Source organism: Gorilla gorilla, chromosome 2, assembly GCF_029281585.2.
Source record: "Gorilla gorilla gorilla isolate KB3781 chromosome 2, NHGRI_mGorGor1-v2.1_pri, whole genome shotgun sequence".
Lineage (NCBI taxonomy): Eukaryota > Metazoa > Chordata > Mammalia > Primates > Hominidae > Gorilla > Gorilla gorilla.
The window spans coordinates 166,391,445-166,503,873 of NC_086017.1; the positions used below are offsets into that span (position 1 = coordinate 166,391,445).

A 112,429-nucleotide genomic window follows, 5' to 3' on the forward strand; every position below is an offset into this window, starting at 1 on the left:
CATGTTTCTAGTGACAAAGTAGTACTCCCATTCTTGAATGTCCATGAGCTACTTAACCTGTCTTCTTTTGCTGGACACTTGGACCATTTCCAACAAACACTGCTGTAACAACCTCATACATACATCTTCTTGCACGAGGGAGGGAATATTCATAGGATAAATACCCAGAAGTGACCTTGCTAAGTCAAAGGGTAAATGCAATTGTGTTACCAGAAAGGGGTCCCCATCCAGACCCCAAGGGGTTCTTGGATCTTGTACAAGAAAGAATTCAAGGCAAATTCAGAGCGAAGTGAAAGCAAGTTTATTAAGAAAATAAAGGAATAAAAGAATGACTACTCCATAGGCAGAGCAGCCCCGAGGGCAGCTGATTGCCCATTTTTATGGTTATTTCTTGACTGTATGCTAAAGAAGGGGTGGATTATTCATGCCTCCCCCTTTTAGACCATATAGGGCAACTTCCTTTCGTTGCCATGGCATTTGTAAATTGTCATGTCACTGGTGGGAGTGTAGCAGTGAGGATGACCAGAGGTCACTTTGGTTGCCATCTTGGTTTTGGTGGGTTTTAGCCGGCTCCTTTACTGCCGACCTGTTTTATCAGCAAGGTCTTTATGACCTGTATCTTGTATTGACTTCCTATGTCATCCTGTGACTTAGAATGCCTAATGATCTGGGAATGCAGCTCAGCAGGTCTTAGCCTAATTTTATGTAGCCCCTATTCAAGATGGCATTGCCCTGGTTCAAATGCTTCTGACAGTTGTAATTCTGATCATTGGTGTCAAATTGCTCTCTAAAGGAGTTGTACCAATTTATATTCCCACTAGCAACATATGAATGTACCTGAAGGGAAACTTTTAGATTTTACCAATTCACTATGTGAGAGACAGTATCTTGATATAGTTTTAATTTGGATTTATTTTATTATGAGGAATAAACCTTTTTTTAATGTAATTTCATTTCATTTTACATTCTGGGATACATTTGCAGGACATGCAGGTTTGTTACATCGGTAAACGTGTGCAATGGTGGTTTGCTGCACCTATCAATCCATCACCTAGGTGTTAAGCCCCACATTCATTAGCTATTTATCCTGATGCTCTCCCTCCCCCATCCCCCACAACAGGCCCCAGTGTGTGTTGTTCCTCTCCCTGTGTCCATGTGTTCCCATTGTTCAGCTCCCACTTACTAGTGAGAACATGTGGTGTTTGGTTTTCTGTTCCTGTGTTAGTTTGCTGAGGATAATGGCTTTCTGCTCCATCCATGTCCCTGCAGAGGAGGTGATCCCATTCCTTTTTATGGCTGCATAGTATTCCATGGTGTTTATATACCACATTTTCTTTATCCAGCCTATCATTAATGGGCATTTGGGTTGATTCTATGTCTCTGCTATTGTGAATAGTGTTGCAACGAGCATATGCGTGTTTGTATCTTTATAATATAGAATTATTTATATTCCTCTGGGTATATACCCATATTGGGATTGGTGGATCAAATGCTATTTCTGGTTCTAGGTCTTTCAGGAATCACCACACTGTCTTCCACAATGATTAAACTAATTTACATTCCCACCAACAGTGTAAATGCATTCCTATTTCTTCACAGCCTCACCAGCATCTGTTGTTTCTTGACTTTTTAATAATCACCCTTCTGACTGGCATGAGATGGTATGTCATTGTGGTTTTGATTTACATTTCTCTAATAATCAATGATGTTAAGCTTTTTATCATATGTTTTTTGACCATATAAATGTGTTCTTTGGATACATGTCTGTTCATGTCCTTTGCCAAGTTTTTAATGGGGTTGTTTGGTTTTTTTTTTTTTTTCTTGTAAATTTGTTTAACTTCCTTATAGATTCTGGATATTAGACCTTTGTCAGATGGATAGATTGCAAAAATTTTTTCCCATTCTCTAGGTTGTCTGTTCACTCCAATGACAGTTTCTTTCACTTGCAGAAACTCGAGTTTAATTAGATCCTGTTTGTCAATTTTTGCTTTTGTTGCAATTGCTTTTGACACTTTCATCTTGAAATCTTTGCCCATGCCTATGGGAACTATAATTCAAGATGAGATCTGGGGGGGACACAGCCAAACCATATCAAATGGAGAAAGGATTCCCTATTTCATAACTAGTGCTGGGAGAACAGGCTAGCCATATGCAGAAAACTGAAACTAGACACCACTTCCTTATCCCTTATACAAAAATTAACTCAAGATCGATTAAAGGCTTAAATGTAAAACCCCCCAAAATCCTAGAAGAATATCTAGGCAATACCATTCAGGACATAGGCAGGGGAAAGATTTATCAAAGATCAGATGGCCGTAGATGTGTAGTCTTATTTCTGAGATCTCTATTCTGTTCCATTGGTCTGTGTCTGTTTTGTACCAGTACCATGTTGTTTTGGTAACTGTAGCCTTGTAGTATAATTTGAAGTCAGGTAGTATGATGCCTCCAGTTTTGGTCTTTTTGCTTAGGATTATCTTGGCTATACTGGCTCTTTTTTGGTTCCATATGAATTTCAAAATAGTTTTTCCTAATTCTGTGAAGAATGTTAATGGTAGTTTAATGGGAATAGCATTGAATCTTATAAATTACTTTGGTCAGTATGGCTATTTTCATATTGATTTTTCCTATCCATGAGCATGGAATGTTTTCTGTTTGTTAGTGTCATCTCTTATTTCCTTGAGCAGTGGTTTGTATTTCTTCTTGAAGAGCTCCTTCACTTCCCTTGTTAGCTGTATTCCTAGGTATTTTATTCTCTTTGTAGGAATTGTGAATGGGAGTTCCTTCATGATTTCGTTCTCTGCTTGCCTATTATTGGTGTATAGAAATGCTTGTGATTTTTGTACATTGATTTTGTATCCTGAGACTTTGCTGAAGTTGCTTATCAGCTTAAGAAGCTTTTGGGCTGAGATGATGAGGTTTTCTAGATATAGGATTATGTCATCTGAAAAGAGAGACAGTTTGACTTCCTCTCTTCCTATTTGAATACCTTTATTTCTTTCTCTTGCCTGATTGACCTGGCCAGAATTTCCAATAATATGTTGAATAGGAGTGGTGAGAGAGGGCATCCTTGTCTTGTGCTGGTTTTCAAGGGGAATGCTTCCAGTTTTTACCCATTCAGTATGATATTGGCTATGGGTTTGTCATAAATGGCTCTTATTGTTTCGAGTTATGATCCTTCAATACCTAGTTTATTCAGAGTTTTTAACATGAAGGGGTGTTGAATTTTATCGAAAGCCTTTTCTGTGCCTATTGAGATAATATGTGATTTTTGTCTTTAGTTCCATTTATGTAATGAATTACATTTATTGATTTGTGTATATTGAACCAGCCTTGCATCCTGGGGATGAAGCTGACTTGATAGTGGTGGATAAGCAGTTTTTTTGTTTATTTGTTTGTCGTGTGTGTGTGTGTGCTGCTGCTGAATTTGGTTTGCCAGTATTTTATTATTTTATTGAGGATTTTTGCATCGATGTTCATCAGGGATATTGACCTGAAGTTTTCCTTTTTTGTTGTATCTCTGCCAGGTTTTGGTATCAGGATGATGCTGGCCTCATAAAATGAGTTACAGAGAAGTCCCTTATTTTCAACTGTTTGGAACAGTTTCAGAAGGAATGGTACCAGCTCCTGTTTGTACCTCTGAAAGAATTCGGCTGTAAATCTGTCTGGTCCTGGTCTTTTTTTTTTTTTTTTTTTTTGGTTGGTAGGCTATATATTACTGTCTCCACTTCAGAACTTGTTATTGGTCTATTCAGGGATTCAGCTTCTTCCTGGTTCAGTCTTGGGCAGGTATATGTGTCCAGGAATTTATCCTTTTCTTCTAGCTTTCCTAGTTTAATTGCATAGGGGTGTTTATAGTATTCTCTGATGGTCGTTTGTATTTCTGAGGGGTCACTGGTGATATCCCCTTTATCACTTTTTATTGTGTCTATTTGACTCTTCTCTCTTTTCTTCTTTGTTAGTCTAGCTAGTGGTGTATTTTGTTAATTTTTTCAAAAAAACCACCTCCTGGATTCATTGACTTTTTTTTTTAAGGTTTTTTTATGTCTCTATCTCCTTCAGTTATGCTCTGATCTTGCTTATTTCTTGTCATCTGCTAGCTTTGGGGTTTGTTTGCCCTTGGTTCTTTAGTTCCTTTATTAACAGTTGTGATGTTAGGGTGTCAATTTGCTATCTTTCTAGGTTTTTGATGTGGACATTTAGTGCTATAAATTAACTCTGCTTTAGCTGTGTCCCAAGAGATTCTGATACATTGTCTCTTTGTTCTCATTGGTTTCAAAGAACTTCTTGATTTCTGTCTTAATTTCATTATTTACCCAGGAGTCATTCAGGAGCAGGTTGTTCAATTTCCGTCTAGCTGTGCAGTTTTGAGTGAGTTTCTTAATCTTGAATTCTAGTTTGATTGTGCTGTGGTCTGAAAGACTGTTTGTTATGATATCAGTTCTTTTGCATTTGCTGAAGAGTGTTTTACTTCTAATTATGTGATTGATTTTAGAGTAAGCGCGATGTGCTGCTGAGAAGAATGTATATCTATTGTTTTGTGGTGGAGAGTTCTGTAGATATATATGAGGTCCACTTAACCCAGAGCTGAGTTCAAGTCCTGAATATCCTTGTTAATTTTCTGCCTTGATGTTCGGTCTAATATTGACAGTGGGGTCTTACAGTCTCCCACTATTATTGTGTGGGAGTCTAAGCCTCTAAGTCTCTAAGAACTTGTTTTATGAATCCAGGTGCTCCTGTATTGGGTACATATATATTTAGGAAAGTTAGCTCTTCTTGTTAAATTGATCCCTTTACCTTTATGTAATACCCTTGTCTTTTTTGATCTTTGTTGGTTTAAAGTCTGTTTTATCAGAAAGTAGAATTGCAACCCCTGCTTTTTTCTGCTTTCCATTTGCTTGGTGGATTTTCCTCAATCCCTTTATTTTGAGCCTATGTGTGTTTTTGCATGTGAGATGGGTCTCTTGAATACAGCACACTGATGGGTCTTAACTCTATCCAGCTTGCCATTCTGTGTCTTTTAATTGGGGCATTTAGCCCATTTACATTTAAGGTTAATATTACATGTGAATTTCATTCTGTCATCATGTGCTGGCTGTTTATTTTGCAGATGTGTCGATGTAGTTGCTTCATAGTGTCATTGGTGTTTGTACCTCTGTGTGTTTTTGCAGTGGCTGGTAATGATTTTTCCTTTCTACATTTAGTGCTTCCTTCAGGAGCTCTTGCAAGGCAGGCCTGGTGGTGATGAATTCCCTCAGCATTTGCTTGTCTGAAAGGGATTTTATTTCTCCTTCACTTATAAAGCTTAGTTTGGCTGGATATAAAACTCTAGGTTGAACATTCTTTTCTTTAAGAATGTTGAATATTGGCCCCCAAACTCTTCTTGCTTGTAGGGTTTCCACTGAGAGGTCTTCTGCTAATCTGATGGGCTTCCCTTTGTAGGTGACCTGTCCTTTTTCTCTGGCTGCCCCTAACATTTTTCCCTTCATTTCGACCTTGGAGAATCTGAGGATTATTTGTCTTGGGGTTGATCTTCTCATGATGTATCTTACTGGGGTTCTCTGGACTTCCTGAATTTGAATGTTGGCCTGTCTTGTTAGCTTGGGAAGTTCTCCTGGATGATATCCTGAAGTTAATTTTCCAACTTGGTTCCATTCTTCCTGTCTTCTCATCTCTTTCAGGTACCCCAATCAGTCATAGATTCAGTTTTATTTATATAATCCCATAGCCCTTGGAGGTTTTGTTCATTCCTTTTTCTTATTTTTTCTCTAATCTTTTCTGCCTTTCTTATTTCAGCAAGATAGTCTTCGAGCTCTGAAATTCTTTCCTCTGCTTGATCTATGCAGTTATTGATACTTGTGGTTGCATTGTGAAGTTCTTGTGTTTTTCAGCTCCATCAGGTAATTTATGTTTCTCTCTAAACTGGTTATTCTGGTTAACAGCTCCTGTAATGTTTTATCATGGTTCTTAGCTTCTTTGCATTGGGTTAGAACATGCTCCTTTAGCTCAGCAAAGTTCGTTATTACCCACTTTCTGAAGCCTACTTCTGTCAATTCATCCATTTCAGCCTCCACCCAGTTCTATGCCCCTGCTGGAGAGATGTTGTGATCATTTGGAGGAAAAGAGGCACTCTGGCTTTTTGAGTTTTCAGCATTTTTTTGTTGATTCTTTTACATCATCGAAAGTTTACCCAGCTTCGATCTTTGAGGCTGCTGATCTTTGGATGGAGTTTTTGTGGGGATTATTTTGTTGATGCTGTTGTTGTTGCCTTCTGTTTTTTTTTACTTTTAAGTCAGGGACCTCTTCCCTAGGACTGCTGTGGTTTGCTGGGGGTCCACTCCAGACCCTATTCACCTGGGTCCCTCCTGCACCTGGAGGTGTCACCAGTGGAGACTGCAGAACAGCAAAGATGGCTGCCTGCTTTTCCCTCTGGGATCTCTGTCCCAGAACAGCACCAACCTGATGACAGCAGAAATGCTCCTGTATAAGGTGTCTGGCCTTCCCTGTTGGGGGGCTCTCACCCAGTGAGGAGGCACAGGATCTAGGACTTGCTTAACGAAGCACTCTGGCTGCCCCTTGGCAGACAGAGTGCACTGCACTGGGGGCAATTCCACTTGTCTGAACTGCCTGGATTCCTCAGAGCCAGCAGGGGGAAAAGCTAAGTTTGCTGATCCATGGACACTGCAGCTGCTCCTTTCCCCAGGGGCTCAGTCCCAGGGAGATCAGAGTTCTGTCCCTAAAGTTCGGGCTGGAGTTGCTGAAACTCCTGCAGAGAGGCCCTGCCCAGTGAGGAGGGATGGGTCAGGGTCTGGCCTAAAGAGGTAGTCTGGCCATGATCTGCCACAGCTACTGAGCTGCACTGTGAGGAATTCCTCCTGGTTCTAAACCACCCAGTATCCCTGGGACCGGCAGGGGAAAAATGGCAGATTGGAGCTGCAATGATGGCTGCCACCCCTTCCCTGGGGAGCTCAGTTGTCTTAGGCAGCAGGCAGCCACAGTGATGATGGCGACCCCAACCCCCCGGACCTCAGTAGTCTTAGGCAGTCTCCAACCAAGTGGCCACTGAGAATCTGCACAGCTCTGTGCTTGGGACCCAAGGCCCTGGTGGCATGGGCTCACGAGGGTGATCTCCTGATCTGCAAGTTGCACAGATCTGTGGAAAAACATGGTTTCCCAGGCAGGGTAGCATGATCACTCACCACCTCCCTTGGCTGAGGGTGGGAGCTCCCTTGTCCCATGTGATTCCTAGGTGGACCGTGGCACCACCCTGCTTTTCCTCACTCTTCTTGGCTTGTGCCAACTGCCTAGTCAGTCGCAATGAGAGAATCTTTATACCTCAGTTATCAGTGCAGAATTCACTCGCCATTTTCATTCTTCTCAGAGGGCGCTTCCAACCACAGCTGTTTCTAGTCGGCCATCTTGGCTTCTCCCTGAATAAACATCTTTTCATACATTTTAAGGGCCATTTATATTTATTTTTTCTATATCTGTTCATTTATTTGGTTAATTTTTAAAAATTATATATACTTTTTAATTTAAAGAAGCTCTATACACATTAGGGATATTAATTCTCATTTGTAAATAAATAGGATTTTCCCCCAGTTTGTTCTTTGTTTTTTAAACATATTTCTGGTGAGTTTTTTTGGGGGGGGATCATACAGAGATTTTTGGGTTTTACTTAGTTTATCTTTCATGGCATCTGAAATTTGAGTCATGGGAAGACCTTTCTTGCTCAAATCTTATAACCTATTTAATGTTCTTTCAGTAATTATATGGTTTCATTTTTTTATATTTAAATATTTGATCGATTTAAAATTTATACCAGTAGACAATGTGAGAGATTAAACTTATTTTTTTTCCAGTTCGTTACACAATTATATCAATACCTATTACTGAGAAGTCCATATTTTTAGGGTCTTTAAATCTGAACTTTAAATGTCGGGCTAAATGTAGTGGAGTTTCATTATTTTCTAAGTTAAAATTCATAAAAGAAAAGGGTTACGTACCTATTGGTTTGTACACAATCCACTTAAAGACAAGAATGAAAAATTTAATTTTGCTCTTGAGATCCTGTCTTTAAATAAATAGACTGGAATTGGTATAGAAAGTTATGCAAGAAAAATGTTAGATCATGTTGAAGGAATATTGCTGTGGCTTTTTATTATTTTCCTTTTACAGATTTAAGGCAAGTGATTAGCAAAGATTATACGCAGGACTCAAAGGAAAACAATGTACTTATTATAAGTGAATGAACAACCTAAAATACAATTTGATACAATTCTGGCTCAATGACATTTCCAGACCCCACCTTTAATTTAATTTATCAAAATATTAGGAGCTGGGACTAGGATATCTATTTTTATGACAAGTTCCCAGATGATCATAATAAAGGGGGCCCACATATCTAGGAACCTCTGACTTCTGGCCTGAAAAAAGAAAGGTCAGAAGCCAAGTTTAGAACTACAGAGCTAGAAGAAATGTGAAAACATGATCCAGCCCAACCCATTGTCTTTATTCTAATTAAAGGATACAAGTATGTCTAGTATCCAAAAGTCTCAGTAATCCACAAATGCCATCACAAGCTCGATTTCAAACTCATGAGCCCAACAAGCTTAAAATACCAGCAATTATTTGCTCAGATTTCTTCAATTTGGGCAGAACTTGGTGGGAAGGACTCATTTTTGTTCCACATGGTATTGATTGGGAACATTCATGCAACTCCTATTGGGATTAGAAAGCCCAAGCTGGCTTCTCTCCATGTGGCTTCATCATTCAACCGTCCAGCCCAATCTTCTTCCACGGTGGCTGGATACCAAGAGCAAGTACTCCAAGAAGGAGTAAAGAAAAGCTGATGGTCCTCTCAAGAGCTTGGACTGGAACTGGCAAAGCGTCACTTCCACCACATTCTATTAGTTAAAACAAATCATAAGCCCAGCCCAGATTCAAGAGAAGGAGAAAGAACCTCCTCCTCTCAAAAACTCTGTGGCCATCATAATTTATTAATGGCCTTCCTTTAAAGTTGGGCCACTCTCCCCTTCTTTAAACACCAGCCTCCATACACTATATTCTCTCAGGACAAGCCTACTATGATTTCTTGATGGACCTAAACTTGCAAAACAAAGATTTCCAGACCTTGAAAGACAAAAACCTGCTAACACAATCTACCTGCCTTCCTCTAAGCAAGGAAGTCTGCAATTCTGGACAGAGGCTTCTTGTGAGAGAGAAGTTTCCTTTTGGAAATGAAAAAACAGCAGCAAAAAGTCAAGAAATTTATTATTTCAGTAACTTCCCCAGTTACGGTCATATTCGTTTTTAAATTTAGTCTCCTTTGAATTCTCTTTTGTAATTTGGTATAGATACAGGAAAACAAAACCTAATGATGTTTATAAAGTCATATTTTGATAGTTTCAACCTCATTGATATTCAAACAGACTCTATCATACCTTTTAAAAGCAGCATAAAAATAATTGAGTTGGCCCTTAACTCCTCCCCTCCTCAGTGTTTAAGAAAAATGTATGGGTAGTCATTAGTACAGAAATTTAGCTCAAAATAGCTCAAGCAAAAAGGAAACTTCTTGGTTCCTAAATCTGGGAAATTAGGGTTAGGTCTGATTTCAAGTGTAGCTGGATATAGGTGTTTAAACATTGCCATCACAGCCCTTCATTTCCATTCTCTTGGCTATAGTTGTCAATCAGCTGGCTTCATTCCCTCCTGCATGACAGGAGCTTCCTCTATGTAACTGGAAAGATAGTTGCCAGCAGCCTAACATCATTTTCTTCAAGCTCAGCCACTCCCAGGAAAAAATAACTTCTCTTCCCACCCTAATAACACTCCCAGGGAAGTCTTTAATTTTACTATTTAGGTGACATGTTCACCTTTGGAGGGTAGTGTAGTAGAGAGAATAGTGACTCCCTGAAGATGTCCACATTCTAATCTCTACAACCTGTGAATTTGTTAGTTTACACAGCAAAAGGGACTTTGCAGATGTGATTAAATTAAAGACCTTGAGATGGGAAGATTATCCTGGATTATCTAGGTGGATTCAATATAATTACAAGGGTCCTTATGAGAAAAATGCAGGAGACATCAAAAAGAGTAGGTGACATGATAATGGAAATAGAGACAGAGATCGTAGTGATGCACTTTGAAGATGAAAGAAGGAGGCCCAAGCCAAGGATACAGATGGTCTGCAGAGGCAGGAAAAGCCAAGGAAACAGATTCTCTGCTACAGCCTCCAGAAGAGACCAGCTGACACCTAGAGTTTAGCCCAGTAAAGCTGATTTTAGACTCCAGCCTCTAGAACTATAAAAGAATACATTTGTATTTTCTTAAGCCACTAAGTTTGTGGTGATTTGTTACCGCAACATAAAAAGTAATCAAGGGGTTTCCTGCTTTGGGCTCAGTTTAGTTTTCAAGCTTTGATCTCTAGTCAAGGAAGCGGGTAGAGTTGGCCAGGGATGGTGGAAGTGGGAATACATGATTGATGGTATAGCCAAGACCCAGAAATTCAGGCCACATAAAATCTCCCTACAGTGAAATTCCTTTGTCATAAGAGGAAATAGATAGGAAAGAAGTCTTAATAAATAAAATTAACAAGGAAACAACTCCACAAACAATAATTACTGTAGTCTAATGCTACTCAAAAGTAAAAATGCTGAATCAGGTGGAAGAGGAGAAGTAAGCAAGGAAAGGACATTAGAGCTTACAACTGGGCTGAATAGTCAATAATTCATAGCTGCAACGGCAAATGTTTTCCAGTTCTAATGTCCTGAAAGACAGAGAATTGTGAAGATAAGCACATGTCTTAGAAACAGTAATATCTAGACTCAAATCTACTGCTAAGAGCTGGTACTTTTATCATGGTTTTCGACAACAAAGTGAAAGGGCTGGTTCTTCATAAACTCTTCCACAAAGAATCCCTAGGGTCATAGAAGAGAAGTGAATGAATGGACACAGAGAATCTGAGAGCTTCACAAGGAACCCTATGCCCGTGAAAATTTTCTTCATTTAAAATTCAGACAATTTGTTCTAATATAAAAATAATATATTAAAGTCCTGTAAGTTAAATTACTTTTTTCTGTTCTCAAATATTTGAGTTAATTGATGCTCCAGAAAGGTTTACCAGCTTTACTCTAGCTTCAGATATTCTGATTTCTATGACTTATGTGGCATGCATACCCCAATTATGGTACTAGGATCAGGTCCCTGCTAGACTTCCAATTCTGAGACAATCATCATAGGTCTGCTGTCTCCATTGTCACTCACCTGGCACATGAGATGGGAGAAGCATTATCAGCAACAGTAAGAGCTTAATTGGTTTGATGAAGAAGCTGCTGCCAGGCTTCCATCAGAAGATACTTCAGAGCAACACAAAGGAAGGGTTGAAGGTTTTGTGGTTTTAAAATATGCCTGCAGCTTCTTCAACACTCCTCCCATTAAGTTCTGGTGTTCTATAGCACTGGAGGATAACTATAGTTAACATATATTTTATATAGTTTCAAATAGAGAGATGGAGGATATTGAATGTTACCAACACAAAGAAATGATAAATGTTTGAGATGATGGAAGTGCTAATTACCCTGATATGATCACTGCACATTGTATGTATCAAAACATCTCTATGTACCCCACAAATATGTATAATTATTATGTACCAATTAAAAAAACAAAATGGAAAAAAGTAGATTCTATGTCTCCTTCCACCAAAACAGGGCAAGTCTTTATAAGAAATTATGGAACTTCTGAAGCTAAGTTAGAAAAGGCAATACAGCTTCCACCTGGCTCTCTCCTTCTTGGAATGCTTGCCTTTGGTACCCAGCTGCCATAGTGTGAGGAAATCCAAGCCACATGGAGAGGTAGCATATAATGTTCTAGCTAATGCCCCCCACTAAGATTTCTGCTAATAGCCAGCATTCACTGCCAGATATGTAAGTGAGGAAGCCTTTGAGAGGATTCCAGTAGCAGTAATTGTTGAGAAAGCCTTTGAGATGACTCCAGACCCAGTCACTGCCTGATTGCACCCACAGAGAGACCTTGAGCAAGAACAGCCTAACTTAGTCCAGTCAGCTTACAGAACCAAGAGAGGTAATAATAAATTGTTGTTGTTTTACACCACTAAGTTTATGCAGCAATAGATGTCCAAAACAAGGGTAATATCTGTAGGACTGAATCCCTGGATAGGGAAAAGGATGCAATATGCAGCTCAGGTAACATAACCTTCACATGTCCGGGGCCCAGATTTTACCACAGCACCTCTGATGCCACGTTCCATGTTGGATTGCAATGTGGCTGTTTACTTCTCCACCCCCTGTCTGGAAGATGGTAGATATGTTATAAATGTACAGGGGAAAGGGAGTGGGAAGATGGCAGAGGCTGGGATCTGACCCCAAATCATGAGAACAACAATCCCAGTAATCTGCTAAAATCTTTTATAGTTGAATTTGATGAACAGCTCCAAGTAGTGCAATGTGGCCTGAAGGTGCTGGTGGTGATGCCACCAACACCATCACTTACCAATGGAATGGCCACGTTACTTCATATCCCAAGGGACATTTCTCACATTGGGATACAGGAAACAATCTATGGGATTATATATATATATGTATACATATATATATATGTATGTATATATGTGTATATATACACACACATATATATATACACACACACATATATACACACACATACATACATATATATCTTCTAGGAGTACCAATTGCACTTTAATTGTTCACTTTACACATTTTTATTGAAGATCTATCATATTCTAGACACAAGGGTATACAATCTAAAATAAAATTTTATATTAAACACAAATGTATCATGGAGAAGGCAAAATTACCGTGAATTTTTTAGAAACAGACAAAAAGTATTCATCCTCGCAGTGGTATCATACTAATTCCCTGGCACCGCAGAGGTAGGTGTGCACTCTTCTCAGTGGTTAAGAGTGCAGAGTATAAGAAATCTTCATTTGGGAGGCATAGCATTAGGAGAAATACCTAATGTAAATGACGAGTTGATGGGTGCAGCAAACCAACATGGCACATGTATACCTATGTAACAAACCTGCACATTGTGCACACGTGCCCCAGAACTTAAAGTATAATAAAGAAAAAGAAATTTTCATTTAAAATATTAACAAAAATGTTTTTGTTATAATGTCTTCCTGTACCATAGGTCAAAAATTGGTAGCCTAAGGCCTAATCTGCAGATGTGTCTTATATGAACCACAGAGTAATTTGTTTCATTACAACTTGAATTGGTGGCCAATATTTAAGACTCAGGGGTTTCATTTGCTATGTTGACTTTCTGGCTTCTTGTGGAAACAAACAAACAAAAAAACTGAAAGAGCTATCATCCTTGAGACCACATCCTCATGTGACCACAACAGCTGGTGCTGGGCTTCTGCGTCCCCATTTGGATTAAAGTCCTGTTCCCAGTAGCCCTGTCTACACCACCAACCAGACCTGTGGCCTACTTCTCTTGTCCATGCTACCTGCCTGGCCCTAGGAAATATTGGAATGTGTGCCCCTGTTCCAGACTGACACTGAACCACTTGGGTCCTTTTCTAGTACTTAACACTGTCTTCTCTAACTTCAATGTTTCAAATTTTCAAGACACTAGTCTTCACAGTCAAATCCAGAAATTGAGCCTTATCTGCCCAAGTCACAAATCAGAGAACCACAGAGCTGGAATGGACCCGCCTTTCTGATCATGGTGTAGGATTCTGAAGGCTGCCACATAATCACAGGGATCAGAAAGAACCCCAAGTTCCCCTGACTGACACTTGAGGAAAGAGTCAGGATTAAAATATACATCTTCCCCAAATACAGAGTCCCAGGAAAACCAGGCAAAGAGAGAATAAAAGAAGGTTAGACCAGGTTATTTTAGAGCATTCACTCTTATCACAGGGCACAGACTCCATCCCACAGTTGGGAAAGGGGAAAAGAGGATCCCAAATGTCTTTAGATTCTGGCAAGAATAAGTGGGCGTAGCCTCTTCACTAGGACAAGCAGGAAAATGGATCCCAAATTTCCATAGCACTCTGTGTGTGTGGTTGTCACTGTATCCACCTCAGGGACAGTGAACATTCACCATGAGTCATGGTTTTGTTTTCTGGGCTCAGTAGCCTGTGATCTGGCAGGAATCGAGGTCTGTGATTTTGCAACAGCTGTTCATGTCACCTGGAAAGGCAACTGAGCAAGCAATGGGATAATTTTTATCAGCTTATGAGCACTGGCTTTGCCTGCCAAAAGGCCATGTTTCTCAGCTAGAAAATTATATTCATATCTGGAACCAGTATAGAGCCTTAAATGCCTTAAATGCCAGGATCTAAATTCTTACTTTATGCTACATAGTCCTAAATTATTCTCATAGTCTCAAATTCAAATTTAAGGCATACTAACTCCTAAAGGTCACGGCTATAACATATTTTCAGATGTTACCATAACTTGGAGAGAATCTTCAGCAAATAGGGTGGAGATGAAGGCTCATTCTATCTCTTTAACTTAAAATTACTTCTTAAAATGACTTTCTGATGGCATCAGGGAGCAGCCGTCCTGTTCTCTATTTAGGACTTTAATACATAAACTTCTCTCAAGCAACTGTTCCAAGCTCGTTCATGTCACCTTTTAGCTCTGGTCTTTCCAGATCTCATTTTTGGCCCATCTTCTGGGCAAGTCTCCCTAGCCCATGATCTTGCATTTGCCTTTCTCTGGGCCCCTTCCAGCTTCTCTATGGAGAGAGGCACAATGTCCTTTGGACTGCAGCCAAGGGAGAAACACTGACTCCATGATGACCATAGGCACTGACTGTTCCCTGAAAACAGCACATAGCAGTGACAGAAGGATGCCAGGGGGACTGCTCACTCCCTTCCTGCTGTGGGAACCTCTATTAACATGTGTGGGATAATAAAACCAGCTACTTTTATCAACAGATGTCACATAAAAACTGACCAACATACTTAACTAGCAGGTCAAAGATCTGAGCCATAGTCAAGTTCTGAAAAATGATTTAAGTGAAAATCTAACAAATCTGTCAGTAACACTAATTGGGAACTCATCAAGATTTTCTAATCTAAATGCCTTCAAAATAACATTATTATTTTGAGAGCAGTCTGATGGTGACAGAGGGAGGTTTCAAGGCAAAAAGTATTTACATGTGTGGAATATGAGAGGAGAGTGGAGTGAAATGTTTTATTTAGGTCATTATCTAATAAGATTATCTGTCTGCTGTTTCCAGATTCAAAAATAGTGTCAACAGAAAATTATAGATACAATATATTGCAGTCAATGTGTGTGGTTGTCATTTTTTGATATGCAATGATCTACTTTTAATACTGCTTCTTGGTCTCATCCACTCTGGGCCTGTTATTGCAAAGTACTGACTCCAACACTAATAATTCTTTTTCTTTTTCTAATTACTATCACTATTTTTTTTCACTTTTATTTTAGGTGCAGGGGCACATGTGCAGGTTTGTTGTATAGGTAAGTTGTGTGTTGCAGGGATTTGGTGTACAGACTATTTCATCACCCGTGTATTCAGCATAGTACCCGAGGGGTTTTTCAATCCTCGCCCTCATCCCACCTTCCACCGTCAAGTAGGCCCAGATGTCTGATGTTCCCTTTTTTGTGTCCATATGTACTCAATGTTTAGCTCCCACTTATAAATAAGAACATGCAATATTTGGTTTTCTGTTCCCATGTTAGTTTACTTAGCATGATGGCCTCTAGCTCCATCCATGTTGCTGTGTAAGACATGCTCTCATTCTTTTCACAGTTGCATGGTATTCCATGACATGTAAGTACCACATTTTCTTTATCCAGTTTACCACTGATGGGCATTTGAGTTGATTCCATGTCTTTGCTATTGTAAATAGTGCTGCAATGAACATACACATGCATATGTCTTTATGGCAGAAAAATTTATATTCCTTTGGGTATAAGCCCAATAATGGGATTGATGAGTCAAATGATAGTTCTGTTTTTAGTGCTTTGAGAAATCACCTGACTGCTTTCCACAATAGCTGTACTAATTTACATTCCCACCAGCAGTGCATATGCACTCCCTTTTCTCCACAACCTCATCAACATCTGTTCTTTCTTGACTTTTTATAGTAGTCATTCTGACTGGCATGACATGGTATACTATTGTGGTTTTGATGTGCATTTCTCTAATGATTAGTGATGCTGAGCATTTATTCATATGCTGTTGGCCACATATAAGTCTTCTTCTGAAAAGTGTTCATGCCCTTTGCCCACTTTTAATGGAGTTGTTTGTTTTCTGCTTGTAAATTTGTTTAAGTTCTTTATAGATTCTGGATATTAAACCTTTGTTGGATGCATACTTTGCAAATATTTTCTCCCATTCTATAGCTTGCTTTCTGTTTTTGTTGATACAGAAATATTCTGTTGATGCTTTCTTTCACTGTGAAGAAGCTCTTTGTCAATTTTTGTTTTTATTGCAATTGCTCTTGGCATCCTCATCATGCAATCTTTGCCAGGTCCTGTGTCCAAAATGGTATTTCCTAGGTTACCCTCCAGGATTTTTATAGTTTTACATTTTACATTTAAGTCTTCAATCCATTTGAATTACTTTTGTATATGGTGACGGGGGGAGGTTTCAGAAAGGGTCCAGTTTCAAACTTCTGCATATGGCTAGCTAGTTATCCCAGCACCATTTATTGACTCGGGAGTCCCCATTGCTTTTGTTTTCAATTTTGTTGAAGATCAGATGGTTGTAGGTATGACATTATTCCTGGGCTCTCTATTCTCTTCCGCTGGTCTATGTGTCTGTTTTTGTACCAGTACAATGCTGTTTTGATTGCTATAGACTTGTAATATACTATGAAGTCGGGTAACGTGATACCTCCCACTTTCTTCTTTTTGCTTAGGATTACCCTGGCTATTCAGGCTGTTTTTGTGTTCAATATGAATTTTTAATTTTTTTCTAATTCTGTGAAGAATGTCACTGGTAGTTTGATAGGAATAGCATTGAATCTGTAAATTGCTTGCGCAATATGGCCATTTTGATGATATTGATTCTTCCTATCCACGGAATATTTTTCTGTTTGTTTGTGCCATCTCTGATTTCTTTGACCTGTGTTTTATAATTCTCATTGTAGAGATTTTTCACCTCCCTGCTTAGCTGTATTCCTATGTATTTTATTCTTTTTGTGGCTATTGTGAATAGGATTGCATTTTTGATTTGGCTCTCAGCTTGGATGTTGTTGGTGTAGGAATGCTACTGACTTTTGTACATTGATTTTGTATACTGAAACTTTGCTGAAGCTGTTTATCAGATGAATGATCTTTTGGGAAAAGACTGGGGTTTTCCAAGTATGGAATCACATTATTTGCAAACAAATTGTTTGTCTTCCTCTCCTTCTATCTGGATGTCTTTTATTTCTTTCTCTTGCCTGATTGCTCTGGCTAAGACTTCCAGTACTATGTTGAATAGTAGTAGTGAGAGAAGGCATCCTTGTCTTATTCCAGTTTTCGAGGAGAATGCTCCCACCTTTTGCCCATTCAGTATAATGTTGGCTGTAGGTTTGCCATAGATGGCTCCTATTATTTTCAAGCATGTTTCATCAATGTCTAGTTTGTTCAGGGTTTTTAACATGAAGGGATGCTGAATTTTATCAAAAGCCTTTTTTTCATCTATTGAGATGGTCATGTGATTTTATTTTTAGTTCTGTTTATGTAATGAATCACATTTATTGATTTGCATATGTTGAACCAACCTTGCATCCCAGGGATAAAGCCTACATGACTGTGGTGGGATATCTTTTTGATATTCTGCTGAATTCTGTTTACTATTATTTTGTTGAGTATTTTTGCATCTATGTTCATCAGGGATATTGGCCTGAAGTTTTTGTTGTTATTGTTGTGTCTCTGTCAGGTTTAGGTATCAGGATGATGCTGGCCTCATAGAATGAGTTGAGGAGGATTCCTATCTGCACAATTTTTTGGAATAGTTTCAGTAGGAATGGTACCAGCTCTTCTTTACACATCTGGTAGCATTTAGCTGTGAATCCACCTGGTTCTAGGCATTTTCTCATTAGTACACTTTTTATTCAATTTCAGAACTCATTATTAATCTGTTCAGGGATTTAATTTCTTTCTGGTTCAGTCTGGAGAGGTTGTATGTTGCCTGGAATTTATCAATTTCTTCTAGGTTTTCTAATTTGTGTGCACAGAGGTGTTCAAAGTAGTCTCTGAGAGTTTTCCATATATCTGTGGGGTGAGTGGTAACATCACCTTTGTCATTTATGACTATGTTCATTTAGTTTTTCTCCTTTTTTTTCTTTATTAGTCTAGCTAGAGGTCTACCTGAGTTATTATTTAAAAGCCAACTTCTGGATTCATTGATCTTTTGTATTTTTTTGGTGTCTCAATTTCCTTCAATTCAGCTCTGATTTTGGTTATTTCTTATCTTCTGCTAGCTTTGGGTCTGGCTTCCTCTCATTTCTCTAGTTCCTCTAGTTGTGATATTAGGTTGTTAATTTGAGATCTTTCTAACTTTTCGACGTGTGCTATAAACTTCCCTCTTAACACTGTTTTGTGTGTGTCCCTAAGATTCTGTTATCTTGTAATTTTGTTCTCATTAGTTTCAAATAATTTGATTTCTGCTTTAATTTCATTATTTATTTAATTTCATTATTTACCAAGACGTCATTCAGGAATACATTGTTCAACTTTCATGTAATTGTATGGTTTTGAGCAAATTAGCATTTGTTTTTATCGTGCTGTGGTCTGAGAGTCTGGTTAATATGATTTGGGTTTTTTTTTAATTTGCTGAGGATTGTTTTATGCCGGATTGTGTGGTTGATTTTAGAGTATGTGCCATGTGCGGATGAGAAGAATTCTGTTGTTTTGGGGTGGGGAATTCTGTAGATGTCTATTAGTTCCATTTGGTCAAGTGTCAAGTCAAGCCTAATTATCTTTGTTGTTATCTGTCTGATTCTGTCAGTGGGGTTTTAAAGTTCCTCACTGTTATTGTGTAGTTAATCGAAGTCTCTTCATAAGTCACTAAGAACTTACTCTATAAATCTGAGTGCTCCTATGTTGGGTGTGTATATATTTAGGATAGGTCTTCTTATTGAATTGAGCCCTTTACCAGTATGTAATTCCCTCTTTTTTTTTTTTTTTTTGTCTTTTTTGTTCTTTGTTGGTTTAAAGTCTGCTTTGTCTGCAATTAGAATAGTAACCCCTGCTTTTTACTGTTTTCCATTTGCTTGGTAGATTTTTCTCCATCCTTTACTTTGAGTCTATTGATTTGATTGCATGTGAGATGGGTATCTTGAAGAGAGCATATCATTGGGTTTTGCTTCTTTATCCAACTTGTCCCTCTGTGTCTTAATAGGGGCATTTAGCCTGTTGACATTCAAGGTTAGTATTGATATGTGCAGATTTGATCCTGTCATTGTTTTGTTAGCTGGTTATTAGGCAGATTTGTTGGTGTGCTTGCTTTATAGTGTCACTGGTCTATCTATTTAAGTGTGTTTTTGTAATGGCCAGTGATGGTCTTTCCCTTCCATATTTAGCACGTCCTCTGTACCACTTGTAAGGCAGGTCTGATGTCAAAGAGTTCCCTTAGCATTTGCGTGTCTGAAAAATATCTTATTTCGCCTTAGCTTATGAAGCTTAGTTTGGCTAAATATGAAATTCTTGGTTGGAAATTCTTTTTTTAAGAATGCTGAATATAGGCCTCCAATATTTTCTAGTTTGTAAGGTTTCTGCAGAAAGATCTGATGTTAGCCTGATTGGGTTCCCTTTGTAGGTGACCCGCCCCTTCTCTGTAGCTACCTTCAACATTTTTTCTTGCATTTTGACCTTGCAGAATCTGACAATTGTATCTTGGGGATGGTCTTCTTGTGTAGTATTTCACAAGTGTTCACTGAATTTCCTGAATTTGAATGTTGGCTTCTCTTGCAAAGTTGAGGAAATGTTCATGAGTGATATCCTGAAATACGTTTTCCAGTTTGCTTGCTTTTTCTTCCTCCCTTTCAGGGACGCCAATTAGTCGTATCTCAGGTCTTTTTACATAATCCCATATTTCTCAGAGGTTTTGTTCACTCTTCTTTATTGTTTGTTCTTTGTTTTTGTCTGACTGAGTTATTTCAGAGAGCTAGTCTTCAAGCTCTGAGATTCTTTCTTTAGCTTGTTTGAGTCTGCTGTTAAGATTTGCAGTTGCATTCTAAAATCCTTAAAGTGAGTTTTTCAGCTCTATCGGATTAGTTTTGTCCTTTCTTTAAATGACCATTTCATCTTTCATCTCCTGTATCATTTCACTGTATTCCTTAGAATGCTTGGATTGGGTTTTGACTTTCTTCTGAATTTTGATGATCTTCATTTCTATCCATATTCTGAATTATATTTCTGTCACGTCAGCCATTTCAGCCTGGTTAAGAACCATTGCTAGGGAACTAGTGCAGTTGTTTAAAGGTAAGAAGACTCTCTAGCTTTTTGAGTTGCCAAAGTTCTTGTGCTATTTTTTTCTCATCTTTGTGGGCTGATGTTCCTTCAATCTTTGAAGTTGCTGTCCTTTGGATTTTTTTTTTTAATCCTCTTCGACATCCTTGGGAGTTTAATTATGGTATAAGGTAAGTTCAGTTAACTGGCTTCATTTCTGGAAGATTTTAGGGAGCAAAGCCTCAGCTCGGAACTCCTGAGATGCATACTCTAACTTTTAGGGGCTGGTATCAGGTCCCTGGTTTTGTTCTGTGGCCCCCTCAAGGTTAGGATCCTGCTGCCCTGGAGAGGCCAAGGTGTTCCCAGACTGCTGGTCACAACACTCCAATAGGTGGTGCCATCCAAAGCACTTTTTTGGGCACTGGCAGCAAGATCCATCCTCATTCTAATGTGCCATCAGCAGTGGCAGCACACTGGTGTACACGCTCATAGACTGAGGCACGGCACTGATTGCCACAGAGGTGCTGGCCTCTGTGTGGGCATTCACAGTGGCGGTAGTGGTGGTGGCATGGCAAGGGGTACAGAAGCCACCAGCATCTATGTGGCCAGCAGCAGTGTCAGTGTGGAGGTGGGGCTTTGGCAGGCACAGGGCTGATGTTCTCTGTGCATGCAATTGCACCAGCAGCAATGGCAGCTCAGGACAGGAAGTAGGGCTGCTGGTCTCCTTTTGTGCATTCCCCATTGATAATGGTGTCACGGTAGGAGGGTAGGGTCCATTCATGGCAGCAGCAGTGGCATGCTGGGGTGCACATGCACACATGTGCCAGCGGGGAAGAGGAGGCAAAGTGTGCATTCCCCCCAATCAAGTAATGTGGGGGTTAGCTGTGGGCGAGTGCATGCCAGCAAAATGCATGGGGGAGGCTGTGGTATGGGGGAGATGGGTGGGCTAGCACAGGTCAGCAGGGCCTGTTCTGCTGGAGATCTCCAATGGTCAGGCATGGTCTGCCAGTGCAGGAGCTATGATGCAGTTCCCTCAGAGGCACCCTGGCTGGGCACCCAAGGCTGCAGTGCAAGCAGGTGCACCCAGGCTAGAGCTCCGGAAGAGGCCAGCAGACAGGGGTGCACTTAGGTCAGATTGGCCCCATTCCATGGGCATGATCATCCTGCTATATTCTGATCCAACAGTTCATATAAGGCTAAAGTATCCTAGGGAAGCAAGGCAACCCTTGAGGGATAGGTGCTTCTGGCCATGATCTGCTGTAGACATTGCTTCACAAAACCCTCTGAGCTCCATACCGGCTGGAATTCTGCTCCTACTACCTCTCTAAGCTGCTCTCCCTGCCAACTCAAGTGTCCATGAGGGATGTGGGGTCTCCTGCTGCCAGATTTCCAGAGGTCCATGGTGAGAGCAGGTTGCTCCTTGCCTGCTCAACTCACCCTTTCCCCAGGAGTTATTGGGGGCCAGGAATGAGTCCCCATGTGTGGGAGCCCAGTCTAGTGTTCCCAGCCTCCTTGCCCTTCAGCCCAGCGTCTGTGTCCTCCCTCCATTTATTTTCAATGCCTTCTCTGAAGATCTGTTTGGAATGCACCAGTCCTCTGGATTTCCTGGTCCCTTGGTGGCAGATGTTCTTTCCCACTGCGTCTAGTCAGCCATCTTGCCTCCCTCACATTTCCATGGTCAGAAGCTTAACCAGATCTTCTGATCAATGTCCCAAAGGCTGTAATCAACATCTGAGGTACGAAGGTCTTCTTCCAAGCTCACCTGGGCTGGGCTGTCTGCTCCCCATTTCAATGCTAGGTGCCACAGGCTCAGGGCCTCTTGGGCTCTGGGAGGAGATGCAGTGGCAGACAAGGTCATTATGAGGTCACACCAGAGTCGCCTAGCACTGTTGCCACCTCATGGTCTCCAGCATCCAAGGAGAGTGTGGGCAGCTGGAGCCAGGTCCTCCTCCTCCTTCTCCTCTTCTTCCTCCTTCTTTTCTTCCTTTCCTCCTCCACCTGCCTATTGCAGAGCAGCAGAAAGCAAAGGAGCTAGAAAAGGGTGAAATCAATTCTTTTTCTGTAACCTTTTTGCTTTGCTTTTATTAAGTTCTTAAGGCTTTTGGTCTTGAGTCCTAGATAAGATGCAAATAATTCTGAAGGGATCATAACTTTTAATATTATCAGTGGATATTTAAGAAAAAAATAAAACCATAGGATAGACTGATAGACAGTAGAGAATAAAAAGAAGATTCAGGAGAGGCCATGGGGAGGCAAAGAAAGAGAAAGGAGTGGAGAGTGTGCATGAGTGTGTGTGAGTGTGTGTGTGTATGAGTTCATGTGAGAGAGAGAGAGGGTGGGGGAGGGAGGGAGAGAGAGAGTGAGAGAGGGAGAAAGAGTGGAAATTCTAGAAAGAAATTGCCTCTTCTTCTGTTCAACTACTTCACTGTTTTGTCAAAAGTTAGCACTGCCTCTAAGGTCTCCTGCAACTCACCCACCCACCCCTCTTACTCCATGGTATTCAACTTCTAAACTAAGAGGAAAGCCCGAGCTAGAGGTCCTATGCATCAATCAGGGAAGAGATATTGAGAAGAATAAACAGAGAAACTGTAAGTGGCTGAACACTACATAAGGGCAATGAATAATTGCTTGGTTCTAAGACGGGCCTGGCCTGAACAGATCAGGCCACAGTTAGCCTGTTCCCAGGACACTTGGTGGTCATTAGTCCCAGAAAAGGAATCATTGCATTTGATCCTATGAGAAGCCAAGCATGCTTTCCTGATGAAACAGCATGCCAGCAGATTAGGATATTGCTCTGAGGCAAAAGGGAACATATGGAAACTATCCTGAGAAGGATATAAAGTAATAATTACCCAACAGATTGACCCAGACAACGTAATCATTGTGGGGCCAATGTAGAAAAAGAGCATTTTATTAATATAATTTTTCTTTTTCTTTAACACAGCTAGTGATTCTTTTCAAATTATGCTGCATAGGTCCAACAAAAAGCAGCAGAAGAAATATTTGCTTTTGATTAAATGCATTGTTGGTTTCCTTAGAAAACGAAATTATCTGCAAAACATAATACATTTTAGTTGATTTATGGAAATTACCTCAAAAATGAAGCTCGAGAGAATTTCACACCAGGAATCTCAACTTTTTAAAGAAGAAAGAATAGACAAGAGTTGAAAAATCTTCTCCATAGTATCGTATGTCTGGAAAAACTTAGCACTTTTAAGAAAAAATGGCATGAATAAAACAATGGTATTAGTACTCCTTTTTTGGAAAAACATGTTCACATGTATGATTTGGAGAGAACATTTGCTTTTGTCAAATGTGTCAGAGCCCTTCATTGGGTGCACTGATACTACTCATCTCAGCCTTCATGGCAGAATGATTTCTAGTAGAATCATGCCTATGCCAACCAACATTAAGGAGTTATGTGAGTTCCCTTAACATTAGCATATTTCTCTCCCTTAGGAAAGGGTATAGATGAGAGTGAATGCCAAAAAGAAGGAACCATGACACATAAACCAGACCATATTCTTGGCTCTCACTTAGAATGAATCAGAATAGTTGGAGCAATAGCACAGGCATTTGCTAAGTACCCATGCCCACTGGTCTACCAAAAACTGGTTCTCTCCAAATCACAAATGTGTATATGTTTTTCAAAAAAAAAAGAAGACTAATACCATTGTTTTATTCATGCCATTTTTCTTAAAAATATTAAGTTTCACCAGACATACAATATTGTGAAGAATATTTTTCAACTCTTGTCTATCCTTTCTTCTTTAAAAAGTTGAGATTCCTGGTATAAAATTCTTCTGACCTTTATTTTTGAGGTAATTTCTGTAAATAAACTAAAATGTATTATGTTTTGCAGGTATTTTTTCTCTCAACTAAAACATCCATTTTAATCAATATTTGTCAAGAAAATATCTACCTGTTTCATCTTCACTGGTTATTTCCATAAACTGGAAAGAAGGACTGTCTAAATGGTAGTTATGTCCCATGAGATGTTTAAGCAAAAGGGAAAATTATACAAAAAAGAATGCCATATTTTGCCTGGGCCACCAGAATGACAGTAAAAATTTATCATGCTAGAAAGTAATGCCGTGGTATCCAAACAGGAGCTGCTGAGATGTTGGTCCATACTGAGGGGACCACAGCCTTTGCCTCCATGAATTCAGATGCCATCTTGTCCTTGGACTCCAAACCGAATGACATTGTTAAGACTGTACCCTAGAACCAGATATCCCTAAGAAGGCAAATTATTTTGAGAGACCTACCAAGGTTTCTTATCTACTTTGGTTGGTGTTACTCGGTTTGACATTGAGTGTTGCAGGGCGCTAAACAGAACTTACTTCAAGATGACTAAGGGAGCTCAGGTATTTGAATTCAGAGGGAAGAGCCACTTTATGGTGGCATCCAAAAACAAAGTAGATTCCTTGATGTAGGCTAACTCAAAATCCAACAAAATAAAAACTGGGAAACACCAGTTAAAGTATATGAATAACTAGCAGAAGAAGTAAACTCAGTAAGCATTTGTTATTTTAAAATGCTGAGTCACAGGTTAAAGAATGGTTTAGATAAACTCATGGTTTGTGGATCCATAACATAACCTTAAGAAAAGATGGTGATACTTAGTATACATTTTGTGGTTGATGTCAACAAGGTTAATAATATCCTTCTGTAAAACAGGACTTGTTTCTTAGAACTGCAAAAGGACTGAAAGGTCATATAGTTCAATCTCCTAATTTTAGAGAGAGAAAAAACAAAAAGGCCTTTAGAGGCTAAGACTTGAATAAGATCCCACAGCGAGCTAATGACTCAAACTAGGTGCCAGATCAAGACACCAATTCTCAGTACTAGTACTTTTCTCCAGACCAGTATTTCCCAAATTGTGTACCTCAAATTTCTTGGTTTGATTACACACACACAAACACACATACACACACACCGTTATCTATCTATATATTTATATATATGTATATCTCCTTTCTTAGTGATTCACAAAGCACATTATCATATTAAAAATTCTGAGTAATCTTTCAGTAAAGAAATCTGTTTAATTTTACTAAGCTCAACTTTTCCCAAACTTATTTGACCATGAAGCCCTTTTTGCCACTCAGTAATTAATTAACATCTCATGAAACTAAATCAGGAAATGTCTGCATCAAAACCTCATTTGTATTTGTAATTATTCTATTTGGTCCACTGGTTCATTTTTTTCAACCTGGTTAATGCAAGCTAGAAATATGAGCAGCAAATAAAAATAGATTCTTAAATAAAACCCCAACAGTTTCATTCATTCAACCAACTCATCACAGTAACAGTGAAATCCCAAGGTTACATGTACATAGACCAGCTGCATGGCACAGAGCCAACCGTGATCTCTATATTTTTGCACATTTGCAAATCAGTAAAGCATTGGCCCACTTTTTTCAAAGGCACATGGCCATAAAATTAGATGTATACCAACTGATTTAAGAAAATTTTCTTTGACACTTACAGACTTTTTTTGTATAAAACAGAAAGTGAGTATCCCATACAACAGAATTATGTCTGTAGATTTTTGTTGAATCAAGAGTACACTTAGCTTTAGCGGTGAATCTTTATCTCTAAATAAAATGAAAGGAGATTCAAGCCAGTATCTTATAGAGAGTTATAAAAGCTTCATTCTATTTTAAAACCTATTCATCAGTTTCCGTGGCATTGTCATTTCACCTTTGTGAAATGAGAATATTAGGCTGTCAAACTGGTATGGAAATTCTAAAATTCTTAAGTGTTTATATAATCTTCTGGCTTAAGAAAACAGATCTGGAAAGGCATCATTTGCGCTTGTCAAATGCGGCAGAGCCTTCTCATGCTGCTCATCTCATTCCTCATGGCAGAATGATTTCTAGTAGAATCATGCATATGCCAACCAACATTGAGGAGTCATCTGATTTCCCTTGAGATTAGCATATTTCTCTCTCTCCCTTTCTCTCTCTCTTTCTCTCTCTCTCTCTCTCTCTCACACACACACACACACACACACGCGCGCGCGCCTGGAAGGTACTTGACAGACTCTAATGATTAATTTTATGTGCCAACTTAACTAGATCAAGGGGTGCCCACATCGCTGGCAAAACATTATTTCTGGGTATGTCTGTGAGGGTGTTTCTGGAAGACTTTAGCATTTTAATAAGTAGACTGAATAAAGAAGATCCATCCTCTTTGGATGGATGTGGCAGGCATCATCTAATCCATTAAGAGTCTGAATATAACAGAAAGGTAGAGAAAGAGCTAATTTTCTCTCTACACGCCCCTCCCTTCCTTGAGCTGGGACATCCAACTTCTCTTGCCCTCAGACATCAGTGCCCCTGGTTCTTGGGCCTTTGGACTCCAAGATTTACACTGGTACCTCCTTTCTTGATTTTCAGGCCTTTCCCTAACCCTGCTGGTTCTCGGTCCTTCAGCCTTGAACTGGGAGGTAAACTATCAACTCCCCTGGCTCTCAGGCCTTCAGACTTGGAGTACATTACACCATTGGCTTTCCTCGTTCACCAGCTTGTAGATGGCATATCATGGGATTTCTCAGCCTCCATAATCTTGTGAGCAAATTTCCATAATATGTGTGTGTCTGTGTGTGTGGTGTGTGTATGTACACATATCCTATTGATTCTGTTCTCTAGAGAACCCTGACTGATACAGACTTTGGTACTGATGGTGGTTCTTAAAAAAACAGAATTTTTTTTCTGTTTTTCTGAATTGATTTTGGGGTTCCCGGGATTGGCTGTCTACACTAATTAGATTTTAAAATGCTAATGACTCTCTTTCCAGTAGTGAAAAAAAAAAAGGCACTGACAGTCTATGGCATGGTCTGGTTATAGAGATATGCAAAATATCTGCCTTGGATACTCCTATTCAACCACTCATAAGTAGTAAGGAACTGGGTACTCTGTTAACCTTCTCAGATGGAGGCACAAGACTTATTTTGTGATTGGCTGAATTACAACACAAGCGGAAGTCCCAGCTTCACAGAGTGTCTACTACTGTAGTGAGGATATTCATTGGGAATAAATAGGATCCTGTAAGTTGAGTTGGGGACATATGGAAAAACACTAATGAAGTTGGGGATATTGAGTCCTAAATTCAGGTAAATCTGCTTTGCCAGTGGAAGAGGTCTCTTCGCCCCCAGAAAAAGCAGCCTCCCCACTGTCCCCCAGTTGTATCAACCTATCTGCCTCCATCTGAGGGGACTGAACCTGCATTGCCTGAGGAAATGATAATGGCCTCCTGTAAGGCAGTTCCCATTCAAGACAATATCAGTTCTCCTCAGGGCCCACTCCTACCACCCCTTTTTGATTCTAGAGCTATAACTAGACTCAAGTCCCAGCAGACTCATGAGGAGGTATGCTGCACTCCAAAAGAACTACTTGTGTTTTCTATTTTATACAAGCAGAAATCCAGGGAACCCTTATGGGAATGGATATTAAGGGTGTGAGATAATGGTAGAAGGAGCATAAAATTGGATGAGGCTGAGTTCATTGATATAGACCCACCAAGCAGAGATTCTGCATTTACTGATACTGCTCAGAGACTAAGAAAGGGCTCTATCTGTCTGGTGGTTGGTTGCCTGAAACATGGTTCAAAAGACAGCCCACCTGCCTAATCTCCTCAGCTTTAATGTAGAGGAAGGGATTCAAAGGCTTAGAGAAATTGGAATGTCAGAGTGGATTTGTCATTTGAGACCTAGCTTTTACTAAATTTATTTTGAGAAATAAATGTTTGAGGGGATCCCTAGCATCCTTGGAGACATCCATGATGGTTCTTCTCTGTAGGCCAGACCCTAGAGTGTGAACTGCAGTCACTCAATTGGAAAACCTAAATGCAAAGGAAGTAATTGAATCCCATGTCAGTACTCAACTGCCAGAGGCAAGGTGGCCATAGTTACCACAAAGGACAATAGCAACCAGAATAGTCTGATTCTCAGAGAACTATGAGGACAGCTAGTTAATAATGTGTTCCTAGAAGTGAAATAGATAGGAAGCCTACTAAATTCTTACTTGATCTGTATAAGCAGATAGTGAACAAAAGTCTAACTCATAAAGAGAGTCTCAGCCCTTCAATTAACTCCCAGACTTGAGCCAGTTCACAGACCTAGAACTCCTTGAATGAGGAGAGACCGGGTCCCTGCTAAGGAAGAACCCTGGTACACTACCAAAATTTCATACCGTTAATTTTTCTCTCAGCTTTCCCTAAAGGGACCCATGGCCTCTTAAAAAAGTAACTGTGCATTAAAGAAAAAGAAATAATCAGAACTTTGAATAACTGCTGGACAATGGTTCTGAACTAAACTTGACCTTTGAATGATGTGGAGTCCGAGGTGCTGATCTCTGCACAATTGAAAATCAGCACAAAACTTTGGACTCCCCAAAAGCTTAACTACTAGTGGCCTACTGTTAACCAGAAGCCTTACCAAAACATAATCAATTAACAAATATTTTGTATGTGATATGTATCATATTCTGTATTCTCACAATAAAGCTAGAAAATATGTTATTAAGAAAAATCAAAAGGAAGAGAAAATATATTTACTATTCATTTAAGTAGGAGTGGCTCATCATAAAGGCCTTCATCCTCATCATCTTCATGTCAAGTAGGCTGAGCAGGAGGAGGAAGAAGAGCAAGTTGGTATTGCTGACTTAGAGGCAGAGGCAGAAGAGGGAGAGGAGGTAGAAGGGGAGGCAGGAGAGGCTGTCATACTTGGTGTAACTTTGAGGAAATACATTGTAATTTCTGACATTTTTGCTTTTTCAACTCTCTAAAAATGTTTCTATATGGTACCAAACCTTCTTTCACTATTTGTTTTAGGTTCAATGCCCATAAGATTCCATGTCATAAAAGAAATCAAAAGCAATCTTGAATAATCAGAATGCTTCTGCCAGATTGTCTCATGTAAATTTGTTTGTTGGCATTGCTTCTTCTATGTCTTCTTCCTCATTCCCTGGCAGTGATCAATTCATCTTTTGTTAATTTTTCTGGTGTGTCTATTCATGCTTGAATTTCTTCAAAATCTATATTTTGAAAGCCTTCTTTACCCATCATCTTTTTGCCTGATCCACAATCTCTTTCATGGTTTCCTTGATTGGCTCTGTTGTAAATCCTGTAAAGTCATGCACACCTTGACAGTTTTCTCCAGCAGGAATTTATTTCAGGCTTGATGGCTTTTGTGGCTTTTTCTATAAAAATGATTGCATCTTTAATGGAGTGATCCTTCCAGACTTTAATGATGTTCTCTTTGTCATAAGTTATCTTTCATAGTGTTGACAATTCTTCCATAGAGTAGCATGTGGGATGAACCTTAAAAGTCTTTATGACACTGTGACCTAGAGACTGACTTAGAGATGTTGTCTTTGGAGGCAAGTAGACCACTTTGACACCTTCATTGTTGAACTCATTGGATTGTGGGTGGCCAAGAGCATTGTCTAATATCAAAAGAACTTTCAGACTTCAAGGACAAATCATCAATGGAACCAATCCAGAAAAAGAGTTCTTGTTGTCTAGGTCTTCTTGTTGTACAACCAAAGGCTGACAGCTGGTGTTTACTTTTTCCCTTTAAGGCTTGAGGGTTAGTGGCTTTCTAGATAAGGTAGTCTTGATTATAAACTCCACTTCATTTACACAAAACAGTAGAGTAGCCTATTCCTCCTTGCCTTAAATCCTGGTTCTTATCTTTCTTACTAATACATGTACTTTGTGGCTTTTTTTTTTTCTACAATAGGACTTTTGGTCTGCATTTAAAAGCTGTTCAGGCAGATATCCTTTTATCTTCAGTGATTTTCGTAATGACTTCTGGGAACTTGTCTGCTGCCTCTTGGTTGGCAGAAGCTGCTTTTTCTGTTATCTTGACTTTTTTTAAAAACCAAACTGTTTCTAAAATTATCAAACCATCCTTTGCTGGCTTAATTTCTCCAGCTTTAGTTCCTTCACCTTTGCTTTAAATTGTCATGTAATGACTTTGCTTTTTCTGAAATCATATTAGAGTTCATAGATATGCCTTTCTTGTAGCAATCCTGCATCCACATAAAAACTACATTTTCAATACAAGATAAAAGGGTTTTTTCTTTTTTTGAGATGGAGTTTTGCTCTTGTTGCCCAGGCTGGAGTGCAATGGCATGATCTTGGCTCATTGCAACCTCCACCTCCCGTGTTCAAGTGATTCTCCTGCCTCAGCCTCCTGAGTAGCTCAGATTACAGGCATGCACCACCAACCCCGGCTAATTTTGTATTTTTAGTAGAGATGGGGTTTCTCCATGTTGGTTAGGCTTGTCTCAAACTGCCGACCTCAGGTTATCCATCCGCCTCGGCCTCCCAAAGTGCTGGCATTACAGGCATGAGCCACTGCACCCAGCCGAAAAATGTGCAAGGGTTTTATGCACGCTGAAGTAGCTGCAGCAAGGGCTTTATGAATTCTTTCTCTCTCTTTTCTTCTCTCTCTCTCTCTTTACAATGGTTCTTACACTTGATTCATTTATCTTGAAATGATGAACAACCACAGCTGCAGAACTCAATCTATGGTACATATCAAGTAATTAAATTTTTCTTGTAATGTTATGACTTTTTTCTGTATCCTAGTAGCACTTCTAGCATCACTACTGGCACTTTTTATGAGTCCCATGGTGTTATTCAAGGTTTGCAGTATTGCGCTAAACACAATGAATAACAGGAGAAAACTGTGAAACATCATTTTTTACTGCAATATGCAATTTACTGGAGAGATGAACTGCTTATTTGGTGAGGATTAGTATCATATGGTGTTTTAACAAGATACAATACTTGAGCTTGCCACAATAGCAACAGGAGGTGGCTACAAAATTATTACAGTAGTACAGTATATGCTACAGTTAATATTATGCGGTTATAATGTAATACTGCATCTTTATATTTATTTACATTTCTCTCAACTGCTAGTGGCACCATGTACTGTGTATCTGTGCATAAGTTTAACTTTTTGTAATAGATCTGTATATATTTTATGGTAGTAAATGATAAAGTATACTAGCATCTGCATATATTTTATGAATTCATGACATACTTACATTTTTCTTAATTTTTTTTCTTTTTGAGATGGAGTCTTGCTCTGTTGCCCAGGCTGGAGTGCAGTGGTACGATCTTGGCTCACTGCAGCCCAGCCTCCTGGTTTCAAGAGATTTTCCTGCCTCAGCCTCCTGAGTAGCTGGGATTACAGACACATGCCAGCATGCCCAGCTAATTTTTGTATTTTTAGTAGAGACGGGGTTTCACCACATTGACCAGGCTGGTCTCGAACTCCTGACCTCAAGTGACCCACCCACCTCAGCCTCCCAAAGTGCTGGGATTACAGGCTTCAGCCACCATGCTCAGGCTATTTATTAATTTTTTTAAAATATTTCCAGTCTATGTAGTTCATCTGCAAGTTTTTTTCAAATTGTTGCAAAAACATTTTTAATGCATTTGTTGAAAAAAATCCACATATAGGTGGATTTGTGTAGTTCAAACTCATATTATTCAAGGGTCAACTGTAGATTGATTCTGGGAGACCCATAATGTCAGTCCAGTCAGAGCAGGTAGAGGCTTACAGAGGTCAGGTGATCAATGTAGTTTCAGCTTAAATCTGTCTCACAGTGGATTTGGTGGGTCCCAGAACCCATCCTGTGGTTATTTCTTCAAATCCAGACTGCATAATTGGAACAAACATACTTAGCCACTGGTAGAGTCCCCAGATTGGTTTTCTTACCTATTATGGGGCGAAAGGCCAAAGAGAAGCCATTAGAACTGTTTCTACCTAGAAAAATGGTAAATCAAAAGAAATATGGTATTCTTGGGGGATTGCAAAGATTAGTGCCACCTTTAAGGACTTGAAAGATGCAGGGCTGGTGATTCCCACCACATCCTCCTATAATCCCTCTATTTGACCTGTACAGAAGAGAGTTGACAGATCTTGGAGAATTATTGTCAGCTTAACTACATGATGATTCCAATTGCAGCTAGTATGCCAGATGTAGTTTCATTGCTAGAGCAAAATAACACATCCTCCTTGGTATCTGGTATGCAGCTATTGACATGACAAGTGACTTTTTCTCTATACTTGTCCATAAAGCTCATCAGAAGTAGTTTGGTTTCAGCTGGCAAGTCAGTAACCCACCTTCTCTTTTCTACCTTGGGAGATTGGGGTATATCAACTCTCCAGCCCTATGTCATAATATAGTTTGCAGGGCTCTTGATTGTCTTTCCCTTCCACAACATATCACTCTGGTCCACTATATTGATGACATTCTGCTGATTGGACCTAGTGCGTGGGAGGCAGCAACTACTCTAGACTTATTGGTAAGGCATTTGCATTGTCAGAGGATAGGAAATAAACCTGACTAAAATTCAGCAGCCTTTACCTCTGTTAAATTTCTAGGGATTGAGTGGTATGAGGCATGTCAAGATATCTCTTCTAAGATGGATAAATTGTTGTACCCAGCCTCATCTACAATAAAAAAAGAGGCACGATGCTTAGTGGGCCTGCTAGGACTTTGGAAGCAACATATTTCCCATTTTAGTGTGTTACTCTGGTGTACTTCCCAACTGACCTACAAAGCTGCTAGTTTCTAGTGGGGTCTTGAACAAAAAGAAGGTTCTGAAAGGTCCAGGCTGCTGTGCAAGCAGCTCTGCCTCTTGGGCCATATGCATCCTTATCTTTAAGCACCATTGTTGCTTAAAGTGTCAGTGGTAGATTAGGATGCTGTTTGGAGCCTTTAGCAGGCCTCCATAGGTAAATTGCAGATCAGGCCTTCAGGTTTTTGGAACAAGGCCCTCCCATCATCTGCAGATAACTACTCTCCTTTTGAGTAATAGCTCTTTTCCTGTTACTGGGTCTTAATAGAAACTGAATGGTTAACCATGGGCCACCATGAGTCCAGGGAACCCAAACTACCTTTGATGAACTGGGTGTTAGATGACCCACTAAGTCATAAAGTTAGGTACGCACAGCAAAACTGCATTATCAAATGGAAGTGGTGTATATGTGATTGGGCCCAAGTAGGCCCTGAAGGCACAAGTAAGTTACGTGAGGAAGTGGTCCAAATATTCATGGTCCCCACTCCTGCTACACTGCCTGCACCTGTGTCCTGTACCTATGGCCTAATGGGGATTTCCCTACAATAAGTTAACAGAGGAAGAGAAAACTTGGGCCTAGTTTATAGATGTCTCTGCATAATACACAGGTACTATCTGAAAGTGGACAACTTCAGCATTACAGCCCCTTTCTGGGACATCCCTGAAAGACGGTGGAGAAGAAAAATGCCCCCCACCCCTGTGGGCAGAACTTCTGGCAGTGCATCTGGTTGTGTACTTCGCTTGGAAGGAGAAACAGCCAGATGTGTGATTATATACTGATTATATACTGATTAATGGGCTGTAACCACTGGTCGGGCTGGATGAAACTTGGAAGGAACATAATTGGAAAATTGGTGATAACAAAATTGGAGGAAGAGGTATGTGAATAGACTTCTCTGAATGGGCAAAGAAAATGTAAAGATATTTGTGTCTCGTGTGAATGCTCACTAAAGGGTGACCCAAGCAGGATAGGATTTTAACAATCAAGATAGGATGACTCATTCTGTGGATACCAGCCAGCTTCTTTCCTCAGCCACTCCTGTCATCACCCAATGGGCTCATGAAGAAAGTGGCCATGTTGGTTGCGATGGAAGCTATGCATGGGCTCAGCCACACAGACTTCCACTGACCAAGGTGGATCTGGTTACAGCCACCATTGAGTGCTCAGTCTGCCAGCAGCTGAGACTCTGATATGGTACAATTTCCCAGCGTGATCAGCCAGATACCTGGTGGCAGGCTGATTACATTGAACTGCTTATATACCATGGAAAGGACAGCATTGTGTCCTTATTAAAATAAACACTCTGGATACAGATTTTTTCCTTCCCTGAATGCAATGCTTCTGTGAACACTACCATCCCTGGACTTACAGAATAACTTTTCATCATGGTATTCTTCATATCATTGCTTTTGACCAAAGAACTCACTTCAAAGCCAAAGAAGGGCAGCAATAGCACTTGTGCTCATAGGATTCACTGATCTTGCTGGAGTAGCTGGCTTGGTAGAACAGTGGAATGGCCTTTTGAAGACTCCATGCCAGCTAGGTGGCAATACCTTGTAGGGCTGGGGGAAGGTTCTCCAAAAGTCTGGGTATGCTCTGAATCAGTCTCCTATACATGGTGTTGTTTCTCCAACAGCTAAGATACATGAGTCCAGGAATCAAAGGACGGAAAAGGAAATGACACGGCTTACTATTACCCCTAATGGTCCACTAGCAAAACGTTTGCTTCCTGTTCCCATGACTTTATCCTCCGCTGGCCTAGAGGTCTTAGTTCTAGAGAGAGGAATGCTTCTACCAGGAGACACAACAGTTCTATTGAACTAAAACTTAAGACTGCCACGCAGCAACTTTGGGCTTCTCATGCCTCTGAGTCAACAGGCCAAGAAGGGAGTTACCGTGCTGCCTGGGGTGATTACTCTGGGATACCAAGGAAAAATTGACTACCACTGCACAATGGAGGTAAAGAAGAGTATGTCTGGAATACAGGTAATACCTTAGGGCATCTCTTAATATTACCCCATCCTGTGATTAAGGTCAATGAAAAATACAGCAACCCAATCCAGGGGGAACCCTTAAAGAACGAAAGTTTGGATCACCCCAACAGATAAAGAACCATAGCCAGATAAGGTTCTTGCTGAAGGCAAAGAATATACAGAATGAGTAGAAGAAGGAAGTTATAAATACTAGCTGTGACCACAGGACAAGTTGAAGAAATAAGGATTATAATCGTCATAATTATTTTCCTCTTATTTTGTTAAGAATGCATTTCTGTATATATGTGTATATATATATACATATTTAAGCAAATATCTTTGCTTTATTTCTTCTCTTATTCCCTAATTATGTAACATAAGATGTATTCACTTTATATCAGCATTTAAATATTGCAAATTTTACATCATATTACTTAAATTACAGGATATCAAAAGAAGAGTAAACATCATTCAAAGACTTTACTACCTCTTCTGGGGAAGGGATTAATGAATTTTTAGCTATACATAGGATAGTTGTATTTGTTAGGTAGAATTATAACCTCATCATTGTGTTTATTTTGAGATCAAATATCGTTTAAGGAGATGCTTAAGGATACCAAGTCGACAAGGGATGGACTTGTGATGTTTAATTTTATGTGTCAACTTGACTGGGCTAATGGATGTCCATATAGCTAGTAAAATATGATTTCTAGGTATATCCATGAGGGTGTCTCCAGAAGACATTAGCATTTAATTCAGTGGACCGAATAAAGAAGATTCACCCTCATCAGTGTGGGTAGGCATCTTCCAATCATTGTGGGCCTAGATAAAATAAAAAGGTGGAGAAAAGGTGAATTGTCTTTTTCTCTGAGCTAGGATATACATCTTCCTCCTTCTTTCAGATATCAGAGTTCCTGATTCTCAGACCTTCTTCCACCCACACTCTCAGTTCTCAGGCCTTTGACCTCAGACTGGGAGTTACGTCACCAGCTACGCTAGAGTCAGGTCTTTGAACTCAGACAGAATTACGCTACTGACTTCCCTGGTTCTCCAGCCTGCAAATGGCATGTCATGAGATTTCACAGCCACCACAATCTCATGAGCCAAATCCCATAATAAATCTCCTCATATGTATCTATATATATCCTATTCGTTTTTTCCCTAACTAATATACAGCCCCTTGGGCTTAAAATGTATTAGGACATTTTAATGAACTAGTGTGTTAAAATCTACTAGTAAATGAGTACATTTAGTAATTTTAGGAGCCTTAAATGCCAGCCTAGGCAAGATTCTGCCCAAGCTTCCTCTGTTAGCAATCTGTATTCATTTTAATTCCCCATAGTTCATTCCTCTTGAGAGAACTGCTAAGTTAAATAGAAAAGTACCTAAACTCGTGTGATTATTGAAGTCTAATACTGCTAAATTGCACCCCATGGGATAATTTAAGAGGAAATTACATTTTTATCTCCAATCAATGGACCAATGTTATGGCTTATTTTATAACAACAATTCTTTTGCCTTTGCTTATCTTTTGAGTCGATATTTTTAGACTGAGGTGGAAAAGATTGTTTGCTGTAATCTTACCCTTAATATTGCTTTTTTTATTTTTCTATACATATAATTTGTGCTGTGAGAATTAGAGGATAATGTTTGTTAGTAGGCACTAATTTTCTCTACAGTTTCATAAGAAATGTTTTGAGTTTCAAAGAATTTATAGAATTTACAGCAATTGTCTTTGAGGAGTGAATTCCGTCTGTCTGCTTCATAGAATAGCTGAGATCAACCTTGATTGCCTTTTAAGTCAAGTAAATTGGAGGACAGGCTGCCCAGTATCTTAGTTCTTCTAAGACTGCTTGCAACCCAGAAAGTGTGAACAGTGTGATGACGAATGCTCTTAAGACCAGGTAAAAGTGAAGTTCTTCAAACTAATTTATTCTTTTGGAACTAATAAATTAGAATATTTCTCAATAGAGGCATTGAGTTTAACCATGTCTAAATAATGAATAAAAGTTTGGTAATATTTTTACTGTTTTCTGCTATAAAAGACAGTTATAAAAGTACTAATTTCTATTGCAACTGTGAGAGGTATATTATTTGATTCAATAGTTTTGAGATGATGTCCCTAAATTTTTAAATACCTGATATTCTTCCTACTTGTATTCAGTATCCATTTCAAAATTACATCTCCATTTTAAAGCATAATCTTTCCAAGTCAGAGCTATTCTGTTTCACTCTGTTTTTTTTTTTTTTTTTTTTTTTTTTTTTTTTTTTTTTTTTGAGTTGGAGTCTCACCCTGTCACCTAGGCTGGAGTGCAATGGCATGATCTTGGCTCACCGCAACCTCTGCCTCCCAGGTTCAAGCAATTTTCCTGCCTCAGCCTCCCGAGTAGCTGGGATTACAGGTGTACACCACCATATCCGGCTAATTTTTTGTGTCTTTAGTAGAGACGGAGTTTCACCATGTTGGCCAGGCTGGTCTGGAACTCCTGACCTCGTGATCTGCCCACCTTGGCCTCCCAAAGTGCTGGGATTATAGGCATAAGCCACCACACCCAGCCTTCTATTTCACTCTTACTAAGCAGCTAAAATCTACTCTTTCTAACTCACTCTCTGCTTCATGTCCCTTTTCTCTACAATTTCTTAATGTTGGATAATGCCGGAACTCAATTGTCAAACATTATGAGCTGCTTCTCTGTCTACACCTACTCCTTTGGTTAGCTCATTGGGGCATCAAATGCTATCTTTATACTAGTAGCTCCCAAATTTATAGTTTCAGTTCAGTCTTCACTCCAAAATTCCAAACTCTTATATCCAAATTCCTAGTCAACAGGTCTACCTGTATTTCTAATAAAAATCTAAAACTTACCATGTACAAGACTGAATTAATATTTTTGAGATGATATTCCTACATTTTTAAATACCTGATATTCTTCCTACTGGTATTCTGTATCCATTATAAAATTACATCTCCATTTTAAGAAAGACCTCACTCTGAAATTCCAAACTCTTAGTCAGCAGCTCTACTTGTATTTCTATAATGATAAAAATCTAATATTTACCATGCCCAAGACTTAATTCTTGCAAAACTACTTTACCTAAGCCTTCCTCTTCTCACTTGGTGTCAGCTTTGTTCTTTCAAGTGTCAAAACCTTAAGTCATCCTGGACTCCTCTCTTTCTCTTAATTTACACCCAATCTAACTTGAAATTGAGTTGGTTCTATCATCAAAATTGATCCAGATATCACTATGAACTTACATTTATTTTAATATATTGTAATATATTAAATATATAAAATATATCGTAATATATTAAATATATAAAATATATTGTAATATATTAAATATATAAAATATATTGTAATATATTAAATATATAAAATTGTAATAATGTAATACAATATATTACAAAATATATATATTACAATATATATATTATGTATATATACACACAGAGAGGTGAATACATAAATAAACATAGTTGCATATATGCATAAAGTGGTAGGTGGAAGAATGCCCCGTTTCCAAATATATTTGCATCCTCATCTTGGGCAAATGTGAATATATTACTTTATGTGACAAAAGGGACTTTGCAGATGTGATTAAGTTAAGAGCCTTGAGATGGGGAGATTAACCTGGATTATCTGGGTGGGTCCAACGTAATCACAATGGTCCTTAAAAGAGTCAGAGGAGAAGCAACAACAAAAGCAGAGTGTCAGAATGATGCAATGGTGATTTGAAGATGCCTCTGATGCTGGCTTTGAAATGGAAGAAAGTGTCTGAGTCAAGGAACGCAATCTTTAAAGGATGGAAAAGGCAAGGAAACAGATTCTCTCTTAGAGCCTCCAGAAGTAATGCAATCCTGCCAATATCTTGATTTTAGCCCACTGAAATTCATTTCAGATGCTTGACCTCCAGAACTGTAAGCTGATAAATTGGTATGGTTTTAAGCCACTAAGTTTGTGGTAATTTGTTACAGAGCATAGGAAACTAACATACTTGGGTTAGTAATATGTATTTATTTCCTAGCTGTGTCTGCTGAGACAGGTCTAGAGGTAATGACATCCCACTAGCAGCAAGTCTACCTAGTGTCCAGATCTTACTTTCTAAATATCATCCTTCAACAAAAGGTACCAGGGCTTCTTTGGAAAATCACCGATTCTAGGGTTGTTGCAGGGAAAAATGTAAGAGAAGCCTGGAGCATTTTGTAGTGCTAGAAAGTAGGGAAGTGCTCCAAAGAATGGGGGGCCAGGGAGACGGGTATATCAAAAGGAAACAGGAGAAAATCAGAGTTGCCAATGACCAAAGCTAGAACGATTTGACCAAATAAATAAATAAATAATGATAGCATTGGATTCTAACCCAAAAGAAAATTAAATACATGAGTTCAGACTGATATAAATAAATTATAAAATACATATACCAGAGAGAAGGGACAAATCCTTCTTACAGAAGAATTTCAATTAATTTATGTTGAAGGATTGAGGTAAATAGAAAATCACTAATAGAACACCACAATAATTTCCACAGGCAAGATCTATCAATTCATGTAAAACTTAAAGAGAAATATGTTATTTGCATAGATTCAAAGTATCTCCCCCAAAATGTTTATTAATTATTATAGTGATTTTATTATATGTCCACAAATTCTTTGATATTTCTCCCTCTAGGAATTCAAGCTTAACTCCCAACCCCTTGAGTGTGGGCTAGACTTAGTGACCTGCTTCTAAGGAATAGAGTATGGAAAGAGGAAAATAGCAACATTACAGGAGAGAAACCTGAAAGCACCTTAACCAAGTGATCACAGAATCACTGGTAATAACTCTTGTTGATATCATGTGCCCCCAATACAGTATGATGAAAAGACCCATCATCTCTGTGATATTTATCCTCAAAATCTATAATCTTACAACAATTATGAGAAAATATAGACAAACCCAATTTGAAAGGAAGCAAGTCTACAAGATACTTAACCAGTACTTTACAAAAGTGACAAGGTCACAAAAGACAGCACAAGACTGAGAAACTCGCAGATTGGAGGAAGCCAAAGAGACATCATGGCTGAGATCATGGTGGTGGAACCCTGGTTTGGATCCTGGAACAGAAAAAAAGAACACTAAGTGGAAAAACTGATGAAATATAAATAATATAATAAAAATCTATAATTTAATTAATGGTATTGTATGACTATTAATCTCTTAAGTTTTAAAAAATGGACCATTATTATGTAAGATATTAACGTCAGGGGAAGCTAGGTAAAGGTTACTTGGGAACTCTCTGCAACTTTTCTAAAATTATTTTGGATGGGTGTGGTGGCTCATTCCCCCTGTAATCTCAACACTTTAGAAGGAAAGGGCAGCAGGATTTCTTGAGGTCAAGAGTTCAGCCTTGGCAATGTAGAAAGACCCCATCTTTACAAAAACGTAAAAATAAAAAATAGCCAGCATGATGGCACCTTCCAGTAGTCCTAGCTACTCAGGAGGCATAGCCAGGAAGATTGCTTGAACACAGGAGTTTGAGGCTGCAAGGTGCTAGAATTGCACCACTGTACTGCAGCCAGGGAAACAGAGGCAGACACTGTCTCAAAAAAAGAAAAAAAGAAAAAACATAAAAGAAAAGAAATAGAAAAAATACTTTGAAATACATAGTTAAAAAAATCTAAAATTTGACCACTTTTCATCAATAAAATTGCCTCTTTGGTACAAGCCACCGTGATCTTTCTTCTGGTTTATTTCAATAGCTTCCTTGCAGGTCTCTGTTCTGTGCTCCTCACCCACCACCTGTAAGTCTTGAATCTACTCTCAACAAACCATGTAGAGTTATTCCTTTAAAATGTAAATCAAATTATGTAAGTCTTTTGCTCAAAACCCTGAGCTGGCTCCCTATTTCCATCAAAGCAAAAGCCAAAGTCCTTATGGTGACACACAAGTCCCTGATGATTATTTTTCTCCCATGGTTGCTTTAACCTCATTTCCTACCACTACATACCTCATTCTCTGGGTTCCCACATGCTGGCCTCCTCGCTATTCCTGGAAAATACAGACACATAGGCCTTGGATCCATTTGCTCCCATGGCCTGGAGCATATTTTCAGATATCTTCCTGGCCCACTCCCTTACCTTCTTTCCTAGACAAAGATTTTTATATTGCAAAGAGACCCAAACCTCTGTAATCCAAATCTCCCAATGCTTTCCTAACTTTTCTCCTTCTCAAAGCACATTTAGTGTTTTCTGTAAATTGGGGTTTTTCCTTTCATTATAATTGTTTGCTATTTGTTTCTCCTGATTAGAGTGTAAATTGCCCTCCATGGGAGAAGGAATCTTTGTCTTTTTTTTAATCCACTGATAATCCCAAGTACCTAGAACAGTATCTGGCACATGGGAAATGCATAACAAATTGTTAAATTGAGTTTAAACTGACACATTAAGGTCCCTAGGGTATGGAACAACCTTCAAGTGGTGTCAGAATACCTAGAAACTTTCATATATTTTTTTTCTTTTTCAGTCCACGTGCATTTAAATAGAACCAACACCTCAGGCTGACAGTGACCAACATTCCTGGTTTACCCCAAAATGAGGCATTTCCAGGAAATATGTAAGTTCAGTCTTTGCAAGGGATGCTGCACCAGCCAGTGGGGCATTTAGACAGTAACCCCAAAGGAGGATGTCTCAGGAAATTGTTCCATGGCTCAATACTTTAGGAAAATGCTCCATCTTGCACCCATCATCTCTATAGCCACCAGAGAAAGGGATCATTAAATGCCAGTTCAGAGGATATAACCAGAGAATTGTGCCTAACCCAAATCCTGTTTATTTAAAAAAATTAATATATAGCATTTTAAATACAGAGATTTCACATTAAAGAGAAGATATTTTCAGTTTCTCTGGAAAAATGGGAAGATCTGGTAATGCTGGTCTCAAGTTCTTCCATGCCAAAAATTGCTTCCAAATCTTCAGTCTCCACCTAGCCAGTTTTACTGTTTTCCTCACCTGAGCCCTGAAAACATTTGAATTCATAACTTAAACTTTAGCTGAAAGGCAGAACAGAAGAAAAAATGCTTTAGGAATGAATTCATATTTTGGATCCACAATTAGTAAATTTTTTAGATAAATGTTTAGAGTTTTATCTAATTGACGTTTGAAAATACCAGAGAATTTCACTGATATTACAATATAAAGATATGAGTTTTAAAACATATAGATTATGTTGTTTAAAGGAAACCAATAAAAGAGAGCCTATATCTAAATCTTTAATTTCATAGTTATAGTTTTTAGAAGCCCAAAATAAATAATGTTTTTAAGCTAGAAAGAATGTCTATTTTTTTCAGTATGTCTATTTTTGAGGAAAAGGAAAGGGGGAATTTATGCTAACCAGAAAGTTATTATCTTCTCTTGGAAGGGGAAAAAAACCTAGACATGTCATTTTCCTTTCTATGAATTGGATGAAAGGAAATCAGTAACACTTGCATTACTTATATTAACTTTTTATCCAAAAATCCAACAGTCCTGCAAAATGGTGCTCTTAGATCAAAAAGGTATATATTATGTTAGTTTCTCTGCCTCTTCATGTTTTAATTTCTTTTCAATTGGCAGCTGTCTTGGATTTGCTCTTGCATATATTTCTTAGCTTAATGCTAAGTGAAATCAGATGAGGAAATAAAATCAAGTCATCATAAAAAGATCTCAAAACCTGCATAAGTCTTTAAACCTTGTTAGAAACCCTACTTTGATTTTCTAAAGTCTGACTCAAAGCAAATAATTTTATCATACTATACATTTTCATTTTCTTTTATTTACTTTGAGGTTTATATTTATCTAGAAATATATGCAATTCTAGCAATAAGAATTAAATAGTATCCCCATTTATTTAATACAAATCATTTTCTTGAGATAGGCTTTACATAGATTTCCTTAGTGTAATAGACAACAGTATAAACTGAAGGCTGTAGTATAAACATGTCTGTTTTGTTTTACCATACAATATTCTTTTAAATATGAGTTTCAATAGATTTAAGCAGGAAGGAATACACTCTTCATTTGTTAACACAGGTGTCACTATTCTCTATTTTCTTACTTTGGTTTTATATTACCTATGCCACCTTGTTGGCCCCAAAGACTTGTGAGTTTATGACTTATGAATTATTGATGAATGTAGCTACTTGGTATTCACCACAACTAAATTAAAGTGAGATTCAGAAAGAGTAACACCTATCACCACAACTAAATTAAAATGAGATTCAGAAAGAGTAAAACCTATCTGTAATTTTTAACTTAAAAAGAAATCCACGGATTTCAAGAAACAGATTTTGTCAAGTTTTTATAGACACATGACTGTGCTGAGATGATATTTTAGGAAAAGTTAGGGAGGTCACTTGGAAACAGTGTGTATTGGTCAGGGTTCTCCAAAGGCACAGAACAAATAGGATGGATGGATGGGTGGATAAATGAATGGATGGATGGATGGATGCATGAAGAGATAGAGAGAGACAGAGAGACAATACAGAGATAGAGGGAGAAAGGGAGAGAGACGGGAGTGATTTATTAGGAGAATTGGCTCACTTAATTATGGAGGTTGAAAGCTCCCACAACAGGCCACCTGCAAACTGGGCAACCTGGGATGTTGGCAGCATGGCTGAGTCCAAGTTTGAAAGCTTTAGAAGCAAGGAAGCCAGTGGTGTAATGCTCAGTCCAAAGCTGAAGGCCTGAGAACCTGGAGGTGCCATTGGCATACATTATGGACTCCAAAGGCCCAAGAGTCTGGAGTTCTGATGTCAGAAAAAAAAAGTGTCCTGGCTCCAGGTGAAAGAGAAATCCTTTCCTCTTTTTGCTCTATCTGGCCCCCAGCCAACTGAAAGTTGCCTGCCCACATTTTGAGAGAGGATCTTTCCTGCTCAATCCACTGACTCACACACCAATCTCCTCAGGAAATGCCCTCACAGACTCACCAAGAAGTAATGCTTTAGCTATCTAGGTATTCCTTATGCAGTCAAGTTGACATAAGATTAATCATGACACAGTGGGTCTCAACCTTGAGCATCAAAATCATCTGAAGAACTTGTCAAAACATGATTGCTGGGCTCTACCCCCAGAGTTTCTGATTCAATAGGCCTGGAGCCCAAGTATTTGCATTTCTAACAAGTTCCAAGGTGATGTCAATGCTACTTGTCTAGGGAACAAACTTTGAGAACCTATGAAATAAGAAATACTCAGGGACTTTTAAAAGAAGGAAACTTCTTTGTCAAATTTATTTTTCAAGACACACATGCATATCCATACAGATTTTATTTTCTTTATAAAATGATTGAAAATCTTTTAGACAGAACTTAGTGTCTGTGTAGCTGCCCAAATCTCACATCAAATTGTAATCCCCACTGTTGGAGGTGGGGCCTGGTGGGAGGTGATCGGGTCTTGGAGGTGGATTTCCCCTTTGGTGCTGCTCTCGTGGAAATGAGTTATCTCAAGGTCTGGTTGTTTAAACATGTGTGGCAGCTCCCCTGTCTCTCTCTCTTCCTCCTGCTCTGGCCATGTGAAGATAAGCCTGTTTCCCCTTCACCTTCTGCCATGATTGTAAGCTTCCTGAGGCCTCCCCAGCCATGCTTCCTATATAGCCTGTGGAACTGGGAGCCAATTAAACCTCTTTTCTTTGTAAATTACCCAGTCTCATGTATTTCTTTATAGCAGTATGAGAACGGACTAGTACACTTAGAGCAAAAATATCAGTAGCAAATTACTGAGAATCAATAAATAAGATTTAGAGTGACTTCAGGAGATGGGTTAGAAAGGTGGTTTGAGGGAGTAGGTTTTACAAATATGGAGTATGCTGACTTTAGATAAACCATTCTCCACCTAGACATTTCTGGACAAAGACGGGGTTTGGGACACTGACAAAGATGATTCATATAACACAGACCTTTGGTCTGGTTGGGACAAAAACATTTTTATCAACTTGCTAGTAAGAAAAAAAATTGTGTTAACCCACCTCTGTTATGATCTTTTATTAAATGATGGGCCACACATGAAAAAATAAAGCACGACACATAGAATAGTTTTGTCAAAAGTTAATTAACTGCAACAAGATTGATGATTACTGAGCCTTCATGTTTTCATTGTTGTTCAAGTCCTTCTCCAGGCAGTGACCAACTCAATATGTCATCTATCCCAAAGGCAGAGGAATTCTGCCAGATTTTCCAGGGCCAAGTATTGAGTAAGACTTTTTCTTTACTGTTTTCTTAGACTAAGACAATTAACCAGAAGGACATTAATGCTTTCATTAGCTGGAATATGGTCTTCTTTAAAAAAAAAAAAAAAGGAAAGAAATTTTAGTTGATAATAGTTAAATAAAATTGTTTTAGGCAGTAAGTTTAAAATGCTTCTCACTAGCTACATTTCTTAAAGTGACATCAGAAGAAAACATGGACATGGTTTAAAATATAACACTGAGCTTTTCCCACACTTGACCCTGGGTCTGCCTTTCTCGAGATAATGCACCACAGAGCCTTGTTTTCTCCCTTGACTCTCCTTTGTTCCTATTACCTGACATATTTACACACCACACCACACCACTTTTCTTTCTCAAAAGTTGTCACTATCAGTGGCAATGAAGTTATAAGGATTAATGAACTGTAGCTGCTGCTAACGCTGTTGCTGTTGTTGTTTTTAAACTTCTTTGGATTCCTGGATAAGAGTCACCACTGGAATACCCACTGATTTTATTTTCTCTTTTGTCTAACATGAGTTTATTTAGATGTGGATTTAAAAAAAAAAACTATATGAAAGAATTACCTTTGTGAGTATTCTTGCTTCATACCTAAATGAGGGGCTGTGACTCAAAGCCTCTAAACTTGAAGTATTTTTAAGTTATAACTTTCTAGATACACGCACCAGACAACCCCCAATGTGAGACTTTTAGAGCTCTCACATCATCTTCACCATATACCCACCTGCAGTTCACACTCAATCAAGATTGATAGGAAAATAATATACCTCCCTTAGTCTTACTTTAAAAAGGAGAAGAAGAAAGCTATTGAGCACCTCACACCGAGTAGAGCTGCTGACAGAGCTTTAAGTATATGAAGATATAGTCTAATCAGATATAAAAATATAAGCAACATAGAGAAGTACAACAACATAAATTAGATCTAAACAATTTCTTATAGGAGTACCATGCTCTCACCCTTTCTATCAGGCTTAAATATATACCACTGTGAGATGGCATATGCAAAAACAGGAGACTATACAATATAATACATTTATAACATAGTGATTAATATAACATGGTGATTAATGGAGCCTAGTGAATCTCCAGGCTCAAAAGGAGCCTTGCTGGATTCAAGTCTGACACTGACAAACTGTGTGTCTGGCGCTTCTTATTTAACCTCTCTGAACCCCAGTTCTTTCATCTTTAAATGGAGATTATAATCACACCTACTTATAGGGGACAGCATAAAAGTTAAATGAGATAACATGCAAAATGCTTACAGCAATACCTCGCACATACTTCAGAGACCTGGATCAAGAATTCAACTTCTGCTGAGCAAGTGACCAGCTGAGAAACTTTGGGCAAGTGAGCCTCCATAAGTCTCATCTCATACATCTGGATATACCTACCTTTCATAAGAAACAAGTGAGATAACATATAAGAAAACACTTTTACAACTGTAACGTGCACCCTATTTTATAAATACATTGAAATTATTTTGGATTGATACCCACTGAGCAGCTAGTACCACTTAGTGATTACCTCTGGGAAAGAGAGTAGAATTGAAAATAGGTAAAGGGCATTTGAGCTTTTTACTTCAAGCTGTATTGTTTAAAATTTTCAGGGAGATGAAGTTCGTTTATTACACATGTATCTTTTAATAATAGAGTCCTCTTCATATGTTATTGTTATTATGGAGAACTATGCAAGAATCTAAAAACTTTAACATCCAGGGATTGTAGTCTTCTTTCCAGCACCTGTGTGAATATCTCTGTACAGCACTTACAACATAAAACCCCTCAATTCACTATCTGTATCTGCAGATACAGGGAAAGGTTTAAAGTTCCATGTCCTTTTGCTTCTTAGAGAAAGCTCACATTGAGCCAAAATTTAAAAGCTGGAATGAGCCAGTTAAGTGAATTTGGGTTTTGGGAAAGGGGATGATGTATATTAGGGTCAAAAGGGGCTCCTATCTAAAACAGAACATGCAACACTGGCTTGAAGCTAGAAAAGGAAGCAGGCAATCCAAATATATTTGGCTAAGAACCTTAGTTTCTATGACACAGAGATCTTTTTAAGTCAAGGGACAATATGAGACATGATGAAAATTATGATAATAATGACTGCAATGATCTCTTGCATTAGTTGTAAGATAATATATGATAATATATGTAATCATGATAATAATGATTCAAATAATCTCTTACATTAGTCTCTGAGCGCAGTGTCTAGCACCTATTGAATACTTTCATTGAGCATTCAGTAGGTGCTAGACACTGTGCTAAGAGCTTCACACACTTGATGCATCTCATGAGGCTGTTTTGTTAAAGGTAATTCTCAGGTATTCATTCATTCACTTGACATATATCTATTGGACATCTTCCTGTCATACATAGTGAATTCTACATTGTCACATATCCTACACGAAAATAACTTACAATCTAGTGTGAAGGTGCAGAGGGAAAAAGGTCTCAGGAGGAACAAAAACCCTGGTTATGTGTGTCTGTGTGCACATGAAGGTATACGTGGTGAAGGAAATCTTTACCAAGATGGTAATATCTGCAAAAGAAATAATCATCAGAGTAAACAGAAAACCCAGGGAATGGGAGAAAATATTTGCAAACTATGCATCTGACAAAGGACTAATATCCAGAATCTACAAGGAACACAAATCAGCAAGAAAAAAACAAACCCATCAAAAAGTAGGCAAATGACATGAATAGATATTTCTCGGAAGAAGATATACAAATGGCGAACAAACATGAAAAAATGTTCAACTTCACTAACCATTAGGGAAATGTAAATTAAAACCACAAAGATATCACCTTACTCCTACAGGAATTGCTGTTATTCAAAAGCCAACAAACAATAGATAAGTATATATATCAGTGTGGATGTGGTAAAAAAAGGACCACTTTGTACACTGCTGGTGAAAATGTAAATTAGTAAAACCTCTATGGAAAACAGTATGGAGATGTCTTAAAGAACTAAAAGTAGATCTACCATTTGATCCAGCAATTTCACTACTGCATATCTACCCGAAGAATAAGAAATCATTATGTCAAAAAGACACCTGCATGCATATGTTTATTGCAGCACAATTCACAATTGCAAAGATATGGAACCAACCTAAGTGCCCATTGACTAACGAGTAGATAAAGAAAATGTGGCATATATACACCATGGAATACTACTCAGCCATAAAACAGAACAAAATAATGTCTTTTGCACAACTTGGATGAAGCTGGAGGCCATTATTCTAAGTGAATGGAAAACCAAATACCGTATGTTCTCATTTACAAGTGGGAGCTAAGCTATAGATACACAAAGGTGTACAAAGTGATATAATGGATTTTGGAGACTCAGAGGGGGGAGGTTTGAGGGGGTGTGAGGGATAAAAAATACATACTGGGTGCAATATGCACTACTTGAATGACTGGTGCACTAACACCTCAGATTTTACCACTATACGATTCATCCACGCAACCCAAAACCACTTGTACTTCAAATGCTATTGAAATGAAGAAAAAAAGTTTAAAGAAGATAATGTCTGAAAACACTGAATCCTAAAGTAGTTCTCTTCAAATTGTTGAACAGTTCACTGGTTTTGAAATCAGCTGGGTGGAGGAAGACCTGCATTTTGTTTTAAATGATCAGTGAGCCCACCTGTTTGCATCAGGAGACTCTGAGAATCCAGACATGTTGCTTGAGTGGAGGTGTGATCCAAACATTTTTGCCAATCTGATGGAGCAAATAAACCCAAGCCTTCTTGCAAAAACCTGAAGAGCCTCCTGGGAGAACTTAACTTTGTCAAAAAAGGAGCCAGGCACGATAAGCTTCATGTAGTGATTCTGAGTTCAGTGTGGCAAGTGCCACTTGAGTTCGTCTGGCCCTGCCATGGATGTATGTCTGGGTTCTAGGGAGAGAGTAGGATAAGAAAAAAACATTGAAGGGATTATTAGCTAAGCTCTGAGGAGGGGACACAAGAGCCAGAAAACTTTAAATTATCATTATTAAGGTGATCCCATTACTCCCCAGGGGCTACTGGGATCAACAAAGTGTTGGTTACTTATAAATGAGAGTAGGAAAAGAAATGAGAGAGAATAGCAAATAATAAGAACAAAACACACACAAAAAAAACAAAATTGAATGAATCTGGCCACATGCTTGAAGAGGCAATAGTAGTCTGACCCAAAGCAATCTATCCATCGAGTTGACACCATTATTGTATGCTTGTACCTTTAGCAAGATAAATGAGGAATATGCACAATGTCTATAACATGCTGATGAGATTATGCTTATTAGACTAAGAGACTGTGTTTTCTAAGTCAAAATGCATCCTACTCTGAGGACACCTCACATGATAGGGATGAGATAAAATGCGTAAGGTACTAGTTTAGGGGTTTTGAGCACATCAATATGCAAACCACCAAAAAGTCTATTTCCATTTGCTCTCCACTTCTAGACCAATTTCACAGGCAATTTTGTTGGTTATTATTGTAATCTATAACAACTAAAAATGGTTTCTCCATGACCCTCTTTCACTCAGCATCAAGATTCCAATCAATATCCTATTTCCCCTAATATTCATAGGAATAAGTTCCAAAAAAGAACTTTGTTAGATACATATCTGTGTCATTTGGAATTTATAAGGGTCTGTGTGCCCAGCCCAAGAAAATGATTGAAAATATACTTAAATCTATCATAATGACCAAAGTCCTAATCCCTAGAATAGACCTGCCCTTCCAAGAAAATCACAGGTCTGTGCTCACCCATAATTTCTTGAGATAATTTATAGAAAATTGCAAACCCATCTCACTTTTGCAAAACTAAGAAACACGTTTAAAAGAGAGTGGAATAAAAATAAAACGTTCATTCTTCTCATTCTCTGAGAAATTACCTACTCAAAATATTATTCTGCTTTCGATGTTCTTTTCTTTTCCTCTACAGGAACTTTGGGCTAATGTATATTTATGTCTTAAGCAGGACTCCCCAGCCTGTCCAAAACAGAAAAGAAAGAAAAAGGAGGAAGAAATATTTGAGAAACTACAATAAGCAAAAATAAGGGTTTTGAGTACATATAAATAGAAAATGTCTTTGCAAAATAAAAGAGAAATTTATTTTATAAGATCTATAAATATATTTTACTCGAATATGTTGTTTCTGTTTATGCACAGGAATCTCTCCTCTAGGATTTTGTCCTCTAGGGAGTTTTCTGTGCTCTACCAGGCTTGGTAGCTCATGAGGCAATTCATTAGACATTTCAAAATTCATTGCAATTTATCTCTTTCTCCAGGCACAGAGAGAAATAAAAAACTTTCTTCAAGAGGTCTTTATATTTCATATTCTAATACAGGATACACAAAGAGTAATCTTTCTCAGCTCTGACACCTGGTATATTTTTAACCATAGGCATCAATGAAACAAAAAAAAAGTTTGAGAAACAGTCAACTCACTATAATCACCTTCTCAAATATTTACATGTGCAGTTTGACACAATGTAAGCTAAAGATTCTGGAAACTTAAAAACATGCAAGAATCTATGCCTGGTGAAATCTATGTGCCGTTACCTACCTGAACCTATTGTTTGCAGACTACTAATCGTTTATTTGAGATATCCAATCCAATTTTAATTGCCCACAGCAACATCTTTAGAGTCTAAAGTTAAAACATTGACATAATGTATTCAAGAATATCATAAGGGGAAAGTGAATTAATCATACATTTGATGCATGTTTATTAGTTGCCTATTTTGAACCATATTCTGTAAGTCAGGAAGATGAAAAATGAATTCACCTATAAAAAGCTTTAAATGGAATGGGCAAAATATGAATCACATACATGAAAGCATTAGTGATATGGTTTGGCTCTGTATCCCCACCCAAATCTGATCTGGAATTGTAATCCCCATGTGTCAAGGGAGGGACCTGGTGGGAGATGACTGGATCATGGGGTGGTTCTCCCATGCTGTTCTCCTGATAGTGAAGGAGTTCTCATCAGATCTGATGGTTTAAAAGTGGCAGTTTCCCCTCCACTCTCTCTCTGTCTCTCCTGCCAACTTGTGAAGATGTGCTTTGCTTCCCCTTTGCCTTCTGCCATAATTGTAAGTTTCCTGAGGCCTCCCTGGCCATGCAAAACTGTGAGTCAATTAAACCTCTTTTCATCATAAATTACCTAGTCTCAGTAGTATCTTTACAGCAGTGTGAAAACAGACTAATACAATTAGTGACAAATTAATATTATATATTTTCATTATACTTTGTGTAATTACAAAATACAATGTAATATTATGCAATGTAATAAACTGCTAATTTTTTCTTGCAGCGATAAACAGAAAAGTGGTTAGGACTTACCAACACAAGCTGCCATGGATCATTGTCTATCTGTATCGGAAATTAATGCTTACACATGCATATGCATTATGTGTGTGTTTTTCAAATTTCTGTGATAATAATAAGTCACCTGGGGAACTGGTTTTTCTTGTAATAGGCCCTTTTAAGACATACTGAAATGAATTTGCAGAGGAACTGGAGAATCTGCATTTTTAACAAATGACACCTTTGATTCAGATTAGGCAGGTTTAGAAAACACTGCAGTCTACAATGCCATGACAATATTATTATTCCCATTTTATAGTTGAAAAAACTAAGGTTAGAGAGATTAATTAACTACTCCAAGGACTTCCAAGTTAGGAGAAAGCAATCTGACTTCCAAAACTTTTGTTCTTTTCACCATACTAAGCTTTCTTTGTTCTCTGAGAAAATAATTAGGTGAGATGTAGAAAAATGGAAATAAAACGCTTATAGAAAAATTTATTTCTATTGCTGCTTAAAAACAATGTTATAGGAAAAAAAAACGTGAAGATGGCAGATAGGAGGCAGGACTAGCTTGCAGCTTTCACTTGGACAGACAGAGCAGCGTGTGGAGACTCACATTGTGAACTTTTGCTCCAAGAACTACCACAGGAGCATACCAGGAAAGCCAAGAGAATCCACAGACTCTCTGAAAGAACTGGATCACCATGGCAGGCTCCCCGAGACACCGAAAAACTGTAAGTCAGCTTGCTTTCTCAGCAGGGAGGCTTGTGGTCTAGGGCAAGTACTCAGCCCTGGTCACCAGCTGCCTGGAAGTAGACATGGTGCTGTTGGTGGGGCACGGTGGGAGTGAGACCAGCCTTTAGGACTGTGGCTGTGTGGGAGTGGGGTGAGGCCTGTGACTGCAGCTTTCCCCCACTTCCCTGGCAACCTGTATGACTCAGCAGAGGCAGCCCTAATTCCCCTAGAAATATTACTCCTTTGGACTGGGAACAAAACCCCATCCCCCACAGCAGCCACAGCAAACCCCACCCAAGGAGAGGTTGAGCTCAGGCATGCCTATCCCTGCCCCAACCTGGTGGTCTTTCTCTACCCGGCCTGGTAGCCAAAGGCAAAGGTCATAATCACTTGGGAGCTCTATGGCCCTGCCCATCACCTGAGAAACCTGAAGGCTTAACCAGGCCTCCCTAGGGCAAGTTTGCATCCTCCCTATGGGAATACAGCTATGTACTCTTCAAAGTGCCACCTCCTGGCTGCAAGCCAACCAACACAAAACCAGCATACTAAACAAAAACACAACTGAGAACCCCCACAGGGTTCTCCACCAGAGCAGGTGCTGGTATCCACAGCTGCAAGACCTGAAGATGGATCTCATCACAGGATTCTTTGCAGACACTCCCCAGTATCAGTCCAGAGCCTGGTAGCTCGGTAGCTCACTGGGGACTAGACCCAGAAGAGCAAAAACAATCACTACAGTTTGGCTCTCAGGAAGCCCCATTCCTAGGGGAAGGGTGAGAACAACACATCAAAGCAGCACTCCATGGGACAAAAGACTCTGAACAGCAGCCCTTGAATCCCAGATCTTCCCTCTGGCATAGCCTACCCAAATGAGAAGGAACAACGAAAACAATTCTGGTAATATGATAAAGCAAGGTTCTTTCATACCCCCAAAAGATCATACCAGATCACCAGCAATGGATCCAAACCAAGAAAAAATCTCTTAATTGCCAGAAAAGGAATTCAGAAGGTCAATTTTTAAGCTAATCAAGGAGGCACCAGAGAGAGGTGAAGTTCAACCTAAAGAAATCAAAAACATGATACAGGATATGAAAGGAAAATTCTTCAGTGAAATAGATAGCATAAATAAAAAACAATCACAACTTTGGAAATCAAAGACACTCTTAGAGAAATGCAAAGTGCACTGGAAAGTCTCAGGAATAGAATTGAACAAGCAGAAGAAAGAATTTCAGATCTTGAAGACAAGGCTTTCAAATTAACCCAATCCATCAAAGACAAAGAGAAAATAATTTTAAAAAATGAATAAAGCCTCCAAGAACTTTGGAACTATGTTAAACATCCAAACCTAAGAATAATCGGTATTCCTGAGGAGGAGGAGAAATCTAAGTTTGGAAAACATATTTGAGGGAATAATCAAGGAAAACCTCCCAGCCTTGCTAGAGATCTAGACATGCAAATATGAGAAGCTCAAAGAACACCTAGGAAATTCGTTGCAAAAAGATCACTGCCTAGGTACAGTGTCATCAGGTTATCCAAAGTCAGGATGAAAGAAAGAATCTTAAGAGCTATGAGGCAAAAGTGTAGGTAACCTATAAAGGAAAACCTTTCAAATTAACAGCAAATTTCTCAGCAGAAACCCTACAAGCTAGAAGGGATTGGGATTCTATTTCTAGCCACCTTAAACAAAACAATTATCAGTCAAGAATTTTGTATCTAGTGAAACTAAGCTTCATAAAAGAAAGAAAGATACAGTCTTTTCCAGACAAACAAATGCTGAGAGAATTCACTACTACCAAGCCAGCACTACAAGAACTGCTAAAAGGTCTAAATCTTGAAACAAATCCTCAAAATACACCAAAAAAAAAAAAAAAAAAAAAAAACTCCTTAAAGCATAAATCTCACAGGACCTACATAACAATAATACAATGAAAATAAAGGTATTCAGGCAACAAATAGCAGGATTAATAGAACAGTACCTCACATCTCAATACTAACATTGAATGTAAATGGTCTAAATGTTCCACTTGAAAGATACAGAATTGCAGAATGAATAAGAATTCATCAACCAAGTTTCTGCTGTCTTCAGGAGACTCACCTAACACATACAAACTCACATAAAAAGGTAAAGGGGTGGAAAAAGATATTCCATGCAAACAGACATCAAAAGCAAGCAGGAGTAGCTATTCTTATATCAGACAAAACAAATTTTAAAGCAACAGCAGTTAAAAAAGACAAAGGGGCCAGGTGTGGTGGCTCACACCTGTAATCCTAGCACTTTGAGAGGCCAAGGCAGGCAGATCACCTGAGGTCAGAAGTTTGAGGCCAGCCTGGCCAACATGGTAAAACCCACTCTCTACTAAATATACAAAAATTAGCCAGGCATAGTGGCAGGCACCTGTAATCCCAGCTATTCGGGAGGCTGAGGCATGAGAATCACTTGAACCCAGGAGGCAGAGGTTACAGCGAGCCAAGATTGCATCATTGCACTCCAGCCTCAGCAACAAGAGTGAAACTTCATCTCAAAAAACCAAAAAAAAAACAAACAATAACAACAACAAAAAAAACAAAAACAAAGAGGGACATCATATAATGATAAAAGGACTAGTCCAACAGGAAAATATCACAATTCTAAATATATATGTGCCTAACACTGGAGCTCCCAAATTTATAAAACAATTATTACTAGACCTAAGAAATGAGATAGTTGGCAACACAATAATAGCAGGGGACTTTAATACATGACTGACAGCACTTTAATACATAACTGACAGCACTAGACAGGTCATCAAGACAGAAAGTCAACAAAGAAAGAACTGACCTAAACTATATCCTACAACAAATGAACTTAACAGATATTTACAGAATATTCTACCTGACAACTGCAGAATATACATTCTTTTCATCAGCACATGGAGTATTCTCCAAGATAGATAATATGATAGGCCACAAAACAAGTCTCAGTAAATTTGAGAAAATCAAAATTATATCAAGTATTCCTTCAAACCACAGTGGAATAAAATTGGAAATCAACTCCAAAAGGAACCCTCAAAACCATGCAAATACATGGAAATTAAATAATCTGCTCCTGAATGATCACTGGGTCAGCAATAAAATCAAGATGGAAATTAAAGAATTTTTTGAACTGAATGATAATAGTGGCACAACCTATCAAAACCTCTGGGATACAGCAAAAGTGGTGCTAAGAGGAAAGTTTATAGCATTAGATGCCTACATCAAAAAGTCTGAAAGAGCACAAATAGACAATCTAAGGTCAAACCTCATGGAACTGGAGAAACAAGAACAATTCAAACCCAAACCCAGCAGAAGAAAATAAATAAAAAAGATCAGAGCAGAACTAAATGAAATTGAAACAAAAAAATACAAAAGTAATGAAACAAAAAGCTGGTTCTTTGAAAAGATAAATAAAATTAATAGATCATTAGCAAGATTAACCAAGAAAAGACAGAAGATCCAAATAAGCTTAATTAGAAATGAAATGGGAAGTAGTATGACTGATACCACAGAAATACAAAAGATTATTCAAGGCTAATATGAATACCTGTATGCACACAAACCAGAAAACCTAGAGGAGATGGATAAATTCCTGAAAATATACAACCCTTCTAGATTAAACTAGGAAGATATAGAATCTCTGAACAGACCAATAATTTCATGCGCATCCATGTGAAGAGACCACCAGATAGGCTTTGTGTGAGCAGCAAGGCTGTTTATTTCACCTGGGTGCAGGTGGGCTGATCTGAAAAAAGAGTCAGCGAAGGGAGATAGGGGTGGGTTGTTTTATAAGATTTGGGTAGGTAAAGGAAAATTACAGTCAAAGGGGGGTTGTTCTCTGGCGGGCAGGAGTTGGGGGTGGGGTCACAAGGTGCTCAGCGGGGGAGCTTTTGAGCCAGGATGAGCCAGGAGAGGGAATTTCACAAGGTAATGTCATCAGTTAAGGCAGGAACGGGCCATTTTCACTTCTTTTGTCATTCTTCAGTTACTTCAGGCCATCTGGATGTATACGTGCAGGTCACAGGGGATATGATGGCTTAGCTTGGGCTCAGAAGCCTGACATTCCTGTCTTCTTATATTAATAAGAAAAATGAAATGAAATAGTGGTAAAGTGTTGGGGCAGCGAAAATTTTGGGGGTTGATATGGAGAGATAATGGGCGATGTTTCTCAGGGCTGCTTGGAGCAGGATTAGGGGCGGCGTGGGAGCCTAGAGTGGGAGAGATTAAGCTGAAGGAAGATTCTGTGGTAAGGGGTGATATTGTGGGGTTGTTAGAAGAAACATTTGTCCTATAGAATTATTGGTGATGGCCTGGATATGGTTTTGTATGAATTGAAAAACTAAATGGAATAAGACAAGGAGAAAAACAGGTTTGAAAGGACTAAGAATTGGGAGGACCTAGGACATCTAATTAGAGAGTGCCTAAGGAGGTTCAGCATAGCCCTGCCAGCAAACATTATTTATTTATTTTAAGAGGGAGTTAAGAGTGGCGGTTTGGGGATAGCACCAGGCGATAACAGCTGTGATAGCTTGGAGAAACAGTTTACCGGCAGTGTAAACAAGAGCAGGGCATTTAGGAGTAGTTGAGAATGGTGAATAGGAGTATGACTAGACAGAAGATAGTAGGGATGACAAGTTTTTTGGGGCACAGTCCAAGTTGGTCTGGTGTCTGGAATGAGACTGGGGCCTAATAAAAAGGAGCATCTACACAGGAGCTCAAATGGGCTGTACCCTGTAGCATTCCGAGGCCAGGCCTGAATTCTGAGAAGGGCAAGTGGTAAAAGTATTGTACAGTCCTTTTTAAGTTGGTGGCTGAGCTTGATGAGGTGTGTTTTTAAAAGACCATTAGTCAGTTCTACCTTTCCTGAAGATTGAGGACGGTAAGGGATATAAAGATTTCACTGAATACCAAGAACCTGAAAAAACTGCGTGGGTGATTTGACTAATAAAGGCTGGTCCGTTATCAGACTGTATAGAGGTGGGAAGGCTAAACTGAGGAATTATGTCTGACAGAAGGGAAGAAATGACCACGGTGGCCTTCTCAGACCTTGTGGGAAAGGCCTCTACCTATCCAGTGAAAGTGTCTACCTAGATTAAGAGGTATTTTAGTTTTCTGACTTGAGGCATGTGAGTAAAGTCAATTTGCCAGTCCTGGGCAGGGGCAAATCCCCGAGCTTGATGTGTAGGAAAGGGAGGAGGCCTGAACAATCCTTGAGGGGTAGTAGAATAGCAGGTGGAACACTGAGAAGTGATTTCCTTGAGGATAGATTTCCATGATGGAAAGGAAATGAGAGGTTCTAAGAGACAGGCTAGCGGCTTGTAACCTACATGGAAGAGGTTATGAAATGGTGACAGAATAAAATGGGCCTGTGAGGCTGGAAGGAGATATTTTCCTTGGTCTAAGAACCATTTGCCTTGTGTGGGAAGAGATTGATAAGTGGAAGGTTCAGCGGAGGAGTAGGTGGGAGTGACTGATGTGAAGGAGAAAAACTGGCCATGAGGGACAGATGTTGGAACACTAGCTGCTTGTCTAGCCACCTTATCAGCATAAGCGTTGCCTAGAGCAATGGGATCTGATGCCTTTTGATGGCCTTTGCAGTGAATGACTCCAGCTACTTTTGGAAGTAAAGCGGCCTTGAGTAGAGTTTTTATTAAAGAGGCATTAAAGACAGAGGACCCTTGTGTAGTGAGGAAACCTCTTTCAGCCTATGTAACAGCATGGTGGTGCAGAATATGGAAGGCATATTTAGAGTCAGTATAAATATTGATGCATAGTCCTTTTGCAAGAGTGAGGGCCTGAGTTAAGGCAACTAGTTCGGCTTGCTGAGAGGTAGTGGAGGAGGGCAGAACGATAGCCTCAATGATAGATGTGGAAGATACTATCGCATAGCCTGCCTTTGCTGGTGAGTGGCAATTAGGCCTGGTGGAACTGCCATCAATAAACCAAATGTGATCAGGGTGAAGAACAGGGAAGAAGGAAATATGGGGAAATGGGGTGAATGTCAGGTGGATCAGAGAGATGCAGTCATGAGGGTCAGGTGTGGTATCTGGAATAATGTGGGAGGCTGGATTGAAGTCTGAGCCAGGAACAATGGTAATTGTGGGAGACTCAACAAAGAGTGAGTATAGCTGAAGGAGCCGGGGAGCAGAAAGTATATGCATCAGGTGTGAGGAAGAAAATAGATTTAGGAAGTTATGAGAGCTGTAGACAGTGAATTGAGCATAGTTTGTGATTTTGAGGGCCTCTAAAAGTATTAGGGTGGCCACAGCCACTGCACGGAGACATGATGACCAGCCTAAAACAGTAAGGTCAAGTTGTATGGACAAAAAGGCTATAGGACGCAATCCCGGTCCTTGTGTAAGAATTCTGACTACACAGCCCTGCACTTCAGCTGTGTGTAATGAAAAGGGTTGGGATGAGTCAGGGAGAGCTAGGATGGGGGCAGTCTCTAAAGCTGTCTTCAAGGAATGGAAAGAGGAGTGGGGAAAGGATTTAGAATCTATGGGGTCAGCTAGGTTTCCTTTTGTGAGTTTATATAATGGTTTTGTTAGGATGGCAAAAGCAGGTATCTAAAGTCGAAAGTATCTAACCATGCTTAGGAAGGAAAGGAGTTGTTGTTTTGTAGAAGGTGTTGGGATTTGAGAGATCAGTCGGACACGATCAGCAGGGAGAGCACATGTGTTTTTATGAGAATTATGCCGAGATAGGTAACAGATGAGGAAGAAATTTAGGCTTGACTGAAGTAATGGGGGCTGTCTGTGAAGCCTTGCGGCAGTACAGCCCAGGTAATTTGCTGAGCCTGATGGGTGTCCGGGTCAGTCCAAGTGAAAGTGAAGAGAGGCTGGGATGAAGGGTGCAAAGGAATAGTAAAGAAAGCATGTTTGAGATCCAGAACAGAATAATGGGTTGTGGAGGGAGGTATTGAGGATAGGAGAATATATGGGTTTGGCACCATGGTGTGGATAGGCAAAACAATTTGGTTGATAAGGCGCAGATCCTGAAATAACCTATAAGCCTTGTCTGGTTTTAGGACAGGTAAAATGGGGAAATTGTAGGGAGAGTTTATAGGCTTTAAAAGGCCGTGCTGTAGCAGGCGAGTGATAACAGACTTTAATCCTTTTAAAGTGTGCTGTGGGATGGGATATTGGCATTGAGCAGGGTAAGGGTGATTAGGTTTTAATGGAATGGTAAGGGGTGCATGATCGGTCGCTAAGGAGGGAGTAGAGGTGTCTTATACTTGTGGGTTAAGGTGGGGAGATACAAGGGGAGGATGTGAGGGAGGCTTTGAACTGGAGGAAAAGGTGGCAATGAGGTGTGGCTGTAGCCCAGCAATAGTCAGGGAAGCAGATAAGTTTGTTAAAGTGTCTCAGCCTAATAAGGGAACTGGGCAGGTGGGGATAACTAAAAAGGAGTGCTTAAAAGAGTATTGTCTAAGTTGGCACCAGAGTTGAGGAGTTTTAAGAGGTTTAGAAGCCTGGCCGTCAATACCCACAATAGTTATGGAGGCAAAGGAAACAGGCCTTTGAAAAGAAGGTAATGTGGAGTGGGTAGCCTCCCTATTGATTAAGAAGGGGATGGACTTACCCTCCACTGTAAGAGTTACCGAAAGTGTCTGTGATGGTCCTGTAGGCTTCCGAGGTGATTGAGCAGCATCAGTCTTCAGGTGCTAAGCCAAGAAGATCTGGGAAGGAGTCAGTCAGAGAGCCTTGGGCCAGAGTTCCAGGGGCTCTGGAAGTGGCTGCCGGGAGAGTTGGATGGTCCAATTTCCAGTGGGGTCCTACACAGATGGGACATGGCTTAGGAGGAATCCCAGGCCGTGGGCATTCCTTGGCCTGGTGGCCAGATTTCTGGCACTTGTAGCAAGCTCCTGGGGGAGGCAGGCCTGGAGGAATGCCTGGCCATGGGGTTTAGGCATTTGGAAGTTCTTGTGTGCTGGAGATGTGTCTGGGGTTTCTCTCACAGTGGAGGCAAGGAATTGCAACTCAGAAATATGTTGCTACTTCGCTGCCTCTACTCTATTATTGTACACCTTGAAGGTGAGGTTAACTAAGTCCTGTTGTGGGGTTTGAGGGCTGGAATTTAATTTTTGGAGCTTTATTTAATGTCAGGAGCAGACTGGGTAATAAAATAAAATGCATATTGAGAATAAGATGGCCTTCTGACCTTTCAAGATCTAGGGCTGTAAAGTGTCTTAGGGTTGCTGCTAAACGGGCCATGAACTGAGCTGGGTTTTTCATATTTGATGAAAAAGAGCCTAAATGCTAACTTATTTGGGAGAGGTCAGAAAAAGAAAAAGGAGCACTAACATTGACTATGCCTTTAGCTCCAGCCACCTTTTTAAGAGGAAATTGCTGGGCAGGTGGCGGAATGAAACTGTAAGCTGGACTGGGTGTGAGGAGGGGAGGTGATAAAAGGATTATAGGGTGTAGGAGCAGAGGCTGAGGAAGAATTAGGACCTAGCTCAGCCTGGTGAGGAGGGGAGAGGTCAGATGGGTCTGCAGAAAAGGAAGATTAGAAAGACTCAGCGACGCTTGGGGTTGGTACTGAGGGGACAGGTGGGAGGGAAAGAAGGAAGATTTGGGGCGAGTTGCATTGGGAACAGACTAGGGAGGGACTGATGTGTAAAAGAATGCCTGGATGTCAGGCACCTCAGACCATTTGCCTATTTTACAACAAGAATTATTTAGATCTTGTAGGATGGAAAAATCAAAAGCACCGTTTTCTGGCTATTTGGAACCACTGTCAAGTTTGTATTGAGGTCAAGCCTCATTGCAGAAGAAAATAAGGTATTTAGGTTTTAGGTCATGTGTGAGTTGAAGATGTTTTAGACTTTTAAGAACACAGGCTAAGGGAGAAGAAGGGGAAATGGAGGGCGGAAGCTTGCCCATAGTGAAGGAGGCAAGCCCAGAGAAAAGAGAGAGTAGAGACATGGAGAGAAGGGGTGGGGGGTGCTTGCCCCCCAGGAAAGTGGAGAAGGGATAGAGACACGGAGAGAAGGGGTCAGGGGGTTCTTGCCCTCTAGAAAAGTGGAGAAGGGGTAGAGACATGGAAAGAAGGCGTCGGGGGGTTCTTACCCTCCAAGAAAAGCAGAGAAGGGGTAGAGACATGGAAAGAAGGCGTCGGGGGGTTCTTGCCCTCCAAGAAAAGCAGAGAAGGGGTAGAGACATGGAAAGAAGGTGTGGGGGGGTTCTTGCCCTCCAAGAAAAGTGGAGAAGCGGTAGAGACATGGAGAGAAGGGGTTGGGGGGGGTTCTTGCCCCCCAGAAAAGTGGTACTTGCCACTAAGGGTGAAGGACCAAGGCAGGCATCCCCAAGTGGTCAGACACCTCTGAAATGTGGGTGAATAATCAGGTAGGCATCCCCGCAATGATTAAATACCAAGGGAAGACTGTCTTCCCAAGTCCGTGACCAGCACCGGAGTTTTGGGTCCACGGATAAAACTCATCTCTTGTCTCTACAAGAAAAGGAAAGGAACTGAAATTAAGAGAAGGGAGAAATTGAAGTTTGGCACCAAGATTGAAAGGACAAAGAGGTTGAGGGATAGTGAGAGAGGTTGGAGAAGAGAGTAAAAATAGGCCGCTTACCTTATTTAAAATTGGTGTGATGTTCCCTGGGCTGGTCGGTCTGAGGACCTGAGGTTGTAGGTGGATTTTTCTCACGGAGCAAAGAGCAGAAGGACAGGGGATTGATCTCCCAAGGGAGGTCCCCTGATCTGAGTCACAGCACCAAATTTCACACTCATCCATGTGAGGAGACCACCAAACAGGCTTTGTGTGAGTAACAAGGCGGTTTATTTCACCTGTTGCAGGCGGGCTGAGTCTGAAAAGAGAGTCAGCAAAGGGAGATGGGGTGGGGCCGTTTTATAAGATTTGGGTAGGTAAAGGAAAATTACAGTCAAAGGGGGGTTGTTCTCTGGCAGGCAGGAGTTGGGGGGGGGGTCACAAGGTGCTCAGCCGGTGAGCTTTTGAGCCAGGATGAGTCAGGAGAAGGAATTTCACATGGTAATGTCATCAGTTAAGGCAAGAACAGGCCATTTTCACTTCTTTTGTCATTCTTCAGTTACTTCAGGCCATCTGGATGTACACATGCAGGTCACAGGGGATATGATGGCTTAGCTTGGTCTCAGAGGTCTGACAAATAACAAGCAGTGAGATTGAAATGGTAATTCTAAAATTGCCAACAAAAAAAGTCCAGGATCAGATGGATTCACAGCTGAATTCTGTCAGATATTCAAAGAAGAATTAGTACCAATCCTTTTTGATAGAGAAAAAGGGAATCTGCCCTAAATCATTCTATGAAGCCAGTATCACCCTGACACCAAGACCACAAAAGGACATAACAACAACAACAACAAAAACTACAGATCAATATCCTTGATGAACATAGATGCTAAAATTCTCAACAAAATACTAGTGGACTGAATCTAACAGCATATCAAAAAGATAATCCACTGTAATCTGTTTGGTTTTATCCCAGGGATGCAGGGATGGTTCAACATATATAAGTCAATAAATATGAATCACCACAGAAACAGAATTTTTTAAATCACATAATCATCTCAATAGATGCAGAAAAAGCATTTGACAAAATCCAGCATCCTTTATGGTTAAAACCCTCAGCAAAATTGGCATAGAAGGGACATACTTCTATTGGCATAGAAGGGACATACATACAAAATTGGCATAGAAGGGCTTAAGGTAATAAAAGCCATCTATGACAAACCACAGCCAACATTATACCGAATGGGGCAAAGTCGAAAGCATTTCCCCTGAGAACTGGAACAAGACAAGGATGCCCACTTTCATCACTTCTATTCAACATAGTACTGGAAGTCCTGGCTAGAGCAATCAGACAAGAGAAAGAAATAAAGATGAAGTCAAACTGTCACTGTTTGCTGATGATATAATTGTATATCTAGAAAACCATAAAGACTCATCCAAAAAGCTCCTAGAACTGGAAAGTAAATTCAGCGAAGTTTCAGGATACAAAATTAATGTGCACAAATCAGTAGTTCTGCTATACACCAACAGTGACCAAACTGAGAATCAAATCAAGAACTCAACCCCTGTCACAAAAGCTGCAAAAACCATAAAATACGTAGGAATATATCTAACCAAGGAGGTGAAAGACCTCTACAAGGAAAACTACAAAACACTGCTGAAAGAAATCATGGATGACACAAACAAATGGAAACACATCCCATACTCATAGATGGGTAGAATCAATATTGTGTAAATGACCATATTGCCAAAAGCAACCTACAAATTCAATGCAATTCCCATCAAAATACCACTGAGGCTGGAGAATAGTGCCTGGAGGCAGGGAACATAAGGCCGATCCAGGCTGACTTCCTAGAACTAAATCAAATGGAAGCACTTCAGCAATGACAGGAATGTGAATGGTTTTGTAACTTCACTCCATCCTCTCCACTTACACCATTTACACTTTGTAACTTCACATTCATCCTCTCCATTTACATAGACCATACACACCAAGTAACATCCTCTCCATTTACATAGGGTGCATTCTGAGTAAATGACTTTGTAACTTCAATTCATTCTCTTCATTTACACAGAGCATGCACAAAGTAACCAGTGGGAAAACTCTAGAGAGTATTGAAACCCCAGAAAATTCTGTAACCGGGTCTCTTGAGCCCCTGTGCTTAGGCCCACTCCCACCCTGTGGAATGTACTTTCATTTTCAATAAATCTCTGCTTTTGCTTTCCTTGCTTTGTTTTTGCATTTTGTCCAATTCTTTGTTCAAGACGCCAAGAATCTGGACACCCTCCATGAGTAATACCATCATCATTCTTCACAGAGGTAGAAAAAAGATCCTAAAATTCATATGGAACCAAAAAAGAGGCCACAGAGTCTTGCTTTTTGCAAGACTAAGCAAAAAGAAAAAAATGTGGAGGCATCACATTACATGACTTCAAGCTAAATTATAAGGCCATAGTCACCAAAACAGCATGGGACTGGTGTAAAAATAGGCACATAGACCAATGGAACAGAATAAAGAACTCAGAAAGAAAGCCAAATACTTAGAGCCAACTGATCTTCAACAAAGCAAACAAAAACATAAGGTGAGTGTCAAGCGCATCCGTGTGAAGAGACCGCCAAACAGGCTCTGTGTGAGCAACAAGGCTGTTTATTCACTCGGGTGCAAGTGGACTGAGTATGAAAAAAGAGTCAGCAAAGGGAGATAGGAGAGGGGCAGCTTTATAGGGCTTGGGTAGGCAGTGGAAATTTACAGTTAAATGTGGTTATCTATTGTTAGCAGGGGAGGCGGTTACAAGGTGCATGGTGGAGAGATCACGGGACTCATTGTCCAGGAGAAGAATGTCACAGGGTTGATTGATCAGTTGGGGCAGGGCAGGAACAAGTCATAATGATAGAATGTCATAAGGTGGGTTAATTATTTAAGGCAGGAACTGGCTGTTTTACTTCTTTGTGGTTTTTTGGCTGCTCCAGACTTCTTGGCTCCTGCAGGCCACCTGGATGTATATGTGCAGGTCACAAGGGTTATAATGGCTGAGCTTCGGCTCAGAGGCCTGACATTCCTGTCTTTTTATTTATAAAATATAAAGTTATAAGAGAAGATAAAGAAAATGAAAGTTCTTACTGAGGGTTATTGGGGTAGGGGCGATGTTTCTCAGGGCTGCTTCAAGCATGACTTAAGGGTGGCATGGGCACCTAAAGAAACTTTAATTTTATAGCAAGTTGGTCTAGAAAGTTTTTGTGTACAATTTTATGTGGTTAACAAGGCATCAGTCAGCATATTTTTGAGTTTGGAATTGTCCTAATAGAAAAATTTTTTAAAAATAGCAGTTAAGCATAATACCTTTAAGATAGGTGGCAGTGAGTTTTTTAGGCCAAGGAAGGAATAATGTTTTATGTACCAAAGCTTTTTGTCCCCATTTCCCATCATATGAATAGGATTCCCTGTTGTTAAGCCAACGATCTATTATATTACACTTTTTCCATAGGTGTGAGTGGAGGTCTGAATGGAGAAGTTTAATAGTTCTGATTGCAGATCCTATGCAGGAGAGATAATAAGTAAAATAATCTTTGTCTCCCGGATTAAGCTGAGGAAGAATGAAATTTCCATGATCTAAGAACCACTTGCCCTGAGTTGGAAAAGACTGGTAGAGCAGGTTTTCAGAAGAGGAGTAGGTGGAGGTGATAGAGGAGAAAGAAAAATACTGGCCTTTTGGAGTGAGGGCTGGAATATTTGCAGATGTGGAGGCATTTACTTTCTTTTGCTGTCCTGTCAGCATAGGCATTTCCTTTAGCAATAAGATCAGTTGGTTCCTGATGATCTTTCCAATGAATGAGCCCAGCCTTGGGCAGCAGGAGAGCAGCCTTAAGGATAGCCTTTATTAGAGAGGCATTGATAATGGAAGAGCCTTGTGTGGTAAGAAAACCTCTTTCAGCCCAAATGGCAACATGGTTCTGGAGGATGTGGAAAGCATATTTGCAGTCAGTGTAAATGTTAATGTACATTCCTTTGGCAAGAGAGAGCACACGAGTTAAAGCACTCAGTTCAGCTGGTTGGGAAGTAGTGGAGGGAGGAAGTGCAGTAGCTTCGATAATAGAGGTGTGGGACACAACAGCATAACCAGATTTAGCTGGCAAGAATTGGTTGGGTTTAGAAGAAATGCCATCAATAAACCAAGTGTGGTCTGGGTTTGGGATTGGAAAAATAGAAATATGAGGAAAGGGGGAAGATGCTGTGTGTATTAGGGAGATACAGTCATGTGGCTCAGGACTTGTGCTGGGTGCTAAGTGAGAAGCTGGGTTGAAATGGGGCCCATGGGTAATAGTTACTGTTGGGGTTTCAATAAAGAGTAAATAGAGCTGGAGGAGTCGAGGGGCAGACAGCAAGTGTGAAAGGTGTGAGGAGGATATTAATGCTTGAAGGTTGTGAGAACTGTAGACGGTAAGTGGAGCATAGCTTGTGATTTTGAGGGCCTCTGGAAGTATTAAAGCAGCAGCTGCCACCGCACGTAGACATAAGGGCCAGCCTAGAACTGTAAGGTCAAGTTGTTTGGATAGAAAGGCTACAGGTCGTGGGCCTGGCTCCTGTGTGAGAACTCCAGCAGCACAGCCATGTATTTCAGCTGTGTGTAAGGAAAAAGGTTGGGATAAGTCAGGGAGTGCTAGTGTGGGAGCTGTTTCTAGGGCCTTTTTGAGACAATGAGAGGAAGAATGGGTAAAGGACTTAGGGTCTATGGGATCAGCTAAATCACCTGTAATCGCAGCACTTTGGGAGGCTGAGGCGGGCAAATTGCTTGAGGCAAGATGTTTGAGACCAGCCTGGCCAATATGACAAAACCCCTTCTCTACTAAAAATACAAAAAGTAGCCGGGCGTGGTAGTGCATGCCTGTAATCCCAGCTTCTTAGAAAGCTGAGGCACGAGAATTGCTTAAACCCAGGAGGCAGAGGTTGCAATGAGCCGAGATCATGCCACTGCACTCCAGCCTGGGCAACAGAGCAAGACTCTGCCTCAAAAAAAAAAGATTTCTGGGAAAACTGAAGATCTCTGTGTTTCAGAGGAAGTTGTGCACCTATTTGAGCAAGAAATGAGCTAGTCTATAGCTTCAGTGAGCTAAAGAAAAGGACCAGTGCATGTGGAGAAAAATACCCCAGACTAAAGAAAGGAAAGTTACTCTGACAAACATAGGACATAGATTGCCACGATATTTTGTTTTCTAACCCTGTCTGTTTAAAAACCAAAGAAATCGAAAAAGCTGACTGGTAATGCCAAGTTGTGTCAGTAGAAAGAAGTAATAGAAACATCCAGTCTTCCATTAGAGAAAACGGCTCCATTAAAATCAGAACTGTAATATGATCTAACAATCCCACTACTTGATATATATCCAGAGGAAATAAAAGCAGTATGTCAAAAAGACGTCTATACTCCCATGTTTATTGCAGCATTATTCACAATAGCCATGATATAAAATCACCCAAAGTGTCTATCAACAGGTGAATGGATAAAGAAAATGTGGTATATATACACAATGGTATATTATTCAGCCTTGAAGAAAATTTTGTAATTTTTGACAACATGGATGAACCTAGAAGACATTACGCTAAGTGAAATAAACCAGGTGCAGAAAGATAAATACCAAATTATCTCACTTATATGTGGATTTTAAATAAAAATTGAACTCATAGAAGCAGAGAATAAAACGGTGGTTGCCAGGGTCTGAGGGAGGAGTGGGTGGGGATTGAAGATGTTGGTCAAAGGATACAAAATTTTAGTTAGACAGGAGAAATAAGTTCAGAAGATCTATTGCACAATGCAGTGATTGTAATTAATAACAATGTATCATATACTTAAAAATTTCTAAGAGAGTAGTTTTTGTTGTTGTTGTTGTTGTTGTTTTAGAGATGGGGTCTTGCTATGTTGCCCAGGCCGCAGTGCAGTGGCTATTCACAGGCATGAATATAATGCATTGAAAGCTTAAATTCCTGGCCTCAAGTGGTCTTCTCACCTCAGCCTCCTAAGTAGCTAGGACCTATGGGCATGTGCCACTGACTGGGGCAAGAGAGTAGACTTTGATGTTCTCACCACAAAGGGATGATAAGTATGCAAGGTAACATATATGTTAATTAATTTGATTGAGTCATTCCATAATTTATACATATATTGAAATATGTACACCCTAAATATATACATTTTTTGTCCATTAAAATAAATGAATAAATAATAATTTTTTTAAAAGGGTAAAAAGAAAAACTGGTCTTTATCTAGAAAGAAAGCTTAAATATGAGGACATGTCTTTAACTCCAGGTAAAACTGGAGCCAAGTTGTAAAGAAGCCTAAAGGCTTCAGAAAGTAGGAAACACTTAAGGAGTTACTTAACCCAAGGTGTCTTTTCCATAGATTTCAAGAGGTCCATAAACACCTTGAAATAGTATCTGCAATGTTTTTTGAATGTTTGGTTTCTGGGAGAGTTTATAGCTTTCATAGATTTCTCATTAAAGTCTATAGCACAAAAAGAGCTCAAGTAAATGAAGAGATCATCTTTCTAATTATCTCAAGAAGATTTTTTTTCAAAAGTGGCTGGTCTTGAATCCCTGACAAACCTGTATAAGCATCAGACAAAAGGATTCAAGGCAGTGGTGTGCTGGTAAATGTTTAGGAGCTGGCGATTTAGCGAAACAAATACTAATATCTAGCATTTGTTGATTTTTGTGGTGTACATACTCCACCATGGCCAGTTTCAAGCTACAGATGAGACACTGACTAATAGAAAATTCCTGAAGATATTAACAATCAGCTTCGAGAAGCCTGTAGGAGTCAACTGCAGCAAGACCTCTGATTGAAGGTGAGTTAGTTTTTGTCAGGTCTGGAGAAAACTTAAATTAGGGCAAGTCATTAATGAAATGAGTTGAGCCTGATTTTGTGTACATTTTCTGCTTAAATTTTGTAAATATTTCTCTAAATATATTTAAGAAGCATTTTTGAAGTGTTTAGCCAAGTTTAAAAGATCAGAATCAATGAATAGAGCAAAAGCTTTTTCTAATTTTTTCATAAGAGGATTAATTTATGTAGAGAAATTAATCAAATGGAAGATAGCATGAAAGTTATGAGGAATAAATCAACCCCCTTCTAAACAGCAGTTCTCAAAATACAGATCCCAAGGCAGCAGCAGCAGCGTCACCTGAAAACTTGTTAGAAATTAAATTCGCAGCTCCCACCCCAGATCTGAATCAGAAACTCTGAGAATGATGTCCAGCTATCTGTGCTTTAACAAGTTCTCCAGAGGATACTGATGTGCACTAAAGTCTGAGCACCACTTCTCTAAAACAATGGTTCTTAAATTTTAGTGTGCCCAAGGATCCCTGGAGGAATTTGTTAAAATGCAGATTTCTGGACCCAGTGCACACCTGCTGAATCAGACTCTCCCAGGGTGAGGTTCAGGAACAGCACTGTGTTTTATTTTGTGTAATTTTGCTCACTTGTATTAATTACAGTTTGCAACACAGAGTCACCGGGAGGAAAAAGGAAACTTCTTATAAAAATGTTTAAATATTCACAAAAGTAGAATAAAGAGTATAATAAATCCTTATGAGATCACCATTCATCTTAAGCAAATGTCAACATTTTGCCTGTCTTATTTAATGTTCCCCACTTCATTTTTTAGCTTTTTTTATAGTTTTTATGTAGTTTTAGTTTTATAATTTAGTTTTATAGTTTTAGTTTTTCTATAGGAATATTTTAAGATAATATTTTAAGGTAAAGATATCCTAATATCTAACCAGCAATTATTTCAGTATTGTCTCTAACAGGTAAGAGTCTTTTCTATTGCCAAGTCATTATTATAGTGTCTTAGTCCATTTTGTGTTGCTAAAAGAAATACCTGAGGCTGGGTGATCTATAAAGAAAAGAGGTTTAATAAGCTCATTCCACAGGCTGTATAAGAAGCATGGTGTTGACATCTTGCTCAGCTTATGGTGAGGCTTTTGTGCTGAGTCAAAATATGGCAGAGGTCAACAGGTAAGTGGCCAAGTGTGAAGAGGGGCCAAGCCCAAGGGGCATTCTCGCTTCATAACAACCCACTTTCTAAGGAGCCATCCTAGTCTCTAGGGAGTGAGAACTCTCTCATTACCAAAAGAAAGGCACCAAGCCTTTAGGAGGGATCCATTCCTATGACCCAAACATCTGCCACTAGGCCCCGCCTCCCAAAATTGCCACTCTGGGAATTAAATTTCAATATGAGGTTTGGTGGAGAAAAACAAACCATATTCAAATCCTAACATGTAATGTTTAGAATAAATAACAATTCCTTAATATCTTTATCACAGACATGCAAAAATGTGTCTTTTGTAGTTGATTCATATATTGCATTTGTTGGCTATCCTTTTAAGTCTCTTTTATTCTGTAATAGTTTCTCCTTTCCCACTTCACTTTTTTTTTTTTTTTTTGAGATGGAGTCTCACTCTGTCACCAGACTGGAGTGCAGTGGTGTGATCTCAGCTCACTGCAACCTCCAGCTCCTTGGTTCAAGCAATTCTCCTGCCTCAGCCTCCTGAGTAGCTGGGATTACAGGCATGTGCCACCACGCCCAATTGATTTTTGTGTTTTTAGAAGAGATGGGGTTTCACCATGTTGGTCAGGATGGTCTCAATCTCCCGACCTTGTGATCCGCCCGCCTCGGCCTCCCAAAGTGCTGAGATTACAGGTGTGAGCCACTGCGCCGGCCCCCACCTCACTTCTTAATGTTAGCTATTTGTTGGAAAAACCGGATCATGTATCCTTTATAATTTTCCACACTTTGGACTTGGCAGAATATATCCTCATGATTTTGTTTAAAGTAGCCTTGTAGATTGATCCAGAAACTTGTTCTGCTTCAGGTTCACTTGTTTTGGCAAGAATACTTCATAGGTGGTACTCTGTACTTTCTACCATATCCTATCAGGAGGAACACAATGTTGAGTTGCAATAGTTTTGGTGATGTTAAATTGATCAGTGGGTGCAGGTATAATCAGACTAATCCATTCAGTATGAAATTGCAAATTACATTGTACATTTTCTGTCCCAGACTAGGGCAGGGATCCCTGCCTCCTTTGAGTGGAGACTGGACTTACAGACTGGGCTCCTTCCTCCCAGGCTTTTCCAGTGGACAGAGTTTGAATAGACTTTTTGTTTTAGAAGAAAAAGAATTAGTTTATACTGATATTTGCAATTCAGATTTAATATCACCAATTATTTACTTGAATTTATGCTGATGATATGAATTCAAACCAACCATATCAATATTACCATGAACAAAAAGACTACTGAATGTGGTTAAGATTTTTATCCCATAAGAGATGTACAGTCAAATATACTGTTATAAAGATGCATGAAAGATGTCTTTTCTCTGTGTGGTTATGCCACAACTTGATATACTCTCATATTTGCTTTAGTTTGTTTTCAATTTTGATAAATTATTTTTTCTTTTTAACTTATAAAATAGTTATATGATTCCAAAAATAAGAACTGTAAAACAAGGCATGTTCAGAGATATCTAGCCTCCATTTGTTTCTCCTCAGTTTCAATATTCTAATTTCAACAAATACATGTACACATTGGTATAGCCCCTTCTTCTCTCATATAAAAGGTAGCATACATTGTCCTATACCTGGCTTCTTCACTTAACACTTTTGTCCTGGAGATCTCTTCTTATCAGTATCTAAAAATCCTTTTCATTCCTTTTTACAACTGCATAAGTACTACATTATGTAGACATACCACAGTTTATTCAGTTAATCCCCTATTAATAGATATTTGGCTTATTTCCAGGTTTTTGCTAAACAAATTATGCCAGAATAGATAGCCTTGTATATGAGCCATTTTGTATTTTTGCTCATGTACCTGTGGAAATTGCCATATTCCTAGAAGAGGGATAGCTGAGTCAAAAATTAAATATATATGTAGTTTTGATAGATATGTACTGCCAAACATCCCGCAAAATGTACCATTTTGAATTCCCAAAGACAATGTATGAGAATGCCTAATTGCACACAGTCTTACCAACACATATGTTGTCAAACATCTTTATTTTTTTCCCATCTGATAAGTGAGCAATGATTCCTCAGTGTAGTTTTAATTACATTTCTCTTTTTGTGAACAAGAGGTTAAGTAAGTGTACTTTTACATTATATGTTCTCTGAGTTGTCTGTTTATCTCTAGCCCATTTTCTTTCTTTCTTTTTTTTTTTTTTTTTTTTTTTTTTTTTTTTTTTTTTTTTTTGTAGAGATTGGGTCTCTCTCTGTCACCTAGGCAGGTCTCCAATTTCTGGGCTCAAAGGATCCTTACAAAGTGCTGGGATTACAGGCATGAGCCACCGTGCACAGCCTCAGCCAACTTTCTCTATAGTTTTTTCCAGAGGGCAGGGGGGATAATTTTTTGCAATGTGATTAAATTTATCAAACTTTTTTTAATGACATGCATTTTTCGTCACAGCTAAACATTTTTCTCACTCAGAATATAGAGAAATTCACTCATAATTTCTTATTGTCCTGAAGAAATTCTTATGCATACCAAAGTGCCAGTTTATGATCCAAGTTTGTAAAGTGATGTCAAACATTGCATTGTTTAACATGAGACATTTAATAATCAGTCATGTTCATAGTTTTCTTAATTCTTCTAAGTGATGTCAATCTGATATCTTCTTGCCTGAAAGACAAAACATTCCATTAGTAAAATAGAAAAGATTGTTTCTGGAGTAATTTAGACTATAAATATTCAATTATTAAAACCCTTACCTTTCTAAGAGAAGACAACATAAATCATTATGATGCAGCCCACAATCCAGCCAATCAGGAGAAGAATAGGAACCAGCAGGTGTGAAAATGTAGACCCCGCTTTAAAATAAACCATAGAAAACAGATTATATTGGTCATTTTAGTATTAAATTTTCTGTGTCAAGAGAATAAAAGGAATTTGGTAACATTAAGAAAAAAGCATACACTCTCTAGTTATACCCATACATAATTATTTTTTCTTTTCCACAGAGAATACATGAGACTGTCATAAACTCTGGGTATTTTGAATCAAACCATGGGTCTTTTACTGTTATGTGACCTTTGGCAATTCTGGGCTTGAACTTTCCTACTGGTAAAATATGAATAATGAAACTTGTGCTCTCTACCTCCTGGAATAGTTTTGAACGTCAAATGACATAACATATGTGCAAAGCTTTGTAAACTCTAACCACCATGTGTGTTTAGTGTATACAGAACACATTCATGCATTTGTGCAATAACATATACAGCAGCTATTTATATAAAAAACAATCTAATACAACTCTGAGGCAATTCCCACTAAAGTAAATAATTATAACACAAGGAAAGGTATTGAGAACTGTCCTTGGCCTCAATAGCTGAATGTAATTTTAAATATCACAGGGAAAAGGAAAGTATCATACATTATGTAACCGTTCTTGACTACAGAAAAGAATTTCTATTGTTTAAAAATTGTTCAGTATAACAACCAGCACTGAACCTGAATCAATGGGCAGTAATAATCCAACACACACATAAATGGCATTTGTTATATATGATTCCTTCTGTGCCTCCTATTTGTACTCTTACCTGTAAAAAGCAATTTATACAAGTATCTTTTTTAAAGTATGCACTGCATGTAACTCTTGTTCTTTCAAGCAAACATATACATGCATACACACAGATATCCACACCTACATCACACAAAAAGATTTAGAAAGAGCACATAAAAACATTCTATGGAATTAATGTCCCTGTGTTAAGGACTCAGATATATTCTTAACTGCAAAGCACAATTAGATCTTATGCCATTAGTTAAAAGAGAGAATGCATATTCTTAGCAATTATACTCCTATTACAATTTCCATCACTTTAAAATGTGAAATTTTTAAAAATGCTATTAAAATAAAATCATCAGGAGATGAGACACATTTAAAATTAGAAGACACTTTTATAAAAGCAAACTTTCTGAAGTTGAAATAAATTTTAATACTTTAAATCAATTTTTCCAAGAATGCTAGAGTCTCTCTTAACTGACAAAATTCAACATGCTTTTCTTGTTTCTCCATCTCACTGTGACCTTGTATAAGGCATTAAGCACTAAATGGAAAACTCTTCTCTTTACTTAACATGTGGTATTGCTTAAGGATAAAGCAAACGACATGAGTTGCCCTTTACTCTCATTTGGACGAAAGCCTTTTTATGAATTAAGGTACCACTACAATGGAAGTACATAGCAGTAATTTTTTTGAACTGTCTATGTATGTGGCTTTATATTTTTCCCAATTTCAAAGAATTTGAAAATTAATATTAACCCTTTAATTGTGCATTTATATTTTATACATGCATATTTTAATAAAATTTACATATCACAAAGCCCTAAAAGTATCTCATTATTTACTTTCCTTGTAAAATAGTACCAGTAGCACTAACTGTGCATTTTAACACCCAAAGTATACATTCCATTGTTTTTTTAACACTAATATTTTCAACTTTACTAATACCTGTGGAATTGTTTGGAAGTAGAAATACATAAGAGCACAACATACTTTGCATATGTCACTTACGTTACTAGCACAAATAAGAACAAAACATCTCTTTAAACATGAAGTGTAATTCTAAAATGCTTCTCTCTTGTCCAGTTCTGAGCATATCAAAGTAGTTACAGCTGGAAGTGTTCTTGAGGACACTGTGCTCTGGAAAAGACTGTCCAGGTTAAACACCTGGTGCCACCACTCTTTAGCGATCATGAACAAGTTACTAAACTGCTGTGTCTCCATTTTCTTATCTATAAAATGGGGATGATGATGATATGCATATTTCACAAGGTCATTGTCAAGATTCAAAGCAAAAATTCCTGTAAATATTTAAAAACCATTTCTTAGATACAGTATATATTCAACCTTTTGACAAATTGGAATCAATTATTTTATATAACTATAAAATATAAATACAAAAAAAGTTTAAAAACCAGAAAAAAGTTAGACGTGGAACAAAAATTTTAGGTGTGGAATAGATGCCTGAGCCCAATATTCTCATTTTACTGTCAGAAAACAGACTCAGAGAGGTATAGGGACTTCTGCAAACTCACATAGCCATTTACTAGCAGGTCTGACACAGAACTTAACTGTCTTCAATTCTGGCTCAGAATTGAAATCAGGAGAACTGATTTCTAACTCACCTTTCAAAATAAGTATTAACAAAATTAAGCTCTCTTCCTTTGTTGATCATTTTAAAATTATTCATAACCTATAGACCTGATCCATAAATTACATAATTAATGCATTTTTGCAGCCACACTAACATATATGGTTAATGGTCATTTAGCATAGATATCACATTTTTTAGAGTGACTGGGAAACACCAAGAAACATAAATGAACCAAAGTCAAGAAGCCTTTTTTTTTTTTTTGCCAAGAGAATCCTATGCCTTAAATCTTACCTTTTTCAGCCATTATTCCTGTTGGTGGGTGGCTAGGTCAGGCCACGCTTACCTCTTTCTTTTGTTATCCAGCGTCTCTTTGAACTTTAAATAGAGAGAAATCTGAAGAGTGCGGCAGCTGCCCGTCTCCTGGCTGCCAATTGTCTGCAGAGTGATGTAAGTCATGGGAAAGCAGAACTCCTCTGGCTCTTCTTTATTCTATTATTATGGAGGAAACAAGGGGCTACGTGACCTAAACAATTAGGTAAGCTGAATTATCCTAATGCAGACATTCTCAGGTTTTTAATTTGCACCATGCCTTTAGGTAACATGAAGAAAATGTTCTATAAAGAAGGTGTACAGAGGAAAAACAACATTCCACCTATGCAAGTGCTATCAAGGAGAAGGGTGATATATTAGAAAGAAAGGATTTTGATGTTGGAGAGACTTGGGTTCAAATTCCAGCTCTTTCTATAATGAAAGCCAAGTTGCTTAACCTGGGAATCAGCTTCTTTAGTTTTAAAATGAGGATAATAATACCTACTCATGGGAGTCGCATAAAGATGAAATAAGTCTGTATGAAATGTAGACAGTTCTTTATTACTTTACAGGTGGAAAACATAAAATGAAATGGTGCCCCTTTCTTTGAACTATTCTAAAACAAAAAATGTTAATATAAATGTACTAGAAACTAAAACAATACAGACGTCGCCTAGAATTTTTAGGAAGCAGTCATAAGCTTGTTGTTTTTATTAGCAATGTATAAAAATAGGACATTTCATTTTTCAAAGTCCAAACTGGTTTATGTAACTGACCTAGACTATTCTCTATATTCTCATTGGAATAACTTTAAATTGGGGATCTGGCTGGAAAAGTTTTGCAGAGTGACCCTGTGAGCATCTTCCCAAAAAAATTTGACATAAGATTAAGACCTGTAAAGGCAGGTCTGGCCTGATCAAATTTATCTCCACAGAGTTCCAAGAGTGATATTGCCTTGCAAATGACCATGTTCCATCACTGCTCAAAAATCCACCAATAGTTCTTCATCTCCTAGACAATAAAAATCCCAACTCCTTGTTTAGACACCTAAAAACCCTTATTTCTCTACTCTTCCATTTGCAGTGATAACTTCAGTGACACTGAACTCCTTGCTATTATATGAATTCAGAATCCTCCCACTCTCACAGGCAAGAAGAACATTTGACTTTCTACCTCAAATAATGTACCTATAGATTAGAGTGTGCAGCCAAGAATCTGGCACATTTATATCATTTATGTCAAGTTGTCATCTCTCTCCTCAGTCTCTCTCTCAATATATTATTTAATATTGAAAAAATGTCTGGCTATGTCAGGTAAGCAGAAAAACTACGTATTGTTTATGCAACAAAATCCCTTGCTTACCTGGCAAAGTTGGGTATTTTTTTCAATATTAAATAATAATACATTAAACAAAGGTTAACTGAGGCCAAAAGAGAGAGAAGAAATAAAAATGTTATTGATCTCATTTAAATATAAAAAATGTTAATTCAGTAAGTTCAAATGAAAACTAATTATCTTAAGGAAAAAAATGATATTCAAAACAAACAGTGTGGTACCCACAAAGAGCACAAACATACATAATAAAATAAAATAATTTGCCTAAAACATATGAAAAGGTTTCTACATTTTAAATACTCATTTCCATTTCAATTATATTAAGCTTTCTTCTTGACATGAAATTGACTATTATTAACATTATTGCTGTCAATTTGGAGTTTGAGGAGGGATTAGTTTATAATTCATCATTTATTTTCCTTACTTTTCTATAGGAAGAAGAGAAAAAACTAACTTAATCAACATGAATTTCTCAGACTTCAGAAAAGAATTCAACCTAGAATCTCATTTCCTTGGTTATATCATCAGTAAATTTTTTAAAAAATAGAAGTTTTATAATATTTAATCAGGAAAGGATGTTTTATTCATTAATAGACTGGTTTCACTTTGAGCTCATAAACCCAAGGGCCTATATTTGACCGTTTTCTAATCTTTCTCTTAGGACATACTAATTAGGAACATTTTCTACTTTTTTACTTTATATACTGTCTTAAACATTTAGCTCTCAAATCCCTTATTCTCAAGGTGACATTAGATTCTTCAGAGATATGTGAGCCGAAAAATTTAAATATTTGGTTTTTCTTTAAAATATTTAAGAATTCTTCACTTTTCAAATATTTTTCACTACCAGTGTCTGGAATTATAGTATATAGACCTGACCATGGTGGATGCTCATGGATCTTTGCTTCATGGCTGGCTGACTGGGTAGGTGGATGTAATAAGTGAAGCATAAGGTAGCTTAGTTTGCACTCTAAACAAAGGTTTACTTATGGCAATACCTAAAAGAGTAATAAGAAATAAAATGATCTTAACTATACTCTAGCCTTATAATATATGCATATATAGATAATACAGTGTATTTAACTACCAGTAACATTAGAATAATCTATAAATAAGAATATAAACAAATAAAAGAAAGTGACATCTGCAAAAACAGAGGAGTGGGGGACTCCAAAATATCCTTCCTTCATAAGAGCACCAAGAAAGCCATCTAAAATTTTTGAATCAATTTTTAAGAATTGTAGAAATTAACCAAGGACTTATAGCAACTGGGGGAGCTGGAATCTTGGTAAGAACAGCAAGAGTTTTGTGATGTTTTAATTTGGCCTATTCTCATCTCCCCCATCTCCAGCTTTGTAGTAGCCTTAAACAATATCCCAAAACCTCAGTGAAAACTAGCAGACTAGCAGCCACCAGAGGAGACAGAGTGGAACAGAACTCTTTCAAAGTCTCAGTTTCAGAGAACAGTAATTATTTAAACTGTCTGGTGGTTCTCCCACAGACCTCACCTGCAAGGCTGTCTTTATTTGATCAGACTCAGAACTTACACAGTGTGAAAAGTACCCACTCCCAGGGCATTTGTTGAAAACAATTAGAGGCAACTGTTTAACATCACAGCTGCCTAGGTAACAGAGTGAACAATAGGCTAACTAAAAAGCTTAAAAGGAGAATCTAGGGAATGAGATGTCAATAGGGGTTTGAAAAGTTTCACATATCCTTAAGAATCTAGAAGGCTACATGCATATGTTCAGCTATGGGCATGACCTCATGGCTGTGGGTATGCTTAGGAAAGACCTGAAAAGGCCCTAAGCTTTCACCTCTGGCTAACCTTGAGGCTCAAAATGGAAAGCAAAGGGTAAGGCAGTTGTCAACTGCCTGGCTGAGCGTAAAGACATACCTCAACACATACACAGAGCCCATCATTAAAGTCTGGGAGGCATACTAGTTATAGGCATTTAAAGAAATCATTGTCCAATCATTAGTTGATAACTAATCTAATTGAGCAAAAATTTTAGTGGTCACATACAACAAAGAATGCAAATTGTAAACAATCAGTTCAGAATAATAACAACGAACAGCAACGACAACAAACTCTTGGGAGGAGGTAGAATCTGATTTAAGAGTTGACATTCTTTAAAACTACTAACTTTCAACAAAAAAAAAGTTATGAGATATGCAAAGGAACAAAAATGTATGCCCATACAAAGGGATAAAAAAAACTATCAAAAATAACTATTTCTGAGAAAGTCTATAAATTAGACTGACTAACAAAGACTTTATGTCAGCTATTTTAAGTATTTTCAAATAACTAAAAAAAAGCAAAAGAATGCCATCTCAGCAAAGACAATATCAGTAGCCAGATAAATACTATTTTTAAAACAGCAAACAAATTCTGAAGTTGAAAGGTGCAATGACTGAAATGAAAATTTTACTAGAGGCTCAACAGCAGATTGAGCAGGCAGATGAAAGAATCAGTTAATTTGAAGGCGGTTTGATTGAGATTATCCTGTACAAGAAACAAGAAGAAAAAATAATAATGAATATGGCCTTAGAGATCTGTGGGACACCATCAAGCATATCAACATATGCATAATTAGAGTCCTAAAAGAAGAAGAGAAAGGGCAGAAAAAATATTTGAATAAATCATGGCCAAAAGCTTCCCAAATTTGTGAAAAATGTTAACGTACATATTCAAGAAGCTCAATTAATTCTAGGTAGAATAAACCCAAAGAGACCAATACCTAGACACAAAATAACTGTCAAGAACCAAAACAGGTTGGGTGCAGTGGCTCATGCCTATAATCCTAGCACTTTGGGAGGTGGAGGCAGGTAGATCACTTGATGTCAGGAGTTGAGACCAGCCTTGTCAACACGGTGAAATCCCATCTCTACTAAAAATACAAAAATGAGCCAGGTGTGGTGGTACACACCTGTAATCCCAGCTACTCAGGAAGCTGAGGCACAAAAATCACTTGAACCTGGGAGGTGGTCATTGCAGTGAGCCAAGATCACGCCACTGCACTCCAGCCTGGGCAACAGAGTGAGACTCTATCAAAAAAAAAAAAAAAAAAAAAAAAAGAAAGAAAGAAAAGAAACAAACACAAAGAGAAAATCTTGAAAGCATCAAAAGAGAAATAACTAACTCACTATATGCAAGGGATACTCAATAAGATTAACAGCTGATTTCTCAATAAAAGACATGAAGCTCAGAAGGCAGTGTTATGACATTCAAAGAAAAAATATTGTCAGCCAAAAATTCTATAACAAGCAAGACAATCTTCAAAAAGTAAATAAAAAAATTATGACATTCTCAGTTAAGCAAAAACTGAGATAATTTGTTGCTAGCAAAGCTACCCTGCAAGAAATACTAAAAGGAGTCCCTTCAGAATTAAATAAGAGGACACTAGACAGTAACTCAAATCCACATGAAAAAATAAAGAACATCTCTATAGGTAATTACATAGAAAAATATGATACATGTATTTTTTGTTTGTAACTCTTTTTTCCTCCTAATTTAAAAGTCAACTGCAATAATTATAAATCTGTATTGGTGACACTGAATATATAATAATGTAATTTAAATTAAAATGACACCACACAAAAGGGAATGGAGCGCTATAAAAGCAAAGATGTTGTGAACTACTAAAACTAAGTTGGTATTAATCAAAACCAGATGGTTATAAATTAAAATAATCACTGTAATCCCTAGGGCAACCACCAAGAAAATAACTCCAAAAAAAAGACAGCAGAAGAAATTACAAAATAATTAAAATGATATACTAGAAAATATTGATTAACACAAAACAAGACAGTAATGAAGAAATAAAGAAACAAAAAGATGGCATACGTGAAACAAATAGTAATTGTAAATCCTACTTTATAAATAGTTAAATTTAAATGGATTAACCACTCCAAATACAAGATAAGAATGGCAGAATGGATTTTTAAAAGTGATTCAACTATAAGCTATCTGTAAGAGACAGTTTAGATTCAAAGACACAAATAGGTTGAGAGCAAAAAGATGTAAAAATACATGTCATGCAAATTATAATCAAAAGAGACCTGGAGTAACCATATTAATATTAGATGGAATTGATTTTTTTTTCTTTGAGACAGAGTCTCACTCTGTTGCCCAGGCTGGAGTGCAGTGGCGCGATCTCGGCTCACTGCAAGCTCTGCCTCTCTGGTTCACACCAATCTCCTGCCTCAGCATCCCAAGTAGCTGGGACTACAGGCACCTGCCACCATGCCTGGTTAATTTTTTTTTTTTTTTTTTGTATTTTTAGTAGAGATGGGGTTTTACTGTGTTAGCCAGGATGGTCTTGATCTCCTGACCTCGTGATCCACCCACCTCAGCCTTCCAAAGTTCTGGGATTACAGGCATGAGCCACCACGCCCAGCCTAGATGGAATAGATTTTAAGAAAAAAATGTACTGGAAACAAAGAAATATATTTTCTAATGATAAAATAATCGATTATAAACATATACGTACCTAAAAACAGAGCCCCAAAATACATGAAGACTGACAAAATTGAAGCAAAGAGGCAATTCAACAATAATGGTTGAATGAATACACTGCTTATAATAATGGACAGAAAAACTAGACAGACTATCAGCAATAGGGAACTTGAACAACACTATAAGCCAACTGGACCTAATACGCATTTATTGAATACAATAATAAACAGTAACACAATACACATTATTTAGAAGAAAATTTGACAAATTCACAATTATATGAAAATTAAACAACATTCTCATCAAAAAGGGGAACGAGGGATGAGCCAGAGCAAGGTTTGTGTTTATGATGGATCTAACTAGTGTAGTTTTGACAGGTTGGATGAAACTTTTCCATATTATCAACTTTTGTTGACTAAGTTGTGTGAAGGAATTTGTGTTCAAAGTCCCATAGGATTCAGCAAATTGCAGTAGAATGTATTGAGAAATGTAGTAGTCCATTCTCATATTGCTATAAAAAGCTACCTGAGACTGGGTAATTTATGAAGAAAAGAGGTTTATTCAACTAACAGTTCTGCAGGCTGTATTGGAATCATAGCTGAGGAGGCCTCAGGAAACTTACAATCATGATGGAAGGTGAAGGAGAAGCAGACACATCTTCACATGTTGGAGTAGGAAAGAGGGAGCAAAGGGAGAAGTGCTGTACACTTTTAAATAACATAACTCACAAGAACAGCAACAGGGAAGTCTAGTCCCATGATCCAGTCACCTCTCACCAAGCCCCTCCTCCAACACTGAGGATTACAATTCAACATGAGATTTGGGTAGGGACACAGAGCCAAGTCATACCAAGCAAGGTTTATTTGGTCTGAGATGTCCAAATATAAAATGTATTGGGATTAATGAATAAGAGACAACAAAATATCACAGACTATGGCCAGACACAGTGTCTCACACCTGTAATCCCAGAATTTTGGGAGCCTGAGGTGGGTGGATCACTTAAGCTGAGGAGTTTGAGACCAGCCTGGGCAACATGGCAAAACCCCATCTCTGCAAAAAATTTAAAAATTAACTGGGCGTGGTGGTGTGCACACCTGTAGTCCCAGCCATGGGGAGGCTAAGGTGGTGGGATCACCTGTGATCGGGGGGTCGACCAGCCTGGGCAACAGAGTGAAACCCTGTCTCAAAAAAAAAAAAGAAAAAAAAAAGAAAGTCACAGACTACCTGATCTTCCTCCCTGGAGACTCCTCTTTGCATTTCAGAGCAAAAAAGTGTGGCTCAAAACAAAAGGCAGCACTATATTGTGGCAGGAACAGGGACTTAGGATCAAGTTTGAATGTCAGGTCTGATAATAGCTGTATGAACTTAAGTGGTCACACAAGCTGAGTCTATTTCTTCATTTGGAAAATGATAAGCATAGCATACAGAATTAGAGATAAACATATACAAAATTCTCAGCACCAGCCTAACTAACACGAAGTAGGTTCCCAATGCATGGTAGTTGTTATCATTAAGCCATGATAAACAGGGATAAAGAGGAAGGAGAAGCAACATCTACAAAGAACCAGATATCCCCCTCTGCATGCTTCCAAGATCATTTTGAGGGTCATCTAAGAGGGACCATATCTACTGATCATCAGGCCAGGACATAAGGGAGGATGTGGGAGTCCATTTTTCAACTCCCTGCTCATTCCTGAATCTGTTATTGAGCAATTAATGCTGTGTTCAGTTATATAGATTGAAAATTGGAGAGGGTGGTGGAAGGAGGGAGAGCATTAGGAAAAATAGCTAACGGATGCTGGGCTTAATACCTAGGTGACGGGATGGTTTGTGCAGCAAATCAACATGTAACAAACCTGCACATCCTGCACATGTACCCCCGAACTTAAAATAAAAATAAAAGTTGAAGAAAAAAACCCAAAATGATGTTGCTAAAAATTTAAATTTGCATGATCTAATACCTGTATGTGAATTTGCAAAAATGTGAGCCAGAAAAAATACTTACGATAATCATGATATCATATTATTAAGTATTATATATTGTACTACATAAAATTATGACACCAAAAAATTATTTTTACAATTTGTAAGTTTATGTTACTCATTTATCTTGTCTATACCTATTACATTTTGAAATTCACTGAATATTTTTAAAGGAAAAAGCTTTATATTTTAGTATATTTAATGTACTTTTTGTTTTTTTTTAACAAAGAGCCCCATATTTTTATTTTGCACTGAGCCCTGCAAATTTTGTACCAAATCCTGATTCCTTCCATAAGGGAAGGAGAGAGCAGGGTGGTAAGAAGTCTGGGCCATCCACATCCGTTTCTCCCTCGATTCCTTTAACCATAGCATCTCTCTGTCAAATGTAACCCCTGAATGTGCCATGCCATGTATCATATATAACTCTTGAATGCATTATGCCATCATGTATGACATGTAACCCCTGAACACACCATGCCGTGTATGATATATAACCTCTGAACACACCACTAAGTCATGTATGATATGGCATCATATTTTGGGGTCATGGTGCTAAAATGTTTAGAAACCTCCCATCTAGTCCAATCACACACATAGGAGGGAACAAACTAATGCATAGGAAGGTGAGGTGATTTTTCTAACTTCAGAATTTGTCTGAAAACAACCTCCCAGCACCATGCTGCATTCTTGGTATCCATGACTTCAACCTGGTGATATGATATGTTCAGGAGTTGAATCTAACACATAGCATGGTATGTTTGGGGTTATATATGATACACGACATGAGGTGTTCAGGGATTATATACGAAATCCCTTTTTCTGGAACCCAGTTTGAAGATCCCTATTATTACCCTACTTTAAGCATAAAAGTTGAAAATGGTTGGCGAGGGTATGCCCAAAAGTGAGCATTAATTTATCTATTTCTTATTCTAAAAGATATTACCTAATCTTAAAGCCATTTGCAAAGCAGGTAATAAAATATGCTTTCAACCTAAATTTTTCTATTTCCCTAATGTTTTAACGTTGATAAAGACAGACATAAAAATAGAGTGTTGTCTCAGTGTCATTCTTACCATAGTGCTCATGTTCTTCGAGTCTGGTATCAAAAATCTCCTCTAAAGCAGAAACAAAAAGTGTTACTACTTCAGATAGATGTTTATTGACTGAGTTGGATGATTTCATCCTCCAGAGAATCTTTGTGCTTCAGAGAAGTCTTGGCTGTGAAAAAGAATTATTTGCAAAGTCCTGATAGATTCCAACATTCTTAAAAATACAAACTAACTCATTGCTGAGTCATAACAAAGGGTTGAGTACAAGGTCTGTGGAGTCACAGAGACTGAGGTTCAAATCGCTGCTCCACTAGCTAATATTTGTGGGAACAGGTTACTGTCAAAAAAAATTTCTCCAAACTTGGAAGCAAGGGAAAAAAGGTGGGAACAGAGCTTTTCAATATCATATGGGGACAAAGGTCCCCTAGGATTGTCTAGACCTGTAATTAGTTCATCTCATTTTTACTGTTGATTAAAGGTCTCGTACTTAAGGAATTTACTGATTAATTTGCAGGGTTTTGTCCAGTAGAGATGCAAATAATTTCCAACCAATGGAACAGACAATGTAAAATATTAATGCCCTGTTGAACATTAACCAGTTTTACATCTAGCTTAGCAATTTTATCTTAACATTTCTTTGTCAAGCTGCCAATAACTGCCATCACTTCTTAAATGCTCTTTGAACTGATTATGACATCTTACTTGTTCCCTCATTAATTAATTAGTTCAATAAAATATTTGACATATGTCCCTTTTATATTTACCTGAGAGTCATGATTTTATCCTTTTGAAAATTATACCCTAACACGACTTAACTCTCTTTGCCTCTGTTTCTCTACCTGTAAAATGGAAAAGACCTACTTTTTAAGGTTTCTGTGAGAATTAAGAGACAAGATATGTAAGACACTTAGCACAGAATCTGTTCCAAGTAAATGCACATGAGGCCTTAAGCTTTCAATGTAAATCTAAAGAGAGTATTTAAGGCATCTGAAATCGGGATTGGAGTCCAGTTTATCACTGTTCAGCTTCAGCTTCTTTCCTAAACACTCACGTAAACTAGATTTTACAAACTTGCCTGAAACAACTTCTCCTTTTTTTACAATGACATTCTTTAAAATCTTATTTGCTGATTCTTTGCTAATTATATACCTCACACCTCATGGAAATAATGTCCAATGAGAACTACATGTAAGTGGCAGAGTTAGGTGACCTTTGTCACTGGAAGCTTTCCAGTATTTCTCAGGCAGGCATATGGTTTAAAAAGCCCACAATACTGTCAATCAAGTAAATGTAAACCAAAAGACAGAGAAGGTTTTTCTCAGAAACTATGCATCAGCATTTCCATATTCAAATGGTAAAATTATTCAAGATGTTTAAAAGGGTGACATCAAAGATGACATTTTCAACAAAAGATATGCTAAAGAAATAAATCCAGTTGTGAACACATTCTGTCAACTGTTTTCTTTAATGTGTGTCCCTCCCTGAGAGCTCTCAAAACTAGAGAGTCCTCATATATTTGAATTTCTAGTGTTTCCCTTTTGCCACCAAAATATATATACTCTTTCTCACCCCCATTCCCCAAATAAAAGCAGCCTCAAATTTACCTATCAGAGTCCAGGTATACCTTAAAGACTGAGGAAGCCTAGCTAATTCTCTCCACATGCTGACAAAGTTTCTACTGCTTGAAGCTCAGGTGAGTCCCCAGGAACCCCAGTTTTTTGAAACTGTACACGGAATAGCAGAATGACACTTCTCCCAACACCCATTCTGTGCAGTCTTTGAAAAATATAAATCTAGGGTCGAGTAACTAAAAAAACACAGAAGACAAATAGCTAAGTAATACCACTTTATAAACTACTCAGAACTCCTGAATAAACTGTTGTAAAATCTTAAAGTTGTTAGCTATAAAGCAGCAACTTAACAACAAAAAAAAAAGTCAAAGGAACAAAAAAAGTTAACAAACAACTTAACAGAACAAACAACAGCTTAACAAAAAAAAAGTCAAATCACCATGCTTGAAGAACAGAACTGCCCTTGGCCTGCACAACATGTTCTTTGTTACAAGGACTACTTTGTTCTTCCAGCTCTTTGGATGTGTGTGTAGTTCCTGGACCTGTGCTTGCCTCATAGCCAACATGGCCCCTGCTAGTAGGAAAGCAGTGGCCCAACACAGTGCTCTCAGGGACTGGGGTGCCAGAGTTCCTCCTTAGCCTCACGAGTCAGAACATCAGGAGACACCATAGAATCTGGAAGAGTCATTCCAAGGGCAACTCTGTCTACACCCAACCCTTCTCATCTGCATCCTGGTTCCTGAAACTGTTATAATAGGAGACAAAATCTCTCATTCTGTAGATAATGTTATAACTTACAGATCTTCAGTTTTGTCTTTATTGTATACTAAATTTCTCTATATATTAGAGTCTATTTTCCAACATTTTATTATGAAATTTTCAAGCATACAGCAATGTTGAGATAATTTTATATAGTTACATAATTTTTCATATATGCAACCCTCTAGCCATCTTATTTTCTGATTCTTTTATTTGTTTCTAAATGAATTGCAGATAGCAGCATACTTCTCTCCAAATACTTTAGTATACATATCATTAGATTAGACTCCAATAATTTTTTTCGATTTTTTTCTTTCAAGAGAAACTATATACAATGAAATGTACAAACCTTAACTGTACATTCACTGAATTTCACAAAGTGAAATTACATCTTTATAACCCAAACTCCTATCAAGATATAAAACTGCTGGAAACCATCATTCTCAGCAAACTAACACAGGAGCAGAAAACCATACACCACATGTTCTCACTCATAAGTGGGAGGTGAACAATGAGAACACATGGGCACAGGGAGGGGAACATCACACACCGGGGCCTGTAGGGGGGTGAGGGGCAAGAGGAGGAATAGCATTAGGAGAAATACCTAATGTAGAAGACCGGTTGATGGGTGCAGCAAACCACTATGGCATATGTATACCTACATAACAAACCTGCACGTTCTGAACATGTATCCCAGAACCTAAAGTATAATAAAAAATGAAAAAATAAAAGATATGAAAATACCCTAAGAAAAAAGATATAAAACTGAATCTATTTCTTTGGGTTGTCAGCTTTTAAACAATGACCTGTCTTTTCATGCCCTAGTAACAATGTGTTTTAAATATTTCAGCTTTAAAATATGTTTCATAATCTGGGGCCAGGAGCAATGGCTCATCCCTGTAATCCCAACACTTTGGGAACCCTAGGGGGGTGGATCACTTGACGTCAGGAGGTCAAGACCAGCCTGGGCAACATGGCAAAACCCCATCTCTACTAAAAATACAAAAATTAGCCAAGGCTGAGGCTGAGGCAGGAGAATCACTTGAACCTTGGAGGCGGAGGTTGCACTGAGCTGAGATCTTGCTGCTGCGCTCCAGCCTGGGCAACAGAGACAAAAATGAATAAATACAATAATAAAATCTGTATGCCTTGTTCCTTTTACTACTCTTATTTTCATAATGATTTTGGCTATTCTGGCATGTTTAACTTTCCTTTTGAATTTTCAAATCAAGTTATTTAATCCCCATCCCCACCCCTCACAGAAAAGAAGGTGAAGGAGGAGGAAGTGGAGAAGGAAGAAGACTCCTGTTATTAATTCTAACTGACTTGCATGAAGTATAGAGATTAATTTAGGAATGAGTAAAATGTTGTGATATTCAGTCTACCTTTCCAAGAACCGGAAATGCCTTGCCATTTAGTCAAGCCTTCTTTGACGTCCCTCAATCATGTGTCAGAACTTCCTTCATAAAACTCTTGCACATTTCTTATCAAGTTTATTCTCTTTTAAAATTGTTTTTGGTGGTTATTATGTTTTTCGCATCATACTTTTTAAAATGTTTTAAATTATATTTTAAATTTTTGTGGGTACGTGGTAGGTATATATGCCATCATACTTTTTTATATGGATTCTGTATACAGATAACAAATTTGATTATGGTCATTAGGAATTTTTCAGTTGATTCTCTTGGGTTTTGATATATACAATCGTTATCTACAAACAATAATTTTATCGCATCCTTTCCAATTTCCATATCTCTTTTTTTCCTTTTTTATCATAGCATCAGCTTGTACTGATAGATGAATGCTTTCATTAGGGAGGCAGTAGTGCTTTTAACAACTTTTATCTATCTCCTTATAGTCAATGATCTCTAAATATACTAAATGACCTTCCTCTTCTGAGATGGTTTTATCAATTTACCTTTTTCTAATATTATTCCACTTCACTTCAGTTTAGTTGAACAGAGTCAATTATTCCCATTTCCTCTGTATTTGTGGTAATTTTTCTATTCTCGTTTCTTATTTTGTGTAATTGTGCTTTGCTTGTTTTAACTAGTTTTTCTTTCCCCTGTTTTTATTTTTATTTTTATTTCAATAGGTTTTTGGGGAGCAGGCGGTGTTTGGTTACATGGATAAGCTCTTTAGTGGTGATTCCCGAGTTTTTCATACACTGTACCCAATGTGTAGTCTTTTATCCCTTGCCACCCCCACTTTTTCCCCCAAGTCCCCAAAGTCCAACGTATCATTCTTATGCTCTTGAGTCCTCATAGCTTAGCTTCTACATAGGAGTGAGAACGCACAATGTTTGGTTTTCCATTCCTGAGTTACTTCACTTAGAATAATAGTCTCTAATTCCATCCAGGTTGCTGCAAATGCCATTATTTCATTCCTTTTTATGGCTGAGTAGTATTTCATGGTGTATATATTATATATATATACACACACACACACACATATACACATACATATATATGTATATACGTATATATACGTATGTATATACAACACATGTGTGTATATATACATGTATATGCATACATATGTACATATGTGTGTATACGTATGTATATATAATACATGTGCATATATACATGTATATGCATACATATGTATATATAATACATGTGCATATATACATGTATATGCATACATATGTATATATACATATATGTATATACATATATACACACACATATATATGTATACACATATATATAATTTTCTTTATCCACTCATTCATTGATGGGCATTTGGGCTGGTTCCATATTTTTGCAATTACAAATTGTGCTGTTATAAACGTGTGTGCAAGTATCTTTTTCACTTAATGACTTTTTCCTCTGGGTAGAGTAGTGGGATTGCTGGATCAAATGGTAGATCTTTAAGGAATATCCTCACTCTTTTCCACAGTGGTTGTACTAGTTTACGTTCCCACCAGCTGTGTAAAAGTGTCCTGTTTTCACCACATCCATGCCAACAACTATTATTTTTTTTATTTTTTGATTATGGCCATACTTACAGGAGTGAGGTGGTATCGCATTGTGGTTTTGATTTGCATTTCCCTGATTATTAGTATTGTTGAGCATTTTTCCATATGCTTGTTGGCCATTTGTATATCTTCTTTCCAGAACTGTCTATTCAAGTCTTTAGCCAACTTTTTGGTGGGATTTTTTGTTGTTGTTTGTTTTGTTTTGTTTTTACTTGATGATTTGTTTGAGTTCCTTGTAGATTCTGGATATTAGTCCTTTGTCAGCTGTATAAATAGTGAAGGTTTTCTCCTACTTTGGGGGTTGTCTGCTTTAACTAATTTTTGGAAACTAGCTCTTGAATGTATTTCTTAGTTTCTTGGTTTTTCTGTTTACATTCCATTAATGTTTGCTTTTATTTTTATTTGTTCTTTAATTTTTCTCAGGCTTAATTTCTTGTTCTTTGTCTAGTTTTTAAAACGTGATGCTTAATTTATTTGTTCTCATCTGTTCTTGTTTATCTGTGAAAACATTTAGGATTATATACTTTTTCTCAGAACACAGCATTAGCTGTATCTCTTGAGTTCTAACATGTAATAATTTAATTAATGGTATTTTCTAGATATTCTGACCTTTAAAGTTTGACTTTCTCTTTAATCAAGAAATTGTTTAAGAGAGTTTTTAATTTTCCAAGTGGTGCTGGGCAAGTGGCTTACATCTGTAATCCCAGCACTTTGGGAGGCTGAGGTGGGTAGATCACCTGAGGCCAGGAGTTTGAGACCAGCCTGGCCAACCTGGCAAAACCCCATCTCTACCAGAAATACAAAAAATTAGCCAGGCGTGGTGGCAGGAGCCTATAATCCCAGCTACTTGGGAGGTCGAGGCAGGAGAATCACTTGAACCTGGGAGGCAGAGGTTGCAGTGAGCCAAGATCAAGCCATTGCACTCCAGCCTGGGCAACAAGAGCAAAACTCCATCCCAAGAAAAACAAATAAATAAAATAAATTTCCAGGTGGTATTTTGCTTTTTAAGATGATTCCACCAGCACCGTGGCTCATACCTGTAATGCCAGCTAATGGGGGCATATCGCTTGAGCCCAGGAGTTTGAGACCAACGTGGGCAACATAGTAAAACTCCGTCTTTAAAAAACATTTTTTTAAATTAGCTGGGCATGGTGGCACATGCCTGTGGTCCAAGCTACACAGGAAACTGAGGCAGGAGGATTGTTTGAGCCCAGGAAGTTGAGGCTGCAGTGAGTCGTGATTGCGTCACTGACCTCCAGCCTGGGTGAAAAAGCAACACTGTCTCAAAAATAAAATAAAATAAATCACAGAGTAAAATGTTTTACAGAAGAAAGATTTTAATGTAAGATATTATGTATTTATGAATCTGTTCAGGGACTTTTGTTTCCTCTATGTTGGAGCTTTTCTTTTTGACGCGATCATGGCTCATTGTGTTGGAGCTTAATTTATAAAGTATGCCTATACAATGTGGGCACATGTATATATGCATATGTTTTAAATATATTTTTAACTAATATGCATTAACTACTATGCCCTAACATTGTATCTGTTACACAAATACATTGACTAGTTTATTCCTTAATTATTGTCCATTATAATAGAAGACCAAATCTCAGAGAGATCAAGCAAGATCTCTGAATCCAAATAGTAGAGCTAGGATACCTGCCAAGGTATGGCTGATTCCAAGGCCTATGCTCTTCCCAAACTGCATCACTAGAACCATGGAAGAAAAGAAAATACGAATTATATACCATGTATAGAAAATAGATACAGCACACAGTACCACAAATAGGCAATGCTTTAGCATGTTTGAGATGCATAGTGAGAAATGTAGATATGTTATTTCACATTTCATAAAAGCACAAGGCTTTTGTAGGTTTCAAATACAGAGAATATACCAGGAAAATCATCATTCTGCTCTTAACATTCTTTCAGATTTCCAGGTATTTCTCTAAGAGCTTTCTTTCAATATTTCACTCTCACCATCAGGAAATTATTCTTCATATTTAACCTATTACTTCATGCTGAGATTTAGCCATCTCTTTGGGATTCTTTAGAGATAGAGAACAGCTGGTCCCTATTTTCTACATAATAATCCCTCATAAACTTGAAGCCTTCCATAGTAATTTTGTCTCTGGGATACATAATCTTAATTCCTAAGTCCCATCTTTTTTTTCAAATATTTTCTTTAAATGTGGTTATTTTTATGCCTGGAGAGAAAGATCATATTTATATTGCCCACATCCTTTTTAAATTGTATTGAGTGTTAAGGGGCTATTGCAGAGTGAGATGGTAAAAGTTGCAGTATGACTGATGTATGGTGCCTATGAGTCTGTTCATGTCTCCCAAGGCCTTTTCACCTAGGTAGTAAGGCTCTGGGCATTTGCTGTCCATATCTCACACTCAAGGTGCTGAGGAAAATCAAAACTGCCCATGTCCAAGAAAATTATGAGAAAAGCATGTAAATAGAGAAATTCGAGGGGTGAGCAGTGTTTTTGTATGAAGTGCATGTATCCTTACTAAAAAAAATTTTTTAACTTTTAGTTAGCATACAAAAGAAATAAAATGAATACCTAGGATCTATAATAGCAGAGTATGTGTTTTTGTAAAGACAGGAAAAGAAAGATAGGTCATCAAAAGCTTTTCGCACTTCAGAACTCTAGAATGATTTCTGAGTGATGGGCATTTCTAGAGATCATGATAATGGCAGAAATCTAATAAGATAATAATGGAAGAACAAAAAGAGGTGTTTATAGGGACTGAGTTACTGTACGAATGAATCACAATTATGAAAGTGAGTTATAAAAAGGATAAAACCATCAATGCTAAGGGAATTACTTGAAAGAATAAATTAATTCTGTATTGCACCACAAACAAATATTAATAAGAGATAACAATAATCAAGAGCTTTACTAGATGCCAGGTGTTGTTTTAGGCACATAACATACATTAACTAATCTAATTCTCACAACATCCTACCACATAAGGTTCTTAACCCAATTTTACAGATAAGAAAACTGAGACAAAAGAGGTTAAATTATCGGACAAAAGTCACAATGGAGGTACAAGAAAGATTTGGAATTCTAACACAGGTAGTCTGGCCCAAGGGTCTTTGGTCTCTCGATGTCAGAAGATGATTTTAGCAAGGACTGAGCTATTGAATCTACCAATTCATCAAAACTAACCATTCTCAAAGGTTCAGATAAATGGATTTTAATTTCAATGTTCTCTTGTACTATAGTCATAGGTATGATTAAGAGAGACCATGCCTATAGGTGAATTTTTTTTCACTGTTTAAGGAGTTTTTATTAAAGCTAGAATTTTGTAATCCAAATTACATTTCCTTGCTTAGTTATCAATTCTGTTACTTAGAACTGACATTTTGAGCTATTCCACAGTAAAGAATTACAAAGCATTCCTCTAATGCTTTAAATTTTTGTACTTGCTGAAAATTCTTTTTCCCAGGGTCTATAAAACATTAAATATTTTTAGTATTTTACTATTTTTATGGGGTTTTTGTTTTTGAATCAGTAAGTAATTTAGGACTAGCATTATATTTGCTAGACCTGGCATTTTCTCGGTACATAAGGTTTAAAGTTTCCTCTTCTTTTTTTATTTATTTTATATTTTGCAATTTTTTTCCCATAATATTTAAGTTTTTCGATGTTAAGATATTTTTCTTCGGTGAAGCCCAAGTTTCTTTTCGTGGTCTCTGATCAATTTTAAACAGTTGGAACACCAGTGGCGCTGTTAACTGCTTTCTGGGAAGCCTCTTTAACTTGACGGACTTGTAGTATAGCTACAGCTTCATCAACTTTATAACGGAGTAACTCTGGAGACTCGAGCATATGAAGAACTTCTGAATTATCAATCTCCAACAATATGCCAGTGATTTTACTAGCAAGAGTAGGGTGCAAGGCTTGAATAAAAGGAAACAGCCATTCACCCGACATTTGCTTTCCCTCTTGAGGAGGGGCAGATGCCAACATGGAAGCAGTCAAAGGTTCCTGACCTTGTACATGAACAGCAGGCTGTTGCATTGTAACTTGTGGCTGTGCATTAAGATGTTGCTGAGGATTGCGAAGTCCTGCAGCATATTTATACTGTGGAACAGTGCAGATAGCAGGAGTAGCTGCAGCAGCTGCAGCTGCAGGACATGGACCCATTGTCTGTGTTAATGTGTTAGCAACACACTGTGTTGACATGACTTGTGGAACCTGTGAAGAAGCTGGTCTCATAGTACTAAATGGTGGTCTAGGAGCAGCTGGGCGGGTAGCACCGGGCATATTTTGGAATGGATGAGGTCTGGCACCCTGAGCAGTCCAGTGAGGACTTGGTCTTAGCTGAGCAATTTGGCTAGGAGGAGGGTATGCAGCACAGTTCTGAGACTGTGAGATAGCTGCCATTAAGAAACCTGAAGGAGGTGCTAGCTGATAGGGGTTGATTACAGGGTTGGGCACAGCTCATACACTTGCCATTCTCTGCATATACTGGTTAGTGAGGTGAGCCTGGCACTCTCCTTTGCGCTGAGCTAAAGCTAAATACAATGACTTTGTGGCTACAATTCTACCATTCATTTCTGTAACTGCTTTAGTGGCTTATTCTGGGGAGGAGAAACATACAAAACCAAACCCTTGCTGCGACCACCCTCCAACCTTTGCACTAGTGATTATACCAAATGGAGAAAACATCTCTGGAGACGTTCATCATCAATACCATCATCAAGATTTTTCACATAAAGATTAACACCCTAGTACCTGGTAATCCTATCTTGCTTCATCTGTTCAAATTTGCACTTAAGTTCCGTCTGCTGTTCCACCTTTTTCTGAGCTCGACCAACATAAATTTGTTTTCCATTGAGCTCCATTTCCATTAATCTCATCCACAGCTTTCTGTGCATCCTCATGCCTTTCAAAGCTTACAAATCCAAATCCTTCGGATTTTCCACCTTCATCAGTCATTACTTTCACACTTACGGCAGGGCCAAACTTGCCAAAGAGATCCTTAAAGTGCTCATCATCCATGTCTTCTCCAAAATTCTTGATGTAAACATTGGTGAACTCTTTTGCCCTAGCTCCAAGTTCAGTTTCCCGTTTTTTACGAGACTTAAATCGTCCAACAAATACTTTGCGACCATTTAGGAGCATTCCATTCATTTTTTTCAATACCTCTTTCAGCTGCTTCCTGCATCTCAAAGCGTACAAATCCATAGCCCTTGGAACCATTTTCATCACCAACCACTTTACATGAAACGATGTTACAAAAAGCAGAAAATGTATCATACAGTGTTTTATTATCAATGGATTTGTCCGGATTTGTCCAGATTTTTAATGAATATGTTGCCCACTCGACTTTTGCGAAGTGATGGTTCACGCTGAGACCACATGATGCGTACTGGCTTCCCGTTTATAAAATCAAAATTCATGGTGTCCAAAGCAAAGCGCACTCCGCATCCGCCGGCTGCTGGAAGTTCACATACGCGTAGCCCAAGCGGCGGCAGGTAATCAGGTCCCTACAGACCCGGATGGAGAGGATAGGCCAGGCCACGCTGAGCTTAGAGTATCGCCTCGGTCACGTCGGGGTGGAGGTCCGCCACGTAGAGCGAGGCCATGGGGTAGCTGGGGGCGCTGGGGTTCATCTCGGCACGGCTGCCCGGAGGGCCACAGGCCACCACCTTTCCGTGACAGTAGGAGAGCGAGTGCCGGGGCCGGGGCCGGGGCTGGAGCCGATGGGAGGGAGTGGGGGCAAGCGCAGAGAGACAAAAATAATCCAAAATGGAAAACTCAGTGGCCGCAGGACGGGGTAGATCTGCTGCCGCTGGCTGCCAGCTGCAGGCTGGGAGTGAAGGTGGTGGTGTCGGGTCCGGGCAGCGGGAAGGCCTTGATCTCTTGGTTCCTTCTTGGAGCTGCTGCTGGGCTGCAGCGGGCGGGTCGGTCTCGGCTGCTTCACCGGGTTATTTTATAAAAGAGGAAGAAAAAAAAAAAGTCTCCTGAGGGGGAGAGGCGAATTTTTTGTAAAATTGGGGAGGGGGGGTGTTGTTAAACTTTTTTTAGATTTTTATTTTTTATTTTTTAATAATAAATGTGTGTTCCGAGCGCACACTCCGCACTCTCAGCACTAACCGTGGGGAAGAAGGGCCCACAGGTGAATTTTAAAGGAGGATCCTCCATCAGATATGCACTGCTGGCTCAAATCAGCATGTTCCCTCAACCAGTCTCCTCTGGAATGCACTTGGATTTAATACACTCCAACCATAGTGTTTCTACTTTGAACTTATAGTCACACCAGTGTCTCATTCCTTTGACGGGATTATTGTATTATCTGTGTCTGCATTTGCCTCTATACCACTGGATTAAAGCTCCTAAAAAAGCAAGGATACTGCCTTCTTTATGTTTGTATTACCAAGCATCCAGCTCTGTAATGTTTCTTCCCAACAAGCAGGGGCTACCCAGGCCAGTGATCACCTGGGGCACAGAGTGAGTGCAAAGTACCTTAAACCTCTGGGGTGGCTGGCATGAAAGATCAGATGTCAGGTGCAGAGACCTGAGGATGCTAACACTGAAGCCAGATAAATAGTCCAAACACCATACTGCCGAGTCCACAGGTTGAGATGGAAAAGCGGCAACAAGTGGAGCAGGAGAGAAGGTAGGCACAGGGAAAGTGGGTTAAGACCCAGAAATGCCAAAGTAAAATCAGACATTTGTACATCATCAGACAAGCATATTTCATACAATTCCCATAATAAAGCCTTCTAAATGCCACCAGTTCCTTTGTGGCTCTCTTGCCATCTTTGTCTATACAGAAGTATTTATTCAATTATTTCAAGGATTTTTCCTATTTCATAAAAAATAAGTGGGAAATGGAAAACTGCAGTGCACCTTATTGTAGTAAAAAGAGCACAGATCTGGCCCGGTGCTGTGGCTCACGCCTGTAATCCCAGCACTTTGGGAGGCAGAAGCGGGCGAATCACGAGGTCTGGAGATCGAGACCACGGTGAAACCTCGTCACTACTAAAAATACAAAAAGTTAGCCGGGAGCAGTGGCGGGCGCCTGTAGTCCCAGCTACTCGGGAGGCTGAGGCAGGAGAATGGCGTGAACCCGGGAGGCGGCGCTTGCAGTGAGCCGAGATCACGCCACTGCACTCCATCCTGGGCGACAGAGCAAGACTCCGTCTCAAAAAAAAAAAAAAAAAAGCACAGATCTTATAAAATTGTTACACAGATGAAAGTCATTCTATGTGCTTTACACGCTAACTCTTCAGCTTCCATCTGGGGTTCACTGTACTTAAGCTAATTCAAGTGTAAGTTTGACTTTGAAGGAAAAATATAAAGTTGTGAAACGTAAAAATTGCTGCAACAGCATCTTCAAAATGTGCTACTGAATGCAACGGTAACTACATAATTTAATCTTTCTGGTTTGCTTGTATTACAAATCTCCTTATAACATGTAAATATCTTGTTCAACTTTCAGACATTTGACTTTCAAACAGATTTTTTCAGAAACTCTATATAAAAAAGTGGGAGACGCTCTGGTATAAAACTTTTAAAAATAGTAAATATTACTGTATAAGTTAGGCTAGTGGTCCTCAGTGGCAGTTTTGCCCCAAAGGGGATATTTGAAATGTCTGGAGACATTTTTGATTGTCATGGCTGGGGAAGGTGGAGCAATTGACATCTGTTGAATACAGGCCAGGGAAGCTGCTCAGCATCCTACAGCACAGCCCCCAAAACAAGGATATACCTAGTCCAATATGTCAATAGTGCTGAGGTTGAGAAACCCTGATGCAGGTAAAATACAAGCTGTAAAATACAAACAACCCTACCATCTCTGTGACTTAACACACCAGAAGTTTATTATCCCTGTAATAATCCTATGTGGGTTGGCAGTGAGAGTCTCTGCTCTTTATATACATACAGGAATCTAGGTTTTATCTATCCAGTGCCCCCCTGACAAACCATAGGGCTTCAGAATCTTCCACCAGATCTTTCTGGAAAGCCAAGAAAGAAAAGAGGCCTTTAGAGAAACGCATGGGAGACCTTTTAGGCTCTTGCTGGAGGTGGTATCAATTCTACCCACATTCCATTGTACACAAGTCAGTCACATGCCTGTATCTAATGCCAAGCGAGGCGAGGAAATGTAGTCTAGCTGTGTGTCCAAAATGGGGAAACAAGTTTGATGAGTATCTACCCAGTCTCTGCCACCATTTCTTAGTTATCTTTGTGTTTAACAAAATGCTTTGCTCACAGGTGCTCAATAACTGTAAATTCACAATATTAATTAATACAAAAAATTTTTCATTAATACAAAACAATATTGTCTTTTTTAAAAAATATGGACTAGAATCTGAAACTAACATTTAATATAAGGTCACCAGCAAATTTTATTTTAAGCAATACATGTCTTACTAAAATGAAATATGGTAATACGATAACCAGATTTTTGAGCACTATGTTTAAAATACAAGTATATATCATTTGATGTTTATTTCATATTTTGTGTTTTCAAACTCTTACCTATATTAGCTAACATAACCTATGTTTCTTATCTAATTTAAAAATTTCTTCTTTGTAAATTTTTAATTTCTCAAATTTTTAAATATAAAGCATGTAGCATTTTACACAAACAGCAAAATTACAATTTTTGTAAAATTAATGTGCAATTAGATATTGGCTTTCTACATACTATTCTTACAAGAAAGAGAGACAAAACAGCAACCATAACCAACAGAATAATGTTGTAAGTATTTTGACGTTTTGACATCTTTAGAGTTATTTTTAAAGCAATTACTTCCACGTGCCCCCTTCTTTAAAAAAAAGAAAAAGAAAAAAAAGGCTAACGTATAAATGGTGAGTCTTGCATCATATCCCTAATGTCAGCAATCTGGCATTTCCAGGTCCAAATGAACGTTTATTTCTAAAAGGAAGAAAAATAAAATTTTAATGCCATCAGAGGGTAAATCTAATTACCAGGCAACCACCTTTTTAACCAACTATATTGACATTGTTCTGAAATTAACAATTGGATTTAGTTTAGCAATGAATAGCGTTGGATAGATTAAATACAACCAGATTCAACAACTTCTATTCGGTGTTTCCCTTCATTCCTTTCTAAATTCCCAAGTTCCTCTCACTAATGGACTGCTTATGATATGCTAAGGAGTCCATCAACAGTATAGAGTAAGGGTAGAGATAGAATGTGATCATGATGAAATTGCTGCATTCCATTGCAGAGGTGATAAAAATGCAGGGCACCTCATAAATATTTCTGACCCATTTGCTTAGAGGAATGGAAGTATTTATGGTTAGGAAATCTCTGGCTATAAAAAAGCATTCCAGTTTATTCTATGCTATCAAGTAGCCTTTTGTTAAAGTAGAGTTTTATGGGTAAGTTATTACTGGGAAACCTGCCTTTGGAACATTAGTAATGCAATAAATTCTGTCCAGCCCATCTAGGCTATTTTGGGAATAACTATGTCTAAATGAGCCAAATACATTTCACCAAAGATATTATATTATATTCAGAGGCCTATGTATGATCTTCTTGGTCCTTGTGTTTTTGAGATCAGTAATGGTAGAAATATTCATGATAGTTTTTTTATTTAAAGAATTTTAATCAAAATACGACACAAAAAATTACCTAAACAAAGATTTGTAGTTAAATCAAGGAAGTTAACTGATCTTAATTACCCATAAAATCACATTGTAGCTCATGAAAATAGCATGTGGGATTCATGAAAATATTTTCCTATCTTGAATCCTTTGGTATGAAGTTTATATCATATGTTTTCAAAATTGTATGGGCATTCTGAAATCTATATATGGTGCATTTCTGGTTTGCTTTCAAATTAGGCTATAAACTCATTGGCATAAGGGATTGAGTACAAGAGGCAGTTCGCCTTCGAAGTCAGATGTCTTGGGTTTCAGTAATGGCTCTGCCACTTAATAGCTGTGTGGCCTTGGGTAAATTACACAGCAATCCTGTGCCCGTCTCTCCTGCATTATAAAAGAAGGACAATAAAAATACATATTTTAGAAGATTAAGTTATTGCAAATAATGTTCTTAGAGTGATATCTGGCACATAGTAAGCCCCCAATAAGTGTTTGCTACTATTATGGTTATTTTCCTTCTGTATGTTCCCACACACAGCATTCAGCAGATTATTGGCCCTAAAGGAGGCACTTGGTATATATTTACTGAATAAATCAGTGATAGCATATCTTGCATGGTTATCTCACTTCCATGAGACACATGGTAGTATCCTAGTATGGGAAGTGGGAGGGACTGGGAATCAGAGAGAACCAATAATCCAGTTTATTAGAAATATATGGCTACAAAGCTTCCAAAGAAAAGAAAATTGACATATAGCCTTTTCTAACTAATTAAGTTTTGTTTTTTTCTTCCGTTAAATGAAGACAAGAATATTCTTATGAGATCATTGTAAAAATTAGGAACAATATATGGTGAGCATTGGCAAAAATATTTGGCACTCAATAAATGATAGTTACTACTAACCTGTGCAGGCTGACACTATAAAGAATGACAGCGCTGTCTACAAATATGATTCCCTCACTCCACTACATTTGTAAATGTCTACCCAGTACAAGGCAATGTGCTGGTGACTGGGAATGGAAAGATAAAAAGACATGATTTCTGTGTCTCATACTATGTTGAGAAGTAAGATTTTTTTAAGGTGATAAAATAGATAATTTTATACAGAAGCATAAATTTTCTTTTTATCTTCTTTTTTAACTTTTTTTTTTTTTGTAATTGCAGAGATGGGGTTTCACCATTTTGCCCAGGTCGGTCTTGAACTCCTGAGCTCAAGTGATCTGCCTTCCTTAGCCTCCCAAAGTGCTGGGATTACAGGCATGAGCCACTGTGCATGGCCTAGAAGCATAAATGATTTAAAGTGACCCAAGAATAAGTAGAAAGGCAGAAACATACATCAATAACCATATTGTAGTAGACCATGGCCAGGCCTGTTTCATCAAAACCTTGTGTAGGTACAATAGTACAATAAAAAATTTCAAACTGGGTTATATTATTAGATGCTCTATAGATGCTAGATGCCTCAGTGGTACTAAGTGGTATTCGAAATTTTGTAAATCTGGTACTAAGAAGATGGTAACATGGTTTAAAATTGAAATGTATCCTTTTTTATTATAGGCCCCTATGTGCTGATATGTACCCACCTACATTCCCCCAGCACATAAGGTGTTAGTTATCAGGCAGTCAGCTGCCAGGGGCAGCTTCTTCAACATGGTAGACCCTTTCCTCCATGTGGACTACTGAGGCCACCAGACAGCAGCATGCCTGCATGAGAAACAAGGACAGTGCCAGAAAGCCCAATTCACTCACACCACCACGAATCCTTGAGTCCATGAATCGGTAAGTGAATCCATGAATCTATGCATCCTCTCAATTGCTTGTTTGCTGGTTAAAAAGTCAAACACAGAGAAATGATTTTGCTTAAGAAAGTTGTGTTGCTCAAAATATAATTCTCATCAATCCTCAAGTGCAGGACAGCTTATATTGTCTGGCTCATCTTATTGTAGAAGAAACTGAAAGAAGTACAAATTATTTGCATATTATAGCAATTTTCAATGCACTGAAAAGAAAACCTAAAGTTTTGAATTCCATTTACAAAGCTAGAAAGCCTCAAAAATATTATGCTCAAAAAACAAAACTGTAGGTCAGCATTTTCAAAACAGATCCACAAACCTTTTTCAGATAGATGTTAATGAATGGCCACATAAAAAAAGATTTTGTGATCTAACAATTTAGATCAATGCAACCCACGATAGCCCTTTCTTGAAGACTCATAATACATTTTTATATAAAAGGTTTTGAGAAGTCCTACAGTAAACAAGCAATTTAACAAAGAATTTCCCAAACTTATTTGACTCTAAGCTCTCACTCTCTTTTTTATGCCCCATAACATTTTCTGCAACCAAAGAAAACACAGTGGAAAAATAATAACCAAATCAATTTGGAAACATATCAGATTTCATCAGGACAACAGAAATAGGCAATATTTCCTGCTTCTAAATATTAATAATGAATATGTAACACCTCATAAATCTGACAAATACTTAGGTGATTCTTCCGTTTATTCATTCATATATTGGATTATCATTTAGCTCTTTCAAGGAGTGTATTATTCCCTTAAATATCAGCATTAATGCAATTTATATTTATGTTTGGTTTTTCTTCATTGGCTCTGAGAGACACAAGTGAAATGTGGAAGAGCTGGAATTGGTCTCAGAGAAAAACGTTGATCAACCTAGGTTAGAGAAGGTAAGAAATAACAATTATTTTCTGAAACTTCTAACCAGAGTCCCCTGATATTTAATGTTCAAGTGGAAGCATAGATTGAATAGAACAGGCTTCCAAGAAAGATTATGGGAGCCTAGTAAAATTCTTTTAAAAGGCTACTCTCTGAACTCTATAAATAGTATGTGTGTCTCACATGCTATTTGAACACTTGGCTCTTTTTTCCCATGCCATAGCCATGGTGCCTTTTTGCCAGGCTCATGATGGCAGGCAGGCTTTAACTGCAACTGCTTTCATGTAGCCTTCAAAGTGGGTGTTAATGACACAGTATTCTTTGCCCCAGTCTGAACATCATGACTCTGATACTATCAATTCATACAGATGTCTGGCATTTGATAAAGGAAAGCATCTATTATACAAACTATATGGGGCTAAAACATCTTGAGCTTGGAATAATCCAAATTAAAGGTGTCAAATATTACATTCTATGTACAAAAATATTGGGAGCTTCAGTTTAAAATAAATTTTTAAATGCATCTTTATTTCAATTCTGCCTAGCCATGATTTTGGTTCATAAGAGAAAGTTATGCATTCTTTCATTTGCTAGAGAAATAGAATTACCATTCAATTGGTATATATACATAACAATTGAAATTTCAGGCTGTCATTTTGATGTAAAATCTATTTTCTTTGCTGATTTCTAAATCTTGTAAGAGATCATAATACTAAGACCCCAACATCTCTTTAAAAGCCAGATATCAATTATCTCAGTTGAATATCTTTTTTGCCTTGATTAAAAGGTGGACAAAAGTTACCAAGTTCAATTATGACCTAAAAAAACTCCAAATATTTACAAAATAGAAAAATGGACTTTTCATACTAAGTCCGGGGCATGGACGCATGAACTGGTACTAATTAACACCAGCTTAGGCTATCTCTTTGAAAGTTTCATTTCTTTTTATGTTTGTCATTTGAATCACAACAATGAAAAAATAAATAATTAATCATAAGACAAAAATCCAGTTACGTATGTGTTCAGCTACATGAATTATTTCTTATGGAACCAAGGTCAAGCATTTTAATTTTTCATTCTAATGAGGATAAGAAAGGCAAGTGAGCTAAATCATACATAGACACGATTAAAAGAGGTAAGGATTATTATACTGAGCAGTATCTTGTAATTGTTTAAAGACTAGTCCGATATGATGTCAAAAGAGGGAATGAGGGTTTTCTTTTTTTTTGTTTTTTGTTTTGTTTTGTTTTTGAGATGGAGACTTGCTCTGTCACCCAGGTTGGGGTACAGTAGCACAATCTCGGCTCACTGCAACCTCCACCGCCCGGATTCAAGCAGTTCTCTTCCTCAGCCTCCCAAGTAGCTGGGATTACAGGTGTCTGCCACCACGCCTGGCTAATTTTTGTGTATTTTTAGTAGAGAAGGGGTTTCACCATTTTGGCCAGGCTGGTCTTGAACTCCTGACCTCGGGATCTACCCACCTTGGCCTCCCAAAATACTGGGATTACAGGCGTAAGCCACAGCGCCCGGCCTGGGAATGAGGTTTTAAAGATACTTGCAATAAATAAAAGGAGTTATTTTTACCCAGAATTATAAAATTACACCTATGTATTTTTTTTTAAGGTACTAGACACAGAGTGAAAAATAAAAACACTTAATGTAATGGATTAAGATTCTGGGCAGCCAACACTCACTTTTTTAGAAGAGTTCATCTTACTAGGGATCCAATGTAGACAGTAGAGAAGATGCTTACAACATTAAATGGGAAAAGGGTCCTGTCTTTGGTCTGTCCCTGCAAAACAGAGGCTTAGGCTGAGATTAGCCTGCAAGGAGGCTTACTGGGAAGGGCTCTAGGGAACAATACCTGTGAGGTAGAAATGAAAGCAGGACTGAGTAGAGAGGAAAAGGGTGAATGATGATTGGCAGTGACCAAGGTCTTGGCTGAGCTTCCATGAATTGTATGGAAAGCCATAGAAGCGGGATGGCCCATCAGAGTTGTCCAAACCTGAGGCAAGGGAACCAGGCCTTTGTACCTCCACACTGACCAGTCAAGTGGATCGTACTCACAAGGGGATAGAAACTGAGCCAAGACCATCCCTTTTGTCCAAGAGCAGTGCCTGAGGAAGGACTCAGCTATGAACAGTCAGCATGCAGCACTCAGGGCAGCTGGTGGAACAAAGGGGTCCTGGGTGGTGTACAGAGCATCCACTGCAAGTCCCTAGAGTGGAGACTGTTACTAATAGGTAATATTGAGCTGCAGGAATTCCTGACATTAGTAAAATGCAGTGAGAACTTCATTTTATGCTTGTCTACTCAGGTAAAATCCAAAGAAGAGAACTCATCAGGACAAAAAAATAAAAGCTGTAGTATAAGTTCCAGAAGAACAAAAATAGGTGTAATGCAATTCCAAGATAACTGACATCTGCAGAAGTCTCACATTAGGTATGTATTTAGATTCTCTCCCTCCCGTGCATATACATTCCCTCCCATGCATATGCATTATAGACCTTGTGATCCTTAAGTCAAGAAAATTTAGTCCACCAATACTCCTGGTCAGAGAAATATGACATCACACTCACAAACAAACATCAAATGAAGAACTCTCCATGCTCTCTCTTATTCAGGCCAGAACGAAAACTACACACTTGCAGATAAGTAATATGAATGTGGAGGGGCTTTGGCTTAGCAACAGCATTTTATTTCCCCTATTATTGTGTTGGCTGCTGAAAAGATCCCAAACACCTAATTCAAATAAAATGTAAAATGTTTGCTCCTTGTTTCTTATTTCTCATTGTCTTCACTGCATTTCAACTGGAATGTTCTGCCACCATCTCAAACTTAAAATGGCCCATGCCAGCCTCCTCACCAAATTTACTCAGAGAGTTTTTCAAATTAACAAACTGTAATACAGACAAGATAGATGCATGGTGCTCTAGGTTGCATATCCACCAAAACAAACCTGAAAAGCAGAAAATAATTAATTGTTCTTGAGTCAAAGGTACAAAATGTTAGAAATTATATTGATTTTTCTCCAGTTTTATTGAGGTATACTTGACAAATAAAAATTGTATATATTTAAGGTATGCAATGTGACTTTCTGAGATATGTATACATGTATACATTGTAAAATGATTACCACAATCAAGCTAATTAACATACCCATTATCACACATAATTACCATTTTGTGTGTGTGGTGAGAACACTTAAGATAAACTTTCTTAGCAAATTTTCAAGTATAAAATAGAGTATTATTCATTATAGTCAGCATACTGTACATTAGATCACCAGAACTTCTTCATCCCATGTAACTGAACCTTCGTACATTTTCATCATTATTTCCCAATTTCCCCACCCACCTCCTGGCTCCCAGCAACCACCATTCCACTCTCTGAGTTTAGCATGTTTAGATTCCATATAAAAGTAAGATCATGCAATGTTTGTCTTTCTGTCTCTGGCTTATTCACTTGGCATAATGTCCTCCCAGGTTAATCCATGTTGTCAAAAATGGTAGGATTTCCTTTTTTTTAGGCTGAATACACACACACACACACCCCCCACATTTTTAATCCATTCATCTGTTGATGAACACTTAGGTTGTTTCCAATATATCTTTGCTATTGTGAATAATGCTGCAATGAACATGGGTGTGCAGATATGTCTTTGAGATACTGATTTTATTTCCTTTGGATATACCACCCAGAAGTGGGATTCCTGGCTTGTATGCTAATTCTGTTTTTATTTTATTTTATTTTATTTTACTTTTTGAGACATGTTCTCATTCTGTCACCCAGGCTGGAGTGCACAGTGGTGTAAACACCATTCACTGCAGCCTCAACCTCCCACCTCAGCCTGCCAAGTAGCTGGGAGAACAGGCTCACACCACCATATCCAGCTAATTTTTTTTTTCTTGGTGGAGATGGGGTCTTGTCATGTTGCCCAGGCTGGCCTGGAACTCCTGTACTCAAGAGATCCTCCCAACTAGGCCTCCCAAAAGGCTGGGATTACAGGCCTGAGCCACTGCACCTGGCTTATTTTTAAGTTTTTGAGGAATCGCCATACAATTTTTCCTTAATAGGTGTACCAATTTACATTCCCACCCCAGTGTTCAAAGGCTCCCTTTTCTCCACAGCCTCACTTGTTTTGTCCTTTAGATAATAGCCATCCTAATAGGTGTGAAGCGATAGCCCACTGGGGGTTTGAATCATGTTTCTCTGACGATTAGTGATGTTGAGCACCTTTTCATATACCTGTTGGCCATTTGTATGTTTTCTTTTGAGAAATGTCTATTCAGGTTCTCAGTTCATTTTTCAATCTGGTTGTTTTGTTTTTTGCTATTGAGTTGTTTTCATTCCTTATATGTTTGGGATATCAATTCCTTGTCAGATAAACAATTTGCACATATTCTCTCCCGTTCTGTCAGCTGCCTTTCGATTGATTTTTAGTGACACACAGTTTTTAAGTAGAAGCATAGGTGAAAAATAAATTATACATTTTTTTCTCAACCAGAAACTTTTTCTTTTTTCAAGGCTAATATACACAGATGGTTTCAGAATCATTCATACCTAAAATATATTGAACAAGCTATGATGCATAAAACACACAGTTTCATAGCAAGAAAGAATCTTAGATAACCTATTTCAACCTACCCATTTTACAGATAAGGAAGGGAGGCCAGAAATGGAAGTCACTCAGCAATGGACCTAGAGTTAATTAGTAGCCATTGCCACACAGAAGCCAACTCTCAAAACAGTGTTTTTTGTACAACAATAAGCTCCATTCACATTTCAGGAAGTTTCAGTGTGTCCTTGTTTTCTATCATCACTGCAATTAATTAATATTTAATCTGATAGGAGATTGTGATTCCTAATGTCCTGATCAATAGTAATGTTAAATGTTTAAGCTGCTTTAGCTTTTGGAATACAATACAGAAAACTGTGGTGAGATTTTATATCTTGGATAAACCTTGTTCCATATTTTGTATAAGTCATAAAGCTGGGAAATGGGGTTACCCGGTCACAAAAGTTAAATGCATTGAATATATGTTCTTTACATAGGCCCCAGACCCATGGAAAAGATCTGATCCCATGAGACTCCAGTGCTGAGGGAAGTGGCAGCTCTAATAACCTCCAACAATGTTCTGCCTGGAAAGAGGTTTGCAACTTAAAAGGATGCATGGCCTGAAGCCAGCACTGATCACATAGCATGAAAAAATTAAAACCAGGATCTAGTTTCAAATTCTGAAAGGCATTTTAAATGACTGGCTGACCCTGCATTGTAATTTTCATTATTGTTTTCCTACTTCATTCAGAACAGGATTTTGTATTGGGATTTTAAAAGGAATACAAGTAGAAAAAAATCCATAACCATACATCCTCCCAGCCTCTAAAAGTTCTCTTTATTTATTACTTTTGGCTTTTATTCTGGATCTTACAAGGAAAAATTATGTGTATATATATACACACACACACATATATGTGTATATATATACACGTACGTATGTGTATATATATATGTATGTGTATATATATGTATGTGTATATATATATATATATATATACACATACGTATATATCCTCTCACATTTCACATTTTATCTTCATTTCCAGACATGATACACTGTTGGCTAACATATTTTATATATTATCAATAGCAGATTAGCTTATTCCCTGCCTATGAAGGGCAAGTTAAAAGTTCAATGCTAGTAAGAGTCGGTTCACCCTTCACCCTTATCTGTGACCCTAGACAGTGTTCCAGAACCTAACTATCCCTCTAATAGAAAACAATAGGAAAACCCCATGCAAGAGTGAATGGCCTCCTAACACTACTGGAAAATATCTCCAATGACATATGTTCATCTAGAGGCTAGCAGCACCTTCTTTACACACAACAGGCAGTAACACTGACAATTTCTTTAAAACCAGCTGCATTCCATGCCTTTCCCTGGACCCTGGGAATGCAGCAAGGAGAAAGTTAGACCCAGTCCCTGCCTTCTTAGAACTGCATTCTAAATTCTGCTTCTTCCAGCAAGTCTGTTGAAAATTTCAGATAATCTTGATTTCTTTCTTCTCTGAGCTTCTGTAGCACTTAGAATCTATAACTGAATATAAGACCACTTTATACTGGAATTTTATGTGTTTCACTTTTACTCATTCAGGCAACACTAATCTCCTTTTCCCAATGAGATTATAAATGCCTTGAAATCAAGGAATTTTTTAATTTTCTGTTATACTTAATGCTTAACACAAGAGTGGTCACTCCGATTTAATGTTGCCTTTTTGTTGCTGTTGAGCAGCTAAAAAAATTACAGGTAAAAAAGACTAAGCAATTTTAAATACAATTTTGAGAACTTTGAATAACACAAACTAGTAAGTAATATATTCATACATAAATATTTAATTCACAATCTCTCTATAGTAGTAAATGAAAAAGCAAATTCTTATCACTGTATACGCATAGGAAAAAGAGACAGATACCAAAATAGTATGTTAAATCATATGAAATTGTGAGTTTTGTTGTCTAGTAGGTCCATACGGTTAAACACAATATAAATTCAGCTTGGTTATAGGTGGAATTAAATTTTCTTAATATTTTAAGGTACTTTATTTTCCTATAGTAAACATTTATTTTTAATTAGAAAAACAATTTAAAATTACTTTGATTTGTTAAATATACTAATAAGGCACTCTTTTTTGAAATCTGTGAAAAGCTGATTTGGCCACAGCAAGTCTGACATCTAGCCTTCTAAAGACTTGGTGGGATTTGCTGCATTCGATCCAGCACAACTGTCCTTGACAAGGTGACTTTTTGGTGTCTAACACCCTCTAGTGAGAGGATTGCAAACACTCAATTTATTCTTGTAATTACACTTGAAAATAGAGGACCTCTCCAATTGATGCCAGCATTGTTACTAATGGTTTTTAATTGCAGAAAATTGTGATTATGAGTGTGAATTTCTAAAGGAGCTCAATTTTCATTTTTTTGTGAGTCAAATGAGTCCAGTGTTTCTATTATTAATAGATACAGCCTTTACCTTCAATTCAATTTGAATTGCAAAGACTCAAGATAAAGAATGGTATAACATTTAAGGACATCAGGGTTAACTGGATTATCTACCACCCTTCTAATTTCAATGCAACCAGTCTGTATTACCTATGGCACATGCCACAGGGATAATGCCCACGTGACTGACAGGAAGAACCAAATACATAACCTAGAACAGGAGAGCTGGGGGTGATCATTAAATGCTACACAATGGAGCTGGGGCCTGTGCCACATGGCTTTCAACGTTAATATTTATTCAGAAATTAGATAAATGTCATTCATTTATATAAATTCAATATAGCCAGTTGGTTCTTTGCATTTTAATTTTTACTCTTCCTTTGAACTAATGCTGTGAGTTTAGATTTATTGTGCAAATTTCAATTTGATGAATTAAATAAATAAATGAACATTTAAAGATATGTATTCATTTATAATTTGAACCTCACTCAGTCCTAAATTTACTATCCATTACTTTCTGAGGTTGAATTTCTTCTGGTAAAGACCTTTTTTTAGCACCATTCCCTGGGTAATTCCCCTTTCCCCCAAGAAGATCCCAAGCAGCAACTCTTCCTATCTCTTGTTTCTCTTTAAACTGGGAGGGTTCTTTGTAATACAAGCTGCAGGCTGAAACCATCTCACCTTACCTACTTGTATTGGTTCAACACATATTTACTATAGTGCTATTGTAAAAATCTGGATCAATATTCTAGTTCTGAGCAATTATCCTGTAAATCCTGCCAGGTGATGAGAATAAATAGGATGCCGATCACCCAGAGTTTTCCTTTTGGGGAAAGTAAGACCGAGAGAGCTAACCAAATCCAAGCCCCATGCACCCAAATCTTAGCAAGCATAACTATAGCCACCAGTTATCTGGGTGTGTCACAAGACATTCTTTCCTCTCTCTTGGAGGACGCAGTTCCACCGCTTCACCTTAGCATTCGGCTTATGATAAGGAGTCCATGCAACCCCTCCAAGACACATTTTTGTCCCAAACTCTATTCCAAGCTTCGGGTCAAAGCCCTAGGAAAGAAAACTGGATCTAAGGGATCCAGAGGTAGACGATAACAGAGGTTAAAAGGCACAGTGCAGGTGAACATGGCTAATTCCTATTGATTAAGCCAAGCCTCCCCTTTCATGGATAAAGGTAATGCTAGTATCCATGGCATAAATGAGGTCTAGGGAACTCCAAGGCTACTGACAGTAGCGGAGGATAGAGACATAGGTGAGAGTGGATAATTCCTATTCTCTAGGCCCTCCCTGCTTCATGGGTGCAGGCCTCTTTGGCACCCATGGGTGGTGGCTGCCAAGGTCGCCAGGACCCAGGGATGCAAGGAAGAAAGAGGGAGCTCTTCCTTCTTTCCCTCACGTACCCCAGGTATTTGCTAGGAAAAGAAGGGAACAAGGGATGTCTGCTCCCCTCTTTCTAGATGGGTAGCCATTCATCTTCAGTCTATACCCCTTTCAAATGCATCCTGAACCCCTTTGAAATAACACCTTCTTTTTTCCTTTCTCCTCCTCTGTCCTCTCTGCACTGATAGGTAACTGTGTCTCCATACTACAGAACACTCCCCTCAGATGCATCCTCCAAACTGGAAAGAGTTAATTTCCCAAACCTTAAACTGGTGGATTTAGGATTGGGCTCAGGGGAAGAGAACCCAGAAGCCCAACATGCTGGCAAAAAGGCAAAGGTTTTTTACCAGTCAGGCTTTTAGCCTCCCTCTCCCTGTGCAAACTGGTAAAAGGCCTCGGGATTTTTTAGCTGTCCTTACCCCTCCCATTTCCCAAAATGAAAATGCTTGTTCATTTTGATACATGTTTTCTAATAATCAGGTTTGTCTCTTTTTGCCCTCAGGCCATCAAACTCCAAATGGTCATGCAACTGGAGCCTTGGATGATGGCCCCTTCTACTGGGGACCTTTAGATAGGCCTCTGAGAGAGATCTATTTTTCCCAAAACAGCACCCCCTGTCAGCAGGAAGCAGTTAAGATCCATCTTCATCCTCATCCTTATTTTAATGGCAGTTAGATGTACTTCTTTAGAGTGGGGGAACCAGACAGCCAAGCATAAAGGGGTCCCTGGAGAAACTCCAACCGGCATGCACACTAGGAGGAGTGCACACTGGGGCGGAGCCTCGGGAAGTTCAAGCGTTTGCAGTGGAGAGGACCTGGCCCCTCCTCTTCCTGGTTAGTACCTGGGATTCAAGCTGTGAGGCAGGAAGCCAGCTAGCAGGACTTTCGGTTTTCTGAGACTCCCTGTTTTCTTTTCTTTTCTTTTCTTTTTTTTTCGCTTTACACCCGGTAAACCCTGCCCTTCTCATCCTTCAAAGTGTCTGTGAGCCTAATCTCTTATGGTCGTGTGACAAGGACCCTGTTTTCAGCTGAGCTAAGAACAGTTTTACAACACTATTGGAAGTAATTCAGGGTGCTTTTTGCTGTATCTGATACAAAGATAATTAAATTGTTTTTAAAATGAGAAATTAACCTAGGATAGCTGATAATTTAGAAAAGGAATTCTTGTCTGTGTGTAAGCAACTCTAAAGTAGAATAGAATGCGTTAAGCCCCCTCCACACCCCCACCCCACCTCCACAGGTGCAAGTGACGGCCATAGAGCATGAGGAGGGAGTGGTGCTGTCACTCACAAGTGACTTTGGGGGGAGCTGGCACTCCAGCTGGATCTTAAACAATGACCCAGCTCAAAATCTTTTCTCTGCCCGTCCCCACTCCCACTCGCCTCTGCACCAACCTTCTCTGCCCTCTCAAATGCTTCCTTTTTTTCTTACTTGAAATTATAGTGTTATCTAACCAAACCGGGGTCTGCTGGCCCAGAGTAGTAAGACCAGATATCCCCACCGAGGTTTGCACCAGAGAAAGGAAGGCATTTATTTGCAGGATGCCAAGCAAGGAGGATCAGGTAGTTAACGTGCAAGTCCCAACCTCCCCAGTGGCTAGCAGGCAAGGGTTTTTAAAGGCAGGGGTAGATTTCAAGCAAGCAGAAGTCATAGGAGATTACATATTGATTTTGGCCTAAAAGCATGACCTAGAACTTCTCTCAAAGCAATTCAAGATTTTCTTTTATTTCCGTGCTTGTCCCCCTTCCCCAGCAGACCCCTAAGAGGGTGTCCCTAATCTGTCTAAAGGAAAAGAGAAAAAGAACGGCCGGACGCAGTGGCTCATGCCTGAAATCCCAGCACTTTGGGAGGCTGAGGCAGGCGGATCACCTGAGATCAGGAGTTCGAGACCAGCCTGGGCAACATGGCGAAACTCCGTCTCTAGTAAAAATACAAATATTAGCCAGGCATGGTAGTGGGTGCCTGTAATCCCAGCTACTCAGGAGGCTGAGGCAGGAGAATTGCTTGAACACAGGAGGCAGAGGTTGCAGTGAGCTGAGATCACACCACTGCACTCCAGCTTGGGTGACAGAGACTCCGTCTCAATAAATTAAAAAATACATGAAAAAATGACAAGAAAAAGAACAAAAAAGGCAGGAGCCAGGAGAATAGAGAAAAAAAACAAAGTGTGTTCAGGGAGACAGGTAAAAAGCTCACACTTCAGGACTCTGGGGCAACAGAAACCCGTTGCAGGTTTCCCCTTTTGATGTGTAGTTTGGTGAAGGTCCAGAGGCAAGGGTATTGGGCATGTAAAACATACTTCTGCCAAGACATTTATGTGCGTATGACTCAAGTCAAGCACCGTCCTTCTTTCTGCCAAGCTGTGGTGCAAGAAAGAGCTTCCTCTACCCTCATGATACCATAGGG

At 38.5% G+C, this 112,429-nt stretch overlaps 1 protein-coding gene, 1 long non-coding RNA gene and 1 pseudogene across 3 annotated transcripts; 1 reads left to right on the top strand and 2 right to left on the bottom strand.

Annotated features, from left to right (window-relative positions):
• Positions 1-33,638: 33,638 nt before the first annotated feature.
• LOC109026156 (uncharacterized) lies at positions 33,639-64,324 on the top strand. Of its 2 annotated transcripts, XR_008678064.1 has the most exons (5): positions 33,639-33,895; positions 34,655-35,004; positions 36,760-36,895; positions 52,139-52,235; positions 64,013-64,324. It is a non-coding gene; the product is annotated as an uncharacterized lncRNA (long non-coding RNA). The 2 variants fall into 2 exon arrangements; XR_008678063.2 differs by lacking the exons at positions 52,139-52,235; positions 64,013-64,324 and adding an exon at positions 39,659-40,158.
• Positions 64,325-71,935: 7,611 nt separating this feature from the next.
• Positions 71,936-75,281, bottom strand: STRIT1 (small transmembrane regulator of ion transport 1). Its single transcript, XM_031009539.3, has 3 exons — positions 75,190-75,281; positions 72,511-72,609; positions 71,936-72,421 (listed from the first exon to the last, which is right to left on the bottom strand). Exons 1-2 carry the CDS (start codon positions 75,200-75,202, stop codon positions 72,515-72,517), a joined length of 108 nt encoding a protein of 35 aa, XP_030865399.1. The 5' UTR covers positions 75,203-75,281; the 3' UTR covers positions 71,936-72,421; positions 72,511-72,514.
• Positions 75,282-93,016: 17,735 nt separating this feature from the next.
• LOC101130471 (polyadenylate-binding protein 1-like) lies at positions 93,017-95,015 on the bottom strand (annotated as a pseudogene).
• Between the last annotated feature and the right edge of the window lie 17,414 nt (positions 95,016-112,429).